Source organism: Cornus florida, unplaced genomic scaffold (assembly GCF_030987335.1).
Source record: "Cornus florida cultivar Cherokee Brave unplaced genomic scaffold, ASM3098733v1 CherokeeBrave_3.0.0_Hap2_Chr11, whole genome shotgun sequence".
Lineage (NCBI taxonomy): Eukaryota > Viridiplantae > Streptophyta > Magnoliopsida > Cornales > Cornaceae > Cornus > Cornus florida.
The window spans coordinates 103,563,212-103,707,390 of NW_026775581.1; the positions used below are offsets into that span (position 1 = coordinate 103,563,212).

The window sequence follows — 144,179 nt, forward strand, 5'->3', positions numbered from 1 at the left end:
TGACCTAAATTGGTGTTGGATATTGATGATATTTAATTATGGATTTCGCATCTGTAGGTCATGGATGCCAAATATTCAAACTAATTGAAGTTGGAACCTTAAGTTTTCCAAATCAAACAAACAAAAAATATAAAGAACAACGCAAACAACGCACCTTATGAATATTGAGGGAATAAAATAATAAATAAATTATAATAAAAATTCCATTAATAAATAATTAAAATTATTTAACTCGTACATGGCTATCTTACTTTTCTATTAGGACTCTTAGTAGAAACACCCAGAGCAAGGATGCAAACTGAATTTTAACACTAACCAAGCTATTTTAGGATCCCATCCGCGTCAAGGAAAAGGGGAAAAAGAAAGATAAACCAAAAAAAAAAATCACGTATGCTTCAACTAATATTCCAGCCCGCGTAATAATCAAATAGAAAGTTTTTTATGGCCGGCCTGGTACGTAATGAATGACATCAATATATACATATAATATATACTTTAGATACATTTTGTATCTTTCACTGTGACGTCTTACATCACATCCAAAATAAGTTTCAATATGACGTTTTACATCATGCATCTTAGAGAAGAAGTTACTGATAATTAATATGTGTAGATAAATTTTGAAAATTACGAGTACTTTTTTGTTTCAGTTGTTTTGTAGTATACTTGATTTTGGAAGTGAACCAATTACTAGTTCTATATCATTTCTAGGCCCATGCATAAAGGATGAAACTAATTGAGTTTGTGTTATTATTATTATTGTTTTTATTATTTTATTAGATTAATTTGGATATTTGGGGCTTTGCCCCGACTAATTTCAAAGGACTTAGAAAGGGCGTCTCCTCACCTTGATTTGGGTAAGTTACTAAGTATGGTTGTGGAGGCATAGCCCCGAAGAATTGTTTACACTGAGTGAGAGTCAAACCTCATACCTAATTCTTCATGAGACACCACGGCCAAGTGACCAATGAGCCTTGGATTTTTTGTGTTACTTCTTCTTGTGGCATGGTGTGAACTATCGTGTGGACTTAACAAATCTTTTACCAAGAAGTTAACAATGAAATGATTGCTGATTTTTGTAACAGATGAAATATTTAGAGAAATGTGAACTACATCGCTTATGATTTGATCTTGATTAATTTATAGTTCATGAAGTAGAAAACTTTACATATTTTCCTGAATAGCTTATTTCAAAAGAGGTTCTGCTTTCTACTCCTTACTAAATTCTAATGTACTGTTAGTTATTATTATTAGGAGTATTATTTTCTTCTAGTTTGAAATACTTTCATTTGCTATATGAAGAGATTGCCTTATATTGCTCAAGTACTGAATATTGATACGAAAAACCTTTCTTATAGTCTTATAGTTGGGCCAATTTGGCATCCAAGACTAATGTCACGCCCCCGACTTGCAGAAAGGTAACTACTACATATAAGCGGCAGGAGAGCGTTGAGGAAAACTCATTTGCAAGGCAGGAGAATAATTGAGTTCTAGAGTCCTTTGAAAGATTGTGGAGGGTTGGAGAGGGTGAGAACTATAATATAAGAGAGATATTGTGTTGGTATGGGTAGAGAGGATTCTAGATCATAGTAGGGAGTTTTGTAGAAGGTAAGTAATTATAAGACATTTACGTAGAATGTTTTAAAAAGCAGGAGTTATATATATAGGGTGAGGGTGTCATTTGTAAACAAGTGAATAGAGTGTGAACCTAGAAAAAGAAAGCTTTCATTTTCAGTACAAAATTTAAAAAATTGCCTCAAACTTCAACATTTAAATGAGCTTGCAAGAGATTTTTGCATCAACAATTAATTGTTTTTGAACACTCCTAATATCTTAAACTCCATTAATCGATTCACCCCAGCATGAGTAGAAATTCGGTTAATTTTGTTCTTTATATTAAATTGTTTTGAATATATATCTTTCTAGAGTGTATATATATATATACATATATATATAGAAAGAGAGAGATATTTTTGGAATTAAATTAATTTACAAATAATAGAATATAAGGATTAAGGAAAGAAGAAAAAAACCATAAAACATATACATAATTTTATGAGAAAGGAGAAAAAAATTCAGGGGCACTTTCCATATTTTCATATAAAACATATATATTATTATAAAATATATATATATATATATATATATATATATATATATATATATAAAAGAGAGGAAGAAAATCCAGGGGCACTTAACTCCGTCCGTCCCTACCAGTTACTAATAAAGTTTGAGTCCTAATAATTGAATTAGAAATTTTTTTCCTTCTATTTTCTCACCATATCAAATAACAGAGTTGTTAAAAAAAAAAAAAAAAAAACCTACTAATATCAATTACGTACTAAAGCCCTAATAATTATATATATATATATACTACACATGGTTTAAATGTTCAAAAAAACTAATACACAGAATTTTTAATCATTTATAATTTTTTATAATGTAATTTTAAAAGTACAAAATTATATATATTTGGTGAATGGGTAAACTTGTATAAGATGGGCGCAGCAAGCCAACAGGAGAAATTCCTCATCTCAGCATTACTCTTCAACTTAATGGATGCATACCTGGCCCTGATACAACTTTTGATAAGACATTCCATGTATAGAGCAGTGGAAGACTTGTTCCTGAATGCTTTTGAATTCCTCTCTTGCCAAATGAAGTAAATTGCAGCAGAAATGAACTTATGTGAAATGAAATGATTATGTGACCATGTAATTGAGCACCGCTCTATGAACTCATTCCAGTTGCAAGACATAATGTTAAAGGGGAAACCAGCTGCATGTGGTATGAATTCCTATATGATACTACTAAATTTACACTTAAAGAATAAGTGATCAATTTTTTTTTTTAGATTAAAAGGTAAGCTTGTATAAATGAAAAATAATGTACAAGGTAGTCCTATAAGATAGGAACAACAAGCTGCACAAGGTAGCAGCACAATCCCAGCCAAATACAAATGGTAGGAACCAAACATAGCAAGCAAAATACATAGCAGGTTACAAAACTAGGCTTCTGCAAGTTCAAGCAAACCTAATGCGATATAAACATAAGAAGCAACCATCCAAGCAAGCATCCTCCAGTAGACATTTCTAAGCCAAGATTAAGTGACAGCTAGAGCCTGAGCACAGGCATTGCTGCATCCATCGAGGAACAGTTTCTGCAAGTCTTCAATTCTCATAACACTCCTCATATCAGAAGCCTTATTTAGCTTAATTGAGGCCAGCTTTCCTTTTAAACATTTCTTTATCTGAGAAATGACTATGGTTGGGGATAAGGATGTGTTCCTGAAGGCCCTATTATTTCTTTCCATCCATAGAAAGTTGACAGCAGTTGAGAGTAGTAACTTATGCACTAGGAAATCATTAGCACTCCAATGTGCAGAACACCATAAGATCAGTTCTTTCCAACTAGATGGCTGAATGTACATCCCAATTGTGTGTTGAATGAATGATGTCCACACCACCTTTGAGAACTCACACTGGAAGAATAGATTGTCCAAGGATTCATTGTTGGCTAGGCAAAGAAAGCAAACATTGATGAGATGTTTGTGCTTCATTGGTTTTTTGTCAAAAGTATAGAGTCTTCCTTTTGTGGCTAACCAAGCAATAAAGCTATGCTTGGGAATATGATGTTTAAATCAAATGGTCTTATGCCATGGGAAAATGAAAGTGGGAGGGCCGGAGGAGGTATTTGATTGTATGAGCAAGGGAGAAATTGTAACTTGGTGAGGGTAACCATACAATTCAGAGAAGCAGAGATAACAAGCGTTAGTGTAATGCTTGTTTCTCATTGGCTTAGTGTCTAAAGTATACAGTATCCCTTTAAGTGCAAGTCAGGAAATGTGAGCATGCTTTAGAATGTGATGCTTGAACCAAATGATCATACGGGACCAAAAAAAATATATAAATAAGGAGGGGTGAAGTACTTCAAAGTGTGGATTAATGAGAACCATTTGAGGCACAAGGCAGCCATTCAATCTTATCTTGTACATTTGTTGGTTGTGGTAAAAATGCAGCTGTGAGGTGAAGGATTGAAATTGGAAAATTGGAACCTGTTGAAGAGATGGTGGAGTTGCCCACTGATCATTAGAAATTAGGCTATCAACTTTGACTACTTGATTGTCCAATTGAAGAATTTTTGGATCAGTGAGGGCCGTTTGAATAGTAATTAAACCATTTGACGGCCAATAGTCCAACCATAGGCTTGTGTTAAGTCCATTCCCGATCATGTGTTTGGTCATGCTTCTCAACTTGAGGAGTCTTATCCAAAATTCATAATTTAATGAGAATTGTTTCACAGTCCAAATGCTCTTTTTGTTTTTGATTCTTAATTTGTAAATTTTTTTACTTTACAACCATACAAACACTTCCGCCTCTCATGTGCATATCATGTTTTTAATTAGACTAAAGTTGTATATATTGATTATGCCAAAAAGAAAAGAAAAAAAATTAAAGGACATTTTGGTTTTTTGAATTATATTTAATAGTAACTTATTGACGGAAGTAGTAAACAAAGAGATTAACCATGAAACCCCGACACCAACGTCTCCCCGCCGACCATAAAACCATCTGAAACCCCCATTTCTTCCACCTCCTAAATCTAAGATGCCGCATCCTCCTTCCCCATCTAATCTCACCTCCACCCCCCACAACCAAAGCCCAGCAAGTAAAGTTTTACCTTCCCAATCTACTCCAAGGAAACCTCCGATGCCACCCAAACTCTCAACTCATTTTAAACCCACATTACCCAACAAGCCTCCATCTCACTCTCCATCTAAGCCCACACCTCCTCTAATTTCGGCTGAAACAAGTAACTTGGAGCATTATCAACCAAGACCTCCTTCAGTTACAGGTGCAACGAAAGACAAGGTAAGACTTGCTCTGCAAAATGATCGTATCCTCAATCCTAAAGGTCTGGAAGTCAACGATGTGGTCCTCCTACCGGAAGGCATTGATGCTGAAATCATGGAGGCCTCTAAGTTTGAGCTCATTGAAGAAGTTGCTAAGCTCAAGGCATTGCTGCATGAGAAGGATTTGGAGCTTGAAAAAGCACGTAGATGGATCAATGAAGCTTCGAATGTCTCGGAGCTGTTGTCGGAGCTGAAGATGATTGTGGCCGGTCTCCGTCCTACTTGTTTGAAGTTACCATTGGATAATAGTGTTGCCCACGCGCCGCCCATTTCAGATCTGCACAATCACCCATTGAGACTGCAATTTCAAATTCAAAATTACCAGTTTTTGAGGAAGTAGTTCAAAATGTGCCTACCAATGCAGTCAAAAGCGGACATGACCTCTTAGCACCTATCACCTCATGTCAGTTACATCCTCTACCCAACCCTTCCTCTGAGCATGAACCATCACTTTCCTTCTCGTTCTAACCTATCCAAATACCTCTAAGCCCTGACCAAAATCCTCAACAAGATGGGAACCTGAAAGATGATCATCCTCAAAACTTGGCCCACTTTTCACACTCACCAACTGTAGGATCACTGGCCTCTGAGAGCTCTCCTCACCCAACCTCAAATGATAGGCCAAAACTTGGTCTAGAATTTGGAATTTCATGAACCAAAACAGGGTGACATGGGAAAAGTTGTGGAGCCACCAGATGAAATTGAAGAAGAAGGTGATTTATTTTGGTAAACTTGCTTGGTTGGAACCTTCCAAAGGAGAATGCCTTACAATACCATTGCTAAGATGGCACTCAAACTATGGTCTAGCAAGGGGCTGTTGAAAGTCATTGGGAGCTCAAATGGTACCTTTTACTTCTGGTTTAATTCAGTGGATAACTGCAGAAGCATACTTATAGGTGGGCAGTGGTTTTTGGCTGGCAAAGCAGTAACACTCAGGCCTTGGTCTCAGGAACCACAAAATCATAACCAACACTCAAGCACACTGGCAACATGGATCCTATTATACAATGTCCCACTCCAATTCTGGTCCCCCAAGGGATTAAGCTACGTTGCTAGTGCCATTGGGAAACCTCTTTTGGCAGATGCAATCACCACTGACATAAGCAGAATCGACTATGCCAAAGTTTGTATGGAAATTACTCCCCAATCCACTCTGGAAAATTCATTCCATGTGAAGAAAAGAGATGGTTCACTGGCTGAAGTCAAGGTAAAGTACCCTTGGAAACCCCTCTTATGTATTCATTGTAATTTCTTTGGCCACTTACCTGGAAGTTGCATGCCTAAAAACAATGTTCCTGTTAATACTGTTGCAAGTACTTCTAACCAATCTCATGAATGGAAAAGGGTCTCTAAGAAGTCTCCCAAACATTCCACTTCCCTCACCAACTGTGACCCCAATACCACATCCATCCCACACTCTCCCAGCCTTACTGACACACCAGAAATCTCCCCAACTGAGATTATTGATTCAGGGAAAGGGAAAGAGATATGTTTGTTTGTTGATCTCTCAATGCCAACCATTCCAGGGAGAACACTATGTTCTGAGCCCATAGCCACTGCTAACTCCTTTGAGGCTCTCTCTAATGAAAATTTGGAGAAGAATAGGGAAGAGGAGGAAGAGGAAATGGATCAATTCTCTACTTGTGAGAGTGATAGCAATGACCCAGCCTACTCTCCAATGGAGGGAAGAATAATTCAACCAAGGAAACCTAAATTCTCAAAAACTAAAAAGAAGCATGGGAAAGGAAAAGGGAAAGTTGTTACCTTGAAAGGGTTTAGAGGTATGTGTAGTCTCTCAAGCTCTTCCCAATTACTTGGGCTGCATGGAATATAAGAGGGTTGAACTCTCCCCTCAAACAAGTAGAGGTTAAGAATCTCATTAGAGATTCCAAATTGTCCCTTATTGCCTTATTGGAAACCAAAATTAGCCATGATAATGCTGAGACAATGCACAAGTTTATTGCTCCTAGCTGGAGCTTTGTTTGCAATTATTCCCACTCTATTCTTGGTAGAGTATGGCTCTTCTGGAATCCTGAAAAGCTAAGTCTTTCAATATCAAACACTACAAACCAATCCATTAATTGCTCTATCCTCATTCTGGATTTAAAAGTTAGATGTCTAGCATCATTTGTTTATGCAACCAATACAGCAGTGGAAAGGAAAAGTTTATGGAGAAGCCTTAACATACATGGTCAAGCAACTGTGCCTTGGGTCCTTTTAGGTGACTTTAATGTTTTGCTACATGTTAATGACTCATTTGGAGGTGCTCTGAGATGGACTCCTGGTATGGAGGATTTTAAGTCCTGTTTGAATATAAATGAACTTGAGGACCTGAGATATCAAGGCATCTTTCACTCTTGGACTAATAAAAGCTTTGGGTGTGCTAATATCTCAAGGAAATTGGATAGGGTTCTTGCAAATCAAGCTTGGTTGGCAAAATTTCCTCAATCTGAGTGTTGTTTCAAGCTTTGGGGGGTCTCAGATCATGCCCCAATGATTGTATATATTGGGGAAGTTAATATAAGAAGGAATTTACCTTTTGGGTTTTTCAATTTTTAGACAAACCACAGGGACTTCTTTTCAATTGTATCAAATGGTTGGTAATTGGATGTACAAAGCACTAAAATGTTCAGAGTTATACAAAAGCTTAGAGCTTGGAAGGGACCACTTAAACAGCTTAACAAGAAGGAATACAGTGACATTTCCTCTAGAGTTCAAGCTTGTAGAGAAGACTTCTATGCATGTCAATCCAACCTTGATTTAAATCCTATTGATGGTCAACTAAGGGACAGAGAGAAGCAACTGGTTGACAAGTTCACTGACCTTTGTTTAGCTGAAAAATTATTTTACATGCAGAAGGCACAAATTCTCTGGTTGAAAGAAGGTGACAATAATACTTCCTACTTTATGAAGAATTTCTCCATAAAATATAATAGAAGGAAAGTGGAATCAGTCTTAAATAGTGAAGGAATTTAGCTACATGGGAAGGATCTATAACAGGAATTTCTCAACCATTTTCAAAACTCAATTGGACAGCCTTACCAGCACTACCCAGGTATGGCATCTTTCTTTCACCTCATTACCAAAACTGTTCCAGCAGACATCATTCCCTCATTATCAGCAATTCTCTCTGACAATGAAATTAGACAGTGCATATTCTTCTTTCACCCCTTTAAAAGTCCTGGACCAGATGGCTTTAATTCAAGCTTTTTCACCCACTCTTGGCCTATCATTGGTCAAGAAGTCACAGCTACAATCAAAGACTTTTATTTCTAGGAAGTTGCTCACTGAAATCAACTGCTCTTACATTGTCTTAGTGCCCAAAACTCCCAATCCTACAACAGTTCATGATTTCAGACCTATATCATGCTGCAATTTGATTTACAAATGCATATTCAAACTGATTGCTTTGAAGATTAGCCCAGCCCTACCTACCTTGATTAGTCCCTCTGAAAATGCATTTGTAAAAGGTAGGCGTATCTCTGAAAATGTAATCATAGCCCATGAGTTGTTTAAGAGTTATCATAAGTCATCACACCCTCCTAGTTGTGCACTAAAAGTGGATCTTAAGAAAGCATTTGATAACATTCATTGGCAGTTCATAATTGATACCCTTAACCTCATAGGGTTTCCTACTTGCTTAGTTAACTGGATTTCTCAGTGCCTCACCATACCATCTTACTCTATTTCCTTAAATGGTGAGCTTTTTGGTTACTTTAAAGGTTGAAGAGAGATTGGGCAAGGTGACCCTATTTCCCCTTTATTATTTGTCATTGCAATGGAGGTTCTCACCCTCTCCATGAACAATGCTATTGTCAACAACCCTAATTTTAAATTCCACTGGAGGTGTAGCAAGCTGGCTTTATCCCACCTTACTTTTGCAGATGATATATTGTTATTCTCATATGGAAGTTTGGCTTCAGTCCAAACTTTATTCCTGACCCTGAATCAGTTTCTGGATTTCTCTGGCTTAAGTATAAACCTATCAAGGAGTCTTGTATTTTTCTCTAGAGTTGATCATCAAACCAAAACTGACTTCCTTGCCCTCCTCCAGTTTAATACTGGATCACTACCTATCACTTACCTGGAACTTCCACTTACATCCAAAACCCTTAGCTCAACTGATTTCATAACCTTGGTTGAAAGAATCACAATTAGAGTAAAGATTTGAACCTCCAGATTTCTTTCATTTGTTGGTAGATCTGTTCATGTCAAATCCATTCTTTGTTCTATACAAAGCTACTGGGCACAAACTTTTGTCCTTCCCAAGAAATTCATTAAAGAAGTTAACAGAATCTTGAAGAGGTTCCTTTGGTCAGGTCCTGAATTGAAGTCATCATGTGCTAAAGTTGCATGGGATGTGGTGTGTAGGCTAAGGATCAATGGTGGTTTAGGCTTCCCAAACTTGGAAATGACAAATTTAATTGCAAATTTGAAGCATATATGGAAGCTATTTGCTAAGAGCAAAGAAAGCGTATGGGTTGCTTGGTCTCATAGATACTTAATTAAAACTAGAAGCTTCTAGACAGTTAAGCTAACAACTTTGAGCTCTGGTTTTTAGAGGACGTTGTTAAAGCTAAGAGACATGGTAAGGGGTTTGTTGAAGCACAAGATAGGGAAGGTACTGACACTATGATGTGGTTGGACTATTGGTTTCCAAATGGTCATATACTTAGCCAAATTAATTAACCTCAATGATGGGAAAATTCTTCAACTGGACTTGAGAGTCAAAATTGCTAGGCTAATTTCCTTGAATCATTGGGAAGTCTCTAACTCACTTACTCATATCTCATTCTTTCAATCACAAAGTTTCCAATCTTAGCTAAATGAGCTATCAAACCCATCCTCTGAAGATGATTCAGTAATTTGGCTACCCTCTCCCAACTTCAAATTTTCCCTTGCTCATACAATCAACTACCTCCTTCCCCCTACCTTCAATTTTTCATGGTACAAGACCATTTGGTTTAAGCATCATATCCCCAAACACAGCTTCATCACCTGGTTGGCCATAAAAGGAAGACTATACACTTTAGATAGAAAACCAATGAGGCACAAGCATCATATTAATACATGTTATCTTTGTCTTGCTAACTGTGAATCACTGGATCACTTATTCTTCCAATGTCAATACTCAAAGGTATTCTAGTCATACATTCAGTACTCATTAGGGCTTTACATCCAACCTTCTTCTTGGAAAGATTTGATCATTTGGTGCTCTTCACATTGGAGTTCTAAGGGATTTTTGGTCCATAAATTATTGCTCTCAGCTGCTGTCTATTTCCTTTGGATGGAGAGGAATAATAGAATTTTCTGGAACACATCCTCACCCCCAAACAATATCATCAGTCAGATCAGGAAAACAATCAGAGGGAGACTGGCTTCAATCAAGCTGAAGAAAATAGCAGACCTGAGTAATCTTAACAGGATTGAAGACTTGCAGAAACTCTTCATGGAAGGTTGCAGTTTAGCTCATGCTCAGGCTCTTTTCACAGATTAACTATTGTTGTTCTAAGTTGGAGATTTGATGAGCTACCATCTCTATAGCTTTGGTTTAGAATGGTTTAGCTTCGGTTTTGATGTTAGCTTTGATTTGCTTCTGTATGTTGTTTGTAGTTCTCATGCCAAGCTTTTGCTTGTTTGCTTTGTTTCTTCTGTATATTGCAACTTGGTGTCCCCAGACTTTGGGGCTGATTTGTACATTCTTTTCATTATATAAAGCTTACCTTTAACTATAAAAAAAAAATTTATCGGCGGAAGTTAGGCTGAGGGGTTCAGTTTGCAACTTTTTAATGCGATATGGGTTTTTTTTTTTTTATTTGGTTGAATGGATATTTAAAGGGTATATTTTCTCACAAAGTTTATTGCAATTTGTTTTAAATTTTAAAGATTATCCAATATGAGGTCAGGAGGAGGAAACAATTCAAACAAGTGTATTTTTACATATAGAAAATTAAAATCATTCTCACTTTAAATAAACAGGTATATTAAGATAGTCACTGGTCAAGGGCCTGAACAAATGAGCCGCCTGTGTCTCAATCAGCTCCAATTGTCCACCCAACATGTGCATGTACACAACCCAGTCTCCATTCCCTACTGGACTTGGCATGGGCATCACGTACCCGGTCTCCCCGCCCCACGGGAAATGGTACGACCCGAACACAGGCTTCCCCCACCCGAAATCCACCTCAGACACCGGAAACCTCTGCCCCGACGAAACCACCACCGCCGGGCCCCCATCCTCTCTGGCACTGTATATCTTTGTCATAGCAGGATCCGGACGATGAGCCTCCACCCAGTCTATGAGCCCCAAAAAGTGTTCCTTTGTCCTAGCAGCCTGCAAGCACTCATGAACTGCATTTGCCACCCAACTCAGGGGCCTCTCCTCCAGCTCAGTGATCGTCTTTTCATCACAGGGGATGGACAACACGTTCCCGAAGTAAGCAGACATCATCACCGCCTTGTCGCCACTGTCTCCTCCGCTCAGCTGAGCCCTCCCGTCCACCACAATGCCTATCCTACAATTCTTGTTGCTACCATGTTCAGTACTGGCTGCTACCACTTTCCACACTAAGGCACTGAAAGCCTCGAGCTTAGTCCTTCTTTCTCCTCTAGCACTCGCCAATGATTGAAGGTGACTGAGCTGATTGGCCTTGATGTAATAGATTCGGCTTATCAGGTGATCATCATCGGGGTTTTTTTGTTTTGGTGGTGGCAGGGCCGAGATGGGCATGTACAAGTTGTCAAGGGAGGGATCGTAGTGGCCAGGATGCCTAGGGTTGAGGAGAGACCGGCGGAATGATGGGAGCAGAGAAAGTACCGGTTTGGACCGGGCCATCTCGGCCCATGACACAAGAAACATGTTGGCCGAGTAGGCGTCCGCCACTCGATGATCAAACGTGCACCCTACTACCAATCCTCCACATTTGAGTTCGGTAACCTGTCAATATATATATATATATATATATATATATATATATATTAATCCATGTTAGTGTAACATGCAATTCAGCCAACAATAAATGACAATAAAAATAATTAAAGGAAGCATTATTTTATGGGGTCGGTCGGTGTGCTGAAGCTTAATTTCATTGGTTCAACCAACTTCTTTTTTCAAGAATGGAAATAGTGCAAACCTTTCTTATCTTGGATTAAATTTCATGTATGAAAATGATGGAAATGATATATATTATTGGTGAAAATTAGAGTACTAGCTAGATTTTCTATGCTTGGAAACCTGTCAACTTCCTTTAACAAACCAACGTTGGATTATTTTATGGATCCATGCATGGCTAGCTATTGGATTCCTTACACTTTCCCCCATTTCTTTTATTTTTCTTTTTTGGTCACTTTACACCATTTCCCATGCACCAATTCAAACAAAAGCCTCACCCTCACATATTTTTCTGATTTCAAATCGAGAGGTTAATCGTACTATGACAACTTTACATAAGGCAAGGAAATTACCGATTTGGTTGATCCCACCACAAAAGGCATGGGAGTGTCCACAATCGAAAACTGGAATCCTCACTCCTCTTCACTTGCGCACAAACAACCATAGTTATATATATATAGTGGCAAATAACTCCCACAATGTTTGTAAGAAGTCTTGATTGAATTTCACTTTTTTAGAAGAGATGTCACTAAGTCACTTGTGTTAATAAGTTATCTCGATCAAATGAAAACTTAAATCTTTAGCTTGCCAAATGACTAGAATTAGAGATGGAGAGCTAAATTAATATGCATGCCATGATATATAGATCTCACTGACCTGGACAGAGAGCACCCCTTGCTTCTTCTTAGGGACCAGCTTGCCTTCTATGCTCTCATCAGGATTGTGAAAGTTGAGTTGTTGGAGCTCTACGTCCGCATAAGCTTCGATGAAATCCACCCCACGATTGTTGCAGATGACTTCAGGCTCTCCCAAGCAGTTCTGCACAACCTCCCCGGCAAATGCATAGTAGGACACCAAAGCTTGAGCCATAGCCTTCTTAAGGACACTGACCATGTAAGGAAAGCCGAACAAGTTGTCATCCTCTGGTATCTTGTAACAGAAGAACACACCGACATCTAGAGGAGGCAAAAGTAAGTCCAGATTCGACTGTGGCAGCCAATGCTCCAGCATTGGCAGCACGGCTGCCACTACTTCCTTCCTCCTCAGCTCTACCGAAAACAGATCACCTCTCGCTGCCATATCCATATTATTGTTTAATCAACTTCTTCTTTATTATATATATATATATATGAGTGAGGCCAGGATCGATGGTGTGTGAGATGACCTGTTGATCTAGAGAGCTAGGGATCATAAGTACTGTACATATGTATCTGCATGTATCGGCATATATTGGATTTGTAAGATGGGATAGCATTTATTTAAAGGATCGAGGCTCTGTCCTGTGTGCATCAAAACGATGTCGCAAGCATAGATCTCAGCTTACTGCTTGTAGTCAATTTCTTGTGGTAGGTGGCACCTACCTATGCTTAATTTCACGTTATTTAACTCAAAAGATGACAAAATTAAAAGAAGTAACAAAATCAAAGTTGAGTTCTCCTCCGCCCTAATTTAAGTATCGCCTGTAAAAAAAATTATAATTTTTAAAAGGATAAGTGAGATATGTATTATTTTCTTAAAAAATTATTAACTTGTACTTTTATGTTTTTAAAATTTTAAATTTAAAAGACATATACTTCCTCTATTTCAAAAAAAAATGTCATTTTTTTTTAGTATATCCCAAAATAATTATCACTTTCCTTTTTCAAACAATATATTTTACATATTTTCATATATGTCTTTGGAGTTTAGAATTTTAAACTTGAATATTTAAAGCTTAGAAGGGTAAATTAGTAACTTTACAAGTAGACAAGGTATGTCTCACATGTTTTCTTAAAAATTTCTACTCTTCAAAAATGACACCTAAATTGAAAGAGACAGTGTATATAGAAAGATGAAATATATTCTTTAAAAAAAGAAAATTGAGATTTTTGGAACAGACAACCAAAGAAAGCATGAGTATTGAGGAGCTGGTAGCTATGTGTGATTGGTTTTTTGCAGTTGTCTTGTATATTTATTTTACTTAGAGCAACTCCAATGCTCTTTTATTTGGGCCTCTTAAATTCAAAATATGAGAGTTGGGTAAAAAAAGGCCTCTCCAATGAGTTCTTATTTGAGTTCTCAAAATTTGAGATTCTCAAATTTCTTCTCATATATGGCAGCTGCCAAAAAATTTTGGCAAGTCTCTCATTTCTCAAAACGGTGCCATTTCTCACCAGTCGCATCTCTATATGTATATTATATATATAATATAATATATATAAATTCTCGAAAAAAAAAATTATATAAAAAAATTAATTTACAAATAGTGGTAAAAAAATTATAAAAAATTTGTTTTTATTTTTTTGTCCTTTTATGACAAGATATTTTAGATTTGTGCTTTTTTTTTTCTTTTTTTTTTTTATAAGAGATTTGTGCTTCTTTTTAATTAGGTTTAATTTTAGTTTCCTTTTAATATTTACAATTTGACTTGGAATGTGCCTAATATTAATATTATTGATGCAAATATGAATTGTGAGAATGGTAGTTGAAAAAGAATAGTGATTGTGTTAAAAAATAGCATTTTGCGTGAAATGTACCATTGGAGCAGAATTACTAAAATGTAGCATTTTGGCACTGTAGCACCTGTCAAAATATAGATTTGGCATGCGAAAATAGGTTTTAGCATTGGAGATGCTCTTAACAAAAGGGTCTGATGGTTCACAAAAATCACAAAAAAAGCCACCCAAGCTATTTTATATAGAAACCAGAAGTGTCAAAAACGCTAAACTCCTTTTCCTTCTACACCCAAAAAACCAAATACACCATACCACCACATCCAATACACCACCACGACGAAAAATTCTCACTCCCCCGGCTATTACACCGGCAGCCATCATCCTCTTATCATCACTTCCTCGGTGAGCAAATCTCAGATCGTTTAATGATCGAAAATCATCGAGAAAGCAAAACCAACGCCAATGTCCTTTCCTCCACTTCACCGACGTCAATTGCACCAGCGATGCATACCCAGAGAACTGATTCGGCATAAGTGAGGTCCTTAACACCGGACCTGTCCTTGTCACTGGACATCTCTCACACAATCTTCTCGATCATTTTTGTTCCCTCTGGAAAGAGAAGGGAGAGATGAGATGGTTGCACGAAAGAGTAAAATATACCATTTAATCACACAATTAAATTAAACAATTAATTCAATTAAATACATAAACAATTCATTACATATTCAAATAAATAATTAAAAATGTAATAAAATAAATAAATAAATTTTGAGATTATCCTTTTAAAATTAGAAATATTACAGAAGTTGTATTTTGTGATTAAAAATGTAATAAAATAAATAAATAAATTTTAATACTATTCTTTTAAAATTAAAAATATTAAAGAAGCTGTTTTTTGTGTGACAAATTGATAAGCATAGATTATACAATTACAGCGAATTGAAAGAGTAATAGAGAGACCGAAGAAAATGGGAAAATTGTAGTTGCTTTGCGAGTGGTAGTTTTGTGATTTGTTTAAAAATTGATGTCTATTTTGTATTTGAATGAGGAGCAACTTTTTATGGTGAAGGCGATAGTTAGTAGGGATGTCAATTTTTACCGCCCCGCCGGGGCCCCGCCCCGTCCCGCCTCGTTAATAACGGATATGGGAACACTTGTTATACCGTTGGGGCGGACATGGATACAAATTTTGTATCCGTCGAGGGTCACGGGGCGGGTAAGGGTTCAATATACATATCCTAGGGGCCCCGCCCCGCCCCGCCCCGCATATAACTTTATTTAATATATATATATATATATATATATATATATATATATATATATATTAATAAGTTATTTTAGCGGCTTACCCAATTACCCATCTCTTACAATCCTAATTTGGGATGTAAACTTGGTATTAAATTTGCTTTTGTTTTGGTTATGGTGGAAGTTGGAGCTTAGAAGTTCTTGTGATTTGATTGTATTAAACTTTTATTTTTGTTTATTATGTTCTCTGAATTATGTTATGTGCATGTTATTTTTTTTATTTTTATTAGGATACATAATTTTATTTATGTTGTGTCATTCCTAGGCTTTGCACATTTAAATAGCAGGAGTTTAAGTTCCAAAAAGTGGGAGAAAAAAATTTGTTAGTGGGGCGGGCACGGGGGCACAGTATTTCCTAACGGGGCGGGGTTGGATATGAAAATCCAACCCGTCGCGGGTCTTGGGGCGGGCATGGACTTGACAAAAATTAAAAGGGGCGGCGCGGAATTTAGGGAAACCCGCTCCAAACCCGCCCCGTTGCCATCCCCAATAGTTAGGGATGACAAAAATCCCCAAGTCGGTGGGGAACCACTTCACCCCCGCCCCCACCCCAGCCCCATTTAAAGCGGGTTTGGAGAACCGTTTACTTAAATGGGGTGGGGATGGGGGTTAAAAAAAAAAACCTGGTCGGTTACGGGGGACTCGAATCCCCGCCCCGCATCCGCCCTGAAACCGGCCCCGATTAATATGTTAAATTACTAGTTTACCCTGCCATGTTAATATATTTACTAAATTAACCTTCACTATATATATTGAAACCCTAGATTTTACCTTTAGACAAACTTCACTTTCAGTCGCTATATTTTGATAATGAGGCGGCAGTCGACACTGGTAGATCTGACGAAAACAACAACCAAGAAGGAGCCAAGGCCTAAGCAACTAGCATATTAGGTACTCCTACCATCCTACACTATTTTCTTGTTTGGATTTGAAGTTATTTGAAGAGTTGATACAAAATATTTAGTTTTTATAATTGTAATACCCCTTGTTTGATATCCCTCGTGTTTAGGTCTGGGCCTGATCAACCCGTGTCTCGGATCAGAGGGGTATCACAATAACGCTATTTTGGTACCCAATAATATAGATATTGCTTTAGGCCATTGATGGGTGAAGTTTGCAAACAGGTTTTGGAGACAGCGTCGGAGGGTATACCGAAGCGGAGAACAAGGACTTTATCGATAGTGTCTCTAATGATCAAATACACTTCTTGCTTCTTCGCCAACGTCGTCAATAGATAAGTTATCTTCTCTCTATATATCTCTCTCTCTTCCCCTTCCCTGGTGGTGGTGGTGGTGGAATCACAGAACGTTTCCATTCTCTTCTCCTTTTCGGCGACTAATTTGTGAATTTTATCATCTTTTTTCATTTTCAAATTTTACTTATTTATTTATTTTTTTAAGGAAAATAAAATGAAATTATTTCAAGGGCAAAAATAAATTAAATAATGGTTCTATCTAATATTTTCCTTATTATTTTTGGTACCCAATAATATAGTTCGTTCACATTTTGGATTTGCATTCCAAATATTGTCTCGTGTTTCGTTTCTAATTGATTAGTTCGCATTTGAGCTCTTCAAACAGGTATGTATATATATATATATATATCGCTCTCTCTCAATCTTGTCTCTGTAAGATTTGTATATTTGCAAGCGATGTTGTTGATTTTTAATGTTGCAAAACGGAGCTTTTTTGTTTGAATTTGATTACTCTTTTGGAACTGATTGACATTTTTATCTTTGCTTTTTGAATGCATTATAATCTAGAATTGATTTAGGGTTCAATAATATTCTTATTAATAAGAATCGAATCTTAAAGTTGATTATAGTCCATATTCAGATTTTGGGAGGAAATACTTTTTTTTTGCAAAGAAAATGAATAAGCTAATATGATAAAATGTCATTGTTTTCATCTTCACATTATTGTAATCTCTGTGGTTCTATTGCAGAACTTGTATAGAATCAAAAAATCAAAAAGATTGGAATTTTCAAATTTAACCGGTTATGGGGTGGGGGCGGGGTGGGGCAGGCGGGGGCGGGAGCGGTTATGGGGATTAGATGCAAAAATTTAAACGGTTATGGGGTGGTTTTGGGGGTTCCAAAATTAAACGGGGGCAGGGATGGGGAATAGAAAACCCGCCCCAAACCGACCCATTGCCATCCCTAGTGATAGTTACAGTACAATTGTTTTAACCAATCACCTGCGAGTGTCACACAGCGAGTGTCCTGCGGGCGGCTGCTAGCAGTTCTCATCTATTATGCTCTCTTCATTTCAGAATAAGTGTTATGATATTTCATTCATTTTAAATTAAGTGTCCTGTTTTAAAAATCCGAACACTTAAATTGGGACGAAAGTAATACTTATTATGGGAGGAAAGAAGTATATAATAATATATCAAATGATAAAATAATGAATAAGGCAGCCAATTGAGAAGAACGAAGAAAATTCCTTAATAGCACTAAAAAAATTAAGTCAGCAAAAGTAAGGGTAACGTTGGAAAAAAAGATAATCTTGAACTGATTTATAAATAAATTGTAAGTGTAGGACTTACTTGTCTTGAAAATTTTTTTAGAACTTAATTATCTTCCAGCCCAAAAATAGGACTATTAGGAAATTTTCCCAATTGAACGTTGCCCTTTTCTTCATTGGTCTGCTCCCTGTATAAATAAATAGATGGCAGTTTTTATTTCTTTTAAGACGTTTCATGTTACACCAAAAAATCGATAGCTTCAAGCCTTACAAAAATCATTACTGACGCTGCTTATTAAAAAAGTGCAATACAATTTCCGGTGCACCCCTTGTATTTTTATTTGTTGTTATTTTCTCGTGCTTCACGCTTCGAGCCTGTGGGTTTCGTGTTCTATATTATGTATATAATATACTACTATATATATATATATATACACATATTAGTTAGTCATGACAGATATGACTCAATTTGATGCCAAATAGTGATAAATGTTTTCTGGGCTATTTATTTATTTTAACATTACGTTTTGATAGCACTAAACGTTTTGAATTTAGAATTGAAAAAAAAATTTCAGCACCAAACGTTTTGAATTTAGAATTGAAAAAAAAAAAATTTAGCACCAAACGTTTTGAATTTAGAATTGAAAAAAAAAAAAGCACCAAACATTGAAAAAAAAAATAGCACCAAACATTTTGATAGCACCAAACGTTTTGAATTTAGAATTGGAAAAAAAAAAATTAGCACCAAACATTTTGAATTTAGAATTGAAAAAAAAAAAATTAGCTTAAATTTTAACGAATTTTTTTTCAATTTTGAATTCAAATCACTAATTCAGTCCTACCAAACATAAGCAAATATCATTTAAATATAAACGGAGTACAAAAATAAGAGAATATTTTAATATAATATTATATGTTATGTATTCGCACCACATATTCGAAACAAAAATATGATACTCAGTTTTTTTCCCCTCCTATTTTTTTTCTTATTTTTTTCTTTTCAGTAAAAAATTAAACTACCCTCCTATTTATTCATGTTAATTTATTATTATTATTATTATTCATCACTAAAATGGTTAGCAGTACATTAGAGCAAGTGTTACCCTACAAACTAAGCAGACCATAAGAGGGAGCAAACCACCGAACCCTTCAAAGTAAAAGATGAAAACAGAAAATTGGGAATCATTTAATTAGCTAGTGAAGATCGATGCAGCAAAAGGACAATCAGCAGTCCATTATCTATCTCTGTAAACGATGACAATTTTAAATCACAATTGGAATCTTATACCACTCCGTATTAAAACAGTACAGTATTAATTAACCAATGGTATCCAATTTTATTTTATATACTTTTTCCCAGACAAAAGCAAATTGCAGCCAATTGATTACTCTAAAATTATTCGACTTTAAACCATAAACGTTTATAAAAGAATTCTAACAAGGTCCAAGACCCTCAAGCGAAAAACGAGGTAAAACCGAGTTACAATGTGGCCTAGACCAAAACAAAATTCAGGTGCAACATCATAATATTCCTCAAACAAATACCCCGCAATACTATAAAATAAATAAAGCATCTTGCAAGAATTATCTAATTAGACGAGCATCCATTCTGGCATTTCTGAAAACATGCATGAATTTGGGACAAAAAAGAAGAATATTAAACTGCTAAAGCACGTTGGAAATAAAATAGCTAGGATGCTAAGAGGAATGGTCAAATAACATAAACATACAATTAGGTTAGGTTATTATGATATAGAGCATGTGACAATTGATTCCACAATTATTATTTATTAGAAATTAAGATATTTGATCAGAATCTACTTGGTAATGGTCGAAAAAGCCTATTCTCACCAAATTCACTGAATTAAGTCTCAAGATTCACTTGGTTCGATTAGTACTTTAATAGTGATGTCATAAGAGAGAGTAAATTGCAAAAAGTAATAAAATGTGACGGTGCTATTGTATTATGTGAGTAGTAAAAAATCAGATCTTAAATATTCTTACCCTATATTTTTAGATTTAAATCTCCATCCTTTGAATCACCACTCACTCATAACTCTCTAACCATTGCAAATTAAAAATAAAAAATTGTGAAAAGTAATATGAATGGTAAATGTTTCTAGAAAGATTAATTGATTTCTATGGCAATGTTGTCATGATGAGCTTCCTGGATGCTTATGCGCCCCAAATAAAAATTGTAACTGCATGCTTATGCGCCCCAACACACCAAGCACGTGTGGCTCATGGGTGTGCTAACTTGTCCTTGGGCAAGGCGATGGCTCAAATAAAAGCATTGTGGCTTGACAAGCAGCATATCGCCGACTTTTTCTTATTTATTTTTTTAAAAGATAAATTCAATTAATAAGAAACCAAATAGTACAAGACTAACCATAGCTAATCAATGAACCATGGAGGCTCAGAAACACAACATTCAACGGCCCATGATACAAAGACCAAAAATGGAGCGAACTCCACAATTCAAATGATAAGCACGATATTAGTCTACCACACATTCCCGATGAAAAGGAGAAGAAGTTCGACAAAACACCTCTTCAACTTCAAGAACTCCGCATATCGCGACTTGGTGGCACAAATGGACTCACGGTGTGGGCATGGCGCTTAGCATACCCGAACATTACCAAGGCATGACAAAACTTGGTCTAAGAGCATTGGGCAAGCAATTAATACTTTCCATTTCTGACATGATGAATGGGCAGAAGTGTTGGGCAACCTCCAGGGCAACATGGCGAGATCTAGCTTGTGCTCGCAACCCTAGGTGGATGGGGGCATCATCCATGCACCAACATTGTGGGCAATTGTAAGCATTTTTGTGAGTGCTTATGTATAGCCATTGGGTGGTCTGCAACAAGCATGAGACAGACTTTGCGAGCTTGTGCAGACACCATAGGGTTTCTTGTACTATTTTGTGAGCTTGGAGGCCAAAAGCCAATGTAAACTTGTGTCGTCCCTTGTGCCTATTACATTTTAACCTTTGTGTGTCATTAACAGACTAAGACTTGGTGTACGTGACCAAGGGTCATCACAGGGCCAAAAAATTGGTGGTGATTTTGACCCATGTGACAGCAACCATAGATCCCTTCCCACTCCGTGTGTGTGTGTGTGTGTGTGTGTGTGTGTGTGTGTATCTCCACAATTAACAATACCATTAAATAAACATTGACGATAAAAAACATAGTACATATACATGCAGTAGTATTATTATGCTAGCTTGGTCAAAGACCAAAATGAAAACTACTTTGGTTATATATTAAGATAACCACTAGTCAAGGGCTTGAACAAATGAGCCCCCTGCGTCTCAATCAGCTCCAACTGAACTCTCAACATGTGCATGTACACAACCCAGTCTCCATTCCCAACTGGACTTGGCATGGGCATCACGTACCCGGCCTCCCCTCCCCACGGGAAATGGTATGAACCGAATACAGGCTTCCCCCATCCGAAATCCATCTGAGACACTGGGAACCTCTGCCCGGACGAAACCACCACCCCCGGCCCCTCATCCTCGCTGCTAGCATATATCTTCGCCAGAGCTGGTTCTGGACGGTGAGCCTCCACCCAGTCTATCAGTTCCAAAAAGTGTTGTTTGGTCTTAGCAACCTCCAAGCACTCATGAACTGCATTTGCCACCCAGCTCAGCGGCCTCTCCTCCAGCTCAGCGATCCTCTTTTCCCCATAGGGGATGGACAACACGTTCCCGAAGTAAGCAGACATCATCTCCGCCTTTTCGCCACTGTCTCTTTCGCTCAGCCGAGTCCTCCCGTCCACCACAATGCCCATCCTGCACTTCTTGTCGTTACCATGTTCAGTACTGGCTGCTACCACTTTCCACACAAACGCACTGAAAGCCTCGAGCTTAGACCTTCTGTCTCCTCCAGCACTGGCCAGTGACTGAAGGTGGCTGAGCTGATTGTCCTCGATGTAATAGATTCGGCTTATCAGGTGATCATCATCTGGTGTACCGGATTTTTTTTGTTGGGGTGGTGGTAGGGCCGAGATGGGCACGTACATGTTGTCCAGAGAGGGATCATAGTGACCTGGATGTCGAGGGTTGAGTAAAGACCGTCTGAATGATGGGAGGAGAGAGAGTACCGATTTGGACTGAGCCATCTCCACCCATGATACAAGAAACATGTTGGTCGAGAAGGCATCGGCCACTCTATGATCAAACGTGCACCCTACCACCAGTCCTCCACATTTGAGCTCTGTGGCCTGTCAACATAATATATATTCCATGTTAGTATAAATGTAATTCAGCCAACATGTATATGCTGAAATTCCCTTTTCATTACTTTATGGGGTCCATATATAGGCAGGGACGGAGCCCGAAATTTTTCTCAGGAGTCACATTGTACATTATAATATATATTTACAGAATAATTGTATATGCTTTTCAGGAGTCACATTGTACATTATAATATATATTTACAGAATAATTGTATGCATATAAATCGTATATAAATAGAGATAGATGGATATATACAGAGAGAGTAATATGAAAATGTGTGTATGCCATGATAGATAGATCTCACTGACCTGGACAGAGAGCACCCCTTGCTTCTTCTTAGGGACCAACTTGCCTTCCACACTCTGGTCAGGATTGTACAAGTTGAGTTGTTGGAGCTCTACGTCGGCGTAAGCTTCAAAGAAATCCACCCCACGATTGTTGCAGAGGAGTTCAGGCTCGCCGGAGGTGTTCTGCACAAGCTCCCCGGCAAACGCATAGTAGGACACCAAAGCTTGAGCCAAGGCCTTCTTAAGGACATTGACCATGTGCGTAAAGTTGTCAGCAGCTGTTTTTTTGTAACAGAAGAACACACAGACATCGACTGGAGGCAAGAGCAAGTCTAGATTGGAGTGTGGCAGCCAATGCTCTTGCATTGGCACCACCGCTGCCACTACTTCCTTCCTCCCTAGCTTCACGGAGAACAGACCTCCTTTCGCTGCAATATCCATATTTTGCTTAAGTTCTTCTTTAGTACTGTATATATGTGTTGTGAGGGATAGTGTGTGTGGATCGTAGCGGTATATATATATATATATATGAATATATATACAGGCAATGATGTGTGCAAGATGGTGTGATAGTTCCATTATTTATAGTCCCCTCTCACCACACAGAATGACATGTGTCCCTTTTAAATTGAAATTATTGAATGATGCCCTTTTCTTCGTTGGTTCTCTACAGTTTGATGTTTAGTGGGTGTGCAAGAAGTTGCAATGAATTTTTTATTTTTTTTTCCTACAGTGTGATAATTTTATATATATCACGTGTGAAAAAAAAAAATTAAATATATATATTTATATATAGATCACGTGCAATTTTACATTTTTGAACGTTTTATACATGCGTCACTTTATCTAAAGAATCTACCGCGTACATAAAACGATTACCTACCTGTCCGGTGTACCCAGTGTATTTAGAAATTTTTTAGGTTGGAGCAATTTTGAACAGTAAAAGAAGTAAAATAAAAAATAAAAAATTTGATAATATTTTTTTTTAAATAATACATTTACAATTGTCTCAGTTTTATGTTTCAAAAATGTTTTAATCTTTAGGAAAAAAATTAGAATTCAAATTATAAAATGTATTACGAAAAAAATTACTAAATTTGTATTTTTTTAATCTTTACATGAGACTCTAACTGGTGGGATCAATGACAAGATCACAAGTAAATAAATTAATAAAAATATTTGTCTTTCTAGTTCCCAACCATAAATTAATTAGGGCTTTTTCCATAAATTAATTAAGATTTTTTTCATCATCTTAGGACTTGGAACCAATGCATGGCAGCCCATTTTTAAATATATTTTCCAAGCAAAAGCAAATGGCAGCCAATTGATTAATGTTCTTTCCTACGTACATTGGTCTACACTCTTTATGCACTAATTAATAATGTGTTGGAGTATATAGTTGTCCTTAATTTTATTCCTTAAGAAAAGAGTACTATAAAAAATAAATAAAGCGTACGTCTAGAAATTGGCTATCTAATTAGATGAGTCCATTCTGAAAGCAGGCATAAAAACACGGTTACAAAGACTATACATATAATTGTTTGACCTTTCCAAAATATATACACGTATTAAACTGCATGCTAACCGCATTGGAAATCAAATAAGATGTTAAGAGGAATAGTCAAATAAGACACTTGTCGGTGAGGGTTACATATGATATTCAACATGTCACCATCAATTACACGATCCTTATTCAGGTGAAGTGCATTAAACTTTCAATTTTTATTAACATTTTGTACTAGACTTTTATATATATATATATATATATATATATATATATGGTAAAAAGAACTCCCCTCAATTATTTAAAGAGGTGACTTAACAAACGGACATTGAAAGGGAACGAGAATTAAAATACCTTAGGCCTTTTTGGAAATTTGCTTTATCCATGAGTTTTGATATTTGTTCATATAATTTAACAATTCTATTATTTTTTCAGCATAATATTTTAATAGTTTACTACACTGTTGAGGAGATTAAAATAAAATATCCTCAAGGATACATTAGTCACGTGGAAGGATTAGATTGTAAACTGACAACTTATAATATAATAGTATCTTATAGGAAGAAGCTATTTTGAAAAAGGAAAAGAAAAGGAAAAACATGTTGGCATAAAAAATAAAGAGGAGGAAAAACATGTTGGTATATACTTAGAAGGTACGGACACTTTTACAAATGAATCATACTTGTGTGGATATTGACACTCCTCAGACACTCATCGAATACTTGTCCGACACTTCATATACATGTCCATAAATAAAAATTAATTTTATTATTTCGGACACTTCGCCGACACTTCATTGACACTTTTCGAACACTTTGTCGACACTTCTCGAACATTTTTAATGCAAGTCTACCCAATAATGTTGAAGATAATATGAATACTATCATGACAAAGTAGTGAATTAATGGCATATACGATATAAAAATTATTACAATAACGACATAATTTTATTTTCTAATTTATTTTGTAGCAACTCCTACTATAGAAATTATAAATGAATTAAAGTTTTATAATACTATTACTGAATAGATGTATACTAATAAAAATTTATATTGTTATGTAGTTGTGTCCATGCCGTACCCGTGTCCTACTTTTTAAAAATTTGACGTGTCGACGTATCCATGTCGTATTATATTCGTATCCCATATCCGTATCCGTGCTACACTGGGTATATATCTTTTCACACACTACCACTACTACTACATAATTATATTCTTAGGTCCACTACAAAAGATCAGCCAACAACACACACACACATTACCCAGTCGAATACCATAAATAACCAGTATCAAGCTGTACATTAATATGCTGAGAAAATGCACATGGCTTAATAGAGAATGGAAAAGATGAAGAAATATAGGGAGTATAAAATAAAAAATAATAATAAAATAATAAAAAATATAAAAATAAATTGTCTGATATACTTTACAAGATATACCTCTCTTTGAAGAATAAATACCAAATAACGGGGTCAATAATCTGAGAAAGATGATCAAGTGTTCTTCTCTAGAACCAAGAGTGCTGGTGTCAAATAGTTATTTGCTTTGTCTGGTAAATGTGCAACCTGCTCAGAGGAGATAAATCAATGTGCAGTTTATATCTAAGTCATTGCAACAATAAGAAAAATATTCTGAATCAAAATTCTGAGTTTCAATATATATATATATATATATATATATATGTTTACGTCCATTACCAGCTCATAGAGCTCCTGTCCTCGCTCAGCCACATACTCGTAACATACCTAGTCATAAGCAAGCATAAATGCCTCAGCTCCATCAAACTAACATTGACAACAAAAGAACATATAATGTTACCCACATCAAAGCTTTTGTTCCTTGCAGTTGAATCATGCAATGCCTTCACACAGATATCAGCCACATCGGCACAGCTGATGCCCTACAATTATAATGGATGGTGTGAGCCCATGTTTATGTCCAAAAGTGACTTGCAAAGAGTTTTTTTTTACTCTCACCTGAGAGATTCTGTTTCCTTGATCAAATATGAGAGCATGTTGCCCACCAGGTTCTTCCTGAAATTATCGAGATTAAACATTTGGTTAACGGATTCTCACTATATAGTATTCACAGAGAAAAAGGGTAGCACTAGGTATCAAGTATTCAAGTTGAATGCAAGGGATGTAATCTTTCTGCCCGTAGGGCTCTTAGCAGAACACGGGTTTGAGCGGAAGACGGGTTTTACTTTTACAGGCTCTAATTAACAATTATAACCCCCATACTTGTAGATTATTGTCAACCATTACTGCCAGAAATACACTCATGTGGCATAAAGGATAATATCCAGAAAAAGACCCATTATCGGCATTATTTGAACTTTTTCCTTATTTGGGGGATGGGAGTGGGTTGAAGGGGAGATGGCAGGGAAGGAGAGGCCTTCCCCATTTGTGCTGTTACAGAAATTAATTCTGTGATTAAAGAAATATATTTATAACTAGGATAATGAGTTGGTTATTAGTACTCGAATATTCAAGTCATGACTTGGTCTACCAAGTCAAAACCTGCCATTTTGACATAGATATCAGTACAGTGCCCAAGAATCCAATTGATTATGACCTGGCAAAAGACCAGCACTGTAATAATAAACCGACCAAAATTTCCGTCCCCCCAAAAAAGTAATAATTCAATCAAGTTGCTCCTGAATATAGATCACAAACCAATCATGTTTGTGTAATAAATTTACCTTTAGGGGACCAGGGCGAATGATTGTGTACCCAAGGCCTGATCTTCTCAAGGATTCTTCCCCAGCCTAAAAGGAACGCCGAAAACACAGTCACTTTAAATGAAAACAACTTAAACGTGTAGCAAAGGGAAGAAAGCTGGAGAAATGGCCAACCTTCTTGGCTCTCAGGACCTGCTCCCTTCTGGTAGGTTCTATTCCTAATCCTGTACACGAAACTAAGATGAAGTCTGTTTCTTGCCCAGTCTGCAAACAAATGATTATCAGATTCCTTTTTTAGGGTGAGAAAGAAAATTTAGCAACTTGTAATTTCTATAGCCGGCACAGGAATTTTCCGCATTGTAGTTAACCAAATAAGCAGTAACGAACATAAGACGTGAAAAGACAGTTGCTTTTGTCTCACTAATTTCTCTTTTGAGACTCTTGTTATTGTATGGTAAATGTTAATATTTTATTAGTAAAAAAAAATTCTTTGTAGTCTCAGTAGGTTTATCCCTTGAAGCATAAATATCATGAGAATGAGAGAAACTACAGCTCTCAATTCTAACACTCTCTCTCTCTCTCTCTCTCTCTCTCTCTTATTCTTTTTCTTTCTTCTTTCATCTTTATTGAAAAAAAAAACTTCATATACCAGATTTTTTTACTTAGGTGAAATAGATCCTAGGCATCATTGAATTTCCTACTCAATTCAATAATTTTGTTCTAACTATTTGAGGTTGGCAACATAATTTTGTTTCGCTATCTTACTCAAGCGTAAGCCAAATTTCAATGAAGCTGCTCACTATCATTTCTTCACATTCCTCTTCACCAGGCAATACTGTCTCTTTTCCTTGCTGGCGCATGACCAGTCTTAGTTGATTTTCTTCTATGTGATCTCCAGTTATCCCCGTCTTAACACAATTACCTCAGCATTTGCATTTTGACCATACTCATTTTGTGAACAGTAATTTCTTAACCACCCAATATTTTGCAAAGATGGTCTAATAGTTGTTTAAAAAATTTACTTTAACTTTTGATATACATCAACCACACTATATTCTGGAACACCTCGAATTATGTTTTAATTCCACAAGCTACATCATCTCTTATATCCTCACTTGTATTCATAGTTTTGCTAAAAGCACATTTCAAATATTCAGTTCAAAGAAAGAAAATTGAAAACAGAAAAGGAAGACTAAAAAGAAGAACAAGGTGGAAGTCACAATGCATGAAATTGTCGATAAACAGTGTTTTCAGAAAATCGAAGTGAATTTTGAAATAGATGATTGTCCTCAAGTAGATTCAGCATATGAAAGTTCTCTATGAGCGTAATACGTTAGCCTGAATGGTCTTTGTTTTGCGAATAAGAGACGGCAAGACCGTGGGAATTAAAAAGGAAAAAAGATTATAAAAAGAACTGAAAAGCATAGGGAACTTTTTACTGTCATGGCTCATGACACATCAGACTCAGATGAGTGTTGGTATGGAAACCCAGATTTACTTAACAAAACAGCCAACCTGTTTATTTGACCTAAATTGGAGTTGGATATTGATGATATTCAATTATGGATTTTGTATCTGTAGGTCATGGATGCCAAATATTCAAACTAATCGGAGCTGGAACCTTGAGTTTTCCAAATCAAACAAACAAAAAATATAAAGAACAACGCACCTTATGAATATTGAGGGAATAAAATAATAAACAAATAAAGAAAAAAAACAAAATTTTATAATAAAAAATCCATTAAAAAATAATTAAAATTATATAACTCATACATGGCTCTTACTTATCTATTACGACTCTCAGGAGAAACGCCCAGAGCAAGGATGCAAACTGAATTTTAACTAACCAAGCTATTTTAGAATCCCATCCGCGTCAAAGAAAAGGGGGACAAAGAAAGATAAACCAAAAAAAAAAAAAAATCTACTCTACCGCATGCTTCGGGGTGGTAGGCTTTATTGTGTTGAAAACAATAATAAGTTCAATGTGACAAAGTTAATGATATAGTATATAACAAGCATGATATGTAAGTATAGAATAACAACATATGCAACAAATTAAAACGGAAACACATCAAAGAAATTGAAAGAAATGCTTTTATATATTCCAGCTTAAGTTTAAAGTTTTAATGAGTTCAATTTGATAGAGTATTGAAATGAAGTATGATGCATGATATCAAAGTAGAAAGCAAACTATGGTTGCACATGCAACAAGCTGCAAAGGAAACACATTAGAACTTACAGGAAATGCTTTTATATATTCCAATATAAGGTTAAAGCTTCTCAAATCTTGCTGCATCCCAGCAGGTCCTTCATTAGGTTTCTGCAGCAAGAAGTATGATGCATAGAATCAGAAGAGTTTAAGGGGCATCAAACGTTTTTATATTATAAAAAGCTATCAGCCTTAGTTTAATGACTCAAATTGCAGGTTCAGTTATTTTTGGTTGGATGAATCTGGAGGCCAGAGCCTATATGATCAGTTCATTGACGGGCTGTTGGACATCACAAATCTAAAAGATTGAGTCATTTAAACACCGGAGAGAGAGAGAAATACAAAACGTAAGAGATCAACCTTTTTTTTTTTTCGCAATAAAAAACAAATGTGTCTTTTATGCTTAACAAACTATATTACAAGTACATAAATTTGTTAACAAAAGAAACAGAAGTAAAAACCAACATGACACTGAAACTTTTTTTTGAAATCCTAAAAATGATCCTAATCATGTAAGAGATCAGATCAGTTTAAACTCTACAGTAAGATAAACTCCACACATGTTTATAATTGCCTAAGAATAAATGTGACAATGAAGGGGCAGTGGACTATGTAAACACTAAATTGTATGCACCTATGCAGGGTGTGTTGGATACACCATAATCCATATCAATTAGAAGGCATTCATCATAGAGCCTCTTACAAATAGTTTTAGATGATTTTTTTTTTTTCTTATTCAATTTTAAAGACTATTTTTCATGTCTTTGTTAATTTCCTTTTTTATGAATGTCTCTATTATCACTTATTTGGTAATGCAAGTGATCATCAATGTTCCGTATAGAATATTGTGTTGCAGGCACACTTATCCCAGAAAAAGAATATACACTGCATAGCGGACAGGCAGAAAGTGAATTCATAAACCAAATTAATGACCTAGGCCCACTTTTTGTAGGCCTAGAAGCAAGTGTTAACCACCAATTTCTCTTCAAGTTTTAAGTTGTTAGAGATGGTGTAACTTAAGCATTATGTCCTCTTAACATTTCCTAAGACGAAGTTGACACTGAGTAGAAGACGAGAGGGAGCTTGGTAATATAAACAAAGAAAAAACTCTAATAGAAAGAGGAAATTGAAATAGTTTACAACGATATATACCTGTCTTCTTGGTTCAAAACGTATTGTCAAGCTGTGTACAAGGAATGGATCTAATGGTGGATCATCTGGTTTCACTGGCCGAAACGACGAAAATGGTACTCTTACCTGTCAAAACAAAATAAGAAAGGGATAAGTAAGCTTTCCACCTTGTCAAATGCAGACGAAAGGTATGAGAAAAGAGACTGCTCACCCTGCAAAATCCTACTTTCGTGCTAATTCGTGCAAAATACATTTTGCTTTGAGTTCTATCGGCTGAAGGACCAGCCCCGAGTATCAAAACGTAAGATCTTCCATTCCCACCAACAGATAGTATTAGACCTTCATACCTAAACATGCAATTTTGATAAAGGTGTGGCCGATAAGTCATTGCAGTTGAGACAAAAACTACAAGTGAAAAAGTAAATCTTCAAGTACCTACTCATAAAACAAGGACCCATGGATTATGGAAGTATTACCTACCTGTCAAGAGTGGAACCCAGAGGAAGAGAGAGCTTTTTCGACAGTTCTACATACCCTCCTCTAGTGAAAACATACCCTATTGTCAAAAATGAGAAAGAGAGTCAAATTTAAATATTGCTAATCCTCCATGGTTCTATGTTTGGTAGAATTCATTAGGCTTATTCAAACATGTTTTAGTGGTCTTGAAGTGTTGTAGTGGCAACATGACTATTTCAAATCTAATGTGCTATCTGGGCATGTATTTTAGTCCACCTGAGGTCACCAGTTTTACCTGAGAAAAGTGCATCTCCATTTTCAGTGAACTGAAAACTCGCATCCATTCCTCCATCATATTTTGCAGCAACCACATCTTGAAAATAAGTTCCTTGACTGACATCCCATCCATTCAATGAATCCCTAGACTTGAACTTTGAAATTAGAAGCTTGCTTTTGCTGCTTTTTCCTGCTCGTAGTTGTGCTAATTTATTGTTGTAGTCCTGCAATTTGTGCCAGAACTTATAATATTTGCTAAAGAATTTTCCTATGGGGGCGGGCATTACAATGCCTCATGGAAATATGTTATTGTAACGTAGCTCTTGACCATATATACTGGTAGATTAATAGAATGACAGCACCATAATCACCAAAAATAACAAAGAAATGAGTTCATCTAATAATGCCCTATTCTTTAGACACAGTATAAGTAAAATAATTTTTATCAACAGCGGCACACAAAAAACTCCTCCCTCATCCCATGTATATATGATGACTGGCAAATTCAGTTGTAATGCAGCTTTGTTTGTATCAACCCACAAATAAAATCCATATTTTTCTAAAGGTAGTCGAACCAAAAAGCATGTGTAATTAGGGCTTATAGAGACTGACTGGATACAACGAAAAAAAAACCTGAAATGCTTTGGTGAGATTGCAAACCCCCTGATAATCAACTCTGTTGAGATCCCCAGTGACCGAGGACCGTGCTGTTGCACAATATATAATCTTGTTGCAACCTTCCACAGCAGCCTTGAGGGTGGAGGGTTCACCAACATCCCCAATTACTATCTCCACAGACGTCGGAAGCATCTCCACCACCTCCTCATCTGCCTTCCTAACTAGAGCCTAATTAGGAAAAAAAAAAAAACATTTATTTACTCATGCATGTTATCTTATCTTCTATAAATTGACACACATTCATTCCAAGTTCGTTCCTCATGCTATGTAATATCCTTAAAATTGGAATCAGAGAAAAATTAGTTTATTTCAATTCTAAAACACCAATTGCATACTCCTAACATAACATTGATATATTTCAATTCAATCCAATAAGTGAAATAGCATTATTATGTAGTAAATTATTAGAAATTGAGAAACCTAATCGGGTACCTTGACAGTGTAACCTCTGAGCATGAGCTTGCGGACTACGATGCGGCCGACACGGCTGGTGGCGCCGACGACGAGGACAGTAGTGTTCTGAGCGCCTGGGATGGTGAATTCGCACATGGGACCACCCTCACTGATGAGAAGTCTAGTCTCGTCGTCATCCGTTCGGGTGGTCCTCGAGATCTGACCCAATCCCGAGAACTTCCGCCACACCTGGTCAAATATTTGCCGGGAACGCCGACCCAGCCCCACCGGGTTCACCTCTTCCAGCCTCTTAATCATCGACTCTTCTCCTCGTTCTTCTTGTTGTCTCACATTTCCACCATTGTCTTCATTCCCATCATCATCGTCGCCGTCGTCATCGTTCTTGTTCTGATTCTTGTTGAATTTGCTGGTTTCAGGAGCAGAAGAAGAAGCAACAATCATCATTGAAGAACGACTACTACTACCAGTGGTGGAAGTTGGGCTTGGAGGACAAATAATTGGGAAGGGATTTGGTTTCCTCCATTTCCGATTATTGTTATTGGTATGTATGAATCCTCCAACAGTAGCAGTTGCAGTGGACATTGTTGTAGTTGTTGTTGTTAGTTAAGTTGATGGTTTTGTGGGCTTTTTTTTTGAAGTCCATCATTTTTGTGATATGTGGTTTTGAAATTGCATGTGGCTCAGATATTATTATTTATTTAATTATTTATTAAAAAATAGCGAAATTGGATAAGAAGATTAGGACGGATATGGTTGGCGTTTTGTGAGTTGGAGAGAGAGGGCAAGTCAGCGGTACAAGCAGAAATGTCAACCACACAAACCATAAAACCAATGGGGTTGTGGCGCGAAGAGCTTGCCACGTAGGGATCTCCATTTCCTTTCATTTTACAATAATTTGAAAAATAGGCTTAAAAATATAGGCACAGTTACTCGACAATAGTGTTCGTATGTTTTATAAAAAATTTCATTACCTATCTCTCTCTGTCTCTCTCTCTCTCTCTCTCAGAGGCTTTGTCACTAAGTCAAAAGGAATAATACAATTTTCACCTCCCTCCAGGTCATTTTATTCGTCATAACGTATTCCTGCATGCAACTCACCTATACAACAATTCTCCAGAATTTTCTTTAGAATAATTTAATCATAAAACACTTAAATAACAAGATGTTAAAATGCCACAACGTAGTAAAACGAACTCCACTAGAATTGTACACCTTTACAAATAACCTCAAATTTCCAACATAGACCATTACGAATGGTAAAGCTAGGAAGACAGAGGGCCTAGGGAAACATTTAAGAGAGACAGAGAGAGATTAGGTTTTTACATATATCATTAGTAATAATATGTACAAATTGCACACCAGTACTCACAGAAACAATTTATTGCTGTTCCGTGATTGCTACTTATTAATATTATTATTATATTTTTTATCTTTAAATAAAGAAGACAATCTACAAAATGTATGAACATATAAGGAGGGCAGAGCCAAAAAAGACAGACTAAAAAACTGACCTCCCTCTTGAATTCCGTTCTAAAAGAACATACACAGATTAGGAGAACTATATAGTACACCGTGCCCATCCAACGATAGCACTTACAAGATAAAATCAAAGAATCACGAAAAAGGGAGAAACTTCAATACTCCTTTCACTTCGATGGAAGATAATTAGTTATAGTTGAAGATGAGGGCAGCTCCGATCAATAAACTTCGAAATCTTCTGCAGGGAGGGGAGAATTCAGCTGTTTAAAATGTTAATCAAAGAATTATCCACTACCAATTGATTGTTAACCACTTTGCTGCAAATTTCCTTCCGCTATCCCCTCAAAAGATTATGAGCACACTTGTGCTGTAGCTGCCTGCTTCTACTCTTTTATCAGTCACTCGGAACTGTAATCTATATCTCCCTCTCTATGGGAGGTTTTCTTCTAAGCATCCATAACAATATATGTACAACTTGTTTATCCATCATTGCCAGCAACCTCTGCTGCTCGCTGCCTCATCATCTCCATCACTGCAGCCCTTCGCCGGGAATCAGACTGTTGTTGCAGCCTCCTCATATGTTCTTTCAGATCTCTGTATAAATATAAATTTACGAGACAATCTCAATGAGAAAGAGAGAGAGAGAGAGAGAGAGAGGGGAAAGGGGGGGGGAGCAAGAAACTTTTGATGAAGTTTAAAAACTTTTGTATAAACCTGCAACGTGGTACGTGGCATTCAGATTCTTTGCAAGCTCGAGCATGAAGTTGAAGGAGATACCACATTCTCTTACAAAGGGTACAGCCTCCAGAAGCACGCGTTTTACATTGAATACCATGGCGAAAAAGCCCCTTGACTTTTCGACAATGTGGATATTGGCAAAGTGGAGAACGACATTGAGATGCATGCACCAAAAGATCAAGCATTTTTCTAAGCTGTAACATCCAATAATCAAATTAGGTCAGGCATTGAGTAGAATGATTTAGACATTTCTATTATGTGAAAGCAAGTGATTCTGCATGCAACTTCTATCATTATTTTTTGTATCTGGTGGGTAGATAAAAATATATAAGAGAACAGAACTACTCGGAAGTTGGAAAAAAATTAGTTTAAATAAATGAATAAACATTGAAGAGAAAGGACTAGGTAAAAATCTGATCTTCAGCATTGTTTACACAAAACTGTGACCATCAAAGTCCCTGCCTCTTTGTCTTTGTATCAGTCATCAGTAAGTAGACGGTCGTAATATGATTATTGTGATGAATTGGCTGAATAGAGATCTTATTTCATCATTGTTAACACACAACTGTGACCATCAAAGTCCCTTCAAAACTCAACAATTTGAAAATATAATTTGCATATGAAAACTTGCCTCCAAGGGTCATGCACCAACAAGTGCTGCGCATTCTAAGCACACATTAGACTCCTTAGACTTGTTTTTAATTATTAAACGTGTTGTCTGTAAACTAACAAACAATAAATAGGGGGGACGGATCACAACAAATAGGAAGAACCAAATTGACCACTAAAGTTTTTGAGCAGCTTTATAGACTTAAAATCCTTAAAAACCTTCAACAAAATTGTATGGGGAGGAACTTGAACTATATTAAGAAATTCATGCCATAAGATGTGGGGTAAAGAAATGTCAAAAAAAAAAAAAGAAGATGAAGAAGAAAGGAAAAGAAAAAAAAAAAATAACACAGAGAAAACAAAGTGGTAACATGTGCCAAAAGAATGAGAGGGAAAAGAATCAACTAAACAGATAAGTAAAGATCTGTAAAGAATGTGGAAAGGCCAAAAAATAAAAAGCAAAATAAATAAATAAAGAAAGAAAGGACCAATATACCTGCACAACCCGTAGTTGCCTAGCTTCTTTATTCTGCGCATCACGATCAGCTGTACCATTAGTCAACTTATGAGGATGATCAACTGCCCCATCCTTTTGATAACAAGCGTTGCATAAATCATAATCGGGGCATATCTCACAGCGCCAACCTTGACCAGCTTCAATATCAAGACGACATATATTGCATGTGATCACGAATGCAGGGGCAGTGGGATTGTGAAGATGGTAGAGGACCATCATTGACGAATGTTTAGCACGACGTAGGGTATCATATTGATAATGGTTCCCCTGACAAAGACTCAGAAATGCCTGTCTGGTATCAAAAAATTCGCTTTCAAGAATATCATCTTTATCCTTAGTATCTGGAGCTACATCATTGATTTCGACCTGTAGGGTTTATCCATCTCAATTCTCATTCTCAATCAGGAAAGTAATAAAGTAGTAAAGCTTGATGTCTGACTATGAACGATTAAGTGAAAATTTAGAATTCAAGAACGAAAAACTTACTGGATATAGTGAATGTTTGTCTCTTTGATTGATAGGATGTCTGTCCCTCTCTTCACTTTTTTGTTCCGCATCATAACACCTGTAAAAGTATAACCATACGCATCAAATCGCATATAAGAGCCATTCGAGAAAACATAGAAGAATAATGTAAAATATATCATCTTTTAATATATCATCTTTTAAAGGCCACCAACTGATGATCCACCACAAACCTCAAAACTAATTTCTGACCCTTTTTTTGTGGTGGTTGGGGTAAGCCAAGTATGAAATTTCTGACATTTTTTTATGTAATAGGAACTGCCAAAAATAGAATGACAACAGTATTTAATTAAGTTCATGACAAGAAATATGTAGGGTGCATTAATAATCCATAAATCTCTGGTGATTTCACCCACTCATTCAATCTCTTCACTTCTTGAATGGTTCAGGTTGGGTTTGCGGAAACCGACGAAAACTGATTCTGGATCTAAATCCTACTTCTAGCAGTTTTAGATCACGTGTCTGAGTTCACAGTTCTATCTCTATTGATTAATTGCATTTCATACCATTCTAAACTAATGCAACGATTCGTAGGTCTTGCTTGTTTATAAACTATCAAAATAAAAGGTAATATTTGTTTATTCATTTATTTCTTAATTTTGTTGGCCAATCTTATATGTTTATTGATCTATCATCTAGAGAAAAAAATTGCAATTAAATTTCAACAAATTTATATTATCTACTATCCATATAGACATCAACATCTATTTATCCACGAAATATACATAACCTCGCCTCGAAATTTCCTTCTTTATCTTGTCTAATATATATTTTTTTTTTTCCTGGTACAAACTTACTACCAATTGAGAACATAATATCTTTCAATGCAAATGAAATTTTGTTAAAGAACTTATCAGATAATATAGTCAAAAAAGTGTACAGGCCTATGAAATAGCAATATAACTAAAAAATCAGAGTTCTTACTTATCACAAAGTTGAAAATTTTTGCACTGGTTGCAAACCCAACGGTTTCCAGATACCATTAGAATACAGCAATGGTTGCATGCATGCTGCAAGTGAACCATGATAAAATCTTCCTTCATTGGGGAAATTGTTTCACCAAGCTGGAGAAGATGAATAGCTTGTAAGAACAAAAGTATAATTTCTCTAAATATATATATATATATAACAGTTGATGGTAAAAATATCTCCAGACATAAAAATACCCAATTTCAATAACCAAAGAATCAGGAATAATATAAAACTCAATTAAAATATCGAAGATTCTACCATATGTTTATCAACTATTAACTAACACGAAGACAAACTTCATAGAGTCGGACACCATCACACACACTGTTTTTAAAGGCGCTAGAGGTCCTTTGGAGGCGCACGGCGAGGTGCGCGCCTGAGTGAAGTGAGGCGTACAATTGAAAATTTAAACTACCATAAAAACATTCATATCTCATAAGTCATCAATATTCTAAAATTAATATCAAATATAAAAAAGTAAATCCATCAACTAAACAAGCATCCAACAAACATAAAATAGAGCACAAATTTGTTTTCTTGAAAAGCAAAGCAGAATTTGGTTTTTTGAATGGCAAAACAGAGCACAAAAAGAAATAAATCTATTAACAAAAAAGAAAAACTGTTAACAAGAAGAGAAAAGAAAAAAACAGAGCCAAAAAAAAGAGGTTGAGATAGAAGAAGTAGATGAAGAGAGAGAAGTAGACGAGAAGAGGGAGAAAGTGTTAAAGAAAAAAATGAGAAAAAAACAAAGCCCCCCGAAAAAAAAAAGATTAAGAGAGAAGAGAACTAGACAAAGAGAGAGATGTAAACAAAGATAAGAAGAGGAGTAGAGGAGAAGAGAGGAGAGAGAAGTAGAGGAGAAGACGAAAGAACTGACGTGGCTTCGTCGTTCATCTCTGCAACTAGGGCTTCGTCATTCATCTCAGGGTCTCACTCTTTCTCTATTCAGTTGACACTTTGACTCTTGGGCTTTCTCATTTGTTTATTCTTTTGAACAAAAGTTTCTTCTCTCGTACGCTTGGGCTTTCTTATTTGTTTATTAAGTTGCCAAAAGTACCCTTTTTGGCTTAAGAGAGAGAATACTCATAATTTTTTTAAAAAAAAATCAGTGAGGCGCGCCATCAGGACGAGGAGCAACCGAGTCGCTCACCTAGTGAACATCAGTGAGAATGGGATGACAATAGGCGCTAGACCTGCGCCTCGAGCCTAACAACACTGATCACACGTGCAAAGGAAATGAAAGTACCGCTAGGATAATAACTATTATTATTGCTATTTTTAATACATAAGGTATTTAAGTTATAATGCTTTGTCCATGAGGCCATCTAAGAGATTTTTATGTTGATGAACATAAATTGATGACTATAAAAAAAATTATGAAATATATACTTGGGATAATGAATTAACTAAGAGCTATTAGATATTAGAATTACTTTATGCATAAGAAGCAGATCTTTCGATGCATTCCCAGAAAGATCAGATTGACCAGATGCTTTTAGAGCCCTTTTTGTTATGGTGGTCTTCTTGGTAGTTCCTTTCTTCTGTTGTTTTCTGCCATCCTCTTCTTGACGAAGCTGATAGATCATATCCTCTGCAGCACCAGGCCAGTAGTCTCCATCAAAATAAGGCAGCCGGGCTGCTGTTACCTTAGCTTTACATTCACCGGTCTTTACAAAGAAGTGGTCGTATAAATTTGTGAGGCCAACCACTATATTTTCCCTTGCGGCTTTTCTTAACATTGCTAAATACCTGAAACAGAAAGAAATTCATCCACGTCAAACAAAGGCACCAAGAAAGAATCTTGCTTCACTTAAGAAGCACAAACACTTGTAAGAAGAGCCATGTCCTTGCCAGATGTATCCTACACATCTTGGGCAGTTCCATAATTCAAAAGCAAAATTCTTAATTTTGGACAAGCAGCTGACACTCATGGATGCTCAATAACCAACAACTTAAAATGTTTGAGATACTACTTTCATTCAGCATTATAAAAAGTAACAATTATAAAGAAATTATTAAAGATACATACATTTTTTATTAAAATTAACAAAAGACTATTGAAGAAGTGGGTTGGAGAAGAATAATTATCATATTTAAGTGTGTACAAAAATACATAATTCCGTCCATTATATGCAAGCACCTCTTTGTTGTGTCGATATTCTGCCTTTGTCTAAACACCATAGGTAACATTGGCAATTTTGTTACAGTTACATGTCATATACATGTCCTACTTTTTTTAAGATTTGTCGTGTCAGAGTTCATGTCATGTCATATATCAATGCTATACCAGTGTCCTACTGTCCTGCATAGGTGTCCATGCTTCATAGTGCGTTATGATACCTATTACAGTAAATTAATTCATATATTCGGAGGTTACTATGCTCACCACTCCCTGAGTTTATCAGACTTTGGAGTTTTCTGAATTTCTGGATGGCAATATAAAATATAATCTTCGCCCTTCAATGGAGGGCAAGCCCATATATAGCAACTTGTAAAACCGCGTTTCTTGCAATATTCCAGGTATCCAATCTGGAAAGAGAATCAGGTATATAATCAAGGTCTATTTAGTTAAAAATAATAATGATGATAACAATAATATATTAATTACAATAAATCGCTTAGCAAGCAAAAATTATAAGAGCAACTAGTGTTAGAAAACTTGCCAGAATTTCATGATAAACAAACGTACGAAGAGCCTCTCCTGTCACTGCTTTGATCTCAGGCCTGAAGTATTTGACGGAATCCAGATATGAGAGATAAACACGACGCTGATTTGGCTGTAGACATTCAGATCCAAATTCTTGGACATACATGCCAAACAGGCATACTTCTACACCCTCAATTTTCTGAAACAACAATACTACCTGGAAGAAGCAATTTTCAGTTAATAATTCAAAGTTGTTGCTGGTCTCAGAGTCAGTGGTACAGCATAAAATGCTCCCTCTAGGGGGGAGAAAAAGTAGATATCTTTGTACATAAGAACATTCAAAGATAAGATTAGCATAATTCACACATACCTTGGATTTATAAGGGAATTCTATTGGGTAATTCTCTTCTTGAAAAATTTCAAGAAAACGCGGCTTCACATCCAATTTTTTGTCAACTGATGACACAACTCTAACTACAAGTGCTTCTGCTCCAGCAACCTGGCAGTATCATTAAACAAAACATGCAATAAATATTAGCGCGGCTTGGCCATCTGAGTTTCACAGTACAAAACAAATAATATTAAAGAAAGAGAGAAGACACTAGAGGTCCACCTCAGTGTGACATGCAACAATTCAAATAGTTAAAACTGTGAAAGCATTAGTAACAGGCATAAACACCATGCAGAAATAAACAAACTCGACAACTAATCATTCGTACATCAAGGAAGGAGTCAAAGTCCGAGCTAATGGACTCTTAATATCTTTTAGGGAAGGAATTCTTGACTGACACCTAGTCTAGCCTTCTACATGTTCTAAGTTACCCATCAGCTACTTCATGAAGACGGAACCTAAAAGAAGGCTGCAAGGTTTGAATCCCGTGGCTAAATAATTTCCTAAAGTAGGCTGTCCACTATTTTCTGAAAGAAAATCAAGCTGTCAAGCTTAAAACATCAGCTCAATATTTCCACATGGCTCTTTCCCCTTAAATTCTCAATTAGAAAAAAGCTTTAATCCAATAAATTACAACTGTTTATAAAATCACCCATTTAACTCAATTGAATTTTTTGAACAGCTTATAAAGATAGCTTCTCCCATTCAGAGGTTAAAAAATAATAGAGAAGAGCAAATTACATGTACATTCTTCAGAAATTTTCATCCTTGTATCATATTTAACTGCAATTAATTCAATCATCATCCTATATAGCATCACATGACAAGTTGAAAGGATCACCTCATCAAAACTTTTCCCTTGAACCCTCGCCCTGTCTTGTCTTTCTTGTTTAAGACGCCTAAACAACCGCTGCTCAATGTGGTCACTGAGAATTGTTGTAGGCAAATCTTTTGCTCCAAGAACAGCACTCTGTGGTAAAGGCGTGCGCTCTCCTGTTTCAAATTCTTTTATATAGCAGTTTGGACAAGTGTATTCAGCTTGCCCCCCGTCATTCCTACGACCATTAAACAATGCACAGATTTGATGTTGCCAAGCTTCGCACTTATCACATTGAACCCACTGCATAAAGCATAAAAAATTAGACTACATTTAAAGCACTTATAAGTACCGTCATGTAAAGCATAAAAAATTAGACTACATTAAGGCATTTACAAGGACCCTCATGTAAGGAAGTACAAAGAACTAGATGTAGCATACCCATTCTTCAGTCTCCTCATCATTTTTCTTCTTCTCCAGTCTTGCCTTTTGAACAGCATTACCATCAACTAAAATAGTTTCTCCACGGGCCTCATTGTAGCACGGAATGCAGAAGTAGTGTCGTGTATCGCCATTTCCAACGGTATAATACATTGCGTTCCTTTTAATACGAGCACCACAAGGAGTGCAATATATAGGTGGCGGTTCAAACGTGAGCTTCTCAACTGCACACAACTGACAAGAGTTCTCGCTCATTGAATGCTCCATTGCTTGATTCTTTTCTGCCTTTGCTTTGCTCTATCAAAAGGGAAAATATAGTAATGGAATCTAATTAGAAGAGCATAATAAACAATAGGAAAGAAGAAAATAAAATCTTAATTCATATCCAAGACATGCTGTTGATACATGATCTGTACAGTTTCTTATGAACTATATCAGGAGGAGGCTAGTAGCCCATAGGACAGTCAACCAAATGTTAGACCAGTTGTATTTTCACTAAGGTACTTTTGCGACTTGCAAAGATTTCATAAGAGAGGAATAGGAGACCAGTCATATTTCCATATGGACACGATAAGTGAAATCGTTGTCTTTGATTACTCATCTGGTCTTAGTTTTGCAAGTATTTGAAAAAACGAAATGGGCGTGTAACTGTTGATGTGTTACATAGCCTTGCATCTTTGTTACCATAAGCATATCCCCTTAGCTTCTGATTCATTATTTTTTATGTTGCCTTGCAACAAAGGAAACAAATGAAGATAGATAATGAAATCACAAATTTAATGTTCTAGAATGACAATGTAACATGTTCTCAGACGCACAATCTAAATTAGATTGCTTCCAATCTTCAAAAACAGTGGAGACATGATGTATCACAAAAGATGGTATTACATAAAATAATATCGACAAGCAACACCGAGAAGAATGTATTACAAAGAAGCATAGACACTTCCACGAATGCATCATATAGGTGTTAAGACATAACACACACCATAATTCGCGGACACTCCTAGACACGTGTCCGATAACTTGTAAAATGCATCTATAATTCAAAAATTAGTTTCACTACTTTACGTAATAGGCAAATACATCTCAAATGCACTCCAAAACACAACTTATGTAACAAAATTACATCTTAATAGTATCCATGTCCGGCGCTCAAAAAAAAAAAAAGACATGCCCCTTGATACATATGGTATAATGATCTTTAGAACATATGTTGTGCTACTTTCTCCACAATATTCATTTCTGAGCATAAATTTGAAAAAATAATTTAAGTTATATATTCAAAAGAAATATATATATATATATATTAACATTTATACGTTGCCCTTTCCTCACTGTGTGTACCACAAATTCTGAAATTTGATTTGTTGAATCCATGGCACATCGTGCTGTGTCCCGTATTTTTGTATGTGCTATTTAGATGTCTGATAAAGCCACTAGAATGCTTCCAGATGGCCTATATGGGCCAGATTTCATATTAAGTTCCAAAATTTGTGATTCAAAAGTTATAGATCACTATGAAGTGTATACTGCATTATTTTGAGGACTTCAATGAACGTGCAACTGTAATTTAGATCTTCTAAAAAAATATTGCAGGTGAAAACATAACCATTGGGAATCATCATCATCATCATCCTTGCCTTTATCCCGTCCAAGCGGGGTCGGCCACATGGATTCTATTTCCCCACTCTTTTCTATTATAAGCCATATCTTATACTAGATTTAATTTTTTTAAATAATTTCGTGTCACTTCGTTACATGCTAGTTTTGGTCGACCACTTTGTCCCTTGCCCTCAATGCAAATCACTCTTCCTCTCCTCACGGGTGCATCTATAGGTTGGCGTTGAATATGCCCATACCACCTAAGTCTACTCTCTCTTATTTTCTCGCTAATAGGCGCCACCCCTAGTCTCTCCCTAATCCTTTGATTATTAACCATTGGGAATGTAACTCTTCAAAATTGAACTATCTTTCAACTTCTAAGGGGAACCTTTTGATCCTTCCCAAAAGGCAATCAGTACTGATATTTTCCATGAGTTAATTATGAAGTGATGTTAAAGCAAATAACAGGCTACAACATCCAAAATGCACCCAAATTTGTTACATAAAACAGGCGCTTTTAGAGCAACAACAGTAATATAACTGACACCTTAATAGAAATGTAACATATGAGATCAATATACTGACCTGGCCCACCCACTGCCTGAGACCTATAATATGCTCCCTGACTTGCTCCGCAGTGAACAGTTCAGTCAATGACACCCCCTTTATTTTTGGTTTCCCAGACTTGGTTCCGGTGACATTTTCAACAGGCATTGTCAGATTTTCCTGTTTAGGCTGGTCCATCTCTTTCTCCATGTTAAGACTCACTTGCTTAACAAAACCAGGATCATTTGATACAATAGATTCACCATAAGACCTCCCGCTGTAGGTATTATCCATATTATCCTTCATTTCACTAACAATAGGACTTTCTTGCACAGAACTGACAGGAATTTCCATCTTCACTTCCGTGACCTCAGATTCCATCAGCATACAAGGATCAGCATGATGGAATTCCTCACATGGTACATCCTGTGGAGCATAGGATTCACTAATGGCAGGAATGGTTAGAGCAGAATTCTCACTCTCAGGAATAAGAGACTGAGGGGGCTCTTCAATCTTTATGCGTTTCAAAGAAGGTTGCAGATCTTCTGAAGTTTCAACAACCGGTGGACTCATCTTTGAAGTCAATCTAGTTTTAGTCTCTCCATCACAGGAATTATGGGACACATTGACTGAACAAGGTATACCAGAAGTAGAATCTGGACAAGTTTGTGCCTTCACTTGTGATTGTATATAATTCCTGGCAGGAACACAAACAGGGCAACTAGGGTCCTTGCAATGCTTGTAATGATCAAGTAATATCCTACTACCATGGCAGCGAGGATACAGACATTGAGATACATTGCATCGGTCCATATGCCTCCACAGTTTTTGAGCAGTTATGCAATTAGCCTCTCGGCATTTCCCTTCTGGTGCTGGACATCGAAGAGCATGCCGCAAGAACAATAACCACCTTAGCTGATCCCTGAACTGCCGTTCATGGGGTTGATTACTAGTTCTACACATAACTCCAACAGATTGTGGGGGCTCAGCTGTTCTAGTAGTAAGAGTTTGAGAAATGATGGATCCCTCTGTAGATAAATTATTGAGTTGAGCTTCATCTTGCCCAATTATTCTATGACGGAATTCCTCTCGGATGTTCTGCTCATGTGACAAGTTCCCTGGTATGAGCGACCTGTCATGAGATTTAGTATGCCATTTACCCTGCAGAACTGCCTCAGGTTGTACTCCGATAGAAACACAACTAAAATCACTTTGACAGTCAGAAACCAACTGGTGTGGATGCATCAATTGTTGCATTTGTTGTGAAGGTTGAGTCATTGATGAACATATATCCTGTGGGCCAGAAGTAAGAGAGAGCAACTGAGTACCTCCAGAATGACCTTCAGCAGAGTTCTGCTGAAAATGGTTATCCAAGTCGGACAGTTGGAATTGTTCGGACACTTGCGACTGCAGCGCTTCCTCATGACGCTCCATTCCATGCTCAAGCTTTATTTGACTGCCTAGATCAGATGAAATCTGAGGTTGACCAAAAGCATCATTCTTTAAAAGCCGATGCTGCTGACTTTGCTGTTGTTGAAACTGATGAGGCTGCTGTTGATATTGCTGCTGTTGATGAGGCTGCTGTTGATATTGCTGCTGTTGATGAGACTGTAAGAGATTCTCTCGCAGAGACTGTGGAGATTGGAAATTCATCTTTTCTGATTGATCGATTGATTGAGGCTTTAATTGTGCAGTCAGTTGATTACTGTGCAAATTTGACTGGTTGGTAATCAATTGAGAGTTAGTTTTGGATATGGACTGCAAGCTTACTGGATTCAAATTCTGATTATTCATCATTGATCCAACAGAAGTTACAGGGCCATAGAAGTTTCCAGATGTAGAAGAATCAGCACTACTCATACCATAGCCATCACCTGCCAAAAAATATTTGCACGAGAACGCTGTTATACTATACTACAACAACGAAAAATACGACATCTTCCACATGTTTCTGGAAGTGTGACAAATTGGACTTCATAAGATCTTCCATGATAAGAGGGGGGAAAAAAAGGTACCCTGCATTGTTGGTTGTTGATGTTGATTGTAGAGTTGTTGTGAAGGTTTTGGTGCACTGCCATATGGTGTTGCTGTCAGATAACCGTCCGAGGTTCCTGGACTACTCAATAGTTGCAAGTTGCTTCCAATCATTCCTAACCCACCATTTAAGGGCCCATTTGAAAATCCATAAGATTTCTGCTGAAAAGCAGACCTAATTCCACCACCCATATGGCTGCCAAGGTTGTGCAGTATACGGCTATTTTGACCACCAATTTGCTGCTTTTGCTGTAGTGGTTGTGACACCATTGCAGATTCGACGCTTGAAAAACCACCACCATTATTAGATGATTCCAAGTTCATGTAAGGCTGATTATTGTTACTATTAAATCGAGGAGTAGGAATCATTTGACTTGTCATTCTGTCAACACCAACTGACGACATCATGTTGTTTCCACTGGAACTGATGGAGAAATTGGAAGGTGACCTTTGATATCCATTAGATAAAGATCCTGTGACAGTAGATTCTATTACACTAACATGAAGAAATGAAAGTTGATAGCATTAATCATAAGATCGCAAAAGTTTAAGTACCATCAGATGAACTAAAGGAACCCCCATGTAGACCAACAGAAGGTCCATTGGCAGTTTGCATTAAACTTCCGGTATTGACTGTTGTTGAAGCTATGCTACTGGCAGCAATGATTGAAGTATCAACAGATGATGTAACCATCAAGTTTGAGTTCCCACTGTAAGGCATACCAGGAGTTGGTATCATTGTACCAACGGAAGAAGAAGAATTAACTGGTTGTGGAAAATGTTGATTTTGACTACCCAAAAGCGGGCGCTTGATCAAAAGGTGTAAACGATTCTCTAAGGTCTCCATGTTCATATACTCCTCCTGACATTCAAGAAAGTGGATGTCAGAAACAAAACAAAACAGGGAAATTGCGTCTAAATTATGATTTGTAAGCATATGTCTACCGTACACACGGACATCAGATGTATAATACATCAAACCCCGAAAAACAAGATATGATGAAATGAATTTATATCCATGTATATGTATTTTCACATCTTTATTTGCAAATGTTTATGTTACAGCAATTCTTTTTTTATTAGTAACATGGCAACGTTGATCAAATTTGTTATAAAATGTTTGTTAATTCAAGGCCAATGACGAATTTGCGAAGCAGTTCCGTGTGGAGGGTGCCACCTAAACTAATATTTATCAGAGGGGTTATTTAGAAATGCAGAAATTAGTGGTTCAAATAAACAATATTGAAAATAAAATAAGATTTAAGTTTCTTTCATCCTTTCAAACCAATATAATCCTTTCTTTTTTTCCTAGTTAACCAAAATAATCCTTGGAGCAGTTAGGCTCTAAAATCAAACTCTCAAATACCAAACTCAACAATTAGGGTTTGTTCTGAGCATTCATATCATTCACTAAGTTTAGGATGCATTGCATGCATGCCTGAATTTTTTTTTTTTTTTGAAACAGATTTTAATTTGAAAAAACAAGTTTTTAGTTTTATTGAACACAAGATTTCAATAGATCGAACCATCGATCGACCTACTCTGTGTGAGTAGGGACAGTCGAACCACCAAATGGATCGATCAGAACTTATAAAAACCAGTTTCCTAATTGGTTTTAAACCCTAAAACCTAATTATCTCTTATCAAAAGAAAACATCCTAAGGGGTCAAAAACAAAAAAGTTTATTCATCATCTACACACATTAGTGAGTTACAGTATTGACTATTGAGTGCTGGATTAGTCAAACATATAAGCTTCAAAGGAGATCAACACCCAAAATCACACAAACAAAGATCGAGTGTTAGGACAACTGGCCCAAGCAGCATCTGAAAATAGGTCTATGATTGTATTACTTTTTCTTATAGTGCATTTAATTCACCTCCGTATAGGGTTTTCCATGTAAATAATGATGTTTTCGTGTGAATGCATTTATTTAAATTTCTATTATTTAATTGCTACTGATTATTTCTTACTTGATTATACTAATAGGTTTTAAAATCCATTTAGTTAGTTACAATTTTGAATGACCTAATCACTATCCTCTAGGTCTAGCTGGAGATTTAGTATACTCTTGACACATCAAAGCCAAGAGTAGAGTATCGGTCCTCCTTCCACACACCCCTCCCCCCTCTCCAAAGAACAAAAAAGAAGTTGTAGATTGTGTCAACATGTGATCTGACGGTAGTAGGATCGTGTCCCAACAAATCATAACATGTCTACTAGGTTTAAGAATTAATTGTTTGAATAAAAAATAAGAAACTCAAACCATAGGATCTATAGAGTTTAACAATAAAAATAACTAGAAGGCAGTTCTCCATCAAACTATCACGAGCAATCTAATAATGCAAAGATATCTTTCTTGTAGTATGATACGAAAAATAAAAAGAAACCCCAAAAAGATGGAAGGAGTACTTGTTCTATGATTCTACTGCAATGAAAGCTTCTCCTTATCAGTAAGCACGATGAGAGCAACTTTAATAATTCAAACCAACCAATACAATGATTAAAATATGTCACAAAGTACGTTTCAAAAAGAAGAAACGGGAAGCATAATTATAAGAACCTTTGTGCCGGCAGTTCTGAATAGACCCTCTTCTAACCGTCTTACAATATCCATTAGCCTCTTTGGTGGTATATCTTGAGCTGGTTGCTGCCGCTGCAAGAAAAAGTCATAGCTGGAGAGCAGGAGATTACAAAGTTTGATCAGTAGTCAATAATATGGAAAAGCTCCTAGAAAAATCCTACGAATGGTCATGAAGTAAGTAGTTCCAAGAAATATGTTAAACAAAAGAAATAACAATAAGAAGGGAAGATGAAGGGGGTAGAAAGATGAAGATGAAGAAGAAACTTAATGGCAGTATCTGCTCAGTTAAGTTAATATGTCATGCCAAAAGTATGTGATAAAATCATAAAAGATAAAGAGAAAAATGAGCCTCTATGTTGCAGAATCGGTGCAAGAATACCAAGCTTGTCAAGGAATTTTGCAAAAGCTATGCAAGTTAATACAAGTTACACTACATATGTTTGCTTGCATGTGACACCTTATAATTGACATTAGAGCACATATGATTTAAGGAGGTGATGAAGGCAACCTATCAGAGTCAGTACCGAATAAACTTTAAAATTAAGATGTCGTGCACCCTGATACACCATATGCACTGTCTGACCCAGTGGGCTTTTACAGCTCAGCATGCAGCTAACATCATGGCCCACCTCCAGATATGCAGAAATGTCAGAGGCTCGCAGCCTTTTGTACAGATATCAACATGACCCTCACAGTACTTGGACGTGTCATCATCCTCTGAGATCCAAGGAGTAATCGTCATGGTGGCTGCAGTCCAGACTTGTTGAGATGTCAACACACCTCTATCAAGCTTAAAGAGAGAGAACATTTACCTGCTGGATGATGTATGAACTCTATGACATGATGATGCCCTAAATGACCACACCTATTGCACATGGCAACTATCCATGAAATGCCCTGTTGACAAATGGAGGCTCCCATTGGACCTCAATGAAGCTTGTTGAGACCCTGGTCGCATCTGTGCCATCATAGCTCCCGCACCAGCCACCCAGGTGCTGCAAACCCACCTATTACATTCCAACTAGATAGCCCCAATGGGGATTGCTAGTTCCCAAAACCTACACAGTATGAGCACCACCTTGCTCTCATTCCTGAACTATATAAATGCACCTTTACCATACACTTCATGGACTTTTTAGAACTGGATAAACCATATTATGTTTGAGACCTTAAGAACACTTGATCAAACCTCTAGCGACCTAAAATAAATTTTGGCAAGGCACTGATTCTGAAGAGCCTGCCGTGACCACAATACAGCAAATTCTTACTTTTATAAGTCCATCTTGACTTCCATCTATCCTAATCTACCTCAGACCTATACAATATTGTTTGCAATTTCCTCAATCTCTTACTTAGCAACGAGAAGTCAATAACCCACAAGAATTGAAAATTCTAAACATATTATTCAATCGAGTACTACTATCCCATCCGTCCTGCAAAATGATCAACTGCTCACATATAATTACACCCATTCCTCGTTTAAAGTGATATCACATCACAAACATTAAGATACATATATTTGTATAGTAAGTGGAGGAAAAAAAACATCCGAAGTAAATGAGAACGTATATCATATGCAAGAAATAAGCATTTCTTGCCCATTAAAGGAGGAGAAAAATCTATTCATCAAAAAAAGGAAGAAAATAAATTTCTAAGTCATGCAAGAAAGTACATGAAAATCGAAAAGAACCAACTTTATATGCATTGGATGCCAACTATTGTCATCAGCAATGAATTTTTAAAAAATTAATCCAGAGGTGGGGTGCAACTAGTGACGGTGCCAAACATTTACTATAATGGGGGCGATTAAAAAAAAATGTTCATGTAATTTGTAAAGGTAGTCTACCTTAAGCACCTTACTAAGAGAGTATTTCATATCTATCTCAAAGACTTGTATTTTTTTTTTTTTTGATAAGTAAGATTTTATAAAAAGCACTCAAAAGGGGAGCAAATCCCAAAGAAACAAAAAGGCCAAAAAACGCCTCAAGCCTTCAAAGAGGCCAAAAAGAAAACAATCTCCTCTATAGATCTATAATCTCTCCCTGAGATCCAACAAAAAAGAGTGGAAATAATGGAGAACTTAAGCATAGAAACAGGCTTCTCCTTTCCATCGAAATATCTCCAATTTCTCTCGAGCCAAATGCACCACCAAATACAGAGAGGCGTAGCCCTCCAAGCATCATGAATGAGAGCCCCAACTGAGAAACCTCTCCAAGCCTCGATCAACCCTCTAGAGGAACAAGGCATAACCCAAGGGACCCCAAACAAACCAAGCATCAAATCCCAACAGTCTCAAAGACTTGTATTAAGACAAATCTTGACAAATTGACTCCCATAATACCCTGTAATAAGCAGTTAACAAGTTTAACAATAGATCAATAGGAAAATCTATTATTGGTTTCCCTTTTCATGAGCTATATCAATTTGTATTTCATAAATAAATTATTTCAGACCTTGAGTTAAATTCTCTCTCTAAATTAGATACGTTGTCCTTTTATCATGCATTCTAGTGCTTTGCTGAATTGGTCATGTACTTCATGTGGTGATTCAATTGGCTTATTTTCTTCACATTTCGCTATTTGGATATTGATACAAAACAAATTCTCTCCTTTTTTTCTTCTTTGGTTTCCATGTTGAATACATCTTTTATTTTATTTATTTTTCTTTTTAAACCCCCAATTTCTCCATTAGTGCAACTGATTCTATTCATAGTTGAGGTTCTTAGACAACAAATAATGTTGATCTAATTCTTAGAAAATAGAAGAAGATGGTTTCAATATCCAATATCTTACATTGGAACTTCATAGGTCCATCCTTCGTTAGAAATTGAAAGAAGCATGTTTCACTTTTGTTTTCTTCTGAAAAAGCATTGTCTTTTTACAAGGAAAAAGAAAAAGAACAAAAGAAATAAAGAGGTACGGAGATAAGAGGAAGCAAACTACTTGAGCTTGGCTTATGATCGGCCAGGTTAGATACTCTTGTGAATGGTTACTAGATAAACAAGCCAAAATTGATCACATTCTAAAGCTTGTCAATTTATTGAGTTCGGCAGCGATTAAGACTAAAATACAAAACCAAGCTACTTGAGCTCAGGGCTTGAAGATCCTCAGTTATTTAGCATGGATAATACCTAGCTCAATCAGATAAGCTGACAGACATACTAAGACTGTATAAAAAAAAAAACCTGCTACTAAAGCTCAGATAATAATCAACCCAAATTAGAGTTCACTTGATCAATAAAGTAGTCAATATCTAAATTCGATTTAGAGCTTGTAAATTTGTTAAATGAGCTAATCAACCACTACACACTTGACTTGCCTTTTTTGTTATTTTGGCACTTGTTAACCTTTTTTTTTGTTTTGTTTTTGTTCTTTTGTCTGTTGTTACTTACCAAATAGCCTCAAAACAGAAACAGCATCATGTTGACTGTTCATCCTCATGTATTGATTCTTAATTTCTTAAATGAATTTTGACTACATTAACCATGACCAAATATATCATTTTCTATCCCATCCCCACACTTTCCATGCACACATGCATAACACTCAAAATAGCCTAAGGCCATTACAAGCTTTAGGTCCTCGTTTATCTGAGAGGTCGACTGGATGCTGAAGACTAACCTTAAACATTATAAAGTTACTGCCCTCATATTCAAACCCACATTCTCACACTTAACTGCCAAACGTTTACCAATGCACCAAGCACTCAAGATAGCTTTAAAAATAAAAATAAAAATAAAATGAATATAGAATATCTTACATCTTCCCTTGCACAAATCGGCGTTCTGGCTCCACATTGGGTGTATTACGATGGCCACCTAAATTTTGTATCTGGGTGGAAAGAGAGTTTCCATTCTGCTGGGGTAGCCCAGGCACCTGAGTGCCAGCTTGATTAGATACCTGCCCTGAGATCTGCCTGGACGTATGTGCCTGTACATTCATCTTTGTCCCCTGGGCTCCTAAATTCCAATTGTTGCATAACCCAGAAAATCATAATATGAATATTCCATACTCAAAAAGCTTTAGTAACACATCTTCATCAACACTTGTTGTTAGATGTAATGAACTCTGTCATATAAACAAAAGCCAGATGTCCTGTACGAGAAGAATAAGACAAAAGCCCATCATTTTTTAGTTCACTCTGTTAAGACTTTATAATTTCTTATTGTAATAGGAATAAAGAAGCATTGTAAACGTTTATGCAGATACAATTCACAAAATTAGAACATGGGTAAAGAAAGATATCTTAATAGAGAAACATAGCAGAACATTTAAAAGGTTGACGTGGTTCACTTTTGGTAAGACTACTGGAACATCACCATAAAAAGTGAGTTATACAAAATTTGTTACCCAGCTTCTATAAAATCAGGTCACCATGATCCAAATCATAGAATCCCATCACCATGATTCATACCATGTTCTTCGAGCGTCGACTAAATAGCAAAACCCTAGATATATATGTTTTATTTTTTTGGGTTGTGATGGGGTGGCTCATCGTCATCACATTTACCGCCCGCCAGGGTGGGGGTCTCACTGTCATCATCATCATCCTTGTCTTTATCCCATCTTAATGGGCTTGGCCACATGATCTCTTTTTCATTCTTTTCTAGTACAAGGCATTTCTACTCATTTTTAATTACTTCATCCAATGTAGCTTTGTTTGGCCTCTTCTCTCTTACCTTCTATGCAAAGTAATCTTCCTTTTTTCACGGGTGCATCTACGTGTCTACATAGTATGTATCCGGACCACCTAAATCTACTTTCTCTTATTGTATCACTCATAAGCATCACGCATTATTTTTTTTCTCACATGTTAATTATTAAGCTTATCTCTTCTACTCACTCCATTTTGTCCAACACACTCCTATCCTGCTAATTTATATCACCGTCATTTTAAATTATTAATCCAAATATAAAAAATGGTTACTCTAAGTAATCCTTTGGTCTTGATTCTTGAATAGTTACCATTATATTCTTGTTTTCTGAGAGTTTGGTAAGCTTACATTCCACATTTCCACTTCAGTCTTAGTCTAATAAATTCTTAAGTCTTTCGTCTCTAAAGTATTTCTTCATGTTTCTAATTTTATTCCTACCATTTCCTTGGAAGTATCCAATAGTACTATGTCATCGATAACAATAGGCACCATGGCATGCCTTCTTGTATATCATTTCTTATTCCAACTAAAATTACTGTCAGTGAAAATAGGCTTAGCACTGATCTTTGGTGTGATCTTACCTTTATAGCGAAGTCACTAATCCAACAACATATAAGTACGAACTCTAATATCTCTTGATATATATATCCTGAATAATTATTGGTAAATGAATATTACAGTATCAAAATCTGATTTCTTTTCTTGCCCAAGCTTTAAATCCTCATGTAAGAAATAAACAGTCTTCTTTTAAAAGAGAAAACAGACACGCCTCATCAACAAAATACCAACTTCACCCTATGTGCCTTTTGTGGCTATCATACCACTTGACATAGTCACCTTCTACCAAAATACTGCAATAAAAGTAGATTTTGCAAAATAAATTTGTTTTTTATTAGTAAAAAGGCTATCCTTAAGAATAATATGTTCAAAGCTTTGTGGTATTCACAATAATCATTTGATGCAGCAGCATTTAAGATAAAACATCCTGCCTCTGAGATGTTTCTTTCCTTTTTTTTTCTACAAGATGTATATAAAAAGAGCACTCGCAAAGGAAATGCATCCCACTTACAACTGCACACAAGTCAAAAACACTAAAACCTCAAACTATCCAAAAAATACATGAGATCCTTCACAAGATTTACACTCCCAGCCATGGCTCCAATAAAATAAGGAACTAAGAATATAGAATTTGAACACCCAAATAAGAGTCTCCTACAATTCATTCTCTCCCACCATAAGTTCCACCACGAACACGGGCAACCCTCCAAGCATCTCGAGCTTGTTTTCCCACTCTATACCGTCTCCAAGTTTGAAGAACGCACCTCGAACTTGGTTGCCCCTAAGATGTTCTTTTAACCAATCCTTTTAATATTTTAAATTACTCAAGCAACAAAAACCAAATAGGATGCCAGAAAAATTAGAGAACGAAAAAACGAAGTCATCGCTGCATATTGTCTTGAATAGATCATATGGAAAGTCATTCAAATAGGTTGACGCCATGGCCTTTGAATCATAGATGATCAAACACGTGACCAAACTACAATTGCGCAAACAATTGCTATGTAGAACATAGCTCAAAGTGATATTGGCCAAAGTAAATCATTGATCTAAAGATGAACTCAGTTATCTACAGCCAATGTCTGGTTTGTTACCGCTCTTTTCTTCTTAAATCTCCAACAATCCCACTTAAAAGACCCACAAATCTGTTCCCATGAGTGAAGTTTTTAAGATAAATATGGAATCTGTGGAGATTGGTGGATAAAGAATTAAATTTTACGGACTGACAAATACAGATCGTGGAATATAAAATTTGAATAGGTGGACCATCGGCACATCAACTCTTAGACCGCTGCCTAGCGCAGGGAACGTGCGAGGAGCCACCTTCTTGCATGGATCATGTGACTAAGGTCGGGACATGAGGAGAGGTGGTTGTTAAACAAGTGTTGATTTTTACAAAAGTCAAATAAATGGCCTATTTGTGCAGTATAAAAAGTTTCACCCAAAGTCCATATATCATTCTCATGATTCCTAGAATTATAAATTTCATTTTATTAAAAATTTATGGAAATCCCATGTAAACTGGATATTTTTAATTCACAAAGGTTCATCAAGGAAAAGGCTTTGTTGAGAAATACGATTCATGTAGCCGACCCCAAGAGGTTGGGGAAAAGGAATTAGTTGAGATTTGAGAAAGATTCATTAAGTAATGCATTACCGATCATTATGCATTTCCACACTTCGCGGAAAAACACAACCCAAGTGTCTCGCCCCAAACTGCCGAATCAATACAAACTATAAGGCACCACATACTGGTGGTAACTAACTTACTGCACATTACAATAATAATAAGTAAGCATGAAGGAGGAACCTATGGCAATGTTAGAGGTTGAATACTTTATATGACTTGCCAACACAATTCAGATCCAACAGAAAGTTAGCAGATAGCTAAGAAAACATTTTGTGTTCAGATCTGGAGCCTCAACCCACTAAATCAATTTCACCCATTTAGCTGTATTTAAGTCAAAATGAATATGATAACCCATTTAAATACTTATTATGTGCATTACCTATCCATATATATATGTATATATATATAATAGTGAATATGTAGGATATGTGGGATTTTGCATCATATTGATTGTGTTCATGTTTGATACTAAATTGGACTTTATAGATTAACAAAACGCATTAACGCATTAAGCATGCCATCGCATGTGCAGGTTAAGAGGTCCTAAACGGCTGAAATAACCCTAATAGTACTAGCTTTAAAATGTTAATCATGACAACTAATACACGGCCCAACATGACCTGCTCATTGAACGTGTTAAAAGGTCATTTCATAATACCCACTTAACAGGTGGGCCATGCACATGTCAAGGTTCTTGATATAAATAATAAACAAGTAACTGATTGCGTTCGGGTTGACAGATATAGCAGAATCCTTCTGTCTCAATACATCCTGAATACAAGTCATGCAAACATATAAGCAAAGATCAACCTTTACTTTAAAAAGTGGGTATTTGTGACACTAGATTGGAAAATGACATTTATGGCAAAAATATGCTTCTGATGAGTGATGAAGTCAAGAAGCAAGGTCAAATCAGAAGCTATGCCAGAGTATCGAGGTGCTCACTCACATAACCGGCCACAAGTCATTTCAGCTGGCAAAAACGTAAATGAGGGAGCTTGTAGTGCAGCACTAAATCACTAATCAACTGCTAACCAACATCTACAAGTGGAGAGGGAATGGGAGTAAGAATTTAATAGATTAACAAGAAGAGAAGTGGAGTAAGAAGCTAAACGGACATCAGAATATGGTATCCTACTTGCCTACCATCCCTACCAAATCATATATCACAACGATCAGCAATTCCAGATACCATAAATAATTTCTTCACTTATCAGCAATGAATTACAACCCAAATTAAACTACATAGAACTTGGGAGACCTACCGGATTCCTGAACGTCACCCATCACCACAAAACAATATTTTCACTCATGACCATTCACTTCGAACAATTGCCTTTGCAAACTCTTATTAATTATTGTGTACCTGGTGTGATGAGAAGGAATAAATACATAACCAAAAAAAAAAAAAAAAAGGTCAACAATGGCAAACACTGCCAAGAAAGCCGAACCCCCAAACGGAGAAAAGGGTGTGGCAATTGGACAAGAAAGATTCACCAAAAACAACTTTATCTAAATGAAAATTTGCAGCTCAGGAATTCAAAAATTGGAATTGCCCTAGGTGCAAAATGAAATATTTAGATTACCCGTGCAGTACAACAGTAAAGAATTAGGGATTAATTGATTCGCTGTGTAATTTCAGCTGTACAATTTTCAATGTCCACACCACAAATAAGAAAAGGTCCAAATTACCACGTAGGCAGAGGAAAGAAAGTAAATTACCAATCAACAATTGCAAAATTGAAGTTAAAATCTCAAAAAGCCCTAACAGAATTGGTATCATACAGTCCAAAATTGAAAGAACGTGCAGCAAGGAAAACCCTAATTGAGGACGAACCTGATTGAGCGTGAAGACAAGGACAACAGCACAATCGAGAAAGAGACGTAGCTCAATTTCAGCGATTCGGAGCTTTTCTTTCTGTTCGCGAAAAAAAATAATGATGAGATGGTGTATCGCGTTGACGATGAATGACGGAGATCGATGGATGTAGGAAACAGGAGAGGAGAGAGAGAGAGAGAGAGAGAAGAAGGAAGATGATCACCGCCCAAAGCCACGCGCGAATTCTCACGCACGCACTCACACGCACACACTTAACGGAAGATGAATAATAAAGTACTTAAAGAAGGAGAAATCCAGGGATTTTACTTCATTGCCGGAACGTCCTATTTTTCATACGGAGTATATATTAAGGGTAAGAATTTCCGAGTTTATACTACCATTAGGTCTGACCATATTCGGAGTATTATTTTTTTGTGCTGGTAAAAACTTAAACTTGTAGGTTCAGTCATGATACGGTAACACACACTCGTTAAATATCGACACATAAATAAAAATATAATTAGTGAGTTCTTTAATTAGTGCATGATATTATTTTATATTTGTATTTAATTAGTGCACGATATTATGTTATCACTACAAGTTAGGTATTTAAATCTTTATGAATTTGTTTGATTAGTGTTTATGTATTAGATTATTATAATTCTTAGAATTATTGTCCAATGTTATTTTAGGATTTGTTTGACAATTATTTTTGTTTTTATTTTTTATTTTCTTTCATAACCGAGATGTATATTATTGATACAATAACATTAAAGTACAAATATTTTTGTTTTCAAATCGATAAAAATAAATAAATAAATGGTGAAAATATGTTTGATAATATTTCTCACAATACTAGAAAAAATCTATATATGTAAGCATTTAAAAAAATATTTTTATTACCGAACAATTGTAGAGAATTTTTAATAAAGCTCCCAAAATGCCTACAAAATCATTTCAAGCCTTTCATTTTGTCATTTTTACTAAAATCTTTAAATTCTCAATAAATATATGTTGCCTAAGTTTTGACCCTTGATGAAGGGTAATAAGGTATAATTGAGTGTTATTCATTGCATTCCATTGATAAGAAATTCTTGGTTATAGTATTCGGTTTAACTATTAAGTCTAAGAATTATTGTCCATGTATTATTTTAAGGTTTTTTTTTTTATTTTTTTGGGTTTTGTTTTTCCTAAACAACTAATCATGGTGTATATTATTTGATGGGAAAAAAGTAACCATAAGTTTGACATGCCGCCTTGACCAATTAGTTCCCTTCAACTTTCTTGTCATGGAAAATAGGATAGCAACAATATACGATAATGAGGAAACTATTATCATTCAATTGACGATAAATATGAGAGATCGGTTATATAAGATAAACCAAATCTTCCCAATCAACATCTACGTAACCGGATCTAGAGGCAACCTTAAATACGATAGAGAGCCATTAAACAAGGTAGAGACAAAACTCCTAAATATTAAATACATAATTAATTTTTCTGTTATACGATTGCAAGCAATGACTTGATCGTCGGAGGGTCTTAGGTCGATGCCCCACTAGTACCATCCGAGGTGACGTAATCTCCATTATTTTGCAGGTAAACGACGTCGTTTCGGGTCACGCTGATTTCTGCTTCAACAATTGATGCCGTCTGTGGAAAACGATTAGTTCCCTAAAAAAATAGTAATTTTGACGTGATTTGGCTCAAATGGCGAGACAAAAGTTTTCGATCATGAAAACCATCCCGAAAGAATCTATGGTAAAGTGTCACAACAACGGGTCCCCCGTTCTTATAGAATGATTGGTCTCCATGCCAAGATCCCCATATCCATCATTCTTGGAGCATAACAATGAATCATATGATGCCAATCTGCATATGATGGCAAGGTCCAGAAGTTGATGCATCAACCTCGGCACACCAAACCCTAGTCTCTTTTGCCAACCATTACTTGGCCTTAGCACTAACAAGGCGCAGTCTTCTGAAACCAGGCACCAAGACCTGGTCATATAAGACCAAGGTCTGATCATCCAAAATCATAGCTTGACAGGTCTCTACACACCAGGAAGGACTCTATCTCTAAAAGAGTTTCTACGATCGAGGAGTTCACCCTGTCCAAGGTGTTCCCAAACCTAATGACCGTTAGGTGCCAAGAATGGTCTCTTCCACATCTCATGCACACACAAGCCTAGTGAGCTTCAATCACATTAAGCCAGGGGTAGGTTCAAGCCTCTAGTAAGGGCTCATCCAAATTGAGCCTTATAGTAGTATAGGTCACCCACATCAAACCTTTGGTAAGGGCTCATCCATATCGAGCATAAAACTAGCATAGGTCACCAACATCAAGCCTTTAGCAAGGGCTCATTCAGATCGAGCCTTACATTAGCATGGGTCATCTACATCAAGCTTCTGGTAAGGGATCACTCAGATCTAGCTTTGCTGGCAACGCTCATTCACATCAAGCCTTTGACAAGGCCTTTCCCAGATCGAGCCTAAGAATGGCAAGGCCTCACCAACATTAAGATGAATCAGGTCTCCCACCAGGGCTAGGCAAGTTTCTGACCAAGGCAAGACAATGTCTCCTCCCAAGGTTGGCAGGACTCCACCAAGACAAGAGGTTTTCTGTAATACCCCTAATTTTAAAAATGATATTTCTGGTATTTAATGGTATTTAATTTATTATTTAAGTGCATTTTAATTGATTATGTGTCATTATTTTTTTTATTAGGTGCTTAATTGTTTTCTTTTGTGGTGATTTAATTTATTTAAATGATATTTATTTTTAGTATTTGATTGGAATGACTTGTTAGTGTTTTAATTATTTAATTGGCATTAGTGGTTTAAGTGTAATTGGTTTAGTTATTTGATTGGAATTACTTGTTAGTATTTTAATTATTTAATTGACATTAATGGTTTAAGTGTAATTGGTTTAATTATTCTATGTGTGTCTTATTTTATGTGTGTCTTATTTGGTTTAATTGGGTTCACTAATTATTATTTTGTTCAATTAGATTATTTGTTAAGTATTTAATGGTGAATAGGGTAATTAGGTAAATATATCTAACTAGGGTTTTAATTACAGTATAAATTAGGGTTTTATATTATAGCCGTCGTATGTTTCTACATTAATTGGATGGGCCGGTTAGGATTGTGAGTTAGACTTAAATGAACCTAGGGTTTAGGAAAACTCTATAAGTATAAGGTAGACGTCTGTGTAGGGTTTTTTTTAAACAAAACACACGTTTTGTGGAAGTGGAGAAAGAAAAATGCAGTTTTTCACATTCTGCCAAGGTTTGATCAAAGCTCCGACCCCACTTCGTCTGTGGTCCGATCGAGCTGAATTTTGGAGGAGAGGTTCACGACTCAGTGACGCACAATATGAACGGTGGAGATCAGAGTTTGACCTCGGGAACAGTGATTCGTACTCATGAACAGTAACTGGGTCGCACAGGTTTTTTTCTATTCTGCCTAGATTTCATCAAACATCCGATCCTGCTTCGTCCGTGGTCCGATCGAGCTGAATTTTGGAAGAGAGGTTTAAGACTCAGTGATGCACAATCTGAACGGTGGAGATCAGAGTTTGACCTCGGGAACAGTGATTCGTACTCGTGAACAGTAACTGGGTCGCACAGGTTTTTTTCCATTCTGCCCAGATTTCATCAAACATCCGATCCCGCTACGTCCGTGGTCCGATCAAGCTGAAATTTGGAGGATAGGTTCATGACTCAGTGTCGCACAATCTGAACGGTAAAGATCAGATTTTAAGTTCGAGAATAGTGTTTCGTACCCATGAACAGTAACCGGGTTTTGGAACTCACCGGGATTTTTTAAGAAAACGACGTTGAAACTTTGAACAAAAGTTTCTGAGGCAAGATTTTATCCTTACTTTTCCCTTAGGCTTCATACTCTTTGCACTCTTAAATGATTTCAGGATTAATGAAGATTAAACCAAACTAAAATGATATCTGTTTTGCTATGAAACTGGTAGTTACAGTAGTGTTGTATGCTTGTTCAACCTAGACTAAGTATGTTTGTGGATGCATTGTGGTTCTGTGGTTCACGTTTTTCCTTACCATTGCTAGTATAAATTATTGGAAGGATGGGTCTAGATGATAGTTATCTTAACTTCTGTAATAGCAACTGTTGGAACTTAAATACTAGGAGGATTTGAGTTTAACACTAGATCGGTTTTGTGGAACACTATAATTTGAGCATGTCTACATACATACTGTGAATATTGTTTTGATGCTTACATTATCACAGTTAGTATCAACTGTGGAGGTTAGGATTTTGTGATACATACCCTACATATCTGTATGTCATTTGTAAGGTGTTAAATGGAAGTTTTAATTAATTCTATCTTTATATCAGACTAAAGGGAACAACTTAAATTGGGCACGTATATGTTGTTGTTGTGACCCTGTTTATCAATGTTTATTTTATCACTGCTAACATTGAATGTTGGATGTTGGAATTTAGTTGATATATACTTGATTTATTGGTATTATTGACTACTGGATGATTGGAAAGTAGGCACCGGTATGGGACGGTGGCATACTAAAGATGGGTTTGGTTTTTAAATCAATACCATTACCCACCTACTTGGAATAAGGATGGGATTAACTAAAAGTTAAGTCCCGTGGATTTGTATTGTCATGGCAACTACTTGTTGAGCGGCAATACCAGGGATTTTGGATGGATTTTATATATGTACTGTTATGGTGCCTCGGTATGAGCTTGAGCCTCAGGACCGATGGCTAGGGAGCGTATATGCATTGGGATGTGTAGCTGGCTACGATGGTTGGAGGTGTACCCTGTTTAGGTATAGGTACATATGCCCACTTCGTGTGCGTTTTAGCATGTTACCTCTATTCAGGTTGAGACCGGCCTGTAGTCCAGTGAGAGTCCTTTAATGTGACTATATATATATATTTATGGACTATTAGCTATTGTTGAATTGTTTAGGATGTACATGCGTATCGGGCCTCTGTTTGGATTGTAGTAGTATAGAACTTGCGCGTTGGCCTGACCCACTTCTATTTTTCAGGTACACGACAGTTCCAGGCTTAGACGTGTTCGTGCTGAGCAGAGGTCTCTATTCACTCTTCCGACAATGTAGGGCTCTCTCTATAGTTTTATTTCTGGACGTTTATTACAGTTGTTCTATTTTCCGTTTGGATGTTTAATAGGGGTCCACTAGAGATGGATTCCCAAGTTGTAAACTGATGGAGTTTTGGAGTTTGGGTTTTGCGGATTTTATTTTTAGTTCCTTTCAGCTTTAATTTCATTTCTTAATTTATTTTGTATTCCGTGTTCATTATAAAATATTAATTGTTTGATATTCCCTCGGGTTTGGGCCTGGGCCTGATCAACCCGTATCTCGGATCCGAGGGGTATCTCATTTTCCCACCAAGGCAAGGTAGATTTTCCATGAAGGGGTTTTCTACCAAAGCCGACAGGTTTCCTATGATACCCCCCAATTTCGAAATGCGGTTGATCAAGTCTTTGCCCAAAAATCGAGGTATATCAAAATAATTAGTAATAAACAAACACGGAATACAAATAGAATAAAAATAAATAAATAATATTGAAAGGAAAACTAAATAATAAATAATTATCATCTGATACCAATACTCCAAATAAATCCAATAAATCATAAACCCCAAAGTACAACTCGGGAATTTGTAAATCAAGGACCCCTAATAAAAATCCAATAAGTAAAATAATAAATAACTAAAAAGTCTGAGAAATAAAAGAAATTTGAGATAATGCCCTACATCGATGATACGGAAGTGTGGAGATGAACGATCTCTGATCTGCACAAACAACTCTAAGACTGGTACTGCAAAGGACCTAAAAAATAAATAGTAGGTCAGACCCACAAACAAGTTCCCTATACTACGGCCAGATTAGAGAACCGACAATCAATACATCCTAAGCTAAACCCATGCAATATCTACATAGTCAATACATACATATATACACACTAAGACTCTCACTAAACAATAGGGCAATCTCAACCATATAATGGGTATCTCATGAAAAATTACACACGAGGTGGTCGTGAGTCCTTTTCTACCAGGGTATAAATATCTCCTATATCCAGCTATCCATCTAAACCGGCAATATACCTCAAGCTCGTATCATGGCTCACATATACATATGTATAAAATACATCATCAATAAACAGAGTCATATCTAACAATGACACAAGTAGAATGTCCTGACTTATTACCCAGCCCACTTACGCATCAAATCATCAAACCATAACTAACAATGGCATACAATATCAAGGAACCTAACTTATTAGCTATCTCGATGATCTCATCACACACAGGGATAAATCTTATCATAGTCATCTCTAACAATGGCACCATAATTATAAACCATAATAGTTCGAATCTAGAATAATAAATATGATAAAAGCGTATGTAATGACCCCGTCATTTTTCTTCTTTTCTTTTTTCTCAGATTTTACTGATAAATTTTTTTCGTTGACTTTTCTTTTCTGAGTTTGGTTTCTCGTTACTTAATGTCATCTCGAGTGCTCGGAAATGGTTTCCGAGACTCTTTCCTTTATATTGACAACTTCTTTAAAGGATCGCGTCATTTCCACATTTTTTGTTTTTCGACACTATTTACTTTTCGTCATTTTCCCCGTTTGTTACTTTGTTGGCACAACCTTACTTTTCTTGTTCAAAGTGGAGTTTTGACTTCATGAGTTTTCATTCCAGTTGATTTCATCAAAAGGCATAGTTTTACTTTTGGAAAAAAAGCTCGCCGATTGCTTCCTTTCCTGCAGGGGTATGGATGAAAGAATTCTTCAGAAACATTAATGTTTCTTGGGGTATTTTTCGTAAACAACTTTTAAAGATATTTATTTTAGGGGTTTTTAAGAAAATATCTTTAGGAAGATATTTTCATTCTGGGCAAATTTGCAGTTATCTTTTCTTAGAGGGGTCATTGTGCAATTAACTAAAGTTATTGCAACATATCTCATTTTGAGCCTGGATCCTCGTACGGGATTCATTTTCACATTTTGTTAAGTCATCTACTCTTATAATTTCCTTCTGGTCATTTTTCCCAGTTTTAGGATTTTCGGCCCTAGTTGCTGCTGAACTTGTTCGGGACATATCTCTTTGTACGGGACTTGATTTTTGACGTCATTTCTTTCGTTATTCATTTTTTTTTCATTTTTGTTCTTTTTCATTCACGGTGTTTTACCGTTTGAGTGCGTCTGCGCAAATTCCACTTTTTCAGACCCGGCGGACCTGTTCGGGGCACTTTTTGGGATATTCTATAAATAGGGGGTTTGGAAATTTTAATCATTTCATTTCCTCTTCTTTTCCACTGCTGTAGGTCTAGTTTTTACAGCCCATAGGGGGCTTCCACCCTTCTTCTCTCAAATCAACCTCCTTCCCTCTTGAATTTTGTCGTAGTGTCTTAGCGTTTATCGTAGGCCTTGACTAGGGATGGCAATTTGACCTGCCCCCGCGGTTACCCGCCCCGCCCCGCCCCGTTTTGACGATTTTGGGGGACCGTTTAGCTAACATGGGCGAGAATGGTTTGATATATCAAAAAACCAGCGCGAGTTTGGTGCGGGGGTAGGGGGAGGTCGCCCCGCCCCATTTAGATATATAAATTACTTAACTACCCTTATTTGATTATTATATATATATATATATATATATTTCCTATTAGAAACCCTATGTTTTCTTAACTCTCTCATTCACATCATTACTCTCAGCGGCACCTACGTACCCAGGTTGAAGAAATTGTGCAACTATGGAAACTTATGAGAAGATTGTTTTGAAATTTGAATTTTCTGATAACTTTTTGACACTATGTAATGAACTATCCTTTTTTATTATTTTATTAAAACTCTTTTGAAAGCCAATTTGGAACAATGTAATTTGGCTTGTCTGGTTTTGGTATGTTATTTTTTATGAAATTGCTATTATAGAATGTTTTAATATTGAAGTAACTATTTACTGCCCATTTTTTAATGAATCTTTTCTATAGTTATATAAATTTTAGTTGATAAAAAAATTAAATGAAGGAGAAATTTTGGTCTTAAATGGAGCGGGGCAAGTACTCGCGGGGGTAAAACTGTTAAACGGGGGCGGGGATGGGGTGAAAAGTCCCCCCGTTTTTGCGATTTTGGGCGGGGACGGGGGCGGGGTTTCTAAACGGTTACGGGGTTGGGAGGTGTACACCCGCCCAAACTCGCCCCCGTTGCCATCTCTAGCCTTGACGAGGCAGTCATTTTCCCCTTATTAGAAGTCGGTTCTGACCATTTTTTAGTTCAGATTTTGAGGGCAAGTTTGGATTTTGGTGGTACCTTAAAGGTGATTGTTGTTTCCCTCGTTGTCCCCGACAAAACCCCGAAGTATCGTCGGATTCGGAGCGGTTCCATTTCGGTGGGAATTTGAGATTTCATCTCAAAGTGAGGTAGGGGATGCCTTAGGTTTATATATGTGCTGTATTGATGGTTTTCTAAGCATATACAACTTGTATGCATGCCTATGTATTAATTCTAAAATTTAATTTAATTATTTTCTATGTATAAGATTTAATTCTCATGGTTGTATATAACTTGGAATTAAATTGTGGTATACTATTAAATTAGGCCTTGATATGTTCATTAACATATATTAAATTGGGAGTATTTGATTAAGTATTGAAACTTTTATTTAATTATTTTCTTGTATGAAAATTTAATTCACATGGTTGTAATTTGTATGGAATCAACTTGTAATGTGATATTAAAATATGTATTGGTATGTTCTTTAACCTATGTTAATTTAAGGACATTTGAAGTTGTTTTAAAATCTAGAGAAAATTAATTAATTAGATTAATTAATTTTATTTTAAGTGTTCTATTCACTTGAATGGATTTTTAAGTTGATGTTGTTGATGAGCTTGGCATGTTCTATCGTATATATTAAATTAAGAATATTTGAATAAGTTGTGAGAACTTTATTTATTTATTTTCTTGGCATTGAGTTTTATTTACCTAGTTGTAATTAGTGTATAATTAACTTGTAATGTGGTTTTAAATTAGACCTTGATATGTTCATTAACATACTTTAAATTGAGAATAATTGAATGAGTCTTGAATACTTTATTTAATTATTATCTTGCATGAAATTTAATTCACCTAGTAATGCCTAGTGTAGAATTAACTTATATCATGAAATTAAAATAGGCTTTGATATGACGTTTGACATATTTGATTTGTAGAATTTTTGGAGTTACTTTATAATTTTGAGAATTTAATTACTTAAGTTAATTAAATTCTCTTTTATGCTTCCATTGAGGTAATTAGGCATTGATGTTGTATTCTTGCTTAATTTATAGTTTGGAACTTGTTATATGATTACATGATAGTATTCCATGAGTTGAAGTTATGATTTAACTTATAAGTATTCACATATTACTTATTTGACATTTAATATGTCATCGTAGCTTGAATGCCTAGGGCATGGCTTGTATGTATTCCATGACTTGGTTGTGCGTGGTAATTGATTTTAGTGCATTGTGTATATGTGATATACTTATTGCACAACTTGATGATTTTTGAAAAACTTGTATGGACATTGGAAATTGTTACGGCTAGGGCATTGCTTTAGTACGGGGGATGTGTAACGACCCACTCCACCACATGGTATGATATTGTCCGCTTTGGGCCTGAGCCCGCACGGTTTTGCTCTTGGGCTTCACCCCAAAAGGCCTCATACCAATTGGAGGTGACACACTTACATATAAGTACTTCACCTTTCCTCTACCCAGGCGATGTGGGACTGTGCACCCGTAGCTCGCCAGTGTGGTAGCCTGACAGTGTCTCTCGCACCCGCTCACAGCACACCCGCCCACTGGGTCATCACAATCCACCCCCCTTGGAGGCCCGACGTCCCCGTCGGCACACTTCCGGCTGGGTCAGGCTCTGATACCATTTGTAACGACCCACTCCACCACATGGTATGATATTGTCCGCTTTGGGCCTGAGCCCGCACGGTTTTGCTCTTGGGCTTCACCCCAAAAGGCCTCATACCAATTGGAGGTGACACACTTACATATAAGTACTTCACCTTTCCTCTACCCAGGCGATGTGGGACTGTGCACCCGTAGCTCGCCAGTGTGGTAGCCTGACAGTGTCTCTCGCACCCGCTCACGGCACACCCGCCCACAGGGTCATCACAATAACTGTGATACCCCCGAATTTCCGAATGCGGGTTGGCCAGGCCCACGCCCGAATACCCGAGGATATCAAAACAAATTGATAATAAACGAACACAGAGTACAAAAGAATAAAGAAGAATAAATAAAATGCTGACAAAAACTAAAATGATAATCTAATAATAAACCTCATAATATATTTCCATTAATTAATAAACTCTTCTGATACGACTGATCCTCAAAAAAACAGCTCGGGAATCCATACTGTGTGGACCCCTAGAAAATCCAAACTAAACAAATGACAGTAATCTAAAACAGGAAACTGAATCATAAAAGAACTCCTATGTAGCATCGGAAGAATGAAGTAGACTGATCCCCGCTCAGCACGAACAACCTCTACTCGTGACGAACACCTGAAAAATAATGGTGGGTCAGGCCCACAAACAAGTTCTACTCTACTACAGTCCAAGCAGAGATCCGATATACGTATACATCCTAGTCAATCCAACATTAACTAATAGTCCGTATATATATATATACACACTAAAGGAACCTCACTAGACTATAGGGTTGTCTCAACCTGAATAGTAGGCAACATGCAAAACGCACATATAGTGGGCATGAGTACCTAGACCTACCAGGGTACACAACTACACTATATCTAGCTACACATCCCTGGCGATATACGCGCCCTAACCATTGATCCTGAGACTCAAGCTCATATCATGGCACCATATTTATATATATATAATCTAGTAACCATCCTATCCAGCATAAATTAATCCTCCATAAGTCATTCAACTTGTTCAGCTGACCTGACTTGAATATAAGTAGGATTTAACATTTTAGTTAATCCATTCCCTTATATAATAAATTAATCCTCCATAAGTCATTCAACTTGTTCAGCTGACCTGACTTAAATATAAGTAGGACTTAACATTTTAGTTAATCCATTCCCTTATATAAAATAGGTAGGACTTAACTGATAAGTTAATCCGTCCCTAGAATGCCACCGTCCCATACCGGTGCATTAAACCACACAATCCAACAATTGATGTAATAATTAAAGAAATACATCAAACATTCCAGAAATAACTATGATAATATGATATCAAGTTATCACAGAATATGAATGACTTATTATTTATTTAAGCTCATATATCATATGTCCTACACAAACTGAATCTTATACATGATGATATTTTATTATATCGTCAAATAAGCATTCTCCATATCCAATTCATCCTACACATTTATTCTCAATTGCTAAAGCATTTTAAAAGATTAAATCCATTCGTTTGTGTAAACATTTAAATAGCAAGCATCGTTATGATTGAGTGTATTTAAATTTATTTAAACCCAAACCTAGTCCCTATTTAATGTTCAGGAATCCTAGGCATGTTTCTACGTTCCATCATTCCACATATATGAAAAATACATAATTCAAACATATAAAAATTCACACCAGAAATCAAATCAAAATCATGCATTTTTTAATTTATAACACAAGAACAGATATGACCCAATTTCACAAAAACCTAACTTTAATCCAATTAAACATGCATAATTATTTAATTTTATGTGTTTAGTAAATTCTGGAATTTCCTAGGCATGTACAGAAACACGAATCAAAGGGAAAGAGATAGAAGAAGAACTTGCCTTAAACTTTCGAATCGAAAATTAAACTTCTTCTTCCTTGATCTTCTCTCTAAAGGGTTTTCTCCTCCTTCCTCCCTCTTTCTCCTTCTCTCTCTAACTCTCTCTCTAGAATATATTACGTGATATATTTTCACTCCTTTTTCAACCTATAGTTGTGTATTTATAGGCTAAATAATAACCCTATTCCTTTTCCCAATCCAAGTCAACTTAATAAAAAAAAAATGAAAATATTAAAAAGGTAACTTAAAATATGTTACGTATATAATCTATGTATATCCTTATTAATTAAATAAAATATATATACATTAGATTATTTAGTAATACTAAAGTTACCATAATATTAAAAGGTAACTTAAAACATGTTAAGTATATAATCTATCTGTATTCTCATTAAATAAATAAAATATATACATCAGATTATTTATTTATACTAAAGTTACCATAATATTAAAAAGGTAACTTAAAACATGTTACGTATAGAATATATGTATATCCTTATTATATAAATATATAAAATATATACATCAGATTATTTATTAATACTAAAGTTACTATAATATTAATAAATTACTTTCCTTTTTAGATATATGTATATACATATATATCTATATATATACATATACAACTATCCATGGATAATTATCCATACCCATCCAACCTCCTATCCAAGCAGTCCATGGGATCCAATTGGTTGGCCAATTACCACTAACCATAACCATAAAAAGGTAACTTAAAATATGTTACGTATATAATCTATGTATATCCTTATTAATTAAATAAAATATATATACATTAGATTATTTAGTAATACTAAAGTTACCATAATATTAAAAGGTAACTTAAAACATGTTAAGTATATAATCTATCTGTATTCTCATTAAATAAATAAAATATATACATCAGATTATTTATTTATACTAAAGTTACCATAATATTAAAAAGGTAACTTAAAACATGTTACGTATAAAATATATGTATATCCTTATTATATAAATATATAAAATATATACATCAGATTATTTATTAATACTAAAGTTACTATAATATTAATAAATTACTTTCCTTTTTAGATATATGTATATACATATATATCTATATATATACATATACAACTATCCATGGATAATTATCCATACCCATCCAACCTCCTATCCAAGCAGTCCATGGGATCCAATTGGTTGGCCAATTACCACTAACCATAACCATAAAAGAAAAAATAAAATAAAATAATAAAAGAAATGAAAACATTTAATTTACAATTAATTAACATTAATCAAATACATCATTTAAGCACACAATCTAATTAAACAAATAATACAAATAACACCTAGACAAAATACAAATAACACATAGATAAGTAACCAATTAATCAAGTAACACTTAATTCAATTAAACACATAAACAATTAGTCAAATAATCAATTAAACAATTAAAAAAAATATAATAAAAATAAATAAATAAATACCGAGACTATCCTTTTAAAATTAGGGGTATTACATTCTTCCCCCCTAATAAAAGGAATTCCGTCCTCGGAATTCGCCCTTACTTTCTTCTATTATGCTTGGAAACTGTGAGCGAAAAACATCATCATATTCCCAAATAGACGCAACCTCACTATAAGGGCTCCACTTAACTCTAATATACCCAGTGGTATACAGAGTTCCTATATTTTAAGAAACACAATAATCATACAATGTGTAGGTCGTATCAAATAACAACGTAATCCTCCTATGTCGACAAGGGAATGATCTACATACCTCCAAGTGCCATATAATATACGCACAAACTCCTATGCACCCAGCGCTAATAATTTGGTAACGCTAATTCAGAGGTGACTGCCTCAATTGCGAAACACAATCGTGTAAAAGTCAATGTAATAAGTAAAATTGACATTTCTCCAAAAATCGTCTTTCTTCCTACATAGAAAACAGAACGAGCAAACTACTCCCTGATAGAAAAACTCTAGTATACGAGTTCAACTATTTACAACATCCTACTGTTGCTTCCCAACCGCGCGCATTTCAGTACAAAGGGAAGTATCTCTTTCTGGCATATTTTTAAATGAAGTCGAGGTCTGATTGTACAACCCTTACTTCCATTTCCAACCAACAAATGAGAGGTATGCATTGTGAAAGATACAAAACCTCCAAAGTTGTCACACTAACCTCCTTGTGCCAACAATATCACAGACAAAATTCCGACAAGTGAAGTAAACACTTCCAACAGTCCATGAAAATCTAGGATATTCGCCTCAAACATATCCTTTATGGTCTAATTTAATCTCTTGATTAATTCCTCCTTTTATATATATGAAGTAGATTTGCTGCTCCAATATCTTCATAAAGCTCCTTCGAAATAGCACTTTGCATCCACTAATATGGACATCCACATGCTATAACACCATTATCACTGAACTATATAACTACTATGAAGTTCTAAAATAAGCATCACTCAAATTTATGTCCTCAAGCGATCTTTCTCAATCCACCACTCGGATTCTGTATGAAAAATTGAAATTCCAAATCAATGTCGATCCTTCCCACTGACCGTCACTCTTGTTTAGTTCAACTTCCATATTTGTTATAAGAAGTGGCTAAAGATTCTATGATATCCGATGATCAACTTTCTACCTTTGTAGCAGGTTTTACACTTAGGGCAATTATATACACATTCTTATCCGTACTTGTGCACTAAAACATTTAATGTCGTGATGTACCTTCTAACCATTTGGGTGTACCAAGAAAAATTATAAATTTCCATCTCAGTCGCCCGACCGTCATATCACTATTTACAGAAACTACTAACTTTCCTCAAGTACCTTAAACTCATTCTCTAGGGTCAGCTCCAATATTTAAAATTGACCTTCTGAACTACATTGGTAATAACAAGTGTTATTATTAAACTTGCTATACATTCAACTGATAACTCATCAACGAACCGAAAGATTTAAATATCTTATCGGTTGTTAAGAGCATCCACTTCCATAATTGCTTCCACCAGACGAAACTTGATATAAAGTGTGAATTACCACTTCTATCTATCTAAACCGTCTCGTGATCCATTCTATTCGTATGAACTAAAGTCCTACCAGTTCGAAATAGACAAGAATCAAGCTGACCTAATATATCAGTCAACCAATATCCCATCCAGAATCATGACCCTTGTGCGAAGTCAGCAATCCCTCAACTAAATCCGTGGAAAATGCTATCTCATTTCCACTTCAACATAGGGAATAGCTGTAAATGATCTAGTGATCTCTAATAGTTCATCTCGACTATCTAATAAAAAATTACAATGGGACACAAAATCACTATGTCCCCTCTCCTGCCTGTCCTCCAAACGTCTGCTTCATACCGTGAAGTATCATATTTCCACTAGGATAAATAAAGAACTAAGAGTTGTGAAACTTAGTCTTTGTATCCTCCATCCAATCTGTCTGTAGAAAGTACTGTTAATCCGGTACCACCAGTTTTCGTCTATACCCATTGTTTAAATTGTGTAATACCCCTAATTTTCAAAAGGATAGTCTCGGTATTTTTGTTTAATCGCTTTCTGTTAATTAATTGTTTTCTGTTCATTTAATGTTCATTAGTTGTTTTTGAATTATGTTTAATTGACTTTTTAAGGATTTGACTTACTTGTTTGACTTATGGTGTTTTAATTTATTTAATTGATTAGTTAATTTTCTTTTTGTATTTTAATTCTTTTAATTCTTTTAAATGCTTAATTGATTTACATTAGGGTTTAGTTAACGTTTACTTTAGGGTTTTGTTTTGGAAATTAAGTCTTGGTAGCCGACGTAGCTTTTAATTAGGATTCTCTATGGGACGGTTAGGATTCATTGTAGGGTGTGGCTTGATTTTAGGTTCCTCATAAACTTATAAATATAAGTATTAAGTCTGCTTAGGGTTTTAGAAAAAATAAACTATTCACGACAGGGGAGGTAGAAAGAGAGAACAGAGGAGGATTTCAGTAGGACGTTGCCGGAGAAAGTAGGAAGACGACTGTGCAAGGCTAAAGGCAAAAGGCAAGTTCTATTCCTAACTCTCTCCCTTGGACTTGTGTTCATTACATGTTTAATGCAACTCCAGGACTAATAAAGATTAATATTAAACCGGATGGCTTGTCTGAATGAAAAACAAAACTGGTTGTGGTTACATGTTACGTATTGGTTGTTTCGGATTCTTTCTTGCGTAACTCCTGAATTAATTCATGTAGATTAACATGAACCGTGTTGAATTAGTCTGTAACACACTGGGAAGTAATAACAGAGATCTGGTTTGTATGGTAGGTTCGTTTCGAACCGCATGTGTTTACATGCTTCGAGATTTCTTGTTATAACTCATCTTTGCTATTTCCTGTTCTGATTCAAGTATATTGAAGATTAATGAGTTTTAAATTATATGGAACATTAGAAACCTAGTTTTAGTCAAGAGAAACCTTTAGAGTTAAGGACAGATCAAACTGGGGGTCGCCGGAGATGAAACTGAAGAAGAAACGCAAGCAGAGAGGGGAACAGGAGGAAGAGGCGGCTCCACACAAGGTGGAGCCGGCTCTAGGGTGTGTGGAGGCGGCTCCACATGGAGTGGAGCTGGCTCCACACAAGGGGGAGGCGGCTCCCTATGTGGGGGAGGCGGCTCCTTCCCCTTTTGATGCAATTTTTGACGAATTTTGCTTCTTGGCTAAGTTTTTGATCTGTTTGGGACATTCAGGGACTGTACATGGGAACCTAAATGAGTTTTAAGGTTATATTAAAGCTCCAGAGGGTGTGGGAATGGTTAATAAACCACTTGGGGTTTATTAGTTGAACAATAACCAATTCTAAACAAAGTTGTAAACTGTTAGGGAATGCAAGTGGTTTTAAGTTGCTTAACTTGTTGTAGGAACTTTCTGTAAATGATTATCAAATTCTAGTCATGTATTAATGGTATAAAATAAGCATTGTTAAAATCTATATATTTTTACTATGCTTGTTAAGGAGTAATTGATGTTTAAATTTCAGCATTTATCGCATCAATTGTTGGATTGGTGATATAAGCATGATAATTTGTCAATGTTCATTATGCTTGCTATGGAATCAATTGAGGTAGATATTTATTCATGTTCTCTCAATAATATGGATTCTGGGATAAATTGATAATTACATATACTGTTATATCACCAATTACTAGATTATGGTTGCGTAGTTTAAAAATCAGCATATTAAATTACATAATTTTTGTATGCTTTTTATGGAACAATTGAATGTCTAGCTTAATATTTTTATTCTAAATTGTTGGATTTATGGATCAGTTGATATTTACATGCATGGTTTGTATTATCAACTACTGGATGGATGGAATGTATGCACCGGTATGGGACGGGGGCATACAAGGGGGATTAGCTCAAAAACCGCTAAGTCCTACCTATTCTGGGATTAAGGAAATGGATTGACTAAAGGTGAAATCCTATGGATTTGTAGTGTCAATGAATTCTGGATGGATTTTAGATATATTTTTATGGTACCTCGATATGAGCTTGAGTCTCAGGATCGACGGTTAGGGAGCGTATATGCATTGGGATGCATAGCTGGCTATGATGGTTGGAGGTGTACCCTGTTAGGCTTAGGTACACATGCCCACTTTGTGTGCGTTTTGCATGTTGCCTCTATTCAGGTTGAGACCGGCCTGTAGTCCAGTGAGAGTCCTTTAGTGTGATTATATATATATACATACAGACTATTAGCTAATGTTGAGTTGGTTAGAATGTACATGCGTATCGAGTCTCTGCTTGGATTGTAGTAGGATAGAACTTGTTCGTGGGCCTGACCCACTCCTATTTTTCAGGTGTACGTCAGTTCCAGGCTTGAGCTTGTTCGTGCTGTGCAGAGACGATCTTCCATTCTACCGACGATGTAGGATTTCTTTCCAGATCTTGGATTTGGGTTTTATCTTTCTTTTTACTTTCTTTTAATGTGAGATTTTTATTAGGGGTCCACTAGAGATGGATTCCCGAGTTGTTCAAATTATGGATATTTGGTTTATCAAATTTAAGTATTTAATTATTTAAGGATTATCTTTTAGTTTCTTTTCAACTTTAAACTTTCATTTCTTAATTCATTTTTTATTCTGTGTTCGCTATAACATATTAATTGTTTGATACTCCCTCGGGTTTGGGCCTGGGCCTGATCAACCCGTGTCTCAGATCCGAGGGGTATCACAGTTGGTATCAGAGCACTCCAGGTTCAGGTGTCTCTAGGATGTTTTCGTATTAAGTCTTCCGCGTAGCGTTCTCTTGAATAGAGCTTAAGTTAGGATTCATTGTATTCCTTATGGTTCATATAGAAATAGTACTGATGTCTGTCTTTTCGTGTTAACAGATGGTTAACGCTAGAAATGGACAGAACATGCAAGGAACTAGGAAGGAAAGGAGAGCGGCACGTAGGCAACAATATCTCCTACAGCGTCAGCAAATGGAAGAAGAGCAGCAAATGCCAGGGTTTCAGGAGGAGCAGGAGGAAGTTCAACAGACTCAGGGTCGGGACAGAGATCCAGAGATTCCTCCTCACCTCAATGACCTCGTTGCTCGGGCTATAGAGGCTGGGGTAACAGCTGTACTCCGGAACCAACCACAGGTTCAGCAGGCACCTGTACCAGCACCGGTGGTTCAGACGGATTCTTGGGGAAAGGCTAGGAGCGCTTTCACAAAGGGGAGTCCACCTGTGTTCTCAGGCTCAACCGATGCGAGAGCAGCTCACCAGTGGAAACAGGACATTGAGCGTCATCTTCGTTTGGTTCAATGCACGGAGGTTCAGAAGCAGATGCTTGCTACTTTCAAGTTAGTTGGGGATGCACTACAGTGGTGGGAGTCAGTTACCACCTCAGATGAGAGGATGACATTGTCTTATGATGAGTTCAGTGCTCGCTTTGATGAGAAATATTTTCCCTATGCAGTCAGGGCAGCTATGAAGACCGAGTTTCTAAGTCTGCAGCAGGGAAACATGACAGTGGCGGAGTATGAGCAGCAGTTCACACGCTTGTCTCTCTTTGCACCGGAGGAGGTGGATACAGAGGAAAAGAAGCGCAACAGTTTTGTCAAGGGACTGATGTGGTCTATCAAGAGAGCTATTACAGGTAGTCCAGCCTATACTACCTATGCTCAGGTGGTAGACGCTGCTCTACAACAGTATCAGTTGACTGTGGACATCAGACAGGCTCGTGGTGAGAAGCGAGGAGATAAAGACTCTACTAATCAGTCAGCTGAAAAGGGGAATGGCAATGGTCACCGGCAGAATGACAAAGGCAAGTTCCAAGGGCAACAACCTTGGAAGAAGCACAAGGGTGGTTCAGATGCTCATCGGAATGGGGCACCTATTCAGAGGCAACAGAATGGGGGACCACAGGCAGGACAGGGTCAGCCACAGGCTAACCGACAGAGGAGGCCATTTGGTACTTTCCAGGGTAGTTGTTATACTTGTGGAGAGTATGGTCATACCACCAGGCAGTGTCCTAAAGCAAGACAGGGACAGGGACATGGACAATATGTGCAGCAGGGACAGAGGGCGCCAGTGCCTCTACCAGCTCCACAGGTTCCACGGATTCAGGGACAGACACATCTGGCTTTACCGGCACCGCCGCAGACTCAGGGACAGGCGCCACAGCAGTTGCATTATGGCAGGGTGTATAACCCCAAGCCACAGGATGTTCAGGCACCTCAGACTATTGAGGGTAAGTTTCCTATTCATGGTTTATATGGACGTGTTTTATTTGATACGGGTGCTACACATTCATTTGTAGCTAGGACTTTTGTTGCTTTATCTGGGATGAGGACGAGGGTATGCACTAGACCTCAGGGTATTTCTACACCATTGGGTGATACAGCTATTGTACATGAGAGTGATGGGCCTGTGACACTAGATATTGGCAGACTCAGATTTCTAGCCAATCTATTGGTCCTGGACATGCACACTTATGACGTGATACTTGGGATGGATTGGTTGTCTCACTACCATGCCCAAGTTGATTGTTTCGTTAGATCTATTATTTTTACTATACCTGGTCAGGATATGTACGTAGTAGCTATGCCACGTTCTAAAGGAGGCGGTAGCACCTATTTGTTCCATGTGGAGGAGGAAAAGGATGAGGGGATTACTGTGTCATTGGATAACATACCAATTGTACAGGATTTCCCGGATGTATTTCGGGAGATTCCAGGGTTGCCACCTAGTCGCGAGATCGATTTTATGATAGACTTAGCTCCAGGCACTGTGCCTATTGCTAGGGCACCCTATAGGATGGCACCGGTAGAGATGAGAGAGCTGAGGGATCAGATTCAGCAGTTACTCAGCCAGGGTTTTATTCGTAGGAGTACATCACCTTGGGGAGCACCGGTTCTATTTGTGAAAAAGAAGGATGGTTCGCTTCGTCTATGTATAGATTACAGGGAGTTGAACAAGGTTACGATTCGTAACAAGTATCCTTTGCCAAGGATTGATGACTTGTTTGATCAGTTAAGGGGAGCCACATACTTCTCCAAAATTGATCTGCGTTCTGGGTATCATCAGCTGAGGGTTAGGGAGCAGGATGTTCCTAAGACAGCGTTTCTCACGAGATATGGTTCTTATGAGTTTCGTGTTATGCCGTTTGGGACGACTAATGCACCTGCAGTGTTCATGGATTTAATGAATAGAGTCTTCCGGGCTTATTTGGATCAATTTGTTATTGTCTTTATTGATGACATCTTGATCTATTCTCGGTCGGAGGACGATCATGCTAGACATCTTTGCATAGTCTTGCAGACGCTGCGTGAACACCAGTTGTATGCCAAGTTCGAGAAGTGTGAATTTTGGCAGCGGGAGGTGAAATTTCTGGGTCACGTGGTGTCAGAAAAGGGGATCGCAGTGGATCCGGCCAAGGTTTCGGCGGTGGTTGAGTGGGGACAGCCTACATCACCTACAGAGATTCGGAGTTTCCTCAGTCTGGCAGGATATTACAGGAGATTCATCCAGGGGTTCTCCAAGATAGCAGGACCACTCACTCATCTGACCAAGAAGGGTGTACAGTTCGTGTGGGATGAACACTGTCAGCGGGCTTTTGATGAGCTGAAAAGGAAGTTGACTTCTGCACCGGTTCTGGCTACTCCGCAAAGCGGGATAGAGTATCTTGTTTACACGGATGCATCGTTGCAGGGTCTTGGATGTGTATTGATGCAGGAGGAGCGACCGATTTCTTATGGATCTCGGAAACTTAAGCCTCATGAGCTTAATTATCCGACACATGATTTGGAATTGGCAGCAGTGGTCTTTGCCTTGCGTATTTGGAGGCATTATCTGTTGGGTGAGTCTTTCAGATTATTCAGTGATCACAAGAGTCTGCAGTACTTGTTCACTCAGCGGGAGCTGAATAGGAGACAGCGCAGATGGTTGGAGTTTGTAAAAGACTATCATTTCTCTATACAGTACCATCCAGGGAAAGCGAATGTGGTGGCGGATGCACTCAGTCGCCGACCCGTTGGTAGTTTTTCTGCTCTATTCACTACTGAGTGGAATGCTTTGAAGAATGTAGATGAGTTGTCAGATGCTTTTATGGCTTGCATGGTGGTTACACCTTCCATCATTTGCAAGGTTTTACAAGCACAACTCACTGATCAGCAATGTGTCGACAAGGTCACAGAGATAGCTTCCGGAGAGGTTCCATTCTACCATGTTGGGGCTGATGGAGGTTTAAGGTACAAGGGACGGTTAGTGGTACCTTCTGCTGATAATTTGAGGAAGGATGTGATGACTGAGACTCATCACTCTGAGTTCTCTGTTCATCCAGGAGGCGATAAGATGTATCAAGATATGAAGCGGCAATTCTGGTGGGCAGGTATGAAGAGGGACATTGCTCTTTTTGTTTCTCAGTGTAGTACTTGTCAGATGGTTAAGATTGATCATCAGAGGCCGCCAGGAGCTCTACAGTCATTACCAATTCCAGAGTGGAAATGGGAGAGCATATCTATGGATTTTGTGGAAGGATTGCCAAATTCTTTCAAGGGGCATAATTCCATATGGGTCATTGTGGATAGGTTGACCAAGTCAGCTCATTTCTTGCCTATTTGCACTGACTACACTTCGGAGCAGTTAGCGAGGCTTTACATTTCAGAGATTGTGAAGCTACATGGCATTCCATTGTCTATTATATCGGACAGGGATTCGAGCTTTGTATCTGGATTTTGGAAGAGTTTTCAGCAGGCTTTAGGTACGGAGTTACACCTTAGTACTGCTTATCATCCTCAGACTGATGGACAGACTGAGAGGGTGAATCAGATTATGGAAGATATGCTTCGGTCGTGTGTTTTGGATTTCAAGGGCCACTGGGAGGAATATTTGCCACTTGTGGAGTTTGCTTATAACAATAGTTTCCAGAAGACTGTTGGGATGGCACCTTTTGAGGCGTTATACGGTCGACCGTGTCGATCACCTGTTTGTTGGATGGAGGTTGGAGAGAATCGATTTTTAGGTCCTGAGTTCATTCAGGATACCTCTGAAAAGATTGCTCTTATTCGAGATCGCATGCGTACTGCCCAAAGTAGGCAGAAGAGCTATGCTGATCGTCGCACTCGTGTTTTGGAGTTTCAAGTTGGGGATTAGGTTCTTCTTAAAGTATCTCCTATGAAGGGTGTTATGCGTTTTGGGAAGAAAGGGAAGTTGTCTCCGCGGTTTGTCGGGTCATTCATGATTACGGATCGCGTTGGAGCTGTCGCTTATCGGTTGGCACTTCCGGATACTTTGGATCGCGTTCACAACGTGTTTCATGTTTCCATGTTGCGGAAATTTCTGCGAGATGAGGATCGATATCAGCATATCGATGTTGGGGAGATTGAGTTGCAACCGGATGCAACTTATTTAGAGCCACCGTGTCGTATTGTAGACCGACGAGATCAGATTCTTCGTAATAAGGTTATTCCTTTGGTTCGTGTTCAGTGGAGTCATCACAATGAGGCTGAGTCTACTTGGGAACGGGAAGATGTCATTCGCTCGCAATTTCCGGGAATTTTGGAAGAAGGTAAAAGCGAATTCCGAGGACAGAATTCCTTTTGTTAGGGGGGAAGAATGTAATACCCCTAATTTTCAAAAGGATAGTCTCGGTATTTTTGTTTAATCGCTTTCTGTTAATTAATTGTTTTCTATTCATTTAATGTTCATTAGTTGTTTTTGAATTATGTTTAATTGACTTTTTAAGGATTTGACTTACTTGTTTGACTTATGGTGTTTTAATTTATTTAATTGATTAGTTAATTTTCTTTTTGTATTTTAATTCTTTTAATTCTTTTAAATGCTTAATTGATTTACATTAGGGTTTAGTTAACGTTTACTTTAGGGTTTTGTTTTGGAAATTAAGTCTTGGTAGCCGACGTAGCTTTTAATTAGGATTCTCTATGGGACGGTTAGGATTCATTGTAGGGTGTGGCTTGATTTTAGGTTCCGCATAAACTTATAAATATAAGTATTAAGTCTGCTTATGGTTTTAGAAAAAATAAACTATTCACGACAGGGGAGGTAGAAAGAGAGAACAGAGGAGGATTTCAGTAGGACGTTGCCGGAGAAAGTAGGAAGACGACTGTGCAAGGCTAAAGGCAAAAGGCAAGTTCTATTCCTAACTCTCTCCCTTGGACTTGTGTTCATTACATGTTTAATGCAACTCCAGGACTAATAAAGATTAATATTAAACCGGATGGCTTGTCTGAATGAAAAACAAAACTGGTTGTGGTTACATGTTACGTATTGGTTGTTTCGGATTCTTTCTTGCGTAACTCCTGAATTAATTCATGTAGATTAACATGAACCGTGTTGAATTAGTCTGTAACACACTGGGAAGTAATAACAGAGATCTGGTTTGTATGGTAGGTTCGTTTCGAACCGCATGTGTTTACATGCTTCGAGATTTCTTGTTATAACTCATCTTTGCTATTTCCTGTTCTGATTCAAGTATATTGAAGATTAATGAGTTTTAAATTATATGGAACATTAGAAACCTAGTTTTAGTCAAGAGAAACCTTTAGAGTTAAGGACAGATCAAACTGGGGGTCGCCGGAGATGAAACTGAAGAAGGAACGCAAGCAGAGAGGGGAACAGGAGGAAGAGGCGGCTCCACACAAGGTGGAGCCGGCTCTAGGGTGTGTGGAGGCGGCTCCACATGGAGTGGAGCCGGCTCCACACAAGGGGGAGGCGGCTCCCTATGTGGGGGAGGCGGCTCCTTCCCCTTTTGATGCAATTTTTGACGAATTTTGCTTCTTGGCTGAGTTTTTGATCTGTTTGGGACATTCAGGGACTGTACATGGGAACCTAAATGAGTTTTAAGGTTATATTAAAGCTCCAGAGGGTGTGGGAATGGTTAATAAACCACTTGGGATTTATTAGTTGAACAATAACCAATTCTAAACAAAGTTGTAAACTGTTAGGGAATGCAAGTGGTTTTAAGTTGCTTAACTTGTTGTAGGAACTTTCTGTAAATGATTATCAAATTCTAGTCATGTATTAATGGTATAAAATAAGCATTGTTAAAATCTATATATTTTTACTATGCTTGTTAAGGAGTAATTGATGTTTAAATTTCAGCATTTATCGCATTAATTGTTGGATTGGTGATATAAGCATGATAATTTGTCAATGTTCATTATGCTTGCTATGGAATCAATTGAGGTAGATATTTATTCATGTTCTCTCAATAATATGGATTCTGGGATAAATTGATAATTACATATACTGTTATATCACCAATTACTAGATTATGGTTGCGTAGTTTAAAAATCAGCATATTAAATTACATAATTTTTGTATGCTTTTTATGGAACAATTGAATGTCTAGCTTAATATTTTTATTCTAAATTGTTGGATTTATGGATCAGTTGATATTTACATGCATGGTTTGTATTATCAACTACTGGATGGATGGAATGTATGCACCGGTATGGGACGGGGGCATACAAGGGGGATTAGCTCAAAAACCGCTAAGTCCTACCTATTCTGGGATTAAGGAAATGGATTGACTAAAGGTGAAATCCTATGGATTTGTAGTGTCAATGAATTCTGGATGGATTTTAGATATATTTTTATGGTACCTCGATATGAGCTTGAGTCTCAGGATCGACGGTTAGGGAGCGTATATGCATTGGGATGCATAGCTGGCTATGATGGTTGGAGGTGTACCCTGTTAGGCTTAGGTACACATGCCCACTTTGTGTGCGTTTTGCATGTTGCCTCTATTCAGGTTGAGACCGGCCTGTAGTCCAGTGAGAGTCCTTTAGTGTGATTATATATATATACATACAGACTATTAGCTAATGTTGAGTTGGTTAGAATGTACATGCGTATCGAGTCTCTGCTTGGATTGTAGTAGGATAGAACTTGTTCGTGGGCCTGACCCACTCCTATTTTTCAGGTGTACGTCAGTTCCAGGCTTGAGCTTGTTCGTGCTGTGCAGAGACGATCTTCCATTCTACCGATGATGTAGGATTTCTTTCCAGATCTTGGATTTGGGTTTTATCTTTCTTTTTACTTTCTTTTAATGTGAGATTTTTATTAGGGGTCCACTAGAGATGGATTCCCGAGTTGTTCAAATTATGGATATTTGGTTTATCAAATTTAAGTATTTAATTATTTAAGGATTATCTTTTAGTTTCTTTTCAGCTTTAAACTTTCATTTCTTAATTCATTTTTTATTCTGTGTTCGCTATAACATATTAATTGTTTGATACTCCCTCGGGTTTGGGCCCGGGCCTGATCAACCCGTGTCTCAGATCCGAGGGGTATCACAAATTGGAGCATCTTCAAAAGCGAATTCTGCAACTAAATCTATCCACTACTGATCTGTGATAAACTTACCGATATTGAAAGTCAATCGGTAATTCCATTTATCAATAGTCAACTACGACTTTAACTCAACAAAAGTCAACAAATTATGACATTTCCATACATACCATGCACCTCATCTTTATAAAAGTGTTTGGTCTCACCATCTTGTCTTTGACACACCCTGCTTCTTTACGACAAGTTAATGACAATCCGACTTCTTTATCTAACTTCAAAAGAATATGAAATCCTTCCATCCTCTACATAAGTTATCAATTTCCTAGCAACAGCTAATTGTTGCAAATTGTGACCTAAAAAAAAAAAAAAAAAAAAATTTCATATTATTTATGCAAGTGAATAAGACTTAGTTTCCTCCTCTATATGCAACACCGGCAACTCCTCCTAATGACACGCCCTCACGAATAAAATTCTTGATTAAGAATAGACTGATGAATATTTATTCAGTCTCCTATCCTCACTCAGTGTCATTCCAATAAGTACTTAATCCAGTACTAAATCCTCCATCCGACTTGGTAACAACTTCTAAAATTTTCAAGAAGATGTTCAGCAAATCCAGCACCTCTGATAAATCATCATGGCGTTACAGTGATCTTTATTTACCACTACCTCACGTATACCTAAACATTAACAACCACCAATATCATGGCGTTGTAATATGATACGAATCCATACCTAACATAAAGTATATCAAACTAATCGTTCTAGATTGTTTGAATCGTAGTGATGGTTTAATTATCCCATCCCAAAATACACCATAATGACATATGTCCAGGTCCAATAGATTGGCTAGATTTATGTGTATCTACCAAATTCTACGACCGTACGCTCACAAATCTAACGTAAATAGCGCTATTACTCCATATTATTAAAAACAATAGTTGGCTGATCACATACTTGTGTCCCCTACTAAACCATATACCATTAACCGAAATAATCAACGAAAATAAAACACGTATGACAAACACACTAGCACAAAATATACTCCTACTTAGGACATCGTTCTTTCTAGAAAAGAAAGTCTCATTTGAAATCAACACTACCAAATTGTTTCACAATATCCTTTTATAGTTTCGTAGGTAATCATCCAACCTCGAAGCATATCCTTTAAACAGAGCTTAAAAGCAACATATGTTTGCCTGAGCAAATACTAAGGGCTTAACCCTCATCCTCCCTACACGCTGAATGTAAACTATCTAACTTGGCTTTATAAAGCGAATTTGAACGTCACAACATAATACCAATACCTTCTTGAATGTGATACAAAATCATACGTTTCGTTCTGATAAGAACTCCATCAAATCCCCAATCTTCTGAAGAGTACTTCTTATATATCTCTTTTAGAGATGATAAGAAAGCTTAATTATTTGTAGATTGATCAACCCCAATTCTACTAATAACATTCGCTATACTAGTAGCAATTCAGATCACCTCGCGCGATCATCCATCTTCAAGATTTAGTACCCTTTTATTGGATGCACATAAATCTCCTCCATTAGGATCTTCTTCGGCTCCTACTCCTCGCTTGTCTCCTTTTTGAGATCAACTGAAGTCGTGTTGGCCCCGATATGCGGTGACCTATCACGTACACCTAAATCCTTCCTTGGCTTATACTTTTAAAGTAACGCCAAAAGAACCTAAACCATCGATTTATAACTCTGCCTTCTGGCAACTAAATCGATAATATACTCCTCTACTCCTTTGGGTCTTTATTGCTTTCACCTTGAACCCATCCTTTTTCTAGTGCCAACCATTCTATGACTACAGAATATAATTAACATCAGCTCCTCTTAACAAACCGTAAATAAAGTACAACGAATCCTAATATGGGTTCTAAGTTTTAAGAGACGCAACGCGGAAGTCACATAATGAAAGACACTCCTAAGGACACTTGAACCTGGAGTGCTCTGATACCAACTGTGATACCCCCGAATTTCCGAATGCGGGTTGGCCAGGCCCACGCCCGAATACCCGAGGATATCAAAACAAATTGATAATAAACGAACACAGAGTACAAAAGAATAAAGAAGAATAAATAAAATGCTGACAAAAACTAAAATGATAATCTAATAATAAACCTCATAATATATTTTCATTAATTAATAAACTCTTCTGATACGACTGATCCTCAAAAAAACAGCTCGGGAATCCATACTGTGTGGACCCCTAGAAAATCCAAACTAAACAAATGACAGTAATCTAAAACAGGAAACTGAATCATAAAAGAACTCCTATGTAGCATCGGAAGAATGAAGTAGACTGATCCCCGCTCAGCACGAACAACCTCTACTCGTGACGAACACCTGAAAAATAATGGTGGGTCAGGCCCACAAACAAGTTCTACTCTACTACAGTCCAAGCAGAGATCCGATATACGTATACATCCTAGTCAATCCAACATTAACTAATAGTCCGTATATATATATATACACACTAAAGGAACCTCACTAGACTATAGGGTTGTCTCAACCTGAATAGTAGGCAACATGCAAAACGCACATATAGTGGGCATGAGTACCTAGACCTACCAGGGTACACAACTACACTATATCTAGCTACACATCCCTGGCGATATACGCGCCCTAACCATTGATCCTGAGACTCAAGCTCATATCATGGCACCATATTTATATATATATAATCTAGTAACCATCCTATCCAGCATAAATTAATCCTCCATAAGTCATTCAACTTGTTCAGCTGACCTGACTTGAATATAAGTAGGACTTAACATTTTAGTTAATCCATTCCCTTATATAATAAATTAATCCTCCATAAGTCATTCAACTTGTTCAGCTGACCTGACTTAAATATAAGTAGGACTTAACATTTTAGTTAATCCATTCCCTTATATAAAATAGGTAGGACTTAACTGATAAGTTAATCCGTCCCTAGAATGCCACCGTCCCATACCGGTGCATTAAACCACACAATCCAACAATTGATGTAATAATTAAAGAAATACATCAAACATTCCAGAAATAACTATGATAATATGATATCAAGTTATCACAGAATATGAATGACTTATTATTTATTTAAGCTCATATATCATATGTCCTACACAAACTGAATCTTATACATGATGATATTTTATTATATCGTCAAATAAGCATTCTCCATATCCAATTCATCCTACACATTTATTCTCAATTGCTAAAGCATTTTAAAAGATTAAATCCATTCGTTTGTGTAAACATTTAAATAGCAAGCATCGTTATGATTGAGTGTATTTAAATTTATTTAAACCCAAACCTAGTCCCTATTTAATGTTCAGGAATCCTAGGCATGTTTCTACGTTCCATCATTCCACATATATGAAAAATACATAATTCAAACATATAAAAATTCACACCAGAAATCAAATCAAAATCATGCATTTTTTAATTTATAACACAAGAACAGATATGACCCAATTTCACAAAAACCTAACTTTAATCCAATTAAACATGCATAATTATTTAATTTTATGTGTTTAGTAAATTCTGGAATTTCCTAGGCATGTACAGAAACACGAATCAAAGGGAAAGAGATAGAAGAAGAACTTGCCTTAAACTTTCGAATCGAAAATTAAACTTCTTCTTCCTTGATCTTCTCTCTAAAGGGTTTTCTCCTCCTTCCTCCCTCTTTCTCCTTCTCTCTCTAACTCTCTCTCTAGAATATATTACGTGATATATTTTCACTCCTTTTTCAACCTATAGTTGTGTATTTATAGGCTAAATAATAACCCTATTCCTTTTCCCAATCCAAGTCAACTTAATAAAAAAAAATGAAAATATTAAAAAGGTAACTTAAAATATGTTACGTATATAATCTATGTATATCCTTATTAATTAAATAAAATATATATACATTAGATTATTTAGTAATACTAAAGTTACCATAATATTAAAAGGTAACTTAAAACATGTTAAGTATATAATCTATCTGTATTCTCATTAAATAAATAAAATATATACATCAGATTATTTATTTATACTAAAGTTACCATAATATTAAAAAGGTAACTTAAAACATGTTACGTATAGAATATATGTATATCCTTATTATATAAATATATAAAATATATACATCAGATTATTTATTAATACTAAAGTTACTATAATATTAATAAATTACTTTCCTTTTTAGATATATGTATATACATATATATCTATATATATACATATACAACTATCTATGGATAATTATCCATACCCATCCAACCTCCTATCCAAGCAGTCCATGGGATCCAATTGGTTGGCCAATTACCACTAACCATAACCATAAAAGAAAAAATAAAATAAAATAATAAAAGAAATGAAAACATTTAATTTACAATTAATTAACATTAATCAAATACATCATTTAAGCACACAATCTAATTAAACAAATAATACAAATAACACCTAGACAAAATACAAATAACACATAGATAAGTAACCAATTAATCAAGTAACACTTAATTCAATTAAACACATAAACAATTAGTCAAATAATCAATTAAACAATTAAAAAAAAATATAATAAAAATAAATAAATAAATACCGAGACTATCCTTTTAAAATTAGGGGTATTACAGGATGTGAGTCAACTCTATTTCATATAGTGCGCACTGGGTGGTAGCTTGAGGGCTAGTAAACCAAAAATACCAATATAACGGTTTTATTCCGGGTTTAGTGCGCACTAGATAGTACCTTGCGGGCTAATAACCCTGAACCACTTGCTTGGTCATTGAGACCTTATGTCCTTTGTCTTTCCGCCATTGGTTGATTTCGCATTCAATTCCTAGTTGTAATTGTGGATTACTTTTAACTTGTGCTTTAATGCATGATACTTCATTTTTTACTTAGTACACTTGGATTTGTATACTTATATGCCTTGTATATCAAAAATACTTAGTATACTTATGAGTGTATACTTGTATATATGTTGCATTTCCATTTCAGTATTGCTTAACGCACTTGGTGTGTATACTTGTATATTGATGATTTAGTAAGGTAGATAACCTAGTATACTTGTGACTTGTATACTTGTCTTACGTGTAATTCAATATTGATTGTATACTTGTGTATGCATACTTGTATATTGAATATCTTGTTGTGTGTACCGCATGCTTCTATGTTGTTTAAATTGCATGAATGATATGGTTTATGCTAGAAATGTTTTAAGGTAGCTTAGGATGCTCATTGAGTCTCACCTTGGACATAGACGCTAAGTGGTATGGACTGTTTACATTGATTTATATCAATTCAATGAACAGTAAAATGCTAGGTCTATGCATGCTCATCTCCTACGAGTAGTTTTATGTTACTCACCTACGTAGTGGGGACATTTTTCAGGTACAGGAATTAAGATTCAGAATTTGCATTATGCCTTAGATGATTAGTAGACTTGAAATTTTAATTCATACAAATGTTAGCATGAAATGCTACTTGTAGCTTTATATGTGAAAACTTGTATATTTGGTTCTAAATATGTAATGTGTACATAAGTACACCTTTTGAATTGTATTTGACATGTATGAGATGAGGCCATGGACCAAGGACATTTTATTTGTATTTTAAGCACTTTTACTTTTAAGGCTATTTTGTTGAAAAATAGAAAAATGCAATGCTTTAACTCCATTACATTTGCATGGGTGGTGGGAAGTGGATTTTAACACTTTCATATGGTCTCTTCAATCATGCATGAAGTGTGGCAAAGGGCCAAACGGTCTTTTGAAACCATTTTACGATTTTAAGTTTCAAAATTTCTTTTAAAAGTTCATTTTAGGCAAAATTGAGTCTTGATAGGTCGAATTTTGCATCAGGCATTTATGAGGCCCACGGACCACTCCCACACTTTTAAAATCACTAAATACGTTTGTGTGCATAATCGTTTTAACCTAGAAATGCATTTAGGGTCAAATAAGCACTTGGTGCAAAGTTGCATTTTCATTATTTTTTATCTAAACTGATCTAGGGGCATACTGGGTATTTCACAGGGCGTTTTAAAATTTTCTTTCGACATGGTCGGGTAGAAAATTTTGATTTTATGGAGGGTTTTTTCTTTATGTTTTTTGCAAAAAAAAATTCTTTTAAGCCTCCGAATTAGCTCTCAGTTCTGTAAATTGCAGAAAAAATCACACAACAGCTTTACAAGGCTGCTGTTAGCCATGCGTACGCCTAGCTTGTGTGGCGCTTTCCTCACGCGTCTTCCTTGCGCATGGGGGCTGCCTTGAAGCCCCCTTGTCGCGTAGACTTCTATTTTTTAAAATTATTGTTTCTTCTTCATCCGGGTTCCAATTTTGGCCATTTTTTAGTCTAACTTGACTAATTTTTCATCATCTATCCAATGTTTGCACTTGGATCTTTTCAGAAATTACCATTTTGCCCTATAGGGCTAAACTTGCCCGATTTTCTTTCCAAATTGCTTCCGCTATGCATTCTTTTGAGTTCCGTGACTTTATGGGAAATCACAGATGTGTCTTGGGAATGATGTACATTTCCAGAGACATTGCATCCATGTAAAAAGACTATTTTGCCCTTGGGGGCTTATTTGATCTTTTCCTGACCTTTTTATTTCATGTTGATCTCGTTGAGTTCCGTGGCCTCATAGAAGGCCACTTTGGTGTCTTAGAGACGCTTTGTTTCTCTTGAGACTTGTTTTCTGTTTTTGCTTACGCATTTCGGATCCGTTATCGGGTCAAACTTCAGTTCATCACAGGACGCATTGGTTTGAAAAACCTGGGCCGTCACAGCGTAATCAAAATTATAATACTATTTACTCATATCTAACCATAGTAAAACATATTACTACAGCCATGTATCATGCTTATAAATCATAAGTATATCAGCAACAATGATTATAATAATGAATCCAATAATTACATTTAATTACACAAATTAAATATCACGAAAGATTAAATTATACTTATTAATTAATTAAATCATTCCTATCCAACATCAAAACACGATGGTCTATTACAAATTTATATATTTTAGACCTATGTCACTATCCACAATACTTACAAACATGTTCAAGATCATTTATACTCAAACCGGTCATTTGGAACACTTTGAAGAAAATAGGTTCCCAGAGCTCGAGCACAACCTCCATTCGCTCGAGCATAACCCCTAGTGCTCGAGCACCGGGTGTCGAAATGGTGTTATGCTCGTGCACAAAGTCGCGGGGCAGTTTTGTAAAACCATTTTTGGCCTGTAAATCCGTCGTGTGGGTCCTAAAAACATAGTTTCTAAGTTCTATATGATTACCAACGATTTATATAATGAAAATACACAATACACATCAATTAAAAACAAGTTTCATGCATTAAATCAAATAATCTATCAATTTGAATAACAAACATATATAAACATGAAAACAATTGAATTAATTCATGCATATCAATTAATAGTCTAATTAATTCTCGGATTTAAACCCTAAAGTCTAACATGTGATGGAGAGATTATAGATTCAAAGGGAAAAAGATAGATAAAGAACTTGCCTTTGATTTTTGGATTGAAAATCAACTACACAAACTCTCCTGTCTTCTTATCTAATTTTGGCAACCTTCAAGTTATCTCCGGTCACTTTCTTCTTCCTCTTCTCTCTTTCTCTCTTTTTCTCTCTAGTCTCTGACTCTTTTTGTAACTCACGTATATACAAAAATTCTTTTATTCTGACTAATACATACATACATACATACATATATATATATATATTATCATACACATACATATATATATTTATATATATACACATTCTCATGGACCACAACTCTATGTAACTTATCCAGACATTCTCCAATCAACCCAAACCCGTTCATTTGGGTCAAATAACTCCAAACCCAAACCAAGATTAATTAAAATAAAATAAACCAATTAATTGTAATACCCCTAATTTTTAAAAGGATATAATTGGAATTTAATTATTTATTTCATGTGCATTTTATTTTTTTTAATTGATTATTTGGTTTTTTGTTATGTGGTTAATTGAAATGTATTTGGTTGGCTTATTTGAATTTACATTTTTAATTGAGTTATTGGTAACTACTTATGTGTATTTTTGTGTAGCTTATTTGTTAGGAAATAAAAGATTTAAATGTTTATTTTATTTTATTAAGAATGGACTTAGATACTAGAAATGGACCAACGGTTTCGGTCACATGGATTACTTGGATAGGGGATTAAATGGGTATGGTTTTATCCATGGATAGTTATATATATATGTAATACCCCTAGGTTTAAAAAGGATATAATCGAAATTTTATTATTTATTTTATTGTTTTCAGTATTTATTTTATTATTTTTAGGTGCTTACGTGGCTATGTGTGAAATTTAAATTAAGTGTTGTTTGAATTGACTTGTTGGTTTAATTTAATTATATGTTTAATTTGTATGTAATTGTCTAATTGTTTAATTGGTGAATTTAATTATTTGTTTTGATTATATTACAGGATTATTGTTTTTATATTTTTTTTACAAAACAAACTTGGGCTTGGATAGGATTAACGAATTATTTGGGATAGTGTAAATGCAGTTTTACCCATGGAAGTATCTACATATATATATGCGTGTATATACATATATAGAGTAGTTTTAATTATTTGTATTTATTAATAATTAAACTTGTATTATTAATTTAGTTCAATATATGTTATAAGTTTAGGGTTACGTATATTCTTACGTATTTAGCCGACTGAGATTATAACCTTTGTGGTTATTTTCTCTTTCTTGGATTAAAATTAAACATTAGGGTTTTGGTTTTCTAAATCTATAAATACATCATTATGTTGGCTTAGGGTTGGAGAGATAGGTAAATCATTTTCACGTACAGTTGATAGAGAGAAAACAGAGAGGAACAGAGAGATATTGTGAGGAAGAAACAGAGGGGTTCCTATTAAGGTTTTGGCCAACGGAGTGAACTGGACCAAGGAGGAGGATAGAGAGTTGTTTTTAGATCAGAACCAGAGCAAAGGAGTTCTAGACGATGGTCATGGTCGCCGGAAAACTTAGGGATACGGCAACAAAGTTTGGAATCTAAAAGTAAAGGCAAGTTTTTTCCTTTTTCTCTCCCGTTGCCTGTGTTCTGTTCATCCTTAGACTATCTCTAGGGTTTTAATTGATCAACAATTAAATTATACATGCTTGTTATATGCTAAATCTGATATTTGTATGCGTGGAATTATTCTGTTGTAGTTCTTGCGTCTATGGGTTCTAGTTTGGATTAAAAGCATATTAAATCGGTACTAACCTTAATGACTGTAATTGATTTAAACTATTTTGAACAAGTCATGGGGATGATCTTAGGTATAAATAGGACTCTTAGGTTCAGTATTAAGGTGAACAAAGGTTCGAGAATGGTCGAAGACGAAGCTGGTAGTCAGACGGAGCAACAATGGAAGAGAGAAGGTTCTCAGAGAAGGAGAGCCGGCTTTGGAATGCAAAGAGCCGGCTCCCCCCATTGTAGAGCCGGCTCTACCCTTCTAGGAGGCGGCTCCATGGTTTTTGTGAGCCTGCTCTCCAATTTTGAGAGCAGGCTCTCTTGTTTCAGTGTGTTTCTAGGGGTTTTTGCGTACTGTTGGGACAAATGAGGTTCCAGAATTGTTTGTGGATGTTATCAGGGTTCTAAACATTAAGTCATGATGTATGAAAACCATTAGGATGCATAATTTGAACTTTATGCTAAGGATCTTGAATAGTATAGATGATTAAGAACAAGTCGTACACTATTAACGAACGGAGAGAATTTAATTGCTTAATTTGATGTAACAATGTAAATGATTGATTTATGATTTAAAAATCTATTTTGGATATATAATAAGGTTATGTATTTGTTAGACCTTATTTGTGTATAGGTTAAATCTTAATTAAGGAACTAGTAAATTAGGTTTCATTAATTAAATGGAGGTTATTATTTTAATTGTTGAACTGTTATGTCTATTCCATTAAAGCTGTGGATTTCCTGAGTTATAATTTATCATTCTCAGATTTAAACTTTGACACTTTACTATTGTTAATGTTGTAAACTGCTGGACTGTATTAGGGTTGGTTGAACTTTAAGTTAAATGAATTAAAGTATCAATGACATGGATGGATTCTGGATTTTAACTTGATGAAACATTAAACTTTGTCTCGTTAATTACATGGATGGATTCTGGGTGTTTAGTTGATGAATTGTTTAAATTTTGTATTTATCAACTATGTGGATTATGTGGAGTTGTTTGATGTACTGCTTAAAATGTTGCATCATTTACGGATCATATGCATGGTATGTACCGATATGGGACGATGATATACGGAGGGACGGATTAGATCAAAACGCTAATTCCAACCCATTCATAAATACGGAATGAATTAACTAAAACAATTAAATTCTACATGGTTTCATGTCCAGTCAACTAAAATAGTTGAACGACATATTAGATGGTTGTATATATTTTCTGTTAATAGGAAGGATAGGAATTTAATTAAAACATTTAAATCCTAATTTTATGTCGTGTCATGGCAACGAACAATTGAGTGGCACTACATTGGTTTGGATGGGAATTTATATATATAAATTATAGTACCGCGATTTGAGCTTGAGTCTCATAGTCAACGGTTAGGGAGCGTATATGCAATAGGATGCGTAGCTAGTTATGTTGGTTGAGGTATACCCTATTAGGCTTAGGTAGTCATGCCCACTCAGGTGTGTTTTACATGTTACCTTCTATTCAGGTTAAGACCCTCAGCATAGTTTAGTGAGAGTCCTGTAGTGTGGATATGTGTATATCTATTTACAGGCTATATAGATATGGTTGAGACATCTAGGATGTATCTGCGTATCGGGTCTCTGTTTGGATTGTAGTTAGGATAGAACTTGTTGGTGGGCCTGACCCACTATTATTTTTTAAGTAACAGATGGTATCAGGTCTTCGAGCTTGTTTGTGCCGAGCAGAGACGACTACTCACTCTACCGACGGCATAGGTGGTTCCTGCATGGTTTAGCATTGGATTCATTTCCGGTGATTTGTTTCTCAATGTTGGTTTTATTAGGGGTCCACCAGATGGATTCTCGAGTTGTATTAGAATTGAAAAAGTTGGATGTATCAGATTAATACTTTATTTATAAAATTTTATTATAAGGTTTTCAGTTTTGGATTATCATTCTAGTTTCTTTTCAGTTGTTTTATTTATTCTTGTTTCCTTAATTGTATTATGTGTTTCGTTTATTACTAATTGGTTTGATATCCTCGGGTAGTCGGGCGTGAGCCTGGCCAACCCGCATCCGGAAATCCTGGAGGTATCACAATATATATATATATATATAAAAGATTATGTTAATTATTAATTAAAATTAATAGTTACCTTAATTGTGATATTCAGTATATGATATATATTATAAAATTATAATGGGTTATATATATATATGTGTGTGTGTGTGTGTGTGTGTGTGTTATCACGTTGGATTAGGGTGCTGACATATATTAAAAATAGATTTTTTTAAGCTTATATATATATGTGTTATGTGTCTGTCGTAGGGTTTAGAAAACCCTATCTGTTAGAGAGGCAAGGAGAGAAAGATAAACGCAGAGAGAACAGGGCTGGGGTTTTGGCAAAAGTCCAAGACCGGACCAAAGAGGAAGAAGAGGAGGCTGTGTGTAGGCTAGAACAGTACAACAGAGGGTTTCGACGGCAACTAGAGTTGCCGAAAAATCTAGGAAGACGGCGTTAAGATTTCAATCCAAAATCTCAAAGGCAAGTTATATCTCTAACTCTTTCCCTTAAACTTGTGTTCTGTGCATGCCTAGGTAGTCTCCAGGAGTTAACGGTTATTTAAAATTGAATTGAATTGAATTAAACTGAATTGAATTGAATTAAAACTATTTTGATGCTTGGCATGTATTTTTTATTAAATCTTGATTTTTTTTTGCATAAGCTTGTTTTATTCATGTAAATGATGCCTAATTATTTCATATAATTAATTGGGACTGTCTGGGACTTAGAACAGAGGGTTAAAAATCTTAAAAAGGACAATCAGAAAGTCAGAAAATAGCCGGAGACGAAGAAGATAGAGACTGGGAGGAGTGGAAGCGGCTCCCCCTTTAATGGAGGCAGCTCCATTAAAGTGGAGCCGGCTCCATAAAAGTGGAGCCGGCTCCATACTAAAAAGAGGCGGCTCCTTTGTAATGGAGCCGGCTCTACATTTTAATGGAGTCGGCTCCCTTGCTGATTTTTTATTTTATTTTTTGATTTTCGGCGAGTTTTTGGTTACTGTTGTTGAATTTTTGATGTTTTTGGTGTAATTAGGGTTGTTGTGGGGGATTTAAATAATATCTAGGGTCATACTAAGACTCAAGAGGACATTATAATGCGTAATAAACCACATAGAATTAGTGGCTTGAACAATATGAACTTTTAATTAAAACTGCATATAGTGCTTAGATATGGATGATTCAATTTGCTACTTGTATATTGACAATTTGTTTATGTATGATATAGTTTTATCATGTATCTGGGATATAAAATAAGCATGTTAATTTACAAAATTCTACTATGCTTATTATGGATTAATTGATATCTACATATATTGTCAGTATTATCAATTATTGGTTTCTGTGAAGTGGTATAAAATAAGCATGTCAATTTACATATTTTGATTCTGTTTATTGTGGATTAATTGATGTTTACAATTATTATCTGTATTATTAATTACTGGATGTATGGATTGTATGTACCGATATGGGATGGTGGCAAACTGGGGAAGGATTAGTTTCAAAATACTAAATCCTACCTATTCTGGAATAAGGGAATGGATTATAAAATAAAATCCTACTTATATGTAAGTCAGATCAGCTGAACAAAGTTGAATGACTAACTGGATTACTTGTTGGTTAAGTCAGATCAGCTGAACAAAGTTGAATGACTAACTGGATTACTTGTTATTTAAGTCAAATCAGCTGAACAAGTTGAATGACTAACTGAATTACTTGTTACTTATAGCTTAAGTCAAATCAGCTGAACAAGTTGAATGACTGACTGGATTTTTTGTGGATGGTTAGGAAAGTACTTTTATATATATGATTATGGTATCACGATATGAGCTTGAGTCTTAGGATCGATGGTTAGGGAGCGTATATGCATTGGGATGCATAGCTGGCTATGATGGTTGAGGTGTACCATGTTAGGTCTAGGTACTCATGCCCACTTCAAGTGCGTTTTGCATGTTGCCTTCTATTCAGGTTGAGACACCCTTTGTAGTCCAGTGAGAGTCCTTTAGTGTGGATATATATATATAGTTATGGACTATATAGCTATTGTTGGGATTATTTAGGATGTATCTGCATATTAGAAATATAATTAAAATAATAAATTAAATACTCTATAAATTAGAGGTATTACATTTCCCAGCAAGGTCGAGCAAGGTCTCCTACCAAGACCAAGTAAGTATCTCTGGCCAGTTAAATCCCGGTTTTTCTCTTTAGCCAGTATTTAGACAACGTGCCGCCAAGACCTGGTCATCCAAGACCAAGGCCTTATTATCCAATACCATAGCCTGGTAAGCCTCCACACACCAGGAAAGACTCTATATGCAGGGAAGTTTATACGATGAGGGAGTTCATCACGTCTAAGGTGATCCCCACACCAAAGAGTCTATTGACCACTACGTACCAAGCCTAATGGGTCTCGGCCACATCATGTAGGGAAAATTTTAGCCACATCATCACGCCAAGCAATGTAGGTTTCATTTGTACCAAGTTTGCGAGTTTTGGCCATTCTGAGCCTGGTCTCAAACTTAGGTAGAAGATCCAAAGCCTCGAACCGAAGAGAAATCAAAATATGATCTCAGAAGATGGCTAATATGAGGGCAAGCTATAAATGTCCAAGGCCATTCGGCCAGGTTAGTATTGGTCAACCGTACAGAGAGATACAACCACGTTAAGAAATATGATTAACATCACAGTTGTATAGAAGCTAATGCCTATGCAAAGCACATGGTATTTACAGATAGACATCATTAATCCTTTACTACAAGGAAGAGGACAAAGATTTTGTCAATAAATAAGTCACTATCAAGGAATCCTTAAATACATTTAATCCTTTATTAAGGACAAGCTCACAAAACTCAGGAAAAATAACTCCCTTAATAAAAGGGCATGCTCATGAAGCTAAAGGATATATGTAATAAAAAATAAAAATATTTTTCCTTTATTAAAGAAAAAACTCATAAAGCTTAGGTAAAACAACCCTACCCTTATTAAAGAAATAAAAATATTTTTCCTTTATTAAAGAAAAAACTCATAAAGCTTAGGTAAAACAACCCTACCCTTATTAAAGGGGCAAGCTGGGTGAAACTCATAAGAATTAAAACCTTTATTAAAAGGGCGAGTTGGGTGAAGCTCGTAAGAATTAAAACCTTTATTAAAGGGCGACCTGGGTGAAGCTCGAAATTATTACTCCCCTTATCAAAGGGGCGAGATGAGTAAAGCTCGTATATAAGACAAGCTGAGTGAAACTTATAAAACTTATTTGCTTTTTCAAGGGACGAGCTGAGTGAAGCTCATAAAACCACAGACATATATAATATGTTGATTCCCAAAGAAAATCCAATTATCACCGTGCATCGATGTTGACTGTGGAATTTGAACCTATGCCATTCAAAGATCAGAACCTTCATTTGACGTACGATTTTGTTCACCTCATAATAATAGCCAAGTAGAATTATTCATATCGAGAACATTATCTCGAGGTAAAATAATATAATTTTTTTTAATAATAATGTATTATTCTCAAAGAGAATCAAGCGATCATGTTACCACAAGAAGATAACCACGCATTTTCAGGCCAAAACGGTATATGGTACGTTACCTTGTAATGGTACCTAAGTAAGAAGGAAAAAAAAAAAAAAAAGGTATGTAGATTCCTTTTGGATCATCACGTGGTGGGAAGTGAACCCATGCCATTCCAGACTAGAACCTTGATCTGTCGTCTAATACAAGAATTGTACCTGAGGTTAAAAAAAAATAATAATAAAAAAATAAGGTTGGATTCCAAATGAATCTGTACAAAACTTTGTGTAAGAAAAAAAAATACTATTTACGTCGAGAGTGTGATACCCCTCGATTCTAGAGCCACGGGTGATCAAGTCCGAGCACAGATCCGAGGGATACCAAACAATTAATATGTAAACAAGTAGAAAATAAAAACTGAATTAAGAATAAACTAATAGTACGCTGAAAGAAATCTAAAATAAGAATCCTCAAACTTGAAATAATAAATTAATATGATTTAAAACCGTACAACTCGAGAATCCTCCTAGTGGACCCCTAACCCCAAATCCTTGAATAAATTTACAGAATTAAAATCCAAAATTAAAGTAGAAAGGAAATCCTATGTAACCGGAAGAGTGAGTGTCTGTATCTGCATCAACACGATCAAGCTCTAAGCCTGGTACTGTCGAACACCTGAAAAATAATAGAGTGGGTCAGGCCCACATGCAAGTCCTGATCTACTATGATCCAAACAGGAATCTGATGCGCAGATACATTTTAGATAAACTAAAAAATATCTAGAGTAGTCCATATATGTATATATTACACATTATAGGACGCTCACTAGTCCAATAGGTATGTCTCAGCCTGAGTAGAGATACCATGCAAATTGCACGTAATGTGGTCATGTGTATCTAGACCTACCAGGGAACAAAATCACTGTCCAGTTATCCATCCTAGATGATATACGCACCCTAACCATGGTCCTGAGACTTAAGCTCATACCAAGGCACCATAACATAAATATATAAAATCCGTTCAAGGTGTGTCATTCAAAAAGTTTATAGACCTGACACAAAGTTATAAGTAGGACTTAACTTTTGTAGTTTATCCATCTTATTTCAGAATAGGTAGGTCTTAGTGTTTTTAAACTAAGCCATCCCTAATATGTCACCGTCCCATACCGGTGCATATACATCCATATAAGTAGGACTTAACTTTTATAGTTAATCCAACTTATTCCAAAATAGGTAGGAGTTAGTATTTTAACTAATCCGTCCCTAGTATGCCATCATCGCATACCGGTGCATACAATCCTCCAAATAGCATAGTTTACAAATAACACTATGTATTCAACAACCATTCTCCAAAACATGCATCATTATAATCTAATACATATATATCAATATTAGGCATTCATTATAAGGCCTAAAAATAACATTCCAATAATGTAAACTGCTAAAATAATCTAAGCATTTACATTCTTCAACTTGTCCATAAATCGATGCAGTCCCGTAGCAAGGTATATATAAATTTGGTCCAACATAAGTATAGTTAAACATGGGTGTAACTAAGTCATGCCTCCACTGAAAGATTTAGAACCCAAGTTTCAGTCCACTAAGTTTAATAAAACAGATTTATGAAACTTACTTCTCCAAACAGTACTATAATTGATACATTTATGTACAAACTTAAACATCAGTCTATTCTAACCAAGCATACACATTATTAAATAATAACATGCTTATAACAGAGCTGTAAAACATGATTCCAAACCTAAGAACATGCAAAGGCATCAAATCTCCTCCAAACAGTGTTGTAACAAATGAGATGTATAACAGATTTAAATTATCAATCAATCCCAACAAAGCATACATGTATTTAAATAACATAATGCTCATAACTCAACTACAGAACATGATTAAAACTTAAGATCATGCAAAGAAATCAAATTGCAAATCAATCTGCAACACAAGTCAGTTGCTCCCTTAATCACATACAGACCTTCGATCAAACTGATGTTAATTATGTCCTAGATTCTGAATGTAAGCTTGTTTTTTAATTATTTCATACATCTTAAGCAGTGTATTACATCACTACAACAGCCTTTAAACCATTTTAGAAACTCAGACTCAGCCAAACAGAATATAAAATTTCAGTTTTACGCACCATTAAGAGAAAGAGAAGGCTCTAAGTTTCACAGAGCCTTCTCCAAACTAGGAGAGCCGGCTCCCCTTCCTTGGGAGCTGGCTCTAGATGGTTGAGAGTCGGCTCTCAACCTTAGAGAGCCGGCTCTTGTGTTTTGGGAGCAGGCTCCCTCTATTTTTGGAGCCTGTTCTCACTTCTAAGAGCCGTGGCTGTTTTCTGTTGTCCTCTCCGACTCCGGTGGTTTTCAGTCTTTCAATTTAGTTCTATTACATGTTTTAAGGTCCTATCCTCCTCCCAGATTGATCACAAAGCAAAGTTATACATCTATGAATTTAATTACAGATCAATGTTTTAAGCAACGATAAACATATAAAACTGAAACTTGTAAAAACTGAGAAATGGAAAATAATCCAGTGATGTTAGAAACTGATTTAACATGTTTAAACAATGTAATTAACACTTAGTTTAATTCCTGGAGTCCAACTAAGCATGCATAGAACACAAATTCCTGGGAAAGAGAAGATCAGAAACTTGCCTTTGAAACTCAAACTTGCAAAGCTAATTCCACGTCTCTGAATGTTAAACCACCCTTGCTACTGCTACTGCAGTCCAGTAACACACACCAAACTTCCCTCCTTGATTCTGTTTTGTGAACCACCGAAACTCCTACTCCGGTTCTCTCTGTATCTCTCTGGTTTTCACTACCAATTTAGGGCTCTGTTTGTGGGTTACAGAACGTACGTTTATTCTGTTCTCCAATCCCTAAACCATGTATTGCTTTATATTTATAGGTGTATATTAATACCCTAGTCCACGAATAATCAGAGACTAAGCCCTAATCCCCATCCTAATCGGCCCATGAAACTATCTCAGTTCTAACCTACGGCGGCTCACCTATACGTGAAATATAAGCCAAAAATTATAACTGTAACCCTAAGTTACCATACAGAAAATAAATAAACATTACATTAACTAAATAAAACAATTAAATAAATTCAAATAATATAATTAAAACAATCTCAATTAACATGTAAATTAAATACACACAAAAATTAATTAAATCAATTAAGCAATCACAATTAATTAAATCAATTAAGCAAACACAATTAATCACTTAAAAACAACTTAGTCACATAACTAAATCAATTAATCACTGAAAAATTAAATTAAATTAAATTTCCACTTCTATCCTTCTGAAAACTAGGGATATTATAGAGAGTAGGACTCGAGATACTATTCACCTCATAAACGTACTATATAAAATAAAAAATTTCTTTATATTTCTTAGCCCGTTCCAAACTAGGAAATAAAGGGCAATTGATGGGAAAAAAGTAACCCTAAGTTTGACCAGCCGCCTTGACCAATCAATTTGACTCACTTTTCGTGAAAAAGAGGATAACAACAATATACGATAATGAGGAGATTATAATCATTCAGTTGACGAGAAATATGAGAGACCGATTATGGAAGATATACCAAATCTCCTTGATCGACATCTACACAACTGGATCTAGAGGCATTCTTAAATACGATAGAAAACCATTAACCAAGGTATGAGAAAAAAATTCCTGAACATTGAATAGATAATTAATTTTTCTGTTATACGATTCCAAGCACTAACTGAATCGTCAGAGGGTCCTTAGCCGGCACTGCACCGATGCTATTTAAGGTGATGTAATCTTCATTGTTTTGCAGGTAAACTTTGTCATTCTGGGTCGCGCTGATTTTTGATTCAAAATTATTAATACAAAATCATTAAAGTACAAATATTTTAGTTTTTAAATCAATTAAAATATATATAAATATGTTAGAATATATTGTAGAATATATTCTTATTATATTATAGAATATATTTTAGGGCTAAAATCTTAAAACCCCCCTTTTGTTTATCAAAACTATCTACTAACCCCCTCGAGTATTAAAAAACCCCCTGACATAACATAAACAATCACATTGCCCCCATTCCATCACAGAACCGTTAAATGCATACAAAATGACAAAAATGCCCTTAATAGTATATTAATATCTATTTAAATATAATTATAGTAATTACTATAATTATAATTATAAATATAATTACTATAATTATAGTAATTACTAGTATATAGGAATTATATATACACATAATTCTGGAAAAAATGATATTCAGAACCTTCTTACAAGTGATGAAATACATCATCATCTGCATATATTTACTTAACAATTTTGCTTGTTTCATCATGAATTTTTAATAATTCCAAAATAAAAAAATAAAAATAAAAAAAGAAGAGAATTTTAATTGATTTTAATTTCTCATGTGTTTTGTTAATCTCCCCTGGATGGACACCAAGGCGTCATGTCCAAAGGATAACTTCCCAACACTCTCAAGAAGGACGTGAACTCCTGAACCTCCGCCAGCGCGTTCTGTGCCCTAACCTCCGCCATGGATGCTTCGAAGTCGACGTAGAACATGTACTCAAAGTGTTTCGCCGTCCCAACGTTCGCGTCGTTGACCAGCCTGATCAGACGGTTCCGGTGAGGTCGGCTCTCTATCTTCGTCAAGCTTATATTCTTGAAAGTGAACGCCGACAACACCTTAAACAACACCGATGTCCCCTTCTCGTGCGCGAACACTATGCTCGTCTTAAACGGCCGGTCAGTCAGTGGTATGATCGACTCTCGAGCAAGCATCACGAACCGAGTTACGTTGCTGGAATCGTCCTGGATCCCGTCCGCCAGGATCTGGAGTCTGTACAGTCTGGACTATACATAAACATAGAGTGCTGGAAAACATGGAGTGCCGGAAAACATAGAGTGTAGGGGCAGTTTTGTCATTAAGTGGTTAAAAGGGTAGTATGGTCATATTCAAATGAAATATTATGCACGTGACAATCATGTGATCTGATCTGTTAGTTTTTGACGGAAAATTAACGAGAGGGGTTATTATGATAGACTTTTTAAAACATCGAGGGGTTTTATGATAGTTTCCGTACTTGAGGGGGTTGGTAGATAGTTTTTGTAAACAATAAAGGGGTATTTAGATTTTAGCCCTATATTTTAACCTTATATATATATGATTCTAACCTTGTTTAGGATTACTATATGTATAGTTACCATATACATATAAGGTTTACTTATTTATCACACATAACTCCTCCTATATAAACCCCTCTTGCATACATATCTCATACATATCAATATACAATAAATAGTTCTTTCTTTTATATTTAACATGATATCAAAGCCTTTCGATCTCTGGTAAATAATCTACCAGTTTATCGTAGTCACCGCCGGGGATGGCACAATTAGCCCCATCCTCGGCGGCGGCAGTCAACCGGTAAATCATGCTTACTAACTCACTCTTTTGCACTCCAAACTGCGCCACCATGCGTCTCAAGTGGTAATCCCACTCTTCAATAAGCTTTCACGTGCACCAACAGTAATCCCGTACCTCAACGTGTCGAATTAGCTCCGTCACCGCGCCACCACGCATTAGATCCAAATCGCGCCACGTGTCAGGCCACGTCATCCTGCCATATCAGCACCACCGCGTCATTATGCCACACCTGCACTGCCAAGGCAACAGGTGCCACGCCATCAGTTGACCAATTAGCCTCCAAGACACATCAATAGCGTTGTCAGCAGTAGTGTGTCACCTGCTACGTTAGTTGTCATGTTAGACACAGTCAGCAGCGGTGCCAGCAGTAGTGCCACATCACCTGCCACGTCAATTGTTAATCATGCCTCCATCTTTATCATGGGTAAAAACCCATCTTCACCAAATCAGCATCGCCGCGTCAAATCCACTCTGCGCCACGTGTCAGACCACGTCAGCATCGCTGTGTCAGATCTACGCCGCACCACGTGTTAGGCCATGTCAGCATCGCCGCGTCAGATCCACGTCACGCAATGTGTCAGGCTACGCCATCTTGCCACGTCAGCACCGCTACATCATATTTAATCCACCTTCATTTTGGGGGGTTGTTAAAATATATTTGTGATACCCCTCGGATCTGAGACACGGGTTGATCAGGCCCAAGCCTAAACTCGAGGGAATATCAAACAATTAATATTTTAAAACGAACATAGAATACAAAAAGATTTAAGAATTAAATAATGAAACTGAAAGAATTACTAAATATAAAATCCTCTAAAGTTAAACATTACATAATCCAACTCTCCAAAACATTCAAAGTACAACTCGGGAATCCATCTAGTGGACCCCTAAACAATATCCCAATTGAAATAAACAACTGGAAATAAAACTAAATCTAAAACATGGAATGAAATCCTACGTCGTCGGTAGAGTGAATGATAGTCTCTGCTCAGCATGATCAAGCCTAAGACTGGAACCGTCCAATACCTGAAAAATATAAGAGTGGGTTAGGCCCACGAATAAGTTCTAATTTAACTGCAATCCATACAGTGACCCGATACACAGATACATCCTAGATATCTCACAATATCTATCTAGTCCATAAATATATATATATCCACACTAAGGGACATTCACTGGACCACGAAGGGGTCTCAGTCTGAATAGAAAGCAACATGCAAAAACGCACCCAAATGTGGGTATGAGTACCTAGACCTAACAGGGTATACCTCAACCTATCATAGCCAGCTACGCATCCATTGCAAATACGCGCCCTAACCATCGACTATGAGACTCAAGCTTATATCGTGGTACCATAATCATATATCTAAAGTCCGTCCAAAACCATAGTATGTCACTCAATTGTTCATTGATCTGACATACGATTCATAATCTAGTTAGTCACTCAACTTATTCAATTGATATGACTTAACTACAACCAACAGTTAATCCAGGTGGTCACTTAACTTACTTAGTTGATCTGACCTAAATATAAGTAGGATTCAATTTTTACAATCCATTCCCTTATTCCAATAGGGTAGGTTTTAGCATTTTGAGCTAAACCATCCTAGTATGCCACCGTCCCATACCGGTGTATACGATCCACAACATCTATATAATTGACAGAATTTAGTGTACTAATGTGATACCCCTCGGATCCGAGACACGGGTTGATCAGGCCCAGGCCCAAACCCGAGGGAATATCAAACAATTAATATTTTATAATGAACACGGAATACAAAATAAATTAAAAAATGAAATTAAAGCTGGAAGGAACTAAAAATAGAATCCGCAAAATATTATAATTATTAAAATCCATAAAACCCAAACTCCAAAACTCCATCAGTTTACAACTTGGGAATCCATCTCTAATGGACCCCAATTAAACATCTAAATGGAAGATAGAACAAATGTAATAAACATCCAGAAATGAAACTATAGAGAGAGCCCTACATCGTCGGAAGAGTGAATAGAGACCTCTGCTCAGCACGAACACGTCTAAGCCTGGAACTGTCGTGTACCTGAAAAATAGAAGTGGGTCAGGCCCACGCGCAAGTTCTATACTACTATAATCCAAACAGAGGCCCGATACACATGTACATCCTAAACAATTCAACAATAGCTAATAGTCCGTAAATATATATATAGTCACACTAAAGGACTCTCACTAGACTACAGGCCGGTCTCAACCTGAATAGAGGTAACATGCTAAAACGCACACGTACTGGGCATATGTACCTATACCTAAACAGGGTACACCTCCAACCATCGTAGCCAGCTACACATCCCGATGCATATACGCTCCCTAGCCATCGGTCCTGAGGCTCAAGCTCATACCGAGGCACCATAACAGTACATATATAAAATCCATCCAAAATCCCTGGTATTGCCGTTCAACAAGTAGTTGCCATGACAATACAAATCCACGGGACTTAACTTTTAGTTAATCCTATTCTTATTCCAAGTAGGTGGGTAATGGTATTGATTTAAAAACCAAATCCATCCTTAGTATGCTACCGTCCCATACCGGTGCCTACTTTCCAATCCTCCAGTAGTCAATAATACCAATAAATCAAGTATATATCAACTAAATTCTAACATCCAACATTCAATGTTAGCAGTGATAAAATAAGCATTGATAAACAGGGTCACAACAACAACATATACATGCCCAATTTAAGTTGTTCCCTTTAGTCTGATATAAAGATAGAATTAATTAAAACTTCCATTTAACACCTTACAAATGACATACAGATATGTAGGGTATGTATCACAAAATTCTAACCTCCACAGTTGATACTAACTGTGATAATGTAACCATTAAAACAATATTCACAGTATGTATGTAGACATGCTCAAATTATAGTGTTCCACAAAACCGATCTAGTGTTAAACTCAAATCCTCCTAGTATTTAAGTTCCAACAGTAGCTATGACAGAAATCAAGATAGCTATCATCTAGACCCATCCTTCCAATAATTTATACTAGCAGTGGTAAGGAAAAACGTGAACCACAGAACCACAATGCATCCACAAACATGCTTAGTCTAGGTTAAACAAGCATACAACACTACTGTAACTACCAGTTTCATAGCAAAACAGATATCATTTTAGTTTGGTTTAATCTTCATTAATCCTGGAATCATTTAAGAGTGCAAAGAGTATGAAGCCTAAGGGAAAGAGTAAGGATAGAATCTTGCCTCAGAAACTTTTGTTCAAAGTTTCAACGTCGTCTTCTTAAAAAATCCCGGCGAGTTCCAAAACCCGGTTACTGTTCACAGGTACGAAACACTATTCCCGAACTTAAAATCTGATCTCCACCGTTCAGATTGTGCGACACTGAGTCATGAACCTATCCTCCAAATTTTAGCTCGATCGGGCCACGGACGAAGCGGGATTGGATGTTTGATGAAATCTGGGTAGAATGGAAAAAAAACCTGTGCGACCCGATTACTGTTCATGAGTACGAATCACTGTTCCTGAGATCAAACTCTAATCTCCACCGTTCAGATTGTGCGTCACTGAGTCTTGAACCTCTCCTCTAAAATTCAGCTGATGTTTGATGAAATCTGGGCGGAATGGAAAAAACCTGTGCGACCTGGTTACTGTTCATGAGTACGAATCACTGTTCCCGAGGTCAACCTCTGATCTTCACCGTTCAGATTGTGCGTCACTGAGTCGTGAACCTCTCCTCCAAAATTCAGCTCTATCGGACCACGGACGAAGCGGATCGGATGTTTGATGAAATCTGGGCAGAATGGAAAAACTGCGTTTGAAAAACTGCGTTTTTCCTTCTCCACTTGCACAAAACGTGTGCTTTGTTTAAAAAAAACCCTACACAGATGTCTACCTTATACTTAAAGAGTTTTCCTAAACCCTAGGTTCATTTAAGTCCAACTCACAATCCTAACCGGCCCATTCAATTAACGTAGAAACCTACGACGGCTATAATATAAAACCCTAATTTATACTGTAATTAAAACCCTAGTTAGATGTATTTACCTAATTACCCTATTCACCATTAAATACTTAACAGATAATCTAATTGAACAAAATAATAATTAGTAAACCCAATTAAACCAAATAAGACACACATAAAATAAGACACACACAGAATAATTAAACCAATTAAACTTAAGTCATTAATGCCAATTAAATAATTAAAACACTAACAAGTAATTCCAATCAAATAACTAAACCAATTACACTTAAACCATTAATGCCAATTAAATAATTAAACACTAACAAGTAATTCCAAATCAAATAACTAAAAATAAATATCATTTAAATAAATTAAATCACCACAAAAGAAAACAATTAAGCACCTAATAAAAAATAATGACACATAATCAAATAAAATGCACTTAAATAATAAATTAAATACCAGGAATATCCTTTTTTAAAATTAGGGGTATTACAACTCAGACTCATTGTGTTGACTCCATTGAACACGAACCAAAGGAATAACCTTATTACGAAGAATCTGATCTCGTCGGTCGACAATACGACAAGGTAGCTCTAAATAAGTTGCATCCGGCTGTAACGCAATCTCCCCAACATCGATATGCTGATACCGATCCTCATCTCGAAGAAATTTTCGCAACATGGAAACATGAAACACGTTGTGGACGCGATCCAACGTATCCGGAAATGCCAAACGATAAGCAACAGCTCCAATGCGATCCGTAATCATGAATGGACCAACAAATCGTGGTGACAACTTCCTTTTCTTCCCAAAGCGCATAACACCCTTCATAGGAGACACTTTGAGTAGAACCTGATCCCCAACCTGAAACTCCAAAGCCCGAATACGACGATCAGCATAGCTCTTCTGCCTACTTTGGGCAGTACGCATGCGATCTCGAATAAGAGCAATCTTTTCAGAGGTATCCTTGATGAACTCAGGACCTAAGAATCGATTCTCTCCAACCTCTATCCAACAAACAGGTGACCGACATGGTCGACCGTACAATGCCTCAAATGGTGCCATACCAATAGTCTTCTGGAAACTATTGTTATAAGCAAACTCCACAAGTGGCAAATATTCCTCCCAGTGGCCCTTGAAATCCAGAACACACGACCGAAGCATATCTTCTATAATCTGATTCACCTTCTTAGTCTGTCCGTCAGTCTGAGGATGATAAGCAGTACTAAGGTGTAACTCCGTACCTAAAGTCTGCTGAAAACTCTTCCAAAATCCAGATACAAAGCTCGAATCCCTGTCCGATATAATAGACAATGGAATGCCATGTAGCTTCACAATCTTTGAAATGTAAAGCCTCGCCAACTGCTCTGAAGTGTAGCCAGTACAAATAGACAAGAAATGAGCTGACTTGGTCAACCTATCCACAATGACCCATATGGAATTATGCCCCTTGAAAGAATTTGGCAACCCTTCCACAAAATCCATAGATATGCTCTCCCATTTCCACTCCGAAATTGGTAGTGGCTGTAGAGCTCCTGGCGGCCTCTGATGATCAATCTTAACCATCTGACAAGTACTACATTGAGAAACAAAAAGAACAATGTCCCTCTTCATACCTGCCCACCAAAACTGCCGCTTCATATCTTGATACATCTTATCGCCTCCTGGATGAACAGAGAACTTAGAGTGATGAGTCTCAGTCATCACAACCTTCCTCAAATTATCAGCAGAAGGTACCACTAACCGTCCCTTGTACCTTAAACCTCCATCAGCCCCAACATAGTGGAATGGAACCTCTCCGGAAGCTATCTCTGCGACCTTCTCGACACACTGCTGATCGGTGAGTTGTGCTTGTAAAACCTTGCGAATGATGGAAGGTGTAACCACCATGCAAACCATAAAAGCATCCGATAACTCATCCACACTCTTTAAAGCATTCCACTCAGTAGTGAATAGAGCAGAAAGACTACCAACAGGTCGGCGACTGAGTGCATCCGCCACTACATTCGTTTTCCCTAGATGGTACTGTATCGAAAAATGATAGTCTTTTACAAACTCCAACCATCTGCGTTGTCTCATATTTAGCTCCCGCTGAGTGAACAAGTACTGCAGACTCTTGTGATCACTGAATAATCTGAAGGACTCACCCAACAGATAATGCCTCCAAATATGCAAGGCAAATACCACTGCTGCCAACTCCAAATCATGTGTTGGATAAGTAAGCTCATGAGGCTTAAGTTTCCGAGATCCATAACAAATCGGTCACTCCTCCTGCATCAATACACATTCAAGACCCTGCAACGAAGCATCTGTGTAAACAAGATACTCTATCCCGCTCTGCGGAGTAGCCAGAACCGGTGCAGAAGTCAGCTTCCTTTTCAGCTCATCAAAAGCTCGCTGACAGTGTTCATCCCATACGAACTGTACACCCTTCTTGGTCAGATGAGTGAGTGGTCCTGCTATCTTGGAGAACCCCTGGATGAATCTCCTATAATATCCTGCCAGACCGAGAAAACTCCGAATCTCAGTAGGTGATGTAGGCTGTCCCTACTCAACCACCACTGAAACCATGGCCGGATCCACTGCTATCCCCTTTTCTGACACCACGTGACCCATAAATTTCACCTCCCGCTGCCAAAATTCACACTTCTCGAACTTGGCATATAACTGGTGCTTACGAAGCGTCTGCAAGATTATGCGAAGATATCTAGCATGATCGTCCTCCGACCTAGAATAGATCAAGATGTCATCAATAAAGACAATAACAAACTGATCCAAATAAGCCCGGAAGACTCTATTCATTAAGTCCATGAATACTGCAGGTGCATTAGTCGTCCCAAATGGCATAACTCGAAACTCATAAGAACCATATCGCGTGAGAAATGTTGTCTTAGGAACATCTTGCTCCCTGACCCTCAGCTGATGATACCCAGAACGCAGATCAATCTTGGAGAAATATGTGGCTCCCCTTAACTGATCAAACAAGTCATCAATCCTGGGTAAAAGGATACTTGTTACGAATCGTAACCTTGTTCAACTCCCTGTAATCTATACACAGACGAAGCGAACCATCATTCTTCTTTACAAACAAAACCGGTGCTCCCCAAGGTGATGTACTCCTACGAATAAAACCCTGGCTGAGTAACTGTTGAATCTGATCCCTCAGCTCTCTCATCTCTACCGGTGCCATCCTATAGGGTGCCCTAGCAATAGGCGCAGTGCCTGGAGCTAAGTCTATCACAAAATCGATCTCGCGACTAGGTGGCAACCATGGAATCTCCTGAAATACATCCGGGAAATCCTGTACAATCGGTATGTTATCCAATGACACAGTAATCCCCTCCTCATTTTCTTCCTCCACATGGAACAAATAGGTGCTACCGCCCCCTTTAGAACGTGGCATAGCTACTACATACATTTCCTGACCAGGTATGGTAAAAATAATAGATCTATCAAAACAAACAACTTGGGCATGGTAGTGAGACAACCAATCCATCCCAAGTATCACATCATAAGTGTGCATGTCCAGGACCAATAGATTGGCTAGAAATCTGAGTCTGCCAATATCTAGTGTCACAGGCCCATCACTCTTATGTATAATAGCTGTATCACCCAATGGTGTAGAAATACCCTGAGGTCTAGTGCATACCCTCGTCCTCATCCCAGACAAAGCAACAAAAGTCCTAACTACAAATGAGTGTGTAGCACCCGTATCAAATAAAACACGTCCATGCAAACCATGAATAAGAAACTTACCCTCAATAGTCTGAGGTGCCTGAACATCCTGTGGCATGGGGTTATACACCCTGCCATAGTGCAACTGCTGTGGTGCCTGTCCCTGAGTCTGCGGCGGTGCCGGTAAAGCCAGATGTGTCTGTCCCTGAATCCGTGGAACCTGTGGAGCTGGTAGAGGCACTGGCGCCCTCTGTCCCTGCTGCACATACTGTCTCTGTCCCTGTCCTTGTCCTACTTTAGGACACTGCCTGGTGGTATGACCATACTCTCCACAAGTGTAACAACTGCCCTGGAAAGTACCAAATGGCCTCCTCTGTCGGTTAGCCTGTAGCTGACCCTGTCCTGCCTGTGGTCCCCCATTCTGCTGCCTCTGAATAAGTGCCCCATTTCGGTGAGCATCTGAACCACCTTTGTGTTTCTTCCAAGGCTGTTGTCCTTGGAACTTGCCTTTGTCATTCTGCCGGTGACCATTGCCATTCCCCTTTTCAGCTGACTGATTAGTAGAGTCTTTATCTCCCCGCTTCTCACCACGAGCCTGTCTGATGTCCATAGTCAACTGATACTGTTGTAGAGCGGCGTCTACCACCTGAACATAGGTAGTATAGGCTGGACTACCTGTAATAGCTCTCTTGATAGACCACATCAGTCCCTTGACAAAACTGTTGCGCTTCTTCTCCTCTGTATCCACCTCCTCCGGTGCAAAGAGAGACAAGCGTGTGAACTGCTGCTCATACTCCGCCACTGTCATGTTTACCTGCTGCAGACTTAGAAACTCGGTCTTCATAGCTGCCCTGACTGCATAAGGAAAATATTTCTCATCAAAGAGAGCACTGAACTCATCATAAGACAATGTCATCCTCTCCTCTGAGGTGGTAACTGACTCCCACCACTGTAGTGCATCCCCAACTAGCTTAAAAGTAGCAAGCATCTGCTTCTGAACCTCCGTGCACTGAACCAAACGGAGATGATGCTCAATGTCCTGTTTCCACTGGTGAGCTGCTATCGCATCGGTTGAGCCTGAGAACACAGGTGGACTCCCCTTTGTGAAAGAGCTCCTAGCCTTTCCCCAAGAATCCATCTGAACCACTGGTGCTGGTACAGGTGCCGGCTGTACCTGAATCTGATTCCGAAGTGCAGCTGTTACCCAAGCCTCTATAGCCCGAGCAACGAGGTCATTGAGGTGAGGAGGAATCTCTGGATCTCTGACCTGGTCCAGAGTCTGTTGAACATTCTCCTGTTCCTCCTGAAACTGATCCACGTCATCTTGAAACCCAAGCCTTTGCTGCTCTATCTCCATTTGCTGACGCCGTAGGAGATATTGTTGCCTACGTGCCGTTCTCTTTTCCTTCCTAGTTCCTTGCATGTTCTGTCCATTTCAGCGTTAACCATCTGTTAACACGAAAGGACAGACATCAGTACCCTTTCTACACGAACCATAAGGAATACAATGAATCCTAACTTAAGCTCTATTCAAGAGAAAACGCTACGCAGAAGACTTAATACGAAACATCCTAGAGACACTTGAACCTGGAGTGCTCTGATACCAACTGTGATACCCCTCGGATTCGAGACACGGGTTGATCAGGCCCAGGCCCAAACCCGAGGGAATATCAAACAATTAATATTTTATAATGAACACGGAATACAAAATAAATTAAGAAATGAAATTAAAGCTGGAAGGAACTAAAAATAGAATCCGCAAAATATTATAATTATTAAAATCCATAAAACCCAAACTCCAAAACTCCATCAGTTTACAACTTGGGAATCCATCTCTAGTGGACCTCTATTAAACATCTAAACGGAAGATAGAACAAATGTAATAAACGTCCAGAAATAAAACTATAGAGAGAGCCCTACATCGTCGGAAGAGTGAATAGAGACCTCTGCTCAGCACGAACACGTCTAAGCTTGGAACTGTCGTGTACCTGAAAAATAGAAGTGGGTCAGGCCCACGCGCAAGTTCTATACTACTACAATCCAAACAGAGGCCCGATACGCATGTACATCCTAAACAATTCAACAATAGCTAATAGTCCGTAAATATATATATAGTCACACTAAAGGACTCTCACTAGACTACAGGCCGGTCTCAACCTGAATAGAGGTAACATGCTAAAACGCACACGAAGTGGGCATATGTACCTATACCTAAACAGAGTACACCTCCAACCATCGTAGCCAGCTACACATCCCAATGCATATACGCTCCCTAGCCATCGGTCCTGAGGCTCAAGCTCATACCGAGGCACCATAACAGTACATATATAAAATCCATCCAAAATCCCTGGTATTGCCGCTCAACAAGTAGTTGCCATGACAATACAAATCCACGGGACTTAACTTTTAGTTAATCCCATTCTTATTCCAAGTAGGTGGGTAATGGTATTGATTTAAAAACCAAATCCATCCTTAGTATGCCACCGTCCCATACCGGTGCCTACTTTCCAATCCTCCAGTAGTCAATAATACCAATAAATCAAGTATATATCAACTAAATTCCAACATCCAACATTCAATGTTAGCAGTGACAAAATAAGCATTGATAAACAGGGTCACAACAACAACATATACATGCCCAATTTAAGTTGTTCCCTTTAGTCTGATATAAAGACAGAATTAATTAAAACTTCCATTTAACACCTTACAAATGACATACAGATATGTAGGGTATGTATCACAAAATTCTAACCTCCACAGTTGATACTAACTGTGATAATGTAAGCATCAAAACAATATTCACAGTATGTATGTAGACATGCTCAAATTATAGTGTTCCACAAAACCGATCTAGTGTTAAACTCAAATCCTCCTAGTATTTAAGTTCCAACAATAGCTATGACAGAAGTCAAGATAGCTATCATCTAGACCCATCCTTCCAATAATTTATACTAGCAGTGGTAAGGAAAAACGTGAACCACAGAACCACAATGCATCCACAAACATGCTTAGTCTAGGTTGAACAAGCATACAACACTACTGTAACTACCAGTTTCATAGCAAAACAGATATCATTTTAGTTTGGTTTAATCTTCATTAATCCTGGAATCATTTAAGAGTGCAAAGAGTATGAAGACTAAGGGAAAGAGTAAGGATAGAATCTTGCCTCAGAAACTTTTGTTCAAAGTTTCAACGTCGTCTTCTTAAAAAATCCCGGCGAGTTCCAAAACCCGGTTACTGTTCACGGGTACAAAACACTATTCCCGAACTCAAAATCTGATCTCCACCGTTCAGATTGTGCGACACTGAGTCATGAACCTATCCTCCAAATGTTAGCTCGATCGGGCCACGGACGAAGCGGAATTGGATGTTTTATGAAATCTGGGCAGAATGGAAAAAAAACCTGTGCAACCCGGTTACTGTTCATGAGTACGAATCACTATTCCTGAGGTCAAACTCTGATCTCCACCGTTTAGATTGTGCATCACTGAGTCGTGAACCTTTCCTCCAAAATTCAGCTCGATCGGACCACGGACGAAGTAGGATCGGAGCTTTGATCAAACCTTGGCAGAATGTGAAAAACTGCGTTTTTCCTTCTACACTTCCACAAAACGTGTGCTTTGTTTAAAAAAACCCTACATAGACGTCTACCTTATACTTATAGAGTTTTCCTAAACCCTAGGTTCATTTAAGTCCAACTCACAATCCTAACCGGCCCATCCAATTAACGTAGAAACCTACGACGGCTATAATATAAAACCCTAATTTATACTGTAATTAAAACCCTAGTTAGATGTATTTACCTAATTACCCTATTCACCATTAAATACTTAACAAATAATCTAATTGAACAAAATAATAATTAGTAAACCCAATTAAACCAAATAAGACACACATAAAATAAGACACACATAAAATAATTAAACCAATTACACTTAAGTCATTAATGCCAATTAAATAATTAAAACACTAACAAGTAATTCCAATCAAATAACTAAACCAATTACACTTAAACCATTAATGCCAATTAAATAATTAAACACTAACAAGTAATTCCAAATCAAATAACTAAAAATAAATATCATTTAAATAAATTAAATCACCACAAAAGAAAACAATTAAGCACCTAATAAAAAATAATGACACATAATCAAATAAAATGCACTTAAATAATAAATTAAATACCATTAAATACCAGGAATATCTTTTTAAAAATTAGGGGTATTACAACTAATTCAGCAATTATAGTCCAACACACAAATCCAGATAATTGACAGAATTTAATATAAGAATTCAGCAATTATAATCCAATACATAATTCCATATAATTGACAGAATTTAATATAAGAATTCAATAATTATGATCCAACACGTAATCTCATGTAATTGACAGAATATATTTTAATAATTCTTCAATTAAAAACCAAGAGAAATATAATAAAGTCTAATATGTATAAAACCCTATTATGCCTCCAAAATAAATTTAGAAGTCATACTTCAGTCATCTAAGTTGCTAAAATAAGTTTAAACAACTAAATACGTTATATCCGTTAACAGTGTGCGACATTGCTTAAAACTTCCACCCTGTGAAAACCATTAGCATATAGAAATAATTTATGCATATTGGGTCCTAATATAGCATAATAAAATGTTTAAAGTCCATACTACAATTCGTTAAATTGTTAAAACTAGATTAAACAATTTAATCATTCGTATCCGTTTAAGCATGCAAAGTTGCTTATTTTTAGACTGTTTATTCTATTTGCTCTATGGATCAAATTATGCAATTAGAGAGTTTAAAATCCATTGAAATTACTTTTAAAATTCTCAGTTTAGTCCTTAAAACAATTCAAAATCCCAAACACATCCAAAACTGTGCCAAAACTGTTCCAGAAACACGTCAAACAAAGCCAAACAAGGGAGCCTGCTCTCTAACCAACAGAGTAGGCTCTAAGCACCATGGAGCCGGCTCATTAGCCCTTGGAGCCGACTCTATGAAAGGGGGAGCCGGCTCCCAACCTCCTGGAGTCGGCTCTCTCCCTCTTTGAGAGTTTTGTCACTTCCTGTTCCGTTTCCGACCTTCTGCTTCGTCTCCGGCCTATTCCTACCATTCTGTTGGTTTCTAAAACTGATCTTAAGAGTCCTAAGTGTGTCCAGTATCATCCCAGTCCATTATTTAAACCAGTTTGCATTATTAAAAACCTTAGAACACGTACCGATTAAACATGCTTAAGAAATCGAACACCATAACAAAACTTGCAAGAACCGTAACTGAATTAATTCAATGCATACAGATATTCAATTTAACATAATAATAAACATGCACAATTTAGTTAATGATCTATTAAAACCTAGAGCCTATCTAGGTGCACAGAACACAGGCCAACGGGAGAGAGAAAGAAAAGAACTTGCATGTAATTTCAGTTATGAAATCTCGGCGTTGTCTCTTAGTTTCCGGCAATACTGAATACCGTTAAACCTCCTACTACTCCAGCTCTACTCCATAATCAACCTCCTTGGTCCTCTTTGCTTTCCTCTCAAGCTACTCTCTATTTCTCTCTACCTCTAGTACGTGAATAGGGTTCTTAACAAAACCCTTGGCAGACCCCTACTGTTTTATTTATAGGCTTAATAAATAACAACCCTAATTCTAATTTAATTATAGAGATGGAAAACAAACAGTTCCTTATATGTCTAAGGCGGCTCTATTAAAACGTGACCTTAACGAGAACAAAACCCTAATAAACAATTGAAACAATTGAAATAAATTTAATTAAACAAACCACTTAATTTAAAACAAATAAATAATTAAATATATTTTTCCACATAAGCATACACTAATGAAAATAACAATACAATTAATTCAATTAAACCAACAATTAAACAAAAATGTAATTAATACATAATAGAGCAATTAAATAAAAGACATAACAAAACAATTAAACAATTTAACAAATAATCATTTAATTAAACACAAATACAATAAAACCATAATTAAAATACCGAGACTATCCTTTTAAAATTAGGGATATTACAATATTGTAGAATATATTATTACTATATTGTATAATATATTATAACTTTATATATGATTCTATATTCCAACCTTATATAGGATTCTAACCTTGTGTAGGATTAGAATATATTTAGTTACCATATACATATAGGGTTTACTTGTTCATTAGACATAACCCCTCCAATATATCATCACATCTACATCAATACAATATACAAAGTTCTCTCTTTTATATTCAACATGGTATTAGAGCCAAGTTTTCTGTTTACTTGATTTTATTTATTTTTTTCTTCTTCTGATGGCTTCCAATAATTTCATCAAGAATACACCCTTTTAGGGATTCAAATTTGAGTTTCTGTAAGTTCTTTCACAATTTTGAGCATACTAGGCGAAAGATCATACTTAAATCATCTTGACAACTCCAAAAACAGCTGGAAAACACCTCGTATATTTAACAAAAAAAAAAAAAAACAAACAAACAAGCATTAAACTCTTACTGAATTGATCAAAGACTGCCATAACATCCTCCACGCCGCGCCACGTGTCAGGCCACATCATCCTGCCATGTCAGCACTATCGCGTTATTTTATCACGTCATCAGTTGCTCAATTAGCCTCCAAGACATATCAATAGCGGTGCTAACAGTAATGCCACGTCACCTGCCACGTCAGTTGCCATGTCAGACACAGTCAGCAGCAGTGCCAACTATAGTGCCATGTCATTGCCCGTCAGTTGTTAATCTTCCCCTCTCTTTTCTTTTTCCTCTTGCTCCTGAGGGGCATGGAACTTGAAATTTTCCAAGGCCTTGCGACCCTCTCTCAACTATTTCAAACAGATTTTAGGTTTTATTATGGACGCTTGATCAAAATAATCACTAGCACATATAATCGGGAAATATAACGTCATCGTCGGATAAATCGGAGTCAATCCAATGACACTGACTATAATGGATTATTAGAGGCCTCCAAGCCTCGTAACGCCATGAAGACTCTGTATCATTTTTTCGCTTTTCATCGTATTCCTTTATTCGAGAGCCGATTAAATCTTCAACCGTCTCAGAATCAGAAGCACTCCCATAACTGGAGAGCTTTCTCTTACCATACTCTTTTGATTTCTTCCCCATAAAATTAAAAAGGGAGAGAAATGAAGAAGTAGTGTGCTGCGCGGAATTGTATAGATCGGAACTGTACCGATGATGAAGACTTTTTGTTTATCTACAGGCGACTACACATAGAGATAGAAACTCTAGACCATATGCAAACCCCACAAGTGACCACGCATAGAGATAGAAACCCTAGACCTTATGCACTCTCAAGTTATTATCTTATCCAATACTCTCTTCATCTCATTCATCACTGTCCACGTGTCCTCAATACCACAACAGAAAATAATTTTCAACATCAACATCAATACAATATACAATTGCTCTATCTCTTATATTTATGTCATGGTATCAAAGCATTTCGATTTCTGGTAAACAATCTACCAATTTATCGTAGTCACTGCCGGGGATAGCACCATTAGCCCCATCCTCGGTGGCGACAGTCAACCAACACACTTCCGTACTATAAACCGCGCCACCATGCGCCTCAAGTGGTAATCCCACTCTTATATGCACTTTCAGGCGCACCAGTGGTAATCCCGCACCTCAACGTGTTGGATCAACTCCTTCACCGTGCCATCACGTGCCATTAGTGGTCATCATACAACTTACATGCGCCACAATGCGTTTGATTCAGCCGCCACGCGCCCAAGCGCGTCAGATCCACGCTGCGCTACGAGCCAGGCCAGGTCAGCACCGCCACGTCAGATCCACGTCGTGCCACGTCAACATTGCCGCGTCAGATCCACGCCGTGCCACGTGCTAGGCCACGTTAGCATCGCCGCATCAGATCCACGTCGCGCCATGTGCTTAGTCACGTCAGCATCGGCGTGTCAGATCTACATAGCGCCACGTGCCAGACCACGTCAGCATTACTGTGCTAGATCGATGTCACGTCAAGTGTTAGGTTAGGTCAGTATCACGGTGTCAGATCCACGTTGCGCCATGTGTTAGGCCATGTCAACATTGCCGCGTCAGATCTACGTCGCGCCATGTGTCAGGTTATACCATCCTACCACGTGAACACTGTCGCATCAATGTGCCATGTCATCAGTTGCCAAGTCGTCATCTTCTTCAGAAGACCTTACAATTGTGGTCCATCACTTCACATGATCAGATCGCTAATATTTTCACCAAATCGCTTCCGTCATGCCGCTTTCAAGATCTTATTTCCAAACTCAAGATGGTTTCATTCAATCCACCTTGATTTTAAGGTGGCCTGTTAGAATATATTCTAACCTTATATAGGATTACCATATATATGATTCTAACCTCATTCAGGATTACCATATATATTGTATAATATATTCTAACCTTGTTTAGAATTACCATATATATTGTAGAATATAGGGTAATTTACATAGACCTCTCCTATAGTTTGCCCTAATTACAGGGACCACCCTTATTGTTTCGAAATTTACGCGGACCTCCCCTACTTTTGAAAATATCCTACATGGACATCCCTTCCGTTACGGTCAACGACGAAAATTAATGACATCATGTACTATTTTTTCTAAAATCCCTAAAATACCCTTCTCTATATAATTTCATATTATATTTAAAAGATATATATATATATATATATATATATATATATATATACACACACACACACACTTAATATATATATAATAGAGATTATAGACGCGTATCTGATCTTTACGGAGGCAGATCAGAAAATCAGATAGATTAGGGTTTCTTTAATAAACATCGATGACAATATTTGGGAATTTAATACACAGCATCAACGATTTCAACTTCGCAGCCGAGTCCGACTCGAAACTCGCTGAGTCAACACCGATCTCCGGCGGAGGCGCCGAGTCTTCCGGCAGAAAAACAAGAACAGGGGAGCTCTGTTCTTTACGTGGAGTTTGGCTCTCAAACAGAGATATCAGAAGCACAATTACATGAAATTGCAGTTAGATTAGAGAAATCAATGGTGAATTTTGTGTGGGTTATGAAGAAAAAAGAGGAAAAACTAGGAAATGGGCTCGAAGAGAGAGTTAGAGAGAGAGGATTGATAGTGAGAGAGTGGGTGGATCAGAGGAAGAAGGTGGTGGAAGATGGGTCTGGCTGCGAGAAGGGGAATAGGACTTTTAGCTCAATGATTGTGTGTGTAGGTGTGTGTTTTGAATAATGAGACTAGTAATATTGAATAATATTTTTAGTTATGGTCCTTCCTCCTTCTAGAAGAGATGATTGTATTTAACTAATATAAAAGAAATAGTAGATGAGAGTTATGTCTTTGCTTTTTAATTATGTTTCATTTGCCACCACTAGAATATATGAAACAAATTTAATTAATTTTTTAAATTTTAAATATTCATTCTCCCAAGAAGTTTTTCATGATTACAATTAAGTTTTTGCAGGTGGGAACTAAACTCTCCTGAGACCGAATCGAAATCAGTGGGAAATGATTGAAACTAATAACATGATTTAGGAATCTTTCTAATTTGCAGTTTATATTATTGTCAGAATTTTGCCATATCAAATCTGCAATATATTGTCGGATTACGCCGAAAAGTGTAGAGGAAGAGGATTTGGGCCGGAATCAAACATAGCTGAATATATATGCTCTCACTGCAATCTATGCAATCAGATGAGTTGGCCTCTTGATTATTTGTTTCAGATGTTGCAGTTTGTATGAGAGAGGATTTGGGTAAGTTAGAGAGAGAAAGTAAATCCTTGAATGAAGGTTAGTGATGGATTCTGCGACTTGCACTTTTGGAGAAGATGACAAGTTGTTGTCATGCCTACCCAATAACTTAGAGGGGTAGTTTAGTAATTTTAGATGTCAAAGAGAGGGTATTTCAGTAATTTTGACAGTTCCGTTAGTGTATTTAAAGGTCCGTCACACATAAGGGAGGTCCGTGTAGATTATTTTTATTTTTAGGGGAAGTCCGCGCAATTTCTGAAACAGTAAGGGTGGTGTGATACCCCTCGGATCCGAGACACGGGTTGATCAGGCCTAGACCCAAACTCGAGGGATATCAAACAATTAATATATAATAACGAACACAGAATACAAAAGGAATTTAAGAAATAAAAGTTTAAAAGCTGAAAAGAATACTAAAACATAATCCTTAAAAATTTGAATACTTAAGATCCAACAATCCAAAACTTCCTTAAAATAGAACCCTCCAATAATTTAATAACTCGGGAATCCATCTCTAGTGAACCCCTAATAAAAATCCCAAACTGAAAGTAAATAAAATACTGAGAAAGAATCTAAAGCTAAACATAGAAAAGATTCCTACGTAGTTGGAGGAATGAATATCTGTATCTGCGCCGCACGTCCAAGCTCTAACTCTGGAACTGACGAACACCTGAAAAATAAGAGAGTGGGTAAGGCCCACATGCAAATCCTATTCTACTACGATCCATACAGTAATCCGATACGCAGATACATCCTAAATAGACTCAACAATATCTAGAGTAGTCCATATATGTATATGTAGTACACACTATAGGACGCTTACTAGTTAGTAAGTCTGTCTCAGCTTGAGTAGAGATACCATACAAATCGCACATAATGTGGTCATGTGTACCTAGACCTACCAGGGAACAACAACTACTGTCCAGTTATCCATCCTAGGCGATATACGCGCCCTAATCATGGTCGTGAGACTTACGCTCATACCATGGCACCATATCATAAATATATAAAATCCGTACTCCTAATACAAAATATCAACCACCTGTGTAGTAGTTTAATATATGATAGTCAATCCATCCTGAAACCAAGTAGGTCATTCAATTGTTTTATTGACATGATACAAATATGAGATGGACTTAACATTTAGGGTTAATCCATGACTCAATCCAGGTTAGGTAGAACACAGTGTTTGAACTAGTCCATACCTAGTATACCACCGTCCCATACCGGTGTATACAATCCTCCAGATAATACAAGTCCGTATAATTGATAAAATAAGAATAAATACTCATCAATCATACTCCAGAATAAGCATACATATAGTCAAACATGTGTATGATCAAATTATACATCCAATATAAGACTTAGAAATCTTATTCCAGTCCTTCAAATTTATAAAGTAGGACTACGCATATAACTCCTCCAAACAGTACCATAATTGATGCAATGTAAAGTAAATTTAAAACATCAATTAACTTCCATCTAAGCATACTTATTTTTTTGCAGATAAATAACTATATGCTTATAACATAGGGAGACATGATTAACAATTTTAAATCATGCAAAGCATCCAAACCGTTTTAGAACCACAGTAAAGAACTTCAATTCATTATCCAATTTTCCACTTACAGGTTTATCGTTTAACCTTGTATTAATACATGCTTTAACCTATTAGCATCAACATACTTTCTAATAGTATTCATAAGTCTGTAACAAGCAAATTCCTCATCCTTTGCCACTGGATTCATTTAAACAACCCCTCAATAATTTATAGAAATTATTCTCAAATCCATATTGTCCAATTCCTTAGGCCTAAGAGGTGTATTATACATTCTAGAACCTTCCATAGTCCATTTAACTCATTAGATTTAATTAAAATAGGTTTTAAAACAAATATGGACATTAAAAACTAAAATCCATGTCGCTGTCCAACTAAGCCGGCTGGATTGCCAACTCAGTCGGCTGAGTCCCCAACTCAGTCGGCTGAGTTCGTGCTGACTCGTCTTCTCCATCTGTTCTCCGTTTGTTTAGCCTCTGTAAACCCTAAAACTCTATTGTTAAGGCCTCTAAGCTTCAACCTAAGCCCCATACGTCCATTCTAAGTTATTTTAGGTGTTTTTTTCATGCAAAGATTTAAACTTATACTATAGTTCATGCATAAAGATCTAAAATAAATAAATCACGTATAAACGTATACAAACATGAAACTCTCTGTTTAATTCCGACTTAGCATGCACAATTATTTCATTTTAGTATTAATTAAACTCCTGGAGTCTAGCTAGACATGCACAGAACACAGATTAAAGGGAAAGAGAAAGATAGAACTTGCCTTTGAGTTTCAGATTTGAAACTCTAAACCACAGTTTCTGAATGCTCCGTTAACGTCACTGCAGTTCCACCTCTGTTGCCCTTGATTTCTTCTACGAGCAACTTCTCCTTCCTCCTCTTATCTCAGTACGCTCCAAAGTTTCACTCCTCGTTCTCTCACTCTCTATAATACCTTTATGTTTCTCTCTGTTTCACGGTATAAGTTAATAGGGTGAAAAGGGTTTTGTTTCTAACCCTAAACCAACGTAATATACACATATATAGGTTTAGATATTAAACCCTAATCCATATATAACTCAGCCCATAGGTAAACCTAGGTGATAAACAATGACGGCTGTCTATGAAAAGCTATATAACAGTCACGTTAAAAACTAAATCCATGTAACTAAATCCAGTCATTAAACACAATTAATTTAAAACAATTAAAGCATTAAATCCCACAAAATTAACTCAATTAAAATAATTAAATTAAAACAATTGAGACAACTAATTAAAACAGAACAATTAATTAATTAATTAACTTAAACAATGAAATGCAAATAAAAACAATCACACAAATAATCAAGTAAACTGACACATCCTTCAAATAACAAGTAATTCAAACAAATTAAGCAATTAAACAATTAACCATTAAAAATTGCAATTAAATAATTAATGAAATTCTAGGACTATCCTTTGTAAAATTAGGGGTATTACAGGTGGTCCCTGTAATTAGGACAAACAATTAACCCTAAAATATATTATAACCTTATATAGGATTACCATATATATGGTTCCAACCTTGTTTAAGATTATTATATATATTGTTACTATATACACATAGGGTTTACTTGTTTATCACACATAACCCCTTCTATATAAATCCCTCTTGTATACATATCTCATACACATCAATATACAATAAAGAGTTCTCTCTTTTAACAAAATAAATGATGAAAGAGTGTCTCATAATATTTGGCACAATATCGCATCTGTTTCAAGAAGAAAAAAAATTGATGTTACTACTATAACTAAACAACTGTAGAGAGTTTCTTTTGTTAATTATTTAATTTTTAACAATCATCCAAACATCTTTTCCATGTAAATATATATATTTGAAATATTGTGAAACAAATTTAGTTACGAAACATATTTTTGTTTCGTAATAAACCATAGTAGAATAAAAGCATTGTTTCTCCTTCATATAAACTAAAAAATCGTGAAACATAAATAGTTGCTAAACTAGCCTTATATATTTATTTTAAGGACTCATGACCAGGATTCATTTAGAAATCCAATGCTTTGAAATTAGAATCGTGTAAAGTATAAAAAATACTCTCATAAACTATGTTCGAATTTGCAAATAACTTTCTTCAAGTATATTTTATGCATAAAATTTCTGAACTATCACATTTTATTACAAATTGCCCTAATGCCTAAACTATTTTTCATTAAAAGACCATAATACCCTTTCTTATTGAATTATATTTAATATATTTTTTTATTGAAATAAATTATGAAAAAAATCATACTAATTTGATGACATATTTTTCATTAAATTTGCTTAAATTTACCTTTAATTTTTGAAATCAATTGTTTAAAAAAAAAATCTTAAGTAGAAAATTTTAAAATAATTTAAGTAATTTCTTAAGTTTTCATGAATATATTGCATAAAAAATGAGGTAATTTTTATTTAAGTAATTTATTAATTTTTCATGAATATATTTTATGAAAAAGAATGTATTTTTTACGGTAAAAAAATTTAAATTGAGTATATTAAGTTTTATTATAAATAATAAAGTTCTAATAATAAGTTAATATTTTAGAAAATGGTAGTTACTGATCTATTTATTTTTTTTCCATTTTTATGATAAATTGATATTAATAATAAAATTAAAGTAAATGGTATAATTAATATTTAGAGAAGAGAAAAGATAATAAAATTAATTTACAAGAAATGACAATTTATTGAGAAAGATGAGTGTAGGTGCAAAATTTCGCTCAACCAATAATGATTAAGAAAAATAAAACAATTCACTCAATCAATAGTAAAAATAAACAAGAACAATATATGTCGAAGCGTAGAATTACTTGATCCCTTTATTGGAGGTCTAAGCCTCTATTTATATACAAAAGATTGTAAAATTATGGTAGGACTCGCCTTGCTTGTCCTCCAATTCTTTCTATATAAACATTCTTTACTAATAGAGTTCTTTCCATTGTCTAATTTTCCATATATAGAACTTGCCTTGTACAGAACTTCCTATCTCAAAATTTTCCTTCTACGGTAAATCCTTCAACTGGTAGGACTTGTGCATTCTTGAATAACTAGGCTGAACATACTTTGATCCGGCTAGGCTTGAGTAACGGACCGGATGTTAAATATTAACAAGTTGGGCTGATGACCTCTTGATTCGGCCTTGATGGAGGTTGGAAGACAAATAACAATGGTCTTGGGCTAAAAATACACTCAATTTGGGTTTGAGCATGACGGGGCCTTATATGTCCTTGGAATGTAAATATGTGTAGTGATGATGTGTACGCTTCTTATTGGAGGGAGTTTTTTTTCCCTCCACACTTTGCCCCAAATTTCATTTTTAATTGAGTGACGGCTCCCATTAAAGAGGGAATTGAAACCGGTTTTTTACTTTGCTTCAGAGACGGTTCGAGGACTTTCATTATTACTCCGTCGTACAAGATTCTGCAAGAGTTACATTCGCCCTAGCTGCACTCCTACGTTCTTCATTCCATCGCCTTGTCAGGTTAGTTTTTTTCGCATCTTTCTCTTCAATATTTCATTATGAGTACTTCATCTACTCCCGAACGTATAGACATTGGGGATTTTGAATCCACACCTTCATCTTCCCCCGTTCGCATTAGGGCTCCCCCTCCTAGGGTTTCTACAGATTGTCTTTCGTTGAATCAATTAGGTACTTCCCCCCTTCCAGCCGAGACATCTACCTCAGGCTCTGATAATGTTCTTACTCATGAAGAGAGGAAAACAATCATCTCTATTCGCCGCATCAAGTTCTCTACTGCTTCGGTAATGGAAGAATTTGATATTCCTGAGGGAGTAGAAATTGTAGAATATCCCGAGGGTGCCGATTTTACCTCCGGCGAGGGAATTGAAGAGAGTGAGTTGCTTCTTTCGGTAGGGCATCTTAGCGCCCTCCAATTCCCTCTTCACCCCTTCTATCATTTAGTTTTCAACAAGTTAGGTCTTGCCCCCCTTCAGGTAAATCCTAATTTCTTTCGCATCCTTTCGGCACTGTTGGTGCGCCGGAAATTAGAGGCTCTGGATTTAACCTTTGCCGACCTTCTGCTTACTTATAATATATCTAAGCATGGGACCGAGCCTGGTCGCTTCTTTTTTACCTCTCCCCTTTATTAGAGGATATGCACGAACCTTCCTTCATCCAAGAAGAAGTGGAAAGAAAGGATGGTTATAGTTAAAGGAAAATGGTTCGTGCCCCAATCAATTACGCTCCCTATCCCGCGCAAGTTCGGGAAATTAGGTATAGAATACTTAACCTCCCTTCATACCAAGTGTTCTGGCTGTTTTCCTTGCCAAGTCTTAATGTTTCACCGTACTTATGAGTTTCTTGGTGTTTTTTCAGCTACATTCCCATCCTCCGCAACAAGGAACAGACTTTCTTTTCTTGAGGAACGAGTCTAGAGTGACCCCTCGCCTATCGAGGACCTGCTAACTTCTTCAAACCTCAAGAATATTGCCTCCAGTGCTGTTGCTGCAGACCTCATGGATCTGTCTCTACCATCCTTTGATAGTTTCCCCATGACTGAGGAGGAGATACGGAGGGCTGAAGCTTTAAAAAAGAAAGCCGAAGATGCCCAACCCTTAGTCGTTATTAGGTCTACTGAGGGTGAGGTGGAGGCTGAGGAACCACCAATGAAGAAATCTCGCCCCAACCCCCCATCCTCTGGCAAGGGCAAGGTCCTTTCTAAAAGCAGAGGGAAAAAGGCTAGAGAGGCCGAACATGAAGATGAAGTCAGGGCATATGTTCTGGCTGAAACTGGGGCTCCTTGGACTCCTTTCTTCACCAAGGCCGACAAGTCAGTCCTGCATCTAAGGGATTCTGTGATCACAGACCCTTCAGCTGCACTGGCTGTGGCCTGAGGGATGTGGCTCCCAAAGGACGAGGAAGCCATCAGCCAAATGGGATTGGAACAGCTACTCCCCTCTGCCCCGGTCCGGGCCATAGAGGTTTGTATTGCTCCTCCAGAATTATGTTACTCTTGCTTACTTATGTTTCCATTTATGCTCATATTTGTTCCTCTGTTATACAGGGTCTATACCATACCATGGCCCTCTGCGCCACTGCTGAAGCCCAATCCCTCTCCATCAAGAAGTTGGAGAAGGATCTTGACAATGCAGAGAAGAGAGCCACCGCTGCCTCTACCAATCTGAAGATAGCTTCTGAAGCCAAGGATGTGTATAAGAGGCAGTTGGCTGCCTCTGAGGCTAAGGTGGATTCTCTTCAGGCCGAAATTCAACGCTTGACAGAGGCTCTTACTACTTGCTTCAAAGCGGGGAAGCAAATGCAGGGGCGCTACTCCTGTCTGGCACACCTGGCTAGTGCCAAAGCGTTCCGGTCTGGCTATAATCAGGGCTCAGGCCCTAGGACAATGGATCCGGACGCTTTTGACAAGCAGGTGGGGGTGCACTTCCCATATGATGAAGGGCCACAGGCTTTGGAAGCTGAAATCCGCTTTGCCGAGATAGTGAAGGCGCACCTGAAGGGTACTCCTAGCTCTTTTGCCCCTGCGGCTTCAATTCCTCCTACCCCAAGTCCTATTGTAGTGGATGCATTTGAATCTACTCCCTTCGATCCGAAGAGGAAGTAGAACCATGTATTTTGTTTTTATTGACAGTACATTTGGGATAATAAATATAATTTTTAGGCTTTTAATACCTGATTTGTTTTTGCTGTATGCTTTTGATATCGTTCATACTTTTCTGACTGGTAATGTTTTTATGACAAACAAAACACATTGTCTTTATGCTTCGGATTTATGCTATCTGAGAAAAAGTAAGGATGATGGGAAGAAGGAGATCCTTTTAACAGTTTGATTGATATCTCAGGATGATTCATATGGACAATGATCTAACTGTTAAGTGAACTCTTCTTACCTTTGACTTGCCTGCAGTAGACGTATACATACTCTTTCTTTCTCGTGTGTTCCTGATGTGGGGTGGATCATGATGAACTTATGATATATCCATATCCACAGGGTGTTAAACACTTGGAGTCCGGAGGAAAAAGTTCTGATCCGGCCACCAGAGGTCTGAAGCGAATTGTTCCTCGGCACTGAGTGTGGAGGAATATTGCTGAATAGGACACTTAGGGTCCGAAGCTGTCTCGGACACTTAGGATCCGAGGCGAATTGTTCCTCGGCACTGAGTCGTGGAGGAATATTGCTGAATAGGACACTTAGGGTCCGAAGCTGTCTCGGACACTTAGGATCCGAGGCGAATTAAATACTCCCTGACGTGGAGCCTGAGGGGAGGTTTTACCGAGCTGGACACTTAGGGTCCGAGGCGAGATTTTTGCCGAGCCGGACACTTAGGGTCCGAGGCGAATGAACTACTCCCCGGCGCTGAGCCTGAGGGGAAGTTTGTTTATATTTTTTTCTCAAACAACTTATCATGAGGCCGAGGATTCAAAAATGATAAGAGGCCAAGAAAGCGGAATAGGACACTTAGGGTCCGAAGCTGTCTCAGACACTTAGGATCCGAGGCGAATTGTTCCTCGGCTGAGTCGTGGAGGAATATTGCTGAATAGGACACTTAGGGTCCGAAGCTATCTCGAACACTTAGGATCCGAGGCGAATTAAATACTCCCTAGCACGGAGCCTGAGGGGAGGTTTTGCCTAGCCGGACACTTAGGGTTCGAGGCGAATGAACTACTCCCCGGCGCTGAGCCTGAGGGGAAGTTTGTTTATATTTTTTTTCTCAAACAACTTATCATGAGGCCGAGGATTCAAAAATGATAAGAGGCCAAGAAAGCGAGTAACAGTGGCTGTGAAGTTTCCTATTTGTTGACTTTGGAGACTTTCCTCTTCCTTTGATACTCCCTTCTTGGCAACTAAATGTAGTGGACTACGCATATATTAACCGCATTTCTTTTCTATTTCTATCCGATGTGGGATAGAAAGTTTTAACCATAGGCCATAACTCATGTTTTTTTTCTTAAAAATCATTGTGATGAATGCTTTTTAACAGCTTGCTTCTAACATTGTTTTGCATAAAAATTGCATAGTGCGACTTGGAATGCATAAAAATTGCCTAATGCGACGCATGCATAAAAGTTGCATGATCAGTAGTATGGCCCCCATTTTTATAGAAAGAAATAAATAGAGTAGAATTGTACTGAATATAGAAGCAAAATAAAGAAAAGTTTGGCTGACTGTGGACATACTCAGCCTTATTTGTGAAGAATTTGTAGCAAAATTGACAAACTTATCTAATGGAAATACCTTTTAAGGTGTATTGCGTTCCAAGGACGCGCAATGGGACGTCCGTCAGCTTCGGCCAAACGATATGCTCCTTTCCCCACTACTTCGGTAACCCTGTAGGGTCCGGTCCAATTAGGTTCCAGTTTTTTTACATGAGCTGTCTCTTGCTTCAAAACCCAATCGCCTACCAAGAACCTACGGTACCGGACACGCTTGTTATAACTGTTACACACTTGCTGTTGGTATGCCACGAGCCGAATTGCTGCGGCATCTCTCTTTTCGTCCACAAGATCAAGGCTATGTTCGAGTTGTTGCTCATTGTTCCCTTCCAGTACCAAGGATGTCCGAAAGGTTGGGATTATTGACTCGGTAGGAATGACAGCTTCGGATCCATACGCCATAGCAAATGGGCTTTCTCCCGTGGGTCGTCTTGGAGTGGTTCGATAGGCCCAGAGCACTTGGGGGAGATTCTCGTACCATTTTGTCTTCAATTTCTTCAATTTTTTCTTTAAGCACCCAAATATCGTGCGATTAGTTATTTTAACTTGCCCATTGCCTTGTGGATGACTAACTGCAGCCAATTTTTGCAGGATTCCACGTTCGTTAAAGAACTTTCTTGTACTTCTGTTATCGAGGTTCTTACTATTGTCCATTACGATGACTTTTGGTACCCCAAACCGGCAAATAATGTTGCTCCAAATGAAATGCTTTACTTCTTCGTGGGTGACGCTAGAGAAGGCTTCAGCTTCCACCCACTTGGTGAAGTAATCCGTAGCCAGAAGCACATGCTCATTTTTTTCCACGGTTTTGGGTAACGGTCCTACTACATCAATCCCCCATTGGGCGAACGGCCATGGATTAGCCATGGCGTGCAAACCTTCCGCAGGTTGATGCTTTATTGGACCATGGCGCTGACACTTGTCACATCTTCTTGAGTATTCTTCAGCATTCCGAGCCAAGTATGGCCAAAAATAGCCTTGAGTTAGAATTTTGTGTGCAAGGGATCTTCCTCCCGAGTGATTTCCACAATCCCCTTCATGAATTTGTTTTAGAATTGTGAGAGCCTCAGTAGGGGTTAAACACTTAAGATAAGGACCGGAGAATGACCTTCGGTATAACTGGTTATTGATGATTGAGTATTTAGCCGCGGTAAGCCTAAGCTTCCTTGCCTCAGCTTTTTGATTTGGGAGAACTCTTTCCTTGAGGTAGGCCTCGATTGGATCAATCCAACATGGCTCGCGTGGACCTTCCGGGATCACCATCACCTCTTGCCGGGGATTAATGCTAAGTTCTTCGAGGACATCGATTGGAACAAGCCGAATCAACTCTTCGTCTGAAGATGATGCGGCTGTGGCCAATCGATCTGCTTCGACATTTTCATCTCGTGGTACCTGATGGAATTCGATTTGATCGAACTCCCGGATGGCATTCTCTACAGCATCTTTGTATGACTTCATGCGTTCCTCCTTGGGATAATAGTGCCCTGTCACTTGATTGATCATAAGCTGTGAGTCACTAAAAACTTTTAAGCACCGTACCTGTAGCTGTTTAGCTAGTCGAAGTCCGGTAAGCAACGCCTCATACTCGGCCTCGTTATTAGTAGCTGGGAAATCTAGCCAAATTGACTGCTGCAGCTTGGTACCCTCGGGTGTTGTAATGTCAATCCCGGCCCCTGCCCTTTTCTGGTTGGAAGAGCCATCAACACGTAACTCCCAGTACGGCTCTTAAAGTGTCGGCTCCTCAGATTGATCTTCATATTCTAGTAGGAAATCCGCGACTGACTGCCCCTTGTGAGATACCTTTGGTGCATAAGTGATATCAAAAAGCTAAGTTCAATAGCCCATTTTGTAATTCGACCAGACAAGTCTGGTTTAGCTAGGATAGCCCGTATAGGGTGGTTTGTAAGTACCACTATGCTATGAGATTCGAAGTAATGTCGAAGTTTCCTCTTGGCATAAATTAACGCCAGGATTATCTTTTCCGTCTTGCTGTACCGTGTCTCGGCATTCGTCATCGTTTTGCTTGTGTAAAAGATTGGATGCTGAATCTTGCCTCCTTCTTTGATCAACACTGCGCTTGTTGCTACAGCTGATACTGCCAAGTACAGGATGAGAGTGTCTCTAGGCGTTGGAGCAGAAATGATTGGGGGTTTTGTCATGTAGCTTTTCAATTGATTGAGAGCTTCCTGCTGCTGAGGTCCCCACATATCTTTGTTTTTGGATCGAATAGCATCAAAGAAAGGTTTATACTTATCAGATAATCGGGATATGAACCGGCTGAGGGCCGCAACTCGGCCAGTTAGAACTTGCACTTCCCTGCAGGTTTTTGGCTCTTGGTTCTGTATGAGTGCCTTTCCCTGAGCTGGGCTTACTTCTATTCCTCTTTTATTTACAATATGCCCGAGGAACTGTCCTGAAGAGACGGCGAAGGAGCACTTGGTGGGGTTCAGCTTCATATTGTACCTCTTGAGAGTATCAAAGACCTCCTGGAGGTGCTTCGGGTGATCCTCTTTCCGTATACTTTTGACCACCATGTCATCGATATAGGCTTCGACTGTATTCCCCAGTAGATTATTGAAAATTTTATTGACAAGTCGCTGGTAGGTGGCTCCGGCGTTCTTTAGGCCGAAGGGCATCACTCTGTAGCAGTAAGTGCCCGTCTCTGTGATGAAAGCGGTTTTCTCCTCATCTTCAGGATTCATGGGAATCTGATTATAGCCGGAGTATGCATCGAGGAATGTGAGCCTCTCATAGCCTGTCATAGCATCCACCATTTGATCAATCTTGGGCAGTGGGAAGCTATCTTTTGGGCAAACTTTGTTAAGGTTGGTATAATCTACGCATACCCTCCATTTCCCATTCTTCTTTTGAACGACTACTACATTTGAGAGCCATTATGGGTATTGCACCTCTCGAATAAATCCTGCTTGTAATAGTTTATTTACTTCCTCGGCTATTATGCGATTCCGTTCAGGTGCGAACCGTCGGTGCCTCTTCTTGACTGGCCTAAATTCTGGGTTAACCCTCAAACTATGGCATGAGACCGTAGGATCGATCCCTACCATGTCCGAGTGATCCCAGGCAAAGACATCCGAATTGCACGAATGACCCTGATCAATGCTTCATTTTCTTCGACTGTGCAAGATGAGCCAATGTAGGTGACCTTCTGAGGGTTTCCGAGGACTACCTCTATAGCTTCGAGGGACTCCTCGGTAGGTGCTTCAGCCTCGGCTTCTTCCTCTGCCTTGAGATACTTGGGCAGAGGGTACTGTAACTGCTATTTGATTGCGTCTTTGGGATTCACCTCTGACTGAGGTGATTTCGACGCCTTCTTTGCTTCATGTAGTGTTAGCATGTAACATTCTTTTACAGCAACCTGGTCTCCCCAGAGGTCGATGACCTCCCTGCCATCTGGGGATAAACACTTCATTACTTGATGAAGGGTAGAGGGGACTCCGTTCATACGATGGATCCAACCTCTCCCTATAATGAGGTTATAAGATGGATGAATCTTCGTTACGACAAAGTTCTCCTTCAGAGTCCTCTTTGCTGCAGTAACGGATAGATCGATCACCCCAAGCGGATTCACCTTAGTACCATCAAACCCCATTAGGGGGCTGGAAGTTGGCCTGATGGACGATGGTGAAACCCCCAGCTGATCGAAGGCTGCTTTTGTAATGATGTTGGCGCTACTTCCCGGATCTATCAGCACCCTCCTGATCATATAATTCGCCACTAGGAGGCTGATGACCAAGGGGTCTTCATGCGGGCGCTGGACTCTAGACAGATCATTGTTACCGAATCTAATGTTGATGCTGCCTGGCGCAACCGTGTTTACCGAAGACAATCTTCGTAACTTATGAGCCTCTCTCAACCTGGATCTGTACAACTCTTCAGACTCTTCATCATCCTCTGACCTTCCGTGTATGGCATGGATAACCTTTACCTGACCGCCCTCTACCCGTCGAGGGTTAACCACTCGAGGTTTTACGTGCTCCTTCGTGGTGAGATACTCCACCAACTCTCCTCTCGCTATCATGCTTTCTACCTGTCGCTGAAGGGACCTGCAGTCATTGGTGGTATGCCCATAGTCTCTATGGTAGGCACAATGTTTGCTTTTGTCCCTCTGCTCTAAGGGTTGTTTCATGGGCTGAGGAGTTGCGAACCTCGTCTTATTCTCTTGGAACAGGCGCGCTAAGGTAGTACGGAGAGGGGTAAGCCTGTCCTCTGTCCTTTGCCTCTTCTCAGGCTCTTGGGTGACTTGTGTGGCGGCATGACGAACCTTCTGCATCCTTGTGCTTGCAGCTTTCTCTCGAGACTTGTTTTCCACTGTGACGAGGGTAGCGTGCTGTGCACGGTGGGCTACGTTTTCCTCCAACCGAATGTAGATTTGTGCCCTAGCGTTCAAAGTCTGCATATCCGGGGGGGAATATTTGATCAAGGATGTGTGAAACTTGGTTCCCTGGATCATTGCCAACTTAAATGTTTCGATTGCCGTGGCAGGGTGACAATCTGCTATCTCCGAGGCTTCCATGTTAAACCTGGATAAGAAATCTTGCAGAGTTTCTTCCTTCCTTTGCCTTATGGTGAAAAGGCTGGCGATACTTTTCTTCTGCTTCTTATTTCCGCAATACTGGGCTAAGAACATAGTGCACAAGGTCTCATAATCAGGGATAGACTTGTGTGGCCTATTCCTGAACCATTCTAACGCTGCTCCGGTTAAACTGGTAGGAAAAACCTTACACATCCACGGATCGTTATGATCGTCTAGTGCCATCTTTTGCGCATAATGATCGAGATGCCGAGAGGGGTCTCCTGCCCCATCGAACTGGGTGAAGGATGGCATAGTGAACTTCCTTGGTCTCTCCACAAGGTACACATCATCAGTAAAGGAGGTTTTGACCAAGGAGTTCTTGTGCTCTCTAGCCATCTCGGCTGGTGTCTGAATTCTTAATAGCTTTTTTTCGTCGAAGGCATCTTGTACGCGTGCGCCATCTGAAATGCCATTGGACCATACCGTAAGCTTATGGCTGGACTCGACCTGTTCGTCCTGTGTGCGATGCGGGAGATTATCCGAAGCAACCGCCTCGGACCTCGTCCCTTGCTGTTGCTGAACCTCATTAGGTCGAGCCCCGTTGGGTGGTGTCCCGTTGGCCGGAGGCTCGTGAACTGGAGGTAAATTCTGGGTGGGGGGTGGTGCTGCAGCATCGCCTGGTGGTGGTTGTGGCGTTAGTCTGGCCATTGCCGTGTGCAGCGTATGAGTTTGCTGCTGAAGCGCAGCTATCTGGGCGACACTCGTATAGTTTGCTTGCCGGAGTGTCTCAAATTGGTGCAAGAACTCCTCTCGCATCTTTTGCATCAATTCTATTTGTTGATTCATTGCTGACTCTCCGTTTGACATTCCAGATACGACTAAGGATTTGATTTGAAGAACAAGTGGGAGTATATTTTTATACGATTCCCACAGACGGCGCCAAAGTGTAGGTGCAAAATTTCGCTCAACCAATAATGATTAAGAAAAATAAAACAACTCACTCAATCAATAGTAAAAATAAACAAGAACAATATATGTCGAAACGTAGAATTGCTTGATCCCTTTATTGGAGGTCTAAGCCTCTATTTATATACAAAAGATTGTAAAATTATGGTAGGACTCGCTTTACTTGTCCTCCAATTCTTTCTATATAAACATTCTTTACTAATAGAGTTCTTTCCATTGTCTAATTTTTCATACATAGAACTTGCCTTGTACAAAACTTCCTATCTCAGAATTTTCCTTCTACGGTAAATCCTTCAACTGGTAGGACTTGTGCATTCTTGAATAACTGGGCTGAACATACTTTGATCCGGCTGGGCTTGAGTAACGGACCGGATGTTAAATATTAACAAGTTGGGCCGATGACCTCTTGATTCGGTCTTGATGGAGGTTGGAAGACAAATAACAATGGTCTTGGGCTAAAAATACACTCAATTTGGGCTTGAGCATGACGGGGCCTTATATGTCCTTGGAATATAGATATGTGTAGTGATGATGTGTACGCTTCTTATTGGAGGGAGTTTTTTTTCCCTCCACAATGAGTTTGTCCTTAATTGCAATGAATTAATAGTTTAGGGGCAATTTGTAGCTCATGGAGTTATTTGCAAAATGACAATAATTTAGGGGGATTTTTTGCACTTTACCCATTAAAATTTAAAGAATCTTATTTAACTTGATTAAAATTTGGAAAAAATTATAAAAGATACTTTAAAACCTTTTACCACATAAGCATAAAACAACTCGGTTCATCTACATGCCCTTCTTAAATTAGAACTAAGTTCTTTCTAATATAATTTTTGTTCAACAATTGCTTGTTAAACTAATCTTTTTAGCTATCCCAATATATTTTAATTTCTTAACGGTTTAAACTTTTTATCAGTTTATAAATTCTAGCTATTATATAATTAGTATTTTTTAAAAAATAAAGAAATTTATGCAAATGTTTTTCAAATAAAAATAATTTTACTATTTTAAAGGATAAATTAAATAATTTTAGAGAAAATTGAAATTGAATGTTAATATTCAATAAATTATAAACATGTATACAACTGATAAAGTGTTAAAGTTGAATATATTAAATTTTAGAATTGATATAGAACCCTTTATCTAAAAATAGGACTTGGTCAGTAGAAGAAAAAAAGGTAGAACCCAGGAGTGATTTTCCTTCAAATGTTAGAGAAGTTATATTAGAACTAAAAAAAGTTGTTTGAGACATTTCACTTTCATTGATAGATATATAGATGAAGAAGTTGAGTGCCAGTAGCCTTTGTAAGTACATATCACATCTCAAAATTTGTTTTTATTTTTTTTATTTTTTTATTTTTAATATGTATAGATATATATCAAATTTGAAATTCATTTTAAAGTTAAAATAAAAATAAATAAATAAATAAATAAATAAACTATCAACCTTTCACAAATACCCCAACCATTACCAAAGAAAAAACACCTTCAACTATAAAAGTTAGTGAATAAGGACACGTGCTAAGTCACTTCTGGCTAAATAAGTAAATTACTTATTCGCATTTTTATATTTCAAGATTACATAAAGTGAAGATGAAGAAAAAAATTGCAAAATGGAAAGAAAACCATGCTAATGTGACATTATTTTTAGTTTACTCGTGCAATCGAGAGTTTTTTCCTTCAACATATACGAATTTATTTGAAAGCGTTCTTTAAGAATCCAAAAATGATAATAATAAAAAAGTAAGCCTTTAGATAATAGTCATTTTAGAGTCCAAGGCATAATAATAATAATAATAAAAGTAAGCCTTTAATTTGTATATTTAAGGATATATCAGTCAAATAATAATAACATCTAATTGCTCCTCTCCTTCTATCAAAAGGAAGAATCTCACAACAAAATTAGTTTAGCTTTACATACATAGAAACACCAGTAGAGCCTTGACCCTCATTACAGGGAGATCATAAAGAGTTTTTCGAAGGGTCTAAGCAGAATAGCTTGGTACAGAATCCAGTTGTGGTTGGTTTGTTCTTCACCTTCTCAAATCCGGGCTCCTCTATCCCTACTTGTTAAATATATATGTGTGTGTGTGCGCGCGCGCATGTAAATGTTATAAAGTAGAATCGAGAATGAAGTTTTCATTCTGTACATGCCAGATCATGAATTAGTTACTATGGAGCATAAACTGAAACATTCTGGGGCTACAAAATGTATATATTGAAAAAAGGAAAAAAAGAAGTACGAATTGCTAACAATAAAAAGGATTATGCTAATTATGATTCTAATATAAAATAGAAGAATCCCATTTCCCCTCAGTTAATAAACACTAGTTGTTCAATATTCAACTTGTCCCGCGTCCATACAAGGAAGAAAGAGAAATATAAATACAAAATATAAACACATTTCTGAAGATTAAACTCTCTCATCCAACTTCCAACTCGATGAAAAAATGGCAATCATGCTGACATAACACAGCACAAAAAACTATCTAATTTCAAAGGTCTATTTTTTTGTAGCATATATATTTTGAGACTAACCAGCTTCAACTCTCAAGCACAGGTGTATCTGTAGTGATCTTTAGTGGAACAAGGAGAATTATCAAGTTGGAGTAGCAAACAACTAGGAAGCACAGATGTTGAAATATGACTAAACAGAGATGGGAACAAGTGAAATTAAAAAATGATGAATGGCATATGGAAAGGAAAAAAAATCCAGATATATAATTTAAAAGTGATTAATATAAATGTATATAAATATATGCATATAATCCAACTTAACAAACCATGTTTCCTAAATAAAGAAAAAGGAACAGGAACAATGCATGTGTACTGCACCTACATGCGTGCTGATGTCTGAAACTATACGCGATGCATAAACCGTTTCAATCCTTCATGACTGATTGATCAAGCGAAGCCGATTTAATAGAGATGAAGCTGGGGTTAAAAGAACTAGCATGGAATGAATTTGGAATCCCTGGAATCACCAATTTCTTAAAGTACTCAGTTCGTGGTCTATACTCCACAAGGTTGTTCTCATCATAGTTTTCCAGCTGCAAACCATCTATCTGTAGCCAAATTTTGGCGGGACGTGACATAGAAACCAATGCCCGGGAACAGCGGGCATTCCAAGGCACCTCCATGTTTTGTGGCTTACATGCAAAATAAAAATGGCCTTTCTTCGGGCATTGCATCCATTCCCAAATCTTCAATAACCGATCATCATACTCAAGAAGAACCACATGCCTTCCAAAGGTATCCAACTGCACATTCCATGTGGGGAAATCTGGCTTATATCCGGGAGCCTTGGAGGGAGGAAATGGAAAGTACCAAAAATACTCCCTTGCTAGATCAAAATTAAGAAGGAACGAACCCGCTAAGGGGGCCGGGGATCGAATTTTTTTTTTATGATCCACCAAATTACCCCCATTCATGGAAACTGGCCCTAGACAACCCCTATGAAGAATTCTACCGCGTAACCAAGAATGTCTCCAAGTACTTTCCCCAAGGGTAATAATTTCACATCTAGAAGACTCATCCAAGGTGATGGGGTCGTAATAATCATACATCCGAACCACTTTATATTTCTTGATTGAAGAATCAAAACCAATTCCAACTTGATGACCGAATACAGAAAAGCTGTCTTGCTCTGTTTTTGGCAAAACCATGTGTTCCTTTGTTATGGGATTGTAGATCACAACCGGATAGATAGTCAACTTTGGGGCCATGCAAAGTAAGCCATCAATAGAACTCATAATACTGAGATGTCCTTCCACTAAGTCCACATGCTGATCAAGGAAATTCTGGAATCACTGCATAAAACATCTCTTCCAAAAATATAACATTTATAACTATCCAATACAAAAAAAGGAACAACTGATTTGAATTGAATAATTCCCAAAACTATATGAAGAGCACGTTCCAATAGGTTAATGTGAATAATCCCCATGTCTAAGACAGCAACATCCTAACTATGTTCTAACATGCCTCACCAAAGAAATATATGCAACATCACTTTTGTGTTTTTTCTTTTTAAACTTCATTTCAACATATGAACATTGATACACATATCTCTTAAAATAAAATCTAACATTTATAATTATACAATGCAAAAAAGGGAAGAACTGATTTGAATTGAATAATCCCAAAAACTGATGTGAATAATCCCCATCTCTAAGATTACTAGATCCCAACTATACCTAACATGCCTGAGCAATGAAATATATACAAAATCAATTTAATTTTTTTTTTTTTTTTAAATTCATATCAACATAGGAATTCATACACCTATCTGTTCAAATAAATTATAACATTTTTTATTATACAATGCAAAAAAGGGAATAATTGATTTGACTTGAATATTCCCAAAATGTGTTTCAAATACACGTCCCAACATGTCAATATGAATAATCCCAATCTCTAACACTACAAAATCCCAACTCTGTTCTAACATGCCTGATCAATGAAATTTATATTTCAACATATAAATTGATACACGTATCTCTTCAAAAAAATTTTAACATTTATAATTATACAAAACAAAAAAGGAAGAACTAATTTGAATTGAATAATCCAAAAAAGTATATTGACAGCACATCCCAACGTGTTAATCTAATCAATCCCTATTTCTAATACTTCAACATCCCAACTCTGTTCTAACACGCCTACCCAATGATATATATATACAAAATCTCATATTTTACTTTATTTCACTGTATCAATTCATACAAGTATTTAGAATCAATAGTCAATCGCAATTATTATACTCAACTTTTATTAGGGAAAAATAACAGATAGATCATTGAATAGACTCCAAAAATTAAAACCAAAAAACATACCCAATATCAATCAGTTGTAGAGAATGTGTTGTTTTAAAGTCTTTACCAAATTCCTCATCTTTGCCTTCACTTCCAAAGAAGAGAATCAACAAGTCCACAAGTTTAGCTTCTACTTTATGAAGAGAAAAAAATGGATCATCTTTGCAACACGCCTCAACTTTGCCTTCAGATCCAACCGAACCCCCTTAACCAGTTCACAAGTTAGCCTTCTATTTTTGTGATGAGAAAAAAATGAATCACAATATCCTCTGTGATCACTTTTCTATTGGAATTGTGGAGGGAGAGAGAGAGAGAGAGAGGGGGAGAGAGACAGAAAGCAACTGAAATGAGGTGAAGAAGATTAAAAAATGAAAAAAAATTGCGGGCCTTTTTTAAATTGAAATGAAACTCAAGTTTTACCCCTTTTTTCTTCTTATTTGGTGGGCCCATACGTATACTATAGTAGGTAGTATCTATAACAGGCAGTATCCAAATATATATACTATACGCTTTTACTGTTCATTATTTTTTAACGCGTTTTACTATTCATCTACGATTTACTGTTCATGTACTGTGCACCGGCTGCAATAGATTTACTGTTACGCCGGAGACGATTTTGATCCCATCCTTGACGCCCTTTCATGAGATATTATTATGTACCTCATCGACCTAACTTCCTTTGGCAAATCAGATCTGAATTAGAGAAGCCCCTTCATGAATTTTCTCCCTCTCTCTTTCTGGCTACAAGTCGTGTTGTTAATTGAAATATTATTGAGCCATCACCTTTCAGTGCAACCATTGTCAAGCCGCCTACAGTCCAAGTCTAGTTCTGCACCGTGTTAATTATTTCCCAGCAAGCTGCAGGTTCGAAAGATTTTTTCTTTTCCTTTTATGCTTTACTCTTCTTTCCCAAGTTTTCATTTTTATTCTTAATTAGTTCATAGAATTGAAGTCAATCAAAAGGTCTATTCAATCCATTTTTGGGTTAATTCAATTCAATGGGTCGATACCAAATTTCCTGTTTAGTTGCTCAATTATCTTCTAGCATCCCAATTCCTAATCCACATATATTATTGATTTTTTTTTATTATTGCAAATTTTGTTTTTACTAATTATCATCACCATCCCGTCCTTCCTTTTGCCCATATGAATGGCGCCACATGACACAAACATTCTAGCAACAAAGAAAGCCTGCAAGACAAGTCATAAAAAAGGTATGTGAATACTCCAGTTTTCATTATTATTCTTAATTAGTTGACAGAATTGAAGTCAATCAAAAGCAGGGTGCAAGTTGGGCAGCCCAACCCAGCCTGATCCCAACCCAAATTCAATTCAAAGTTGGGTTGAATTGGGCCAGCCCAATGTCACCTCAAATATGTAATCCAAACTCAAACTTTGAATTGAATTTGGATTACTTGAAAGTCCATATTTGAGGATCTGCTCATGATTTCTTCTCAAGCACTAATGAATATTTCCTTGCCGTATTACTACTATAAGTTCAAAGGCAAACGGTTAGAATGATGTATGTGGATTGTTGACCTTCAATCTTACAAACTCGAAGAAAAATGGCGCATGTTTGATATATATATTGTAAAATGCAAAAGAGTTGGATGAAAAAAAAAAAAAAAGTAAAAAGATGTGGGATATTGTGCGGAGATATATGAATGTATCTGTTGACCATATTTGTTTGGGTTGTCTAGTTGGATGCATTTTTGTACTGAACAACTAAAAGGTGCAGCAAGATGTAGGTCTGTTACTGTTTCACCTTCCATTCCCTTTAGTCTCCTAGAACGAATCTCGGATTTGTTTTCTTCCCAATAGGAGGGTTGTAATTTGGGAGGATTTCACTTCAGATGTGTCATTGACATCTCTTTATTGGAATTCTTACACGTCTGGCAAAGATTAGAACACTACAAATAATAAATTCTATAATATAAATGAATCGAGTTCCAGATTAACTTCAAAAATCTGAACTTGTTTGCAAAGTATAACATCAAATCAATTTTCTGAGTTAATTTCTTTTTCTATCACATTGTGTCTATATAATATAGTACTCCATTTAAAAGGGTATTCGCAGAATGTCTTACCTGATTCATGCTAGATTGGGAAGTTATAGTTTGAGACTAAATTAATTAAATTCGAGCTCCAACAACAATATACGCATATAATTGGGATTGGTCAAGATAAATTCAAAATAAAAATACATGCACACAAATATGGTGTATAATCAGAACCCTTTATGCGTCATAGAATTCATAAGGTGTAGTGTAGGGGTGGCAAAATGGGTCACAAGACATCAACCCGCCCTCCGTCGCTTTTTAATGATTATGAGTAAACCATATTTAAGATGGGTCAAAAATAAGTTGGATAATTTAACCACTTAATTTGAAGGTCAAGATGAGTTGGATATAGTTACACATATTCAATCCATATTTCACCCATCACATAATAAACACATAATACACATCTATTTTATATTGTATTCAACTCATTTCTATCTCTCACGAAGGGCTGCAAGTTGGGCTGGCCAACCCAGCACAATCCCAACCCATATATTTTGGGCGGGTTTTACAGGTTTTTATTTTTTATTTTTATTTTTTTTTTACAAATATACAAATTATATTTTTCTTTTCCATGTTTTTAAACATCAAAATTTTAAAGAAAATTTCATTTTTTAAATATCAATATTTTGGGCGGGTAGGTTGGGTTTCACGGTTCATTTTTTTTTTTTTTTTTTTTTTTTTTTTTTTTTTTTTTTTTTTTTTTTACAAATATACAAATTACATTTTCCTTTTCCATGTTTGTAAATATCAAAAATTTTAAGAAAATTTTATTTTTTAAACATCATTTTGGACGGGTCGATCGGGTTTTACGGGTCAATTTTTTATATTTTTTTACAAATATGCAAATTACATTTTCATTTTCCATATTTGTAAACATCAAATTTTTTAAGAAAATTTTATTTTTTAAACATCAAAATTTTTGAGAGGGTCGATTGGGTTTCACGGGTCAATTATTATTATTATTATTATTTTTTTTTTTCAAATATGCAAATTACATTTTCTTTTTCCATATTTGTAAACATCAAAATTTTTAAGAAAAATTTATTTTTAAAACATCAATATTTTGGGCGGGTCAATCGGGTTTCACGAGTCAATTTTTTATTTTTTTTACAAATATACAAATTACATTTTCCTTTTCCATGTTTGTAAACATCAAATTTTTTAAAAAAATTTTATTTTTTAAACATCAAAATTTTGGGCTGGTCGGTCGGGTTTCATAAGTCAAATTTTATTTTATTTTTCAAATATGCAAATTACATTTTCTTTTTCCATATTTGTAAACATGCAAAATTTTTAAAAATCAATATTTTGGGCAGGTTGATAGGGTTACGGATTTTTTTTTTTTTTTTTTTTTTTTTTTTTTTACAAATATACAAATTACATTTTTTTTTTTTCTTCCATATTTGTAAACATCAAATTTTTTAACAAAATTTTATTTTTTAAACATCAATATTTTGGGTGAGTCGGTCGGGTTTCACGGGTCATTTTTTATTTTATTTTTACAAATATACAAATTACATTTTCTTTTTCCATGTTTGTAAACATCAAAATTTTTAATAAAATTTTATTTTTTAAATATCAATATTTTGGGCGGATCGGACGGTTTCACTTGTCATTTTATTATTATTATCATTTTTAAAAAAAATATGCAAATTACATTTTCCTTTTCTATGTTGTAAATATCAAAATTTTTAAGAAAATTTTATTTTTTAAACATTAATTTGGGTCTTAACGGATTGACCCTATATATATATTTAAAAAAAATAATTAAAAAAAAATTAATGGATCTACGGGTTATAACGGGTTGACCCTATACATATTTTACCCGTCAATTTTCAACCCGTTCTGAGCAATTTGAATATGGATCTTGACCTATATTTGACCCGTCTATTTTTAACCTAGCCCAATCCACCCATTTACTACCCCTAGGTGTAGTGAATTTGTGTGTGTAGTGCGTGAGAGAGACAGAGATTTCACCTTAGACACCGTCCGACTCGGGCACTTTTCAATCAAATTAAAAAGTGCAAAGTTCCAAGTTTCCCGACTCACACTTGGCTCTTGTCTTGTTTATTGAAAAATTGCACCTCCTCCATTGCTTATATTATTATTATCTATATTTATATTGTTATTATATATATATATATATATTATTAAAACTACAAATATTTTAAAATGTTTTAAATCATTGATTTATAAATAAAATAGTAATTAAAATAAAATATGAATTTTAATTTAGTGGGGTTTCTAATTTAGAATTCTGTTCCACTTGGATTTCTATTATACACTCCTATTTTTTTCTTCTAAGACAACAAATAAATAAAATAATTATATATATATATATATATATATATATATATATATATTTTGATAAGTAAAAATAATTATATATTTTAAAATTCTTCTACTAATTTAACAAAAATAAAATATCAATTGGGTTTCCAATTTTTTTTTTTTTTTTTTAACAGATTCAATTGGGTTTCTAATTTAAAATTTGTTTGTGTATTAAAAAAAATCTACTAATTTTAGTTAAAATAAAATTTTCTACTAATTTAAAATATAAACTGATAGAGAAAAATAACATACCTTGACCAGCCGCTAAACCTCTTCGGCATATTTCGTTATTAGATAACGATTTCCATCGGATAAGACTGATGACAATGAATGACGAGGTGGTTTAACAGGGTGAGGATAACTTTGGCATAATTTGATAAAGTCAAAGGAGCAAAGCATATTCCCAACAAATCTGGCAACAGACGATCTCCTCTCATCTCGCACAAGCAAATCTCCCGCGGGACCAATTTGATTACGATCGACAGCCATAAATAGGGCACCAAGTTGTTAAAGAATGTACGAGAAAAAACCCCTAAACAGAATATACATAATTATTATGTGATACGATTACAAGTACTAACTGCCGGCATCCCACCGGTGCCATTCGAGGTGACGTCCATTTGTTTTGCAGGTAAACGCCGTCGTTCCGAGTCGTGAGAATTTCCGCATCAACATAAATAAAATAAAATACTTAACTAAAATAACTAAAATAAAATACCAATTGTGTTTCTAATTTAATATTCGTCAATGTATTAAAAT

At 36.8% G+C, this 144,179-nt stretch overlaps 5 protein-coding genes across 9 annotated transcripts; all 5 read right to left on the bottom strand.

Moving 5' to 3' along the window:
• Positions 1-10,593: 10,593 nt before the first annotated feature.
• Positions 10,594-13,233, bottom strand: LOC132285814 (coniferyl alcohol acyltransferase-like). The gene is made up of 2 exons (XM_059788041.1): positions 12,681-13,233; positions 10,594-11,849 (listed from the first exon to the last, which is right to left on the bottom strand). Exons 1-2 carry the CDS (start codon positions 13,107-13,109, stop codon positions 10,875-10,877), a joined length of 1,404 nt encoding a protein of 467 aa, XP_059644024.1. The 5' UTR covers positions 13,110-13,233; the 3' UTR covers positions 10,594-10,874.
• Positions 13,234-21,382: 8,149 nt separating this feature from the next.
• Positions 21,383-23,202, bottom strand: LOC132281727 (coniferyl alcohol acyltransferase-like). The gene is made up of 2 exons (XM_059783402.1): positions 22,783-23,202; positions 21,383-22,458 (listed from the first exon to the last, which is right to left on the bottom strand). The coding sequence occupies exons 1-2, from the start codon at positions 23,200-23,202 to the stop codon at positions 21,490-21,492; spliced, it is 1,389 nt and encodes a 462-aa protein (XP_059639385.1). The 3' UTR covers positions 21,383-21,489.
• Positions 23,055-32,761, bottom strand: LOC132286300 (protein HIGH CHLOROPHYLL FLUORESCENCE PHENOTYPE 173, chloroplastic). Of its 4 annotated transcripts, XR_009472747.1 has the most exons (14): positions 32,127-32,760; positions 31,650-31,862; positions 31,036-31,240; positions 30,765-30,840; positions 30,496-30,631; positions 30,306-30,410; positions 29,184-29,264; positions 27,119-27,208; positions 26,966-27,031; positions 26,241-26,297; positions 26,087-26,164; positions 25,962-26,009; positions 25,704-25,829; positions 23,055-23,189 (listed from the first exon to the last, which is right to left on the bottom strand). XR_009472747.1 is itself a non-coding variant. In XM_059788614.1 (13 exons), exons 1-13 carry the CDS (start codon positions 32,688-32,690, stop codon positions 25,758-25,760), a joined length of 1,791 nt encoding a protein of 596 aa, XP_059644597.1. In that variant the 5' UTR covers positions 32,691-32,760; the 3' UTR covers positions 25,523-25,757. The 4 variants fall into 4 exon arrangements, 3 of the variants coding, with proteins under 3 accessions (XP_059644597.1, XP_059644599.1, XP_059644598.1); XM_059788614.1 differs by lacking the exon at positions 23,055-23,189 and having other exon boundaries at positions 25,523-25,829; XM_059788616.1 differs by lacking the exons at positions 23,055-23,189; positions 31,650-31,862 and having other exon boundaries at positions 25,523-25,829.
• A 724-nt stretch (positions 32,762-33,485) lies between these two features.
• Positions 33,486-56,942, bottom strand: LOC132284855 (histone acetyltransferase HAC1-like). Of its 2 annotated transcripts, XM_059786992.1 has the most exons (18): positions 56,693-56,942; positions 56,121-56,221; positions 51,773-52,107; positions 47,993-48,104; positions 45,985-46,291; positions 45,411-45,902; positions 43,435-45,269; positions 41,245-41,541; positions 40,828-41,106; positions 39,966-40,094; positions 39,612-39,812; positions 39,335-39,477; positions 38,382-38,697; positions 36,901-37,040; positions 35,938-36,016; positions 35,431-35,817; positions 34,302-34,519; positions 33,486-34,181 (listed from the first exon to the last, which is right to left on the bottom strand). In XM_059786992.1, the coding sequence occupies exons 3-18, from the start codon at positions 51,952-51,954 to the stop codon at positions 34,067-34,069; spliced, it is 5,232 nt and encodes a 1,743-aa protein (XP_059642975.1). In that variant the 5' UTR covers positions 51,955-52,107; positions 56,121-56,221; positions 56,693-56,942; the 3' UTR covers positions 33,486-34,066. The 2 variants fall into 2 exon arrangements, with proteins under 2 accessions (XP_059642975.1, XP_059642973.1); XM_059786990.1 differs by lacking the exon at positions 56,121-56,221.
• Positions 56,943-101,326: 44,384 nt separating this feature from the next.
• LOC132281728 (arogenate dehydratase 3-like) lies at positions 101,327-102,571 on the bottom strand. Its single transcript, XM_059783403.1, has 2 exons — positions 102,455-102,571; positions 101,327-101,946 (listed from the first exon to the last, which is right to left on the bottom strand). Exons 1-2 carry the CDS (start codon positions 102,569-102,571, stop codon positions 101,509-101,511), a joined length of 555 nt encoding a protein of 184 aa, XP_059639386.1. The 3' UTR covers positions 101,327-101,508.
• Between the last annotated feature and the right edge of the window lie 41,608 nt (positions 102,572-144,179).

Excerpts from the sequence above, each read along its gene's own strand:
- LOC132285814 (XM_059788041.1), bottom strand. The coding sequence starts at position 13,109 with ATGGATATGGCAGCGAGAGGTGATCTGTTTTCGGTAGAGCTGAGGAGG. Across the intron at positions 11,850-12,680 it reads AAGGGGTGCTCTCTGTCCAG|GTTACCGAACTCAAATGTGG; the intron begins GTCAGTGAGATC and ends ATATATTGACAG.
- LOC132286300 (XM_059788614.1), bottom strand. The coding sequence starts at position 32,690 with ATGTCCACTGCAACTGCTACTGTTGGAGGATTCATACATACCAATAAC. Across the intron at positions 31,863-32,126 it reads TCAGAGGTTACACTGTCAAG|GCTCTAGTTAGGAAGGCAGA; the intron begins GTACCCGATTAG and ends TTTCCTAATTAG. Across the intron at positions 26,165-26,240 it reads AAGGAAACAGAATCTCTCAG|GGCATCAGCTGTGCCGATGT; the intron begins GTGAGAGTAAAA and ends TTATAATTGTAG.
- LOC132281727 (XM_059783402.1), bottom strand. The coding sequence starts at position 23,202 with ATGGATATTGCAGCGAAAGGAGGTCTGTTCTCCGTGAAGCTAGGGAGG. Across the intron at positions 22,459-22,782 it reads AAGGGGTGCTCTCTGTCCAG|GCCACAGAGCTCAAATGTGG; the intron begins GTCAGTGAGATC and ends TTATGTTGACAG.
- LOC132281728 (XM_059783403.1), bottom strand. The coding sequence starts at position 102,571 with ATGGTGGCGCAGTTTGGAGTGCAAAAGAGTGAGTTAGTAAGCATGATT. Across the intron at positions 101,947-102,454 it reads GCGGTGACTACGATAAACTG|TCCAGACTGTACAGACTCCA; the intron begins GTAGATTATTTA and ends GTTTATGTATAG.
- LOC132284855 (XM_059786990.1), bottom strand. The coding sequence starts at position 51,954 with ATGAATGTACAGGCACATACGTCCAGGCAGATCTCAGGGCAGGTATCT. Across the intron at positions 34,520-35,430 it reads GGCAACTACGGGTTGTGCAG|CTTAGAAAAATGCTTGATCT; the intron begins GTATATTGGTCC and ends TGGATGTTACAG. Across the intron at positions 34,182-34,301 it reads TGCCACGTACCACGTTGCAG|AGATCTGAAAGAACATATGA; the intron begins GTTTATACAAAA and ends ATATTTATACAG.